The sequence below is a fragment of the Neofelis nebulosa genome, chromosome 16, assembly GCF_028018385.1.
Source record: "Neofelis nebulosa isolate mNeoNeb1 chromosome 16, mNeoNeb1.pri, whole genome shotgun sequence".
NCBI lineage: Eukaryota > Metazoa > Chordata > Mammalia > Carnivora > Felidae > Neofelis > Neofelis nebulosa.
The window spans coordinates 28,781,885-28,908,364 of record NC_080797.1 but is presented as its reverse complement, the minus strand read 5'-3'; the positions used below and the strand labels follow the sequence as shown (position 1 = coordinate 28,908,364).

The 126,480-nt window shown below is 49.4% G+C and overlaps 6 protein-coding genes and 2 long non-coding RNA genes across 13 annotated transcripts in view; 6 read left to right on the top strand and 2 right to left on the bottom strand.

Moving 5' to 3' along the window:
* Positions 1-6,194: 6,194 nt before the first annotated feature.
* LOC131498307 (uncharacterized) lies at positions 6,195-6,730 on the bottom strand. The gene is made up of 2 exons (XR_009255373.1): positions 6,600-6,730; positions 6,195-6,309 (listed from the first exon to the last, which is right to left on the bottom strand). It is a non-coding gene; the product is annotated as an uncharacterized LOC131498307 (long non-coding RNA).
* A 1,449-nt stretch (positions 6,731-8,179) lies between these two features.
* LOC131498305 (angiotensin-converting enzyme) lies at positions 8,180-28,996 on the top strand. 2 transcript variants are annotated; one of them, XM_058705420.1, is made up of 25 exons: positions 8,180-8,632; positions 9,236-9,403; positions 10,000-10,096; positions 10,852-10,995; positions 11,454-11,645; positions 12,228-12,325; positions 12,746-12,918; positions 13,306-13,529; positions 13,884-14,028; positions 14,328-14,426; positions 14,644-14,766; positions 15,110-15,321; positions 16,000-16,136; positions 17,528-17,686; positions 17,911-17,998; positions 20,196-20,339; positions 20,494-20,685; positions 22,046-22,143; positions 22,346-22,518; positions 24,411-24,634; positions 24,948-25,092; positions 25,339-25,437; positions 27,637-27,759; positions 28,106-28,293; positions 28,476-28,996. In XM_058705420.1, the coding sequence occupies exons 1-25, from the start codon at positions 8,342-8,344 to the stop codon at positions 28,703-28,705; spliced, it is 3,966 nt and encodes a 1,321-aa protein (XP_058561403.1). In that variant the 5' UTR covers positions 8,180-8,341; the 3' UTR covers positions 28,706-28,996. The 2 variants fall into 2 exon arrangements, with proteins under 2 accessions (XP_058561403.1, XP_058561404.1); XM_058705421.1 differs by lacking the exons at positions 8,180-8,632; positions 9,236-9,403; positions 10,000-10,096; ... (7 more) ...; positions 14,644-14,766; positions 15,110-15,321 and adding an exon at positions 15,359-15,862.
* A 7,613-nt stretch (positions 28,997-36,609) lies between these two features.
* Positions 36,610-48,205, top strand: LOC131497537 (angiotensin-converting enzyme-like protein Ace3). The gene is given in 15 exon segments (XM_058703909.1): positions 36,610-36,782; positions 36,880-37,016; positions 37,394-37,552; positions 37,808-37,895; positions 38,103-38,246; positions 38,984-39,013; positions 39,016-39,171; positions 39,284-39,381; positions 39,460-39,632; positions 39,936-40,159; positions 40,283-40,427; positions 42,296-42,394; positions 42,865-42,981; positions 46,610-46,794; positions 47,324-48,205. Coding segments are annotated over 15 exon segments (2,307 nt in total). The 5' UTR covers positions 36,610-36,625; the 3' UTR covers positions 47,719-48,205.
* Positions 48,206-50,540: 2,335 nt separating this feature from the next.
* On the top strand, positions 50,541-72,297 carry KCNH6 (potassium voltage-gated channel subfamily H member 6). 2 transcript variants are annotated; one of them, XM_058703919.1, is made up of 13 exons: positions 50,541-50,867; positions 51,674-51,904; positions 57,008-57,169; positions 57,272-57,477; positions 60,882-61,307; positions 62,529-62,928; positions 63,980-64,179; positions 64,363-64,615; positions 67,737-67,930; positions 69,456-69,540; positions 70,105-70,273; positions 70,999-71,185; positions 71,464-72,297. In XM_058703919.1, the coding sequence occupies exons 1-13, from the start codon at positions 50,792-50,794 to the stop codon at positions 71,746-71,748; spliced, it is 2,874 nt and encodes a 957-aa protein (XP_058559902.1). In that variant the 5' UTR covers positions 50,541-50,791; the 3' UTR covers positions 71,749-72,297. The 2 variants fall into 2 exon arrangements, with proteins under 2 accessions (XP_058559902.1, XP_058559903.1); XM_058703920.1 differs by lacking the exons at positions 70,999-71,185; positions 71,464-72,297 and having other exon boundaries at positions 69,460-69,540; positions 70,105-70,224.
* Positions 72,298-76,535: 4,238 nt separating this feature from the next.
* Positions 76,536-107,543, top strand: DCAF7 (DDB1 and CUL4 associated factor 7). Of its 2 annotated transcripts, XR_009255314.1 has the most exons (8): positions 76,536-76,910; positions 94,691-94,849; positions 95,588-95,699; positions 96,061-96,179; positions 99,013-99,222; positions 100,358-100,475; positions 102,671-102,908; positions 107,471-107,543. XR_009255314.1 is itself a non-coding variant. In XM_058705100.1 (7 exons), exons 1-7 carry the CDS (start codon positions 76,773-76,775, stop codon positions 102,841-102,843), a joined length of 1,029 nt encoding a protein of 342 aa, XP_058561083.1. In that variant the 5' UTR covers positions 76,536-76,772; the 3' UTR covers positions 102,844-107,543. The 2 variants fall into 2 exon arrangements, 1 of the variants encoding a protein (XP_058561083.1); XM_058705100.1 differs by having other exon boundaries at positions 102,671-107,543.
* On the bottom strand, positions 78,313-80,390 carry LOC131498162 (uncharacterized). Its single transcript, XR_009255315.1, has 2 exons — positions 80,280-80,390; positions 78,313-78,414 (listed from the first exon to the last, which is right to left on the bottom strand). It is a non-coding gene; the product is annotated as an uncharacterized LOC131498162 (long non-coding RNA).
* A 3,991-nt stretch (positions 107,544-111,534) lies between the features above and the next one.
* On the top strand, positions 111,535-120,703 carry LOC131498160 (translational activator of cytochrome c oxidase 1). 2 transcript variants are annotated; one of them, XM_058705099.1, is made up of 5 exons: positions 111,535-112,111; positions 114,069-114,118; positions 115,477-115,604; positions 116,114-116,291; positions 116,620-120,703. In XM_058705099.1, exons 1-5 carry the CDS (start codon positions 111,586-111,588, stop codon positions 116,818-116,820), a joined length of 1,083 nt encoding a protein of 360 aa, XP_058561082.1. In that variant the 5' UTR covers positions 111,535-111,585; the 3' UTR covers positions 116,821-120,703. The 2 variants fall into 2 exon arrangements, with proteins under 2 accessions (XP_058561082.1, XP_058561081.1); XM_058705098.1 differs by having other exon boundaries at positions 111,556-112,111; positions 114,069-114,175.
* A 5,028-nt stretch (positions 120,704-125,731) lies between these two features.
* MAP3K3 (mitogen-activated protein kinase kinase kinase 3) overlaps positions 125,732-126,480 on the top strand; it is a 61,295-nt gene continuing 60,546 nt past the window's right edge. The window contains exon 1 of one of the 2 annotated variants that reach the window (XM_058705235.1): positions 125,732-126,186. In XM_058705235.1, the coding sequence (XP_058561218.1) occupies positions 126,183-126,186 (4 nt within the window). In that variant the 5' untranslated portion in view covers positions 125,732-126,182. The remainder of the gene's footprint in view (positions 126,187-126,480) is intronic. The other variant, XM_058705237.1, reaches the window with a different exon arrangement.

Below are 126,480 nucleotides of genomic sequence, written 5' to 3'. Positions count from 1 at the left end.
ATGATGGGTTATGGACTACTCTACAGATGTAAATATAAATGAACTATAGCTCTATGCAACAACACCAACAAAGTCTCATAAACATAATTGTGAGAGAAAAAAGCCTCAGAAGACTCTAATATGATACCTGTTTGGAAAAAGCTTTATCAAAGTACAATTTAATTTACATTTCCATGTTGCAGCGCGATTCACCCAGCTTAAGTGTACAATTATTAGATTATTTAGAGAATTGTGCAACCATCACACTATCTAATTTCAGTGGGGGGGTGGGCCACTTCAGTGGGGGGTGGGTACTTCCACCACTTCAAAAACACCCCTCATGCTTATTTTTAGTCACTCCAGCCATACTCAACGCCCTGCCCCAGACAACCCCTGACCTATGTTCTGTCTCTCTAGACCTGACTTTTCTGAACATTGTATATAAATGAAATCATACAACATGTAGTCTTTCATGTCTTGTTTCTTTCATTTAGCATCATGTTTTTGGAGTCCGTCCGTGTTATAGCTTGCATCAGAACTCATTTCTTTGTCCGTTCCTTTATGCAGATACACCACACTTCGTTTACTCATTCACAAGTTGGTGGACATCACAAGTGGTGATTTCCACTTGTCAGCTATTTTGAATAACACTGCTTGGCATGCAAGTCTTTGAACAAATACGTGTTTTCATGTCTCTTAGGTACATTCCTAGGTGACACTGTTTTTATAAAACTCTAAAACAAACAAAACTAAACAGTGTGAAATACACAGTACTGAAACTATTCTTTAAAAGTGAGGAGAGCTGGGACGCCTGGGTTGAGCGTCCTACTTTGGCTCAGGTCAGGATCTCATGGTTTGTGAGTTGCAGCCCCGCATCAGGCTTGCTGCTGTCAGTATGGAGCCCCCTTTGGATCGTCCGTCCTCTCTCTCTGCCCCTCCCCTGCTTGTGCTCTCTCTCTCTCTCTCTCTCTCTCTCTCTCTCTCTCTCAAAAATAAATAAACATTTTTTAATGTTTAAAAATAATAAAAAATTAAAAATGAAGAGAGTAATAAACACAGCATTCAGGGGAGCAGTTGGGGGTGCATGTGGAGAAAAGGGAAGGACTAGTCTCAGCTAGACAAGAATAATATTGGAAAGTGAGTTTATGGTATTCATTTTATTATGCTTCAAAAAGTACATCACATTCTATATCAAGTATACATACATGTTTATACTATTTATAATGTACATATATTACATAAAAAGACATTTTTAAAAATGAAAGGCTACCTCCAATACCCAAATTCCATTCATCCCAGGATAACCAGGTCCCTACTCCAGCCGACAAGATTAAACACGCTCTGGCCACCTGTCTGCCCTTAGCCTGGTCATGGCTCCCTCTGCTTCAGCCACCGAGGCCCACCCCCCTGGCTGTTCCTCAAAGGTGGGGACTAGCTCCTGCAGGGTCCCTGAAGAGCCCCTCCCCAGATGTCCACAAGGCTGCTGGCTGGCTTCCTCCAGGGCCCCTCTTCCCTGATGCCCCAGGTGGAACAGCACATCTGCACGTCCTCCTCTGTGTGCTCCAACCGCAGCCTCATTTATTTTGCAACATGACATTGTCATCTCCCCAGCACAGACACACACCCAGCTGGGCTGTTTAGCTCTCTGCCGAGACCCCAGCATGCAGAAGTGCCTGGCTATAACATGGTCTCAGTAAATACTTTTAGACTGAATTAAAGCAGCCAAGCTTGTGATCAGATGGAGGTTACTGGTGTTATCCAACAGAGCTCTTCCCGTGTCAACAAAAGCACGAATGGCATGCTTTAGGTAACCCATGCCGTAGACGCATCTGGGGGAGATGTATGATTTCAGTTAGAAAGCTGGAGGTGTTGAAAATGGTTGTCTGACCCTCATGAGCACCTTCAAGAACGCTAGGCATCCAGGATCCCATCTGGAGGCAACTGGGCCCGGCGAGACTGAAAGTACTCTGCAAACCTAGGATTCCATGTTTCCATGGCGGGGTGGCCTCTGGAGGAAAGCAGTCCTACGGTCCTCACCATCCTAACCCAGACCTCAGACAGATAACTCCAGAAGGCAGCTGAGCATGCGCCTAGGGCCCAGGGAGGTCTGGGCTGGAGGTGTGGATTTGGAAGCTATCTCCAGCTTCAATCCCATGATCTACCCTCATAATCTTTTTTTTTAAGTTTGCATTATTTATTTATTTACCTATTTCTTTGTTTATTTATTCTTAAATAAATGTAATCTCTACACCTAACATGGTGTTAAACTCTCAGCCCCAAGATCAAGAATCATATGCTCTACTGACTGCGCCAGCCAGGTGCCCCCTAGTTAATTTTAATTTAAAAACAGAAACAGTAAAAAATATCTTCCCATTAAACACAACTTTATTGCTTTAGTAGGACTACATTCCACTCTGGTGAAAATTTAGCATCCGAATTGTGATGTGTAAAATGCACACCAGATTTTTTTTTAAGTTTTTATTTATTGATTTTGAAAGAGAGAGAGCATGTGTGCAAGAGCAGGGGAGGGGCAGAGAGAGAGAATCCCAAGCAGGCTCTGCACTCTCAGCTGGGAGCCCCACGTGGGGCTCGAACTCAAGAACCATGAGATCATGACCTGAGCCAAAATCAAGAGTCAGACACTTAACCGACTGAACCACCCAGGCACTCCAATGCACACCAGGGTTTTAAGACTTAGGCTGCAAAAAAAGGTAAAATATCTCATTACTAATTTTTGTATTAATCTCATGTTGAAGCGATAACATTTTGGATATATCGGTTTAAATAAAATATTAATTATTAACTCAATGTTATTAAAATGTTAATAAAATGAATGTTACCTCTTTTTTTTTATTTTTTTAAATGTGGTTACCAGAAAATTTTAAATTATATATATGTGGCTCTCATTATATTTCTGTTGGACAGACATTTCCATTATCACAAAAAAGTTCCACTGGACAGTGCTGGTTGAGTCTAAACAAACCAGATTCACCTTGGCCTCCAAGCATCCTTGTTAGTCCCCTCCCACGCTGGGCTCCTGCTTTCTGCCAGGGGGGTGGTGGGGTGGAGGGGTGCCTACCTCTCTCAGAGTCTGCCTTTCTCCAAAGGAAGCTCTCTTGCCTGTCCCCTCCAGCCTACTTGAACCTCCTTCCTCTGGACTCCTTAGCACCTACAACTTACACCAGCCTTAGGCACGTGGCCTCAGAGACCTAATTTTCTCTTCATCTCAATCTTTATATTAAAGGTCATCTTGTATTTCTCAGTGTCTTGCATATAAAGAATGCTGATGGTTTTTATGATATTAATAACATATTGTTTGTGTATGATGACTGACAAGGGATGGGTCTTCATTTTCTCACAATGCTTAGATGGGGGGATGGGTAAAAGTGTTTACAGCCATTTCACACATGAGGACACTGAGGCTCAAAGAGATTATTTTGCTCAGGTCATAAGACATATAAGTGTGGCCCAGCTTTTTCTGGCTCCTAATCCAGTGCTATTTCCCCTATACTTTGCTTTTGGTGCCTATGTGACTTAATGCTGAATAAATATAGAAAAGAGAGATTAGCATGGATTTAGGAAACTAGACCTTTTCATGGGCTGGGCTTTGAGAGATGGGTAGGTTTTGGCCAAGCAAACAGGAGTAGGTGGGTATTCAGTAAGAGAACCACAGCTTCTCTGAAAACCAATCAATAATCAGGAGATTGCTTGATGATCATAGAAACATAGAAGTAAATATTCGGGCATATTTTTTAATAACAGCTTTATTGAGATGTAATGCATATACTATAAAATTCCCCCTTTCCAAGTATACAATTCAGTGGTTTTCCGTATATTCACGGAGTTACCCAACCCTCACTGCTAATTCCAGAACATTTTCATCATCCCAAAAGAAACTCCATACCATTGGCAGTCACCTCCATTTCCCCTCCCCCCAGTCCCTAACACCCACTAATCTACTTTCGGTCTCTGCAGATTTGCCTAGTCTAGAAGTTTCATATAAATGGATTTATAAAATATGTGGCCTTTTGTGACCGACTTCTTTTGCTTAGCATAATGTTTTCAAGGTTCATCCATGTTGCAGCATATGATAGCATCAATACTTGTAGCATATAATCAATACCTCATTTCTTTTTATGGTTGAATAATACTCCATTGTATGAATATACCACTTTTTGTTTATCCATCCATCAGTTGATGGACATTTGGGTTGTTTCCAGTTTGGGGCTATTATGAATAATAATAGGCTTCTTGGGCATTTGTGTGAAAGTTGTTGTGTGGCTGCGTTTTCAATTCTCTTGGGTATATACCCCAGAATGGAGTTGCAGGGTCACAACGGTAACTCTATGTTCAACGTTTTGAGGAACTGCCAACCTGTTTTCCAAAGTGGCTACCACCATTTTATAATCCCACCAGCAATATGTAAGGGTTCCAATTTCCCCACATCCTCAACAACATTTGTTATTGTCTATCTTTTTAATTTTAGGTGTCTTGGTGGGTGTTAACTGGTAACTCAGTTTGAGGTTTGATTTACATTTTCCTGATGACTAATGAAGTTGACCGTCATCTTTTCATGTGCTTATTGGTTATTTGGTTGTCTCTGGTGAATGTCTATTCAAATCCTCTGCCCATTTTTTTTCAGTTATTTATTTATTTACCTATTTATTTGTTTTGAGAGAGAGTGAGAGAGAGAGGGGTAGGGGCAGAGAGAAAGGGGAGAGAGAGAACCCCAAGCAGGCTGTGCTCTGGCAGCTCAATGTGGGGCTCAAACTCATGAAACTGTGAGATCATGACCTAAGCCAAAACCAAGAGTCGGACGTTTAGCTGACTGAGCCCCTCAGGCGCCCCTTTATGCCCGTTTTTTTTGAAGGTGATTTATTTTGAGGGAGAGAGAGCACACAAGTGGGGAAGAGGCAGAGAGAGAGAGGAGAAAGAGAGAATCCCAAGCAGGCTCCTCACCATCAGCACAGAGCCCAACGTGGGGCTTGAATTCACAAACCAAGAAATCAGAACCTGAGCCAAAGTCAGACACTTAAGCGACTGAGCCCCCAGGTGCCCCTCTTCTGTCCATTTTTAAACTGAGTTATTTGTCTTTTTGTTGAGTTGTAAGAGTTCTTACAACTCAAGAGGGACACAAGTCCCTTATTATATGCATGCTTTACAAATATTTTCTCCCATTTCGTGGGTTGTCTTTTTCATTTTTTTTTTTTGATGGTATCCTTTGAAGCACAGAAGTCTTTAATTTTGATGAAGTCTAATTTACCTAATTTTTCTTTTATCACTTGTGCTTTCAGTGTCATATCTAAGAAACTACTACCTAATCCAAGGTCACAAAGATTTATATCTATGTTGTTTCTTTTTTAACATTTATTCATTTTTGAGAGGGAGAGACAGGGATTGAGCGGGAGAGGGGCAGAGGGAGAGAGAGACATAGAATCAGAAGCAGGCTCCAGGCTCTGAGCTGTCAGCACACAGCCCAACGTGGGGCTCGAACCCATGAACGATGAGATCATGACCTGACCCAAAGTTGAACGCTTAACCAACTGAGCCACCCAGGCACCCCTATATCTATATTTCTTCTAATACGTTTATGATTTTAGCTCTTACATTGTCTGTGATCCATTTTGGGTTAATTTTTGTAAATGATATGAGATAGGAATCCAACTTCGTCTTTTGGCATGTGGAAATCCAGTTTGTCCCAGAACCATTTGTTAAAAAGACTTTCTTCCCTTTCCCTCCACCCCATTTGTCTGGGCACCCTTATCAAAAAGTCAAGTGAATGTAAATGTAAGGGTTTATTTCTAGACTCTCAATCTTAATTCCATTTGGGAGCATATTTTTCTAAGCGATTTTTTTTTTCCTCGATCTGTGGTAGCTGGTGATTTCTCCTCCCCTGGAAGAGAGGTGGAGATATTGAGTGATCTCCCAAGCACACTGCATTTCCTTTGTTGGGTCAGGCATCCACAGCGCTGTGCACTGGCCTAATCACAGTGACCTCCTCCTATAGGAATCAGAAACCCCTCCATTGTTTTGATGGCAGCCAGGAAGCAGCTGACTGACCAAAGGACCTTATCTCTTTCCTACCTCTCAAGGTTATTGCAAATATCAAATTAGATAATTTCCACAAAAGAATTTAGGAGGTCTAAAGTGCTATCCAGATGTAAGGTGTATTCTTACTATAGCTCTCCCTCATGAATAAGAACCTAAAAAGAGAGTGAGAAGTTTTTAACTTTTACTCATTGGGATCAAGGCAGTGTCAATGTTATTGCAAATTCCCGATTAGTGAGGTCTGGCTCTTCCTGTTGTTCTTGTAGGCTGTGAGCCTCCCACCTGGAAAGTGAATATGATTGGTGTTTATTCCTTTTATCCACGTCCCCCCTTCCTTGCATGAGGGCCTACTTTGTGCCAGGCCCTGTGCTAAGCTCTAGGAAAACCCGAGAATAAGGCAGACAGAGTCTCTGTCTCCTGGAGTTGATGGCGTAGTAGGGAAGCAGCACCCCTCAACAAGCTATTATAGTAAATGTGACCGTTAGAGAGGTGCAGTGACGCCTCCGACCAGCCCTGGCATCAGTTTGCTCCACGCAAACCACAGGGATTAGACTATCTTCCCACCTGTTTACCTTTCTTCTGTGATTTTTCGGCGAAGCAGAGACTGCTCCATGCCGAACCCAGATGTTCTGTAGACATCATCACAATGCCACACAGACCTGACAGGGGACCAGCCTGCTCTACCATCGTCCTGGATGTGGTTCAGAGGGCAGCCCTGGCTGAAACCTGCCTCCATCCTGCTTTCCTGGGGTTTCTTTCCTGAAGACAGAAAAAGGCTCCCTGGTTACAAGCTAAGCCTCACGCTCTTTTTGCACTGCACCCATCCTCCTCTCCTCCCCCCTCCTCCAGGGGCTGAAAGGGTGTCGCTCGCACCCCCCCACCCCCCCCACCCCCCCCAAGCCTCCGGTGGAGACTCTTCCTTCCCAGAAAACAGCAGCTCACCTGTGTGCCCCATGGCTCATTGCCCTCATAGCATGGAAAACCAAGCTATGAGGACCCCCTGAGAGCACCTTCCTCTTCAACCCACCTCTACCCCCATCCTCCTCCACACCTGTCTTCCTGGCACTGTGTCGTCTGACAAGACGGCACCATCTCGGGGTTCCTCAGGTCACGGCCTCCTGCACATGCTCCAGGACGAGGTGAGCCCATGTGTCCCTCAGAGCCTCAGGCTCCATCCACACATATAGGGTCCTCCCACCTCTGGGGACAGATGCCCCCAGGAGGAGTTAGGGGAGGACCCTCAGCTTCCACAACCTGGGGAGATGCCATTCTCTCCCTTCCCTGTGCTTGTCACTTGGAGGGACACGTGGATGAGACAGGGAAAGAATGAGGGGTGTGGAGGCCTGAGGGGACTTGGAGCCAGCCACTCAACCTGTCTTGATCTCTTCATCTGTCAGTGAAGGGGTACTTCCCATCAGGAGGCTCATCTCTAGCTCTCAGAGCCTGCAAGCCTGTGTGGTTGTTTCTGTGTAAGCGACTGACAGCTTGTGTCCCCAGTGGGAAGAGGGCATGTGTGCCAGCCCTCCCGTCCCTCTATGCGAACCCTGTCACAACAGCCCCCTCCATTCTTCCCCCCTTTCCCGGTAGTCCCCCACCCAGTGTGCAGGTGCGCCGGGGGCTCTGAGCATCTCTGCGGCACCTCCCCCGGGGCGCCTCCAGCCTCCAAAGCCGAAACTTTCCCAGCGCGGGTGCAGGCCACACCCCCTCCCCCCAAGGCCTGGCGGAGAAGCCGGACCCGGTGACTGATCATTAACCCCATCTCTGCTGCACCAGCGGCGCTGCGGACAGCTCCCCCACTTTGTCACTCGGGAACCCAGAGAGGCCTGGGGCGGTGAGGCCGGAAGATTGAGCATCGCAGACCGCCGGGCTCCCGGGGGCCTGCGCCGAGGCTGGGTGATGGCAGGGAGAGGGCACCGTGTGCAGACGGGTGTTCCAGCAAACTGCTGGCTCCCTCAGCTTCAGAGGTGTGTGTGTGTGGAGGGGTCCCCCTTTCAAGCTTCCTCTGTGAGAGCCTGACCTGAGCCCCCTCCGCCACCGCCACCACCCCCCCCCGCCCCCGCCCCCGGCTGCAGTTCGCAGGGGGCCGCCTTGGCCCCTCCCCGGCCAGTCGCCCCTGCCCGGGCGGGCCAGGAAGCGTCGGTCCCCGCCCCGCTCGGTTAGGCCCGCGGCTGGGGGACTTTGGAGCCGAGGAGGAAGCGCTGCGGGGCGGGGAGGTGGGGGTGTGTCGGAAGGCGGCGGCGGGGTTTTATAATCCGCAGGGCGGGCGCGGCGCGGGAGAAGGGGCTGCTCCGCGTCGTACACCGCGCACCGCGCCATGGGGGCCGCGTCGGGCCGTCACCGGCGGGGGCCGCTGCCGCCGCTGCCGCTGCCGCTGCTGCTGCTGCTGCTGCTGCTGCCGGGGCCGCTGCCGCTGCTGCTGCCGCCGCCGCCCGCCGCCCTGGCGCTCGACCCCGAGCTGCATCCCGGAAACTTTTCCGCCGACGAGGCCGGGGCGCAGCTCTTCGTGAAGAGCTTCAACTCGAGCGCCGAGCTGGTGATGTACCAGAGCACGGTCGCCAGCTGGGAGTACGACACCAACATCACAGAGGAGAACGCGCGGCTCCAGGTGGGCGCGCGGGCCCGGGGCGGGGGCGGGGGCGGGGCCCGGACGCCCAATCACAGGCCTGCGACCGGGCGCTGGGGGGCGGGAAGTCACAGCTGGGCGCGCGCCCCCGACCCCTGAGCCGCGGGGACCAGGTGAGAACCCGCCCGCGCCCCCAGCCCCGCTCCGCCCCATCAGACGCGCGGTGGGTGCCCAGTACAAGAACCAAATGGATAAAGCTGGCTCCTCCGACCTCGACCCACCCCCCTACCCCCCTACCCCCCCAGGTGGCAGCTCCCTGGGATGACCTCGGGCTGGGTCAGCGGCAGTCTGCGCTGAGGGTGCCCACTCTGCTCTGGGTCCTCATCCTCTGTAGCCGAAACCTACCCCTGTCTCCTGTTCCTGTCACTGCTCATCACTGTCTATTTACCCTCTCCTCCACCTGCCTCTCTTCTAGCCCCAATTTCTGCTCCACTGCCCACCTTAGGCAGATTCCCCCAGTTCCTGACCCCGAAGGCCCCAGAGGAGGGAGCAGTGCTCCCGCAAGCCCCAGTCTCCAGGCGCCCTTGGTCTTCCAACCCTTCTCCAGTGCCATGGCCTCCCCTGTATCCCCTCTGGTGCCCATAGGAGGAAGCAGCCCTGCTCAACCAGGAGTTTGCTGAGATCTGGGGCCAGAAGGCTAAGGACCTGTATGACCCAATCTGGCAGAACTTCAGTGACCCGATCCTGCGAAGGGTCATCAGTGGTGTGCGCACCCTGGGCCCTGCCAACCTGCCTGTGGCAAAGCGGCAGCAGGTGGGCCTGGTGGACCTGAGGGGTGGGGGCAGAAATGGCCAGTGTGCCTTCCAGTGCTGCACTGTGGTGGTGGTGGTGGGGAAGAGCCTGGCAGGGAGGGACCCTGGGATCTGTATGCACCCTGATTGTAGGGGAAGCCTCTGTAAGCACAGAATGGCTTCCTGAAACATTGATTTTCCTTGGAGATGGGGTATAGAAAGCAAAATTCAAGTAAACAGATGAAAAGGGGTTTTTCAAAATTTCTCCATAGTCTGGTTGGATTAATGGGCTTCCTTAGAAAGACTGAGGAGGACTGAGAAGGCATCAGGCCAGAGAGTGAGAGGGATTTGCCCTCACTGCAAGGCAGTGGCTGAACTTGGACTTGAACCCCATCCCAAATTCTAAGGACACTTGTTTCCACCTCCACAGGCTGCCTCCACTGGAAGGGGAATCAGTGTATTAGTGATCAGAAGTGCCCTGAGTGCCACTGAGTGGCCTTGTCCAAGCCACATCCCCTCTCTGGGCCTCCTTTTCCTCCTAGCAGAAAGAGGAGGGGGCAGCCACATTACCTCTGAGGGCTGTTCACTACTAACATTTTCTCAACTCTAACTCGCCAGTACAACTCTCTGCTAAGCAACATGAACAGGATCTATTCCACGGCCAAGGTCTGCTACTATCCCAACAAGACTGCCATCTGCTGGTCCCTGGACCCAGGTATGGCTCTGTCCCTACTATCTCTCTCTGCTGGGGCTTCCCGGCCCTTCTCCACCCCACCCCACCCCACCCCACCCCACCCCACCGCACCCCACCCCTGCAGCCCTGCTGTACCCATAAAGAGGGTATGTTTAATGGGAGGGGCCGTGGAGGGAGTGGGTAAATCCAAACCCAAAGGCGCTGACCTCCAGTTGAGGCTGGACTGTCAGATGCCCCCGCACCCTTGCTTCTCTGGGCAATCTGATTTCTGAAACCTCCAGCCTCCAGCTCCCATCCCCACCCCAACCCCCACCCCCATGCGTTCTTTGGCCTCTCCCATCCCTACTAGCCTTCCTCTTGGCTGCCTGGTTTTCCCTTTTATGGATCCTCTCAGTCTCCCAAGAGCCCTCCACAGGCCTTAGACCCTTGTGACTTCTGCTTATACCTTCCTATTCTCCGCCCACACCCTACTCCATCCACTAGGCAGCCTGAGGTTAGCCACTGTAACCAATGAGCCATGAAGAGTCTGTCTCGAACTGGCCTCTGGATGTCCTCCTTTTGTCCACCTCCCTTTCCTAGGGACAAGGGCCCCTCTTGGGTGCTCTCTTTGTATAGCTCCCAGTCCCATCCCACCCAGCCTATAGGCAACCCTTGGCTTTGGGGGCATCATGATGTTGAGGAAGCAGGTAGAGATGGTGAAGACCAGCATGGGTGCTTTATTGAAGACCGTCGCTGCCTTCAAAGGAAGCACCTGACCCCACTCACCTGTGTCTCAGAGCTCACCCACATCATGGCTATATCAAGAAGCTACTCCGTGCTGCTCTATGCCTGGGAGGGCTGGCACAATGCTGTGGGCATCCCGCTGAAACCCCTGTACCAGAACTTCACTGCCCTCAGCAATGAGGCCTACAAGCAGGATGGTGAGTTTACCCACCCCATCTGTTGTGTGAGCACTGCCCTTCCCAGACGGCAACGTGCTCTCCCATCATCTACTGTCCCCACTGAGCCCAACCCCAGAAAGAGTAAGTGTTGCAGTGACTCTGTACACTGACCCAAGGTCGCACAGAACCAGCTCGAGCCCCGTCTGCCTTCCTCTGGGCTGCTGCCTGGCTCTCACACTGGCCCTCTTGCCTGCCTCTCCTGTCACACCTCAGAGCCCCAGCACTCGTCTTTGCCTCTCCGGGATCTATTTAGCTAGAGTTGGAATGACCCCTAGTTGGAAAATCACAGAGCAGTGGTCCCCAGGCCATCTTTTCTAAGTAGCTGGCGGATACACGGGCCGCAGGCCGGGAGAATGGCGAAGAAGTAGCTGGGCATGGAAGTGCCAGAGCCTGGGACCTGAGCTGCACCCCAATACCACCCCTGCCCCCTCCACCAGGCTTCTCAGACACGGGGGCCTACTGGCGCTCCTGGTATGACTCACCCACCTTCGTGGAGGATCTGGAACACCTCTACCATCAAGTAGAGCCCCTCTACCTGAACCTCCATGCCTATGTCCGCCGTGCGCTGCACCGCCGATATGGGGACAGATACATCAACCTCAGGGGACCCATCCCTGCTCACCTGCTGGGTAAGGGCATTGCCTTGCCTCTATGCATGTCCCATGGATTGTCCTCCTCATGCCTCACATTTTAGAGCATCATCCTGTCCACTCTCACACACAAGCCCACGTAGCTCACCCCATGACCCCATATAGCAGGCGGCCCTTCTCATCACCATTACTGTTCCTACTTTTCAGACAGTGACTCTGAAGTTTGAGGTGCATAAATGACTTGGCAGAGGGCAGAGAACTAGCAAAAGGCAGAGCTAGGAATCACACTGAAGGCTTTGACTGCATCCAGTGGGGAAGGGATAAGATTATGCCCCAGGGTGCAAGCCCAGTGGCCTTGCCTCAGGGTTGGGAGGCAGGGACCCCGGCACCACCAGGAAGGACCCCAGCAGCATCATGTGGGCTCACACCGCCAACCCCAGAGATCCTGGAGCATTCAGGAGTCTGAGTGGGACTGATCTAGAAAATGCTTGGTTCAGCCGGCCGAGCAGGCTACCCTTGAGTTCCCAGGGCCCAGGTGCCAGGGACCCAGATAGCTGCCCAGCAGCACATATGGGGAAGCAGGCAGGGAACTAAGCTATCTGGCTCCCCTCCTCTGTCTAGGGGACATGTGGGCCCAGAGCTGGGACAACCTCTATGATATGGTGGTGCCTTTTCCTAACAAGCCCAGTCTCGACGTGACCAGCACTATGGTGAAGAAGGTAAGTTTCGAGTCAGGCCAGGGTGGGGGCAGCAAGAAGTAGTCAGACACGGGGAGAAGGGCAGGAAGAAGTCATGTGAGAGAGATGGGTAGGGCAGGGACCTCAGTCCTGCCCTTTCTACATAGCAGCAGCCTTGAGTGTGTGTACAAGCAGTGATCTGGGGTCTGTGTCCTGGGTGAGGTGCCAGCCCCTCCTTCCAGGATCCCACAGGTGGGGTGAGAGCAGCCGTCTACTTTTGTTTATCCACTATGGTTAGTAGGGGCCCTGCCTCTGGGAAGGGAGGCCACAGAGCAGAGATGCCCTTCCCGAGCAAGGAGCGAATCTAGGTGGGAGACCCTTAGACCCGCCCCTGGGGCAGCCACAGTGAGCTCCCTCTGCTGGTCCCTGACCTGGACCTGCACCACCACCCCCCCAAACCAGGGCTGGAACATTACGCACATGTTCCGAGTGGCAGAGGAATTCTTCACCTCCCTGGGGCTCTTGCCCATGCCTCCTGAGTTTTGGACAAGGTCCATGCTGGAGAAACCAACCGATGGGCGTCAGGTGGTGTGCCACGCCTCTGCCTGGGACTTCTACAACAGGAAAGACTTCAGGTCTAGACATGGGAGGGAAAAGGGGGGTTTCTGGAGCTTCAGGAAGGGTGGGCAGCCTGGGCACAGGAAAGCCATTTCCCAGGCCAACCTCTACCCCAGCCCCAACACTGTTTGGTGGACTGGGTCTGTTCCAAGGCCACTGGGCATATGAGACCGTCTAGGCCACCTTCCCTTAGCAGCTTTGCCGGGGAGCAACTCTGTACATTGGAATGGAGGACAAAGGCCTGAGTGTGGGCTGGGGCAGGGCAAAGGATGCGTATGTTTCCACCAGCTCCTTCAAGGCCCAGGGCAGCGCCCGCCTGGTCCCTTTCCCTCAGGGGCCAGCCTCCCCATGCTCTAGTCCCTGCCCTGTCCTTCACCCTCACCCTCGCCATCTCCCTGCCCCAGGATCAAGCAGTGCACGCGGGTCACTATGGACCAGCTGTCCACGGTGCACCACGAGATGGGCCACGTGCAGTACTATCTGCAGTACAAGGACCAGCCTGTCTCCCTGCGCCAAGGGGCCAACCCTGGCTTCCACGAGGCCATCGGGGATGTGCTGGCGCTCTCCGTCTCCACTCCTGAACATCTGTACAAAATTGGCCTGCTGGACAATGTCAGCAATGACATGGGTATGGGGGGTGGAGAGGACCCGGCCCGGCCCTACCCAGACCCCACTCCATCCCACGGCAGGACTCAACTTGCCCGTGTTCCCACCTGCCCTTCCTGTTTCTGCTGCTCTGCCCCAGGTCAGGCAGGTTTGGGGATCCACCCGGAGCCTCACAGCCCACCCCGAGTCCCACCTGGACACTGCCCAAGGGCCCTCTTCCAAGCAGGGCTCCGTGGTCCTGAAGGCCAGCCTTCCTTTCTCTGCATCTGCCAGCCCCTCCACCTGCTGGCTCCCGCCGGCTCCTGCCCAGGCCCACCCTGCCCTAGCTGGACCCCCATCTCCCTCTGACCTCTCTTCTCATCTCCTCTTCCGACAGAAAGTGACATCAATTACTTGTTAAAGATGGCACTGGAAAAAATTGCCTTCCTGCCCTTTGGCTACTTGGTGGACCAGTGGCGCTGGGGGGTCTTTAGTGGGCGAACCCCTCCTTCCCGCTACAACTTTGACTGGTGGTATCTTCGGTGAGCAAAGGGGAATCAGGAAAGGCCTAATCCCAAGAGGCCCTCCCCACTCTCCTGGACAACCAGGAGCCTCCTGCCTCCATCACACCGCCCCCCCCCCCCGCCTCACCCTTTTCCCCATACATTCTGTCCTGCCTGAAACTCCCTCCTCCAAGAAGTCTTCCCCAATTCACCAGGAGGGGAAGGGATGGCCCCCGTGGGAAAGGTGGGAATGCCTGCTTAACAGCATTTTTTGCAAAGGCTAAAATAGCCTTCATGCAATCCTTACATCCTAAAACAATTTATCAATCCTCTTCTAGAACCAAGTATCAGGGAATCTGTGCTCCAATTGCCCGAAATGAAACGCACTTTGATGCCGGAGCTAAGTTTCATGTCCCAAATGTAACACCGTACATCAGGTACTACTGCCCCCCCCCAACCCCTACCAGTTTTCAGGGCTTGTCCCCATGCTCTTCTGGGCCCCCGTGAGCCTGGAATTTTAAGTGGGCCTCTCCCTGGAGCCAGGCTTGGTTTTCCCTTCTCCCCCGTCTGGCCTCTGCCCTGTGGGGAGCTGAATGGTGCCCGCGCAAGGGCCCCCCCCCACCATCCCCCCTAACACCCAGCCCGTACCTGCAGGTACTTTGTGAGTTTTGTGCTGCAATTCCAGTTCCATCAAGCCCTGTGCAAGGAGGCGGGTCACCAAGGCCCACTGCACAAGTGCGACATCTACCAGTCCACCCAGGCGGGGGCCAAGCTCAGGTGTGTGGGGGGATCAAGAGGGCAAGGGGGAGGTGAGGGGAGAGGGGGAAGGAAGATGTGTCTAAAAGGCAACTGGCTGCTCATGGGAAAGTCACAGGGCCCTGCCGGCAGAGGGAGACTCTCTTCCCTCCCACCCCCTCCTTCCTCGCAAGTATTTACAGAGTGGGCCGTCTGGCTAGCACGGGACGAGACAACATCCCTGTCCCCTTCCCAGAGCTCCTGGTTCCCCAGAATCTTAATGTTGCTGTTCTTGCAGGCCAGTGGGGGACAGAGGTGGGCCAGGGACCAGTACTGGATGCTGGTCTGTGCCCCCTGTGCCCACCGTGCCCATTCTGCCTGACAGGGAGGCGCTGCGGTCAGGCTCCTCACGGCCCTGGCAGGAGGTGCTAAAGGAGGCGATTGGCTCAGATACACTGGATGCTCAACCTCTGCTCAACTACTTCCAGCCGGTCAGCCGGTGGCTGCAGGAGCAGAATCAGCGCAACGGCGAAGTGCTGGGGTGGCCGGAATACCAGTGGCGGCCACCAGTACCCCACAATTACCCACAGGACATTGGTAAAGCCCTGATGGAGGGTGGGGTGGGGTGCTAAAGCAACTCTCCGATTCTGGGCTCTGGACACAGGCCCCTGGTTCCTGGTTCCTGGTGAGCTGCTCCCAGCTGAGCCCCGGTGCCCTGCCCTAAAGAGCCTTTGCTCATCACAGCTTGGTTTGGGCGGGGGAGAGGGGGGTGGCGGACAGGTATGTTTCTTCCCCATCATTCTAGAGAGGGTGTGCCCAGATCTGAGGCCCCTCCCTGGGGGCAGGCTGGCAGGCACACTGCTCTATGAGGTCACATTGCAGGCTCCATTCTTATTGGCCAGGGGGGCTGTGGCTACAGGGCTCTGCTCTCCTGTGGCCATGGGCCAAGGTTGGGCTGCTCCAGGACTGCCTAGCCTCTTCCTTCTCCTGCTCTGCTGTGGGCACCCCATGCTGGTCCCCAGCCAGGAGGCCACCCACCAGGTGACAACCAACCAGGGAACAACCAGCCAGGCAACAACCAGCAGCCAGACAACAACTCGCCAGACAACAACCAGCAGCCAGACAACCCAGAACCCAAGTGGGACCGGCTGGGGGGCGGGGCGGGGCCTGGGGGGGCCGGTGAGGAGGGAGAGGCAGGGACAGTGGCAGGCTTGGGCCCACCCGCAGCAGAGGGCAAGGGGAGGCCTGTCTGTTTGCCTCTACTCTGTCCTACAGGCCTGGTGACCGATGAGGTGGAGGCTAGAAAGTTTGTGGAGGAATATGACCGAAGATCCCAGGTGATATGGAATGAGTATGCTGAGGCTAACTGGAACTATAACACCAACATCACCACAGAGGCCAGCAAGATCCTGGTAGGGACCCTGTCCATGTGCCCCCTCCCCACCATACACACACACACACACACACACACACACACACACACACCGCATGTGCCTGCTCCTCCTCCCAGGGACCAATCCTTAAAACCGAAGACAGAGCCAGCTGCCCCCTCCCCCCCACACACTCAGTGTGTGTGTGTGTGTGTGTGTGTGTGTGTGTGTGTGTGTGTATGGAGGGAGGCTGTCAGGATTTGTGAAAAATCCAGAGGAAATATTTAAAATAATACTCAACTTCAGATTTGGGTGGGTAAATGCTCAATGCCTAAAGAAGTTGTCTCTGATTAATAAGCAGTCTGTTGTTAGCAATAGAATGATTTGTACATAAGGGCGCCTGGGTGGCTCAGTTGGTTAAGTGGCCAAGTTCAGCTCAGGTCATGATCTCACAGTTCGTGAGTTCGAGCCCCGCATCGGGCTCTGTGCTGACAGCTCAGAGCCTGAAGCCTGCTTTGGATTCTGTCTCCCTCTCTCTTTCTCCCCCTCGCCCCCCTCTTTCTCTCTCTCTCAAAAATAAATAAATGTTAAAAAAATTAAAAATGATTTGTACATAAATAAGTAACAGTAAAGGTGGATTTGTAGATTGAAAGTCCCTGTTTGCCATCACAGCAAGGACTAGCTTCCCTTCACTCCACTCTTCACCTGTGTGGTGAGTGCAGATTATACCGAGGTGAGCCACCGAGAACTAGCATTTCTTTTTTTCTTTTTTTGAAACGTTTGTTTATCTTTGAGAGAGAGAGAGAAACAGAGTGCAAGCAGGGGAGGGGCCGAGAGATGGGGAGACACAGAATGTGAAGCAGGCTCCAGGCTCCGAGCTGTCAGCACAGAGCCTGACACGGGGCTCGAACTCACAGACCGCAAGATCATTACCGGGCCGAGGTCAGATGCTCAATGACTGAGCCACCCAGGGGCCCCAAGAACTAGCATTTCTTGAAGACCATTGTGTGTGCTGTCCACAGTTCCTTGGCGCTTTACATCTGCTGCCTCATTTCTTCCTCGGTAGCCTTGCAAAACCAGTGATCTTATTCCCATTTTACACATGGGACCCTAAAGCTCAGAGAGGCCACAGAACTAATGCCAACCTGTCCGTCTGCTAACAAGACACAGGGTGGGCTTCCCCTGCTTTTCCCCTGCCAGGATAGGTCTTGCGTGACCATGGCTATCTGTTGAGGGGCACGGACTGCATCCAGGACATTATAGACAGTCCAGGTTGAAGAGGGTCTTTGCGGCAAAGGCAACGGACTTGATAAAACTGCCCCCTCACTGCACCCCTCAGTCCCTTCTGCTCCCCCTATGGCACCTCCTTCTCAGAGGCCACTCCAAAGCTCCTGAGCCTCATGCCACGGTCCACTCTCCCCCTGTGCCTTCAGCTACAGAAGAACATACAGATGGCAAACCACACCTTGAAGTTCGGCACCTGGGCCAGGCAGTTTGATATGACCAGCTTCCAGAATGACAGCATTAAGCGGATGATGAAGAAGATTCAGGACCTAGAGCGGGCAGCACTGCCTGCCAAGGAGCTGGAGGAGGTATGTGGCTTGTGGCGGAGCAGGGAGGGGAAGATCCAAGGTCAGGACCAGGTCCTAGCTCGGAGTCTGGCCTTCAAGCTGCTTCCTCTTCCTCTGTGTCATGACATCTGCCACATTGACGTGCACCTACATGCTCCTCCAGCTCCATAGTGCCCCCTGCCCATGATGGCGCCTGGGGCAGAACGGGTAGCAAAGGGGTACAGCCTCTCTTCTTCCTCCTGCAGTACAACCAGATCCTGCTGGACATGGAAACCACTTACAGCGTGGCCTCTGTGTGCCACGCCAATGGCACTTGTCTGCAGCTGGAGCCTGGTGAGGGCATGTGGGGAGTGAGAGGGAGGGTGGGGATGCTGGGCTTGACCGTGTTAGGGGTGCTGGCCCATGGAAGGGGGGTCAGGGTCTCCTAACTCATGGGGTCGGTGCGCCCAGGAGGTTCACTCCTCTGTTTTCCCCCAGGGGGTTCTCTGCCACCACTTAGATGGGGCACAACCCTCCTTTGGACCGTCTGCCCATCTGCTCCCTCTAGGGACCCCCTAGATTCCTCTGTGTGCTCTCCCCTTCAGAGTAGGAGGTACCTCAGATTTGTGTGCCAAGTGCTTAGATGCCCGACTAGGGATAGTAACTCTAAGCACCTTCCTTCCTCCACCCTGTCCACATCTTCCCCACCTTCCCTGGCCCCCACCCTCCACCTCCCCCCTAAAACCAAAGCCACAGCTCAGAGAAGCCACTTCCTGCTGGAAGGAGTGGACCAGCTCTCGCTTGTCCCCTTTCTCTCTCCACACTGGCTGGTGCTTCTTACCTTCTCCCTTTTGGAAGCCTCACCCTGGACACCCAAGTACCTGCACACAGATATGTCCTTTCCTCCCTCCTGACTCACCCTCCCAAGGGCTGGGGAGCCAGAGGCTCAAACATTCTTCTCCTGAGGAATCGCTACCCAGAAACCATCTCTTCCTGGCCCTCCTGCCAACTCCCACATTAGAACAATGACAAATAGAAGGGGAAATGGAAAATAAACAGGAGAAAGAGAAGGCTTTCCTGAGACAGGGTTTGGCCTACGGTTTGTATACATGGGTATGCACGCAAAGCACAGCGGAGACATATGTGTGCCTGCATGTGTATGTGCATGTTTACGGAGAAGACCATTAAAGGGAGCGCAGCCTTCAGCCTCCCTCCCCCCGTCAATTAGCCTCCTAACCCAGGCCTGGGCCGTCAGAGCACTGCCATTAGTGAAACTAAGAAGCAACGAAACAGAATACTCGCAGCGGCAGAGGGCAGAGGTGAAATTCTCAAAATACATTTTTTTCCCTAAACAGAACTAATTTGAATGTACTTTATTCTCTGTGAGAAGTAGATATCATGAAGCACGTTCTGAAACGCAGAGAACGCGAGTCAGTGAGGTGTGGGGGGACCCCAAATGCTGTCCTCAGGCAGAAAGAGAAGCCACCATCGGTCTGTGTGAGGCTTCCAAAATGACACATGAGCTCAGGCCGTCCTCACCCCAGCTCCGAGAGGTGTGTGTCAGCTCCACTTAATCTATGTTGAGGAGGCAACACGCACAGTCCCGTGGCTTTGACAGGACACAGACCCAGGACTTCCGGGCTCCCTGATGATGTTGGGATGGCTCTCTGTACTGTCTTCACAGCAATCCTTTTATTCAGTCCGGTTCACTAACCGTTAGCGTAAGGTGCCCGGGGCCCTGTGAGGACTCAGTGACCAACAAGGCTCACTCCCTGCTCAGGGGCCTCGTGCTTCCTTTTGATTTTTTCCACCCCATGAGTGCTGGATTATCCCCATTTTAAAGATAGGGAGGGACACCTGGGGGGCTCAGTCGGTTAAGCGCCCGACTTTGACTCAGGTCATGATCTCACAGTTTGTGAGTTAGGTCCCCACGTCGGGCTCTGTGCCGACAGCTCAGAGCCTGGAGCCTGCTTCGGATTCTGTGTCTCCCTCTCCTTCTGCCCCTCCCCCACTCACACTCCGTCTCTCTCTGTCTCTCAAAAATAAATAAAAAATGTTTAAAGGTAGGGAAAGGAGGGGGGGTCCTGTGACTTGCAAGGTAATTTTCGGGTCAGTGGATGACTAGATAGGAACTCAGGTCTTGTGACGGCCAAGCCGTTTGTCCCTCCCACAGAGGGGTTTGCAGGGAATCAGTGGGGAGCAGCAGCCCTGGAGTCTGGGTTTGTGCCTGGCTGGGCCACTTCCTGGCTGGGGGGACCCGCCATGTCACCAAAACGCTGATGTGCAAACCTGCGCACCCTTCACAAGGCTGCTGCAACCCTGAGGTGGTGTGCGGGCAGCGTGACCCTGGAGCCACCCGCCCTGTAAGTCTTTGTAGGACTGGCACCGCCCTTTCTCCCATTTCACTAGACTCACTGCCTGTACAGGCCTTTTGACGTAGGTTCACCAATTTTATCCGAGTTCCAAACTCCTATGACTAAGATCACCTTATAGGAGGTGGGAGGTGAGCCCAGGGCTGGAGGCTCAAGTCACTACCCCCCACGCCCCCCAGATCTGACGAATCTGATGGCCACGTCCCGGAAACATGAAGATCTGTTGTGGGCCTGGGAGAGCTGGCGAGACAAGGTGGGGAGAGCAATCCTCCCCTTTTTCCCCAAATATGTGGAACTTGCCAACAAGGCTGCCAAGCTCAATGGTGAGTCCCTCTGGCCAAGATCTCGGGCTCTCTGGGGCCCTCAGAGGGGTCCTCTGAGCCCCTAACCTTGGTGAGAGGGTGGTCCTAGTGGGGGCGGGGCAGAGGGTGCTCAGGGAATGGTCAGGTGTTGAGAGAGCCTGTGCCCCCTCTGCAGGCTACGAAGATGCAGGTGACTCCTGGAGAGCCATGTACGAGATGCCAACCCTGGAACGCGACCTGGAGCAGCTCTACAGGGAGCTGCAGCCGCTCTACCTGAACCTGCACGCCTACGTGCGCCGGGCCCTGCACCGCCACTACGGGCCCCAACACATCAACCTGGAGGGCCCCATTCCAGCTCACCTGCTGGGTGAGCACAAGGACTGGGCCTGGGGTGGGGGCGCGGGGTGGGGGACAGACACAGATGAGGAAAGGTGGGGCCGGTGCTCTCCACATGGCAGAGGGCAGGCTGGGCAGGATCTTACGATGGTGTATCGGGTGGAGGGAGTGAGGGTGTGAGGCTGGAGGGAATGTTGCCGGGGCCGGGGTCGGGTGGCAGCTGGGTTCGGGGAGACGAGCCCCTTGCTAGCATTTAGCACACTTGCTACAGAGCCACTCGGTGCAGGTCGCCACGGGTGGAGCAGTGACAGAATTCATAATATCATCGCAGGAGACCATATGACCCATGATGCTTGGGCAGGGGTGGTGAGGAAGGGGCCGGGAATGAGAAGTGAGCACCCCCCACCCTCCCAGGAAGTGGCACACGAGCAGAGCCTTGAAAGATGAGAGGTTCTGGGAAGGCTTGGTGGCTCAGTCGGTTAAGCATCCAACTTCAGCTCAGGTCACGATCTCACGGTTTGAGCCCTGCATCGGGCTCGCTGCTATCAGCACAGATCCTGCTTCAGATCCTGTGTCCCCCTCTCTGCCCTTCCCTGCTCAAACGTGTGCTCTCACCCTGTCCCTCAAAAATTAAAAAAAAATTTTTAAAAGGTGAGAGATTCTGACAGATGGAAAAAGTAGCAGTAGGGAGTTAGAAGGACAACACTCAGGCGAAGAGGAATTAGGAGAACAGAGAATATTGAGAGTGTAGATCCATCCCAACTTTTGAACCCTCATTTTTTCAGGGGTTGTAAACTCCAATGCCCTGAATGAATGAAGTAGGCAGTGGAAGACAGTGAGGGCTGGCAGGGACTAGAGCAGAGCGGAGGCCACCAGGTTCTTGTCCCTGTCGAGCCACAGAGAACACATCCCTGGGGGGTTCGTTACTATGAGCAGAGAGGCCAGACGGGGCCACAGACCATTTGCCAACCGTGAGGGAGACTCCAGAAACTCATCCAGCTTTGGGTCTAGTTCCTGCTCAGTCTCTCGGGTCCTTGTAGCCCAAGACACCAGCCATCCTTGATCAAGGATGTGGGAGCAGATATCAGCTCGATGACTGAGAAACACAGACCCCAGGAAAAGGAGGCATTACGCCCAAGTGGCCCCCAGAGTGGGGGCAGAGCTGGGGCTTAGAACTCAGCCCTTGGCACTCAAAGCAGGGCTGTATGTGCAGGCTAAAAACAATGTATGTCAAATCCCAGCACGGTTTGCAAATAGCAGGTGCTCGGGATACATTTGTGATCATAAGGCTTGGGATCTGGTTCCTTCTCCATGGGTGATGGTGTTGAGTGTAAGAAATAACATCTCTCTCTCCTCTGTCTGCCTTCTCCTCTTCCCCTCCCTGCCTCCAGGGAACATGTGGGCTCAGACCTGGTCCAACATCTATGACTTGGTGGTGCCTTTCCCTTCAGCCCCCAAGATAGATGCCACAGAGGCCATGATAAAGCAGGTGCGCACTGGGCCCCTCATCACATTTCTGCCCCTCCAGGGCAACCCCAAGGCACAAGGGAGGGGAGACCTCTGCCTTGGTGGGAGAAGGCCTCTGCTTCAGGAATTCCCTCTGGCTGAGCCCTCTCCTAACCCCCACCCTGACGCAGTACACAGTCTGTCCCCAGAGGCCCCAAGTTTGGCAGGGCTCCCTCTGCTTGTAGGGCTGGACACCCAGAAGGATGTTTGAGGAAGCGGACAATTTCTTCACCTCCCTGGGGCTGTTGCCTGTGCCCTTTGAGTTCTGGAACAAGTCAATGCTAGAAAAGCCGACTGACGGGCGGGAAGTAGTGTGCCACGCCTCTGCCTGGGACTTCTACAATGGCAAGGACTTCAGGTGTGTCCAGGTTGCAGCCAGGGGACCTTATCAGTGGGCAAGGAGATGAACCAAGTACAGCTTCCACTATTGTCCCCTCAGCCAGAGTGAGCAGAAACAAGTACAGGGGCCAGAGCTTCGCATGAAAGGTCAAGAGCATTGGGCCTGGCCTCGGGTTGGCCATTGGCTTCTGGCAGGGGAGCCTTGTCTACGAGGTGAGGGTCTTCTCAAGCACTGACTAGCTTCACTAGCTTGGTTAGTGCCCAAGGTCCCAGTGCTAGGTGAGCACTGTGAGAGCTTCCCAGCCTTCCCTCATTCTGGAGTGACCTCTGCCTACAGCAGGCCATCTTCCTGGGTGCATGTGTCTTGACACAGACAGGTACATGAGACCATGGGGGGCTTTGCACAGATCCATATTCACCATTGGCAGAGGCTCAGAAGCTGTCTTCATTGGAGGACAGTTGTCTATTGCTGCATAGACAGATGCACAAACCACCCCAAAACTTAGTGCCATAGAACAACCGTTTGTTTATATTTGTGGTTTTATCAGTCAGGAACGCAGGCAACATGCAGTGGAAATGGCTTGTCCCTGCTGTGCAATGATGGAGACCTCAGCTGGGGTAGCTCTGATGGCTGGAGATGCTGGTGTAGCTCAGTGGGGCCATGTGTCTGGAGCCTTGGTTCTGGCTCTTGGTTGGGTACCTCAGTTTTTCTCCATGTGGCACGTGCTGGGACAGGAAGCTTCATTTGGCTTCTGTACTCACATGTTGGGTCCTCGGACTGGGATGACTGGAGAAGCTGGGGATTGGTGGGAACATCTTTCTACAGGCCAGCTTGGGCTTCCTCCCAGTATGACAGTCAGGCAGTCAGATTTCTTACTGGCAGTCGGCATCCCCCAGAAAGAAAGCAAGAACAGCCTGGTTTCTTAAAGGCTAAATCCAAAACTGGCACACAGTCACTTCTGCCACATTTTCTTGGCTGAAGCAAGTCACAGATGCAAAGAAGGAAAAGAAGACCCCACCTCTTGGGAGAAGTGGCAAAGATGATCTGCCACTATTGATGAAGTTTCTTCTAGTAAGAGTGGACACAGAGAGACTAGAACAAAACAGCCAGAGTTCACGGGATTGCCTATCCTTGGGCCCTTCCTTCAAAGGCATGAGGACTGCAGCTGTAGGGATGGATGTACAGAATCAGAGGGTTGAGAACTCTCTTGGGAGTTTTCCTTGTATGGGGAATCATAGGAGAAGGTGGGCAGACCCCAACCTCGGTGTTACCAGGATGCCAGGAAGTTCTTCCCATCCCAATACAATGGCAGAAAAATGTGGTCAACTGAACTGAAGGGTTTTGGTTATATCCAAGGGAGAATTTGATCGGCTCACAAAAGAGAATGAGGAAAGATGAAGGGCGAGGTTGGGCCTCTGATGTGGACAGCTCTGTAGATGTCATTTCAGCCCTAACCACGAAAGTCCTGGGTGAATGTGTTTGCTGGTGTTGGGCACATGGGATGTAGAAAAGCTCAGAATAACTGTTGTTCCCTTCAGGAAACCTAAGTCTTGGAAGAGACAAAATGTGTGCATGAAAAACACAGAATCCACATTCTAGAAAGTTCTGCGCTAATCACAATTGAGTGCGAAGCCTCAGTTATGCCTTTTGAGCAAGTACTTTGCACAGTCAGAAAACAGCATGGCAGTGAGGGCTGGAGTGATTCAGAGAAGTTGGAAGCAGAAGAATGGCCTGGATGACCATGCTGTAGGGGCTTCTGACCCTCAGATTCCCTCCTTCTCGGGCTCATTCCATACCTCCTTTGGTTTTCCTTCCCATAAAGCTGTGTTCCCTGCATATAGCATTGATGGGGGTCTGCTTTGTATGCAGTAAGGACAGCGGGTCCCTTTGCCCCACCCCCCGTGTTCCAGGATCAAGCAGTGCACCACTGTGAACATGGAGGACCTGGTGGTGGCCCATCATGAAATGGGCCACATACAGTATTTCATGCAGTACAAGGACTTGCCTGTGACCTTCCGGGAGGGTGCCAACCCTGGCTTTCACGAGGCCATTGGAGATGTGCTGGCCCTCTCAGTGTCTACCCCCAAGCACCTCCACAGTATCAACCTGCTGAGTAGCGAGGGTGGCGGCTATGGTGAGAGAGGAATGGGAAGTCCTGGTGGGCAGAGGGACTAAGAAGGGGCAGTGAGCTTGGGAGGCTGGGAGAGGGGACTTGATGGCTCATAGGCAGAGGTTGGGACAGAACAGTGGGGAATAAGGAGGCCACCAGCAGGGTGAGCCGGGAGGATGGAACTCCCATACCAGCCCAAGAGGCAGGTCGCTAGACCCAGTGGGCACAGAGCCCACTCCTCCCCTCTCCACCCACCGCACACCCATCATGGCTGAGCCACTGGGACGTGGCAGGAGGCAGGCAGAGATCTGGTGACCAGGCTCCCTTCCCTTGGCAGAGCAAGACATCAATTTTCTGATGAAGATGGCACTCGACAAGATCGCCTTTGTCCCCTTCAGCTACCTCGTCGACCAGTGGCGCTGGAGGGTATTTGATGGAAGCATCACCAAGGAGAACTACAACCAAGAGTGGTGGAACCTCAGGTTCTAGAATGATCTTGTGGGGGTGTGGGTTCGGGGGGGGGTGTCTCCATGGGTATCTGTATATGTGAGTGTGTGTGTAAGTGATGAGGTGCACAGGGGGTGATTGTGCACAGAGGCACAGCACACCAGAATCTGGACTGTCCAGTGGAACCCCCGGGGCAAGGTTCACCCTTCACCTCAAAAATACCAACTCTTCCTGACTTTATTCTCCCCAAACCCTCCCTCCAACATCTTTCCCCTTGACAGGCTAAAGTACCAGGGCCTCTGCCCCCCAGTGGCCCGGGCTCAAGGGGACTTTGACCCAGGGGCCAAATTCCACGTTCCTTCAAGTGTGCCTTATATCAGGTAAAGGGGAAGGGAGGAGGCTATTCAATGTTCAAAGTGCCGTTACTGCCCTGTGGGGAGCCACCTGTCTCGGTGACCTGGGAGGCCTGGCTGCATGGCACATTGTGCCTAGGCCACTTACCTGCCACCAAGGCTCATTGTTGTTTCACACTTTTGATGTGATGAGAGCCTCTACCCTCCAGGCATTTGAAAACAGAAACTCTACTATAATTGGCTAATGGTTACAAGACCTTGGTTGGATAGTTAACATTATTAACCATGACCCATGACCCATGGCTAGAGCTAAGCACTGTTTTGTTTTGTTTTGTTTTGTTTTGTTTTGTTTTTAAACAAGATTGTGATTTCTTTAATATATATTCAACATATTGCCTGTGATATAATTGGAATTATACCTGGAAGACCTTCTACACACTAAAACTAGGGTTAGAGACCCAGTTGGACTAGGAGGCTATGCTCTCAGGGGCATGGAGTCAGGCAGAACTGGGTTCTGGGGTCAGGCAGAACTGGGTTCAAATCTTGTTTCCACTTCTTTGTTTCCTTAAGCAAATTTTTCAGTGTCTGTGAGCATCAGTTTCTGCACCTGTGAAATCGTAGCAGATTTCACAAAATTGTAGCAGAACTTAACTTCTCAACATACTGTCCAATACAGAGCATGATCAGGAAATGGTGGCCATAACGCACTAGTATGAATTTATATTCTTTTTAAAAAGTTTTTATTTATTTATTTTGAGAGAGACAGAGACAGCATTAGCAGGGGGCAGGGGAGAGAGAGAGGGAGAGAGAGAGAATCCCAAGCAGGCTCTGTGCTGCCAGCACAGAGCCCAATGTGGGGCTTGAACTCACAAAACCGTGTGATCATGACCTGAGCCAAAACCAAGAGTTGGACGCTTAACCGACTGAACCACCCAGGCACCCCTGAAGTTACACTCTTAACTGGGACATGTAAACACACCAGCGCTATGAGTCACGTAGCCAGAGTGTAGACATGTCCAGCCCTTCCCTTCTGCCTGCTGCAGGAGAGCACTTACTGAGGGCTAGGAAGGGTAATTGTAGGGTCTGGGACCCTCCTGGTAGAGAAGGGTCTGGGGACATCTGAGGGGAGGGTCTGTGTGTCCCTGACCTGCAGATAGCCCAGGCCACGTGTGAAGCAAGGCAGAGGGCAAGGAGGGCTGTCCCAGGAGGGCTCTGGTCACTTCCAGCCCTTGCCACCTGTGGTTCCTGGAAGCCCAGTGGGGGAAGGCTCGTGCTCATGGTGCCCACCTTCCCAACCTAGCACCTGGCATGATGTCAGCATATAGTCAGGACCTAATAAAGAAGTGTAGGGTGGGTGAATTGTGTTCCCACTGTGTAGGAAAGGAGAGAAAGCCTTCTCAGATGTTCCAGAGAGCAGCTGTGGGCAGGGGACCAAGGGGTATCCAAGGGCCCTTAGAACAGGCCCAACCTGGATGAACAATGTACCAGGATGACCTGTGAGGAGGGCTACCACCTGCCTTCTCCACTGGTTTCCCAGCTTCCAAGCTGGCACTCACTTTCATGTGAAAGCCAGGCCCAAGTGAATGGTTAGCTTCTAAGCTTAGAGTAGATAATTCTCCAGGGCAGGGGTGGGCAAAGGAGACACATTCCAAATTCTGACCAGCAAACTTGGCAAAGCACTTTTAAGAAATGCCAGGAAAGTTAGTGGCACATGGCTTATGCCCAGCATTCAAAGTGGGAGGCCAGCGCTGCTGGTTTGGGACATTCTGAACCAAGTGCAGAGGTGGCTCTGGCTTTGACCTGCAGATTTATACCAGGGAATCCCTGCTGTTTGGAATAAAGGGGATCATTTGGGCTGGCTTCCCTGCCCAAACCACCCTGCCAGAAGCGTGGGACTCTTGAGGCAACACCTGGCCTCTACTTGCATACACCCCAGGGATGGAGACCTTACTGCCTCAGAAGCAACTGTCCAAATCTTTGAAGGGCTCTGCCCTGACCCTCCTCACCCATGAGTGATCCCCAGAGCTCCTCAAAGAAGATCCTCCCGAGACGTGGAAGGAGCCTCTCGGGTGGGAGGCATGGGAACAGGGAGCCTTGAAGACCCTAAAGACCAGAGGGTGAGCTCCCTGCAACACCCAGGCTGCAGTGGAAGGTGATGGGCAACTGGGGCTCGGTGGCACAGGTCCTCAGCCACCCCACCCCACACCATGCTTCCCTCCACTCCAGGTACTTTGTCGGCTTTGTCATTCAGTTCCAGTTCCACGAGGCTCTGTGTCAGGCAGCTGGCCACAAGGGCCCCTTGCACACATGTGACATCTACCAGTCTAAGGAGGCAGGAAAGCGCCTGGCGTGAGTCTTTTCTGGCTTTATTTTGACCATTTCCCATGCTCTGACCCCAGTGGGGCTTTTCTGGGAAAACCTGCCATTTTGGCGTCTGGGTTGGGGATCCCAGGTGGAGCCTGTGCCAGACCTTAATGTGCCACCCCAATGGGGAACTAGAGCCCTCTGGGCCCCAACCATCCCTCCCCCATTCCCATCCCCTACCCCCAGACCTGCTCAAGCCCTCCCAATCCCAAAGGAGGTTTAGGCCAGAAGAGGGGACATGGAAGGCGGGAATTAGGCTGGGGCAGGAGCAGCAAGCCTCCCTACCTGTCCTTCTGACTGACTCTGTGTCCCTTCTCTGGTACTCCCCTAGGGATGCCATGAAACTGGGCTTCAGTAAGCCATGGCCAGAAGCCATGAAGCTGATCACAGGCCAGACCAACATGTCTGCGTCCGCCATGATGAACTACTTCAAGCCGCTGCTGGACTGGCTTCTCACTGAAAATGGGCGGCACGGGGAGAAGCTGGGCTGGCCTCAGTACAACTGGACACCAAACTCTGGTACCACACCCCATCCCCCTCAGCCCCAGGCCAGCCCCCTCCCCAGTTCAGGCAGACTGCAGTCTGACCTCAGAGTAAGAACAGGGAAGCGAGCCTAACCAAGCCCCAGCCCTGCCCATCCGTCTGCCCACTGCCTGCCCACAGCCTGCCCATCGCCTGCTCTCCTTGCTTTCCCTGCCCAGCTCACTCAGAAGGCCCCGTCCCAGGCAACGGCCGTGTCAACTTCCTGGGCCTGGACCTAGAGGAGCAGCAGGCCCGTGTGGGCCAGTGGGTGCTGCTCTTCCTGGGCGTAACCCTGCTGGTGGCCACCTTGGTCCTCACCCAGCGGCTCTTCAGCATCCGCCGTCACAGCCTCCACCAGCCCCACCATGGGCCCCAGTTTGGCTCCGAGGTGGAGCTGAGGCACTCCTGAGATGACCGGGCTGGGCTGGGCCTGCCGGGGAGCTTCTGCCACCAAGAGACCAGATTGGGGGCGTGGGGGCGTGGGCAGAGGACCCACTGCTCCTCTCAAGGCTCACCTCAGCCAGCCCCCCTCCTCCCACCCTGTTCCCCCACTACCATGTCTAGAGTCCCGTACTGACCATCTGCCCTCCAGACCGCAAACCCCCACAGACCCTGCCCCCGAGTCCCTGGGCAGCAGGCCACCTAACATGGAGCCCCCTCCCAGTCTCTCTGTGAATACAATTAAAGGACCTGCCTCCCCTATCTGAGTCTGTGTCCCTCATAGGGAAGCCAGGGACAGGGACTGGGACACTCTCCCACCTCCTGGCAGTCAAGTGGGTCACTTCATTGGACATCTTCATCCTCCTCCAAGAAGAGCCTGGGAAAATGCCCTGGAGCTCTGGCCCCAGCACCCGCCCCTAGCCCAGGCAGTCAGCCAATGTCCCGCCGTGGCCAGCAGCCCCTGCCCAGCCTCGGCACCAACCCAAGAAGACGGGGGAGGGAGCAGACATTCTGGGCTTCCGGCCTTCCATTTCCACGTGCTTCGGGAGCCCTGCCCCAGCTTTCCCATAAATGGCAGGTCCTTTAGATGGAAGACTTCTGGCTCTCCTCCGGGTCCCAGGGGGAGAGCACCTTGCCTGTGTCTGACTCAGTGAGGGTGCAGAACTGACCGCATTGGTCACCTCAGGCTGCCTGCACCAGCTCCGTGTCTACTTGTATGACTGGACAGAGCTATTTGAATATTGCCCATGGGGTCCAAGGCTAGACCCTTTTCACCCCAGATGGAGAAGGGCCCTAAATGCTGGAGCTTGGCAAGAGCTAGCAGTCACACAGGGATTAACTTCCGGAGGCCACCCCTTCCCATTCCCCCAAGCTCATTCTCTCACCCTGAGCCTTCCCTCAAAAAGTCAATGTGGGCTTGAGGAAGTAGCATTTTGAGGGACATTTTTATAACTTTTATCTATACGTTTAGTATAGAAAATTTGGAAAATACAGAAAACTATAAAGACAATAAAAGCCCTTTATATCAACACCAAGAGAAAAGCACCACTGACATTTTGGTATACATTAAAACCTTGGTTTGCGAGCATAATTCTTTCCAGAAACATGCTGGTAATCCAAAGCACTCATATATCAAAGTGAAGTTCAAGAACCATTGGCTCTGTTGTGATTGTGTGACATTCAGCATCATGTACTACTCATATTGCAAGACATCTCTCATTTATCAAGTTAAAATTTATTACAAATGTTTGCTTGTCTTGCAGAACACTCGCAGAATGAGTGACCTACCATCCCAGGTTTTACTGTATATCTTTCCACTTTTTTTTCTCAGTACATATTTTTAATTTAAAAATTTTTTAATGTTAATTTTTGAGAGAGAGAGAGAGAGAGAGAGAGAGAGAGAGAACGAGTGGGGGAGGGGCAGAGAGAAAGGGAGACAGAGGATCTGAAGCAGGCTCTGTGCTGACAGAAGAGAGCCCGATGTGGGGCTCGAACTCACGAACTGTGAGATCATGACCTGAGACACTTAACTGACCGAGCCAATCAGGCGCCCCTTCGGTACATATTTTAAATGAGATCACAGTGTATCTATGCTTGTGTATCCTTTTTCCAATTAACACAACAATCTATTTTTCAGATAGTCAAATGCCAAATCTAGAACCTGGCAAAATGGAAGTTGATCAGTTGCCCAAGGCCAGAGGTTTCCACTGCCAGCCTGGCCCCTCTGTGAGGACCCCTCATCAGAGCCTATTCCCGGCTTTGCTGATGCCTTCAGCCAGGCCCAGCCCCCAACATCTGTGTCCAATATCCATTGGTCCAGCTTTTTTGCCCTCCCAATCTCCAGCTGCCATGTGTGTCTGTGTCTGGGTGTGTATCTGTGTGTGCATGTGTCAGTGTGCATGTTGCACATAGACTAGGTTGTACAGGCCTGTTCCATGGAACAGGATGTGGGGTTGAAGTATTTTGGATATGCAAGAGGGTAGGAGTTTATGATTAGTTAGGACAATGGAATTTATAAACATATCCTCTAAATAGTTCTAAGATTCTACCACCAAAGAGTTTTTAATTACCACCGCCCCCCCCCCCCCCCCGTCCCCAGCCTGACGTTTCAAAAGCTCTTTGTCTGCCAGACAAAGGTCATTGTCAGAATGCCATTTCCTATCTTTGTGAACACAGGGGTTCATGCTGCCTGTCACAGCTTATGGAAGAGCATGAGGGCACCAAGCAGTCAACATCCAAAGGTCTGACTGAGGGCAATGAGACTTAACATGGGGGTCAGCCTAACCAGCCTTATCCCCTAGGCTTTTTGAAATCTTAAAATTGTTTGGACTCCTGTTACTGTCTCCTAGGGTGAGAGGGGTACAGCTAGGTCTAACTAGAAGAAGGCAGAGGAAGAGGAGGGGTGACAGCAGAAAGAGAGGCCATTCTGGCATTTTCTACCAGTGACCCTGAAATCTGAGCCCTTCCCTGTGCTGCACCTGCTGATGTCTGATGGCCGATCACTCCTCAGCAGCTCTTAACTATGAGGGCCCAAGGTAGGCATGGTTGCTGGGCAGTTTCTCTGATATATCAAACACCCTCTTCTTCCAATTGCCCACCCCCATTCCAGCCTACCCTGGCTCTAACATGAGTGAATCCAGTGGCTTTGGACTAGGCCTGAGTCAAATCCTGCCTCTGCACATAGTACCTTAGTGGCCTGGAGAATTCAATTTTCTGAGCCTCCATTTTGACACCTACGAAAGGGTTCTTACAAACCGTCTTAAATTTCTGCAAAGATTAAGTGAGATAATATAGAACTTATAGTATATAGTTTCCTCTCTTTATAAAAAAACGCATCACCTCCCCAAGTCACAGACCGTGACAACAGGAAAGCCAAGCAGAGATCAGCCCCTCACTAGATAGATAGAGGAAAATGTCCAGAGCAGCTCACTGGTGACAGTTGAACACTCACATCTCCCGTGTCTTCCAGGAACTTTCTCATGGTTTCTGCACCATCGACTTCCCTGGAGCGCAATGAGTTTGCTCACCTGAGGGACTCAGCTTTCCTCAGTTCTGGAAACACAGGCATCATCTCTTTGAACGTCACCCTCCTCCTTTCCAGTCATCTCTTTGGGGACTCTTCCCCGATGCTGCCTGGGGCCATTTTGTCCTCTGTCTCCTAATCCTTGCTCATATTTCTCATCTCTCCCTCTGTCCTGTGTTCCAGGAGATTCCCCAGTTCTGCATCCCAGCCTGCTGCTTAACCAGGCCAGAGCGATTTTCATTGTTCCAACTTGATAACTGTTTTTCATTTTCACATCTCTCTCTCAAATCCCCTGTGTTTTCACAAAAGCCTATTCTTCATGGATTCTATTTTTTCTCTTTTTTACCACTCTAAGATCAGTATTTTTTTAAGTTTTGGCATAATGTACCTCCCATACAATGTGCCATTTTAACCATTTTTAAGCATGCAGCCCAGTGGCATTGAGTGCATTCATATTGTCCTGGCAACCAGCACCACTGTATCTCTCCAAGTCCCTACTTTCAATTCTTTTGAATATGTACCCTAAATTGGAATTGCTGGATTATATGGGAATCCTTTGATTTTTTTGAGGAACCATCATACTCTTTTTCACAGTGGCTGCACCATTTTATATTCCCAGTAGCACTCTACACAGGTCCAGTTTCTCCATGTCTTGGCCAACGGTTGATGTTTGGTAATAGCCATTCTAGCGGTATCTCATGGTTTTGATTTGCATTTCCCTAATAATTAATGATATGGAGCATCTTTTCAAGTGCTTATTACCCATTTGTATATAATCTTTTGAGAGATATCTACTCAGATCCTTTGCCTATCACTGATTTGGGTTGTTTTCTCATTGTTGAGTTTGAGAGTTTTCATGTATTCTAAATATAACCCTTACCAGATATACAATTTACAAATCTTTTCTCCCATTCTGTGGGTTGTCTTTTTACTCTGTTTCTCATGTTCTTTGATGCACAAAAGTTTTTAACTTTGATGAAATGCAATTTTTCTGGGATTTTTGTTATTGCCTGTGCTTTTGGTGTCATATCCAAAATATCATTGTCAAATCTAATGTTGTGAAGCTTTTCCCATATGATTTCTTCAAAGAGTTTTCTGATCTTAGCTCTTATATTTAGGTCTTTAATCTGGTTTGATTTCATCTTTCCATATGGTGTAAAGATCTATATTTTAAGTCCCTTTCAGACTGCAGTTGGACCTGTCCTTCCTCAGGTGTGTCTGTCATTTAGCACAGGCTCTGGAGCCAGAGCATGGGGATGTGAGTCCCACCTCCACTATTTGCTAGCTATGTGACTGTAAGTTCCTCAACCTCTCTGTGCCTCTGTTTCCTAATCTATAAAGTGGGTGTATTGATCACAGTACTTACCTCATGAGTTTTTTGGTGAGGATTCATATACTAAAAGCTCTCAGTGGGTCCCTCGCACCTGGAAAGTGCTCAGAGGGGACTGGTGATCATTATTGATCTTCATGGCACTGCACTCTCTTTGGCACTTGGTAATCCTGACCTATGAGCCATTTTCAGTGGGAACATTCTTCTGCAGGGTCCAATGCACACACCATGTGCATGTGTTCTGAAGATGTCCCTAAAGTCAGTTTCATGGATGCTTCTTGCAGAGCCCCCTTAAAAAGGAAGCCATCTGCTAGCTCCCATCTTGATGGAGGCACAACTTCCACTGTGATCAGCTATGTCCATGCAGACAGCAATGCTGCAGCCCTCTGGGCATGGGTGCCCTCTGATTTCCCACACGGGCCCCCACTCACTGCTGCATGAGCCCTCTTTGTGTCCTCAGCATCTGAAGAGTTCCGTTTCTTGCACTCCATCTCAGCTCTGTATTTTACATTTTAAAAAGCATGATTTTTTTAACCCCAAATAGCCAAAGCAATTTTGAGAAAGAAGAATAAAGCTGGAAGCATCACACTTCCTGTTTTGAAACTATCTTACAAAGCCATAGCAATCAAAACAGAATGGTATCAGCATAAAAATGGACACACAGATCAATGGAACAGTATAGAGAGTACAGAAATAAGCCTGCCCATATATGGTCAGTATATTTAAGACAAACCAAGAATATAAGATGGGAAAAGGATAGTTTTCTTCAATAAATAGTGTTGGGGAAGCTGGGCAGGTGCATGCAAAAGAATGAAACTGGACCCCTACCTTACACCATACAAAAAATTAACTGAAAATGGATTAAAGACTTAAACATAAGCCCAGAAAGCATAGAACTCCTAGAAGATAACTTAGATAGTGAGCTCCTAGACATTGGTGTTGGCAATGATATTTTGGATTTGACACCAAAAACAAAGGCAACAAAAGTAAAAATCAACCGGTGGCAACTACATCAAACTAAAAAGCCCTTACACAGCAAAGGCAATCATCAACAAAATGAAAAGGCAACCTAAATAATGGGAGAAAATATTTGTAAATTACATATTTGATAAGAAATTAATATACAAAATATATAAAGAGCTCATACAACTCCAAACAAACCAACTAAAAAATGAGCAGAGGAACTGGATAGACATTTTTCCAAAGAAGACATACAGATGGCCAGCAGTCACATGAAATGGTTCTCAACATCTCTAATCATCAGGGAAATGCAAATAAAAACCACAATTAAATATCACCTCATTCCTAGTAGAATGGCCATTATCAACAAGATAAGAAATATCAAGTGTTGGCAAGGATATGGAGAAAGAGAACCCTCGTGCACTGTCGGTGGGAATGTAAATTGTCGGCCGCTACAGAAAACAGTATGGAGGTTCCTCAAAAGGTTAAAAATAGGGGCACCTGGGTGGCTCAGTCGGTTGGGCATCTGACTTCACTCAGGTTGTGATCTCACAGATCGTGAGTTCAAGCCCCACATCAGGCTCTGTGCTGACAGCTCAGAACCTGGAGCCTGCTTTAGATTCTGTGTCTCTCTCTCTACCCCTCCCTTGCTCGTGCTCTGTCTCTCTCTCAAAAGTAAATAAACACTAAAAAAAATTTTAAGTTAAAAGTAGAACTACCATATGATCCAGCAATTTCACTCCTGGGTATTTACAAAGAAAATGAAATCAGTCTTGAAAAGCTATCTGCACCTTCGTGTCCATTGCAACGTGATTTACACTAGCCAAGACATGGAAACAACCTATGTGTCCAATGACAGGTGAATGGATAATGAAAAGGTGGTATACATATACACACCAAAAAACTGAGCTTATAGATACAGGGAACAGATTGGTGGTTGCCAGAAGCAGGAGGTGGGATGGTGGGCAAAAAGATGAAGGTGGGAAAAGGCATAAACTTCTGGTTTATGCCTGGGTGGCTCAGTCGTTTAAGCGTTCGACTCTTGATTTCAGCTCAGGTCATGATCTCACAGTCCATTGGTCAGTCATGAGATCAGGCTCAGAGTTGGTTCCACCCTGGTCATGGGAGCTGCTTAAGATTCCCTCTGTCCCTCTCCCTCTACCCTTTTCCCACTTGCACACATGTGCTTGCTCTCTCTCTCTCTCTCTCTCAGAAAAAAAGTCCTAGTCTGCCCTTCCCTGATTGTGTATACTCTCTCTCTCTCTCTTTCTCTCTCTCTAAAAAAAAAAAAAGTAAGTCCTGGGGATGTGATGTACAGCATGATCACTGTAGTTAACGACAAAATACTATATTTTATCAAGTATGTCCATATGCTTGAAGCAGGAGAACTCACTTGGCCAGCTTACCCAGAAGTGTCATTGATCTTTTTCTTTCTTTGTGTTTTAAATAATTTTGATCATAACATAATCTTTGGAGGGTTATTTGGCCAGTTTCTCTGGTAATGGTGTCAGCTCCTGTGAAGGGGTGAAGCATCAGTGAGGCTTTGGGTGCACCTGGGCTGAGCAGAGTAAGTGAAAGGAACATAGGGTGGAGGCAGTGTGAATGTGGACGGAAGTGAGTCTGAGGAAGAAGTCCCAAAGTGAGGCAAGTGGTCTGGTTTCCCCCAGACTAAATGTGTCAGGTTACTGGGGAGTCATCAAAAGCTAGCAGAGAGCTGGAGTCCTGGTAGCTGGTACTCTAACCAGGCTCAGGTACTCAGGGACATGAACCCTGAGTGGAAGGTACCAGCCACACATTCCCACAGCCCTCACAGCCCTCTACCTTCCATACTTCCTCCTGATTACAAATTCATAGCATCAGGCTATCCCTGGAAAAACAGATATAAGGACAAGGGGAATGGAGGAAGGGTCCTACATACCCCTAGGTATGATTACACATCCTATAAGAGAGAAAAAGGCTAGGGGGGCCTGGGTGGCTCAGTCAGTTAAGCATCTGACTCTTGGTTTCGGCTCAGGTCATGATCTCACAGTTCGTGAGTTTGAGCCCCACATCAGGCTCTGCAACGACAGTGCAGAGCCTCCTTGGGATTCTCTCTCTCCCTCTCTCTACCCCTCCCCTGCTCATTCTGTCTCTGTCTCTCTCAAACTATATAAAATAAAATAAAATAAAATAAAATAAAATAAAATAAAACTTAAAAAGAGAGAGAGAAAGGCCCAAAATGAGAACATAGGAAGTCAAGTCAGAAGAACAGGGAGAGACAACTGTGCTTCCAGAGTCCAGAGGCCCAGAGATGTCACTTTCATACATCGGTCCATCCACCATCCCTCCCACCTTCTCAGAAGTGATGCCAGTCTTTGGAGGGAAAGGGTCTCATCAATCCCTGGCCAAAGTTGGAAGGTTGTTCTAATGCCAAGGAAAAGTTACCAACTAGACTAGAACAGCTCTAGCCCTGCTCTCTTCTTGACTTGACCTCAGTCTCCTCACCTGTAAAACGGGAACAGTTGGATCAGAAGGTGGGTGGGGGCTTTCCAGTTCTAATATTCCATGGCTGACCCTTCAGCCCCTGATGTCACAATATGGAGCTGGACCATGATTGGCCCATAGTCTCAACCAGCTCTGCTGTTCTCTTGGTCATGGGCACAAGATGGACTTGTCATGGACCTTCCCTATTTGTGTTCTTCTGTTATGGGCAGCTCTTGCCATGGCTCAGGACCGAGGGTGATCAGAACTTAGGTGGGGCTGGGACCCGAAGGAGCATGGGAGCAGACAAGGGGACCAGTCGGGGCAGACCCCTCCTAGGACAGCATGATGCCCACCTCCTTCTCCACAGACAAGTTCTGCAATGAGACCGTGGCAAAGATGTTCCTGCAGTTTTATGAGCATACCACCCAGGTTGTATGGAACCAGTTCATGGAGGCCACCTGGAACTATGTCACCAACATCACCAAGAAAAACCGGGAGGAGATGGTGTGGTACCACCTCAACTGCAGCCCCTCCTTCCCTTGCTCTTCTCAGGGATCTCGGGTGGATGGGAAAACCACACCTTCTGCCCCCTGTCCAGAGCTAGAGAAAAGAGGGAATCCCTAAAGTACACGTCAAAGCAGGCTGCAAGCTCTGGGCCTCTTGGTAGCCCCAAAAAGCTCTCTGGGCAAGAATCTCTTGTTTCTTTCCCCTTGTACATATCACCTCCTTGCTTTTAGGGACTCAGGCTCCTTCCGTTCTCCCTTTTTAGCAACTCTTTAGTGATTCTGAACCGTTAAAGCGGGTTTCGGGAGGAGGTTGGGGGGCTGGGGTCCTTGCTCTCTCCAACTTTCCCAAGACAAATATGGTGACCCTCATTCCAGCTGCACAAAGACTCAGAGAGGTCCCAGAACATGCCGTACTTTGGCACTTGGGCCCACCTGTTTAAGATCTCCAGGTTCCAGGACCCGGCCATGAAGCGCATGCTGAGTAAGCTGCAGAACATAGACAAGGCGGCCCTGCCCCAGGACGAGCTCCGGGAGGTGATGGATGGAGCCCCCGTGTCTCCAGGCATATGCTCCCCACCCCAGGGGTGGGTGGGCTGGCCAGGTGGGAAGCCAGAGAGTCTGGGCAGGGGGGAGGTTGTCAGGAAGGACCATGAGCTTCCTCTGGGGGAGGAAAGCAGAGGCTGAAGGGAAGATGCCTCAGATAGGCCTGCCCCTCCCAGCTGGAGGGGTTAGCGCTGGGGGTGGGCCCAGGGGCACAGGCCTGCCCTAGGTGACACCTGCCCCCCCCAGTACAACATGCTTCTGGCCTACATGGAGACGACATACAGCATGGCCCAGGTGTGCCTGAATGAGGGACCCTGCCTACCCCTGGAGCCTGGTGAGCACCCAAACACTGCCCTGTCCATCCCCAGAGTCTCTAGTATCAGCCCCTTCCACAAGCCTACCCTGACCCCCCGTTGTCTTCCATGCCCCAGGTGTACTCACTTTTGAGGAGTGGAGGGTCTGCCTAAGGCAGGTAAGGGCAGAGGGCAGGCAGGAGTGGAGTGGGGGGGCTGTCCCACCTTGACTCCTTTTCTGGGTATAGACCTTAAAGAAGTCATGGCCACCTCCCGGGACGAGAAGGAGCTGCTGTGGGCCTGGCAGCGCTGGCGGGATGCTGTGGGTCATCAGCTCTGCATCACCTTCGAGCGCTATGTGCAGCTCAGCAACAGGACTGCAAAGCTCAACGGTGAGGCCCCCAGCCCCCCACCTGGCCAGCCCAGCCCATGCAGATGGCACACTGCACAGGTCCCAGGGCAGTTCCTGGGAAGGGCGAAGCCGAGTCTGCTGGGGGTAAAGGCAGTAGTAGGACCTTGAGATGGGGAACCTGAACCCCGCCCCACAGCTGGGGGAAGCAAAGGTGGTTCATTCACCATTGGTCCACAAACATCACTTGAGCACCTACTGTGTGCCAGGTCCTGGAGAGGTTCTAAGGATGCATAGGTGAAAAGACAGAAAGGAGCTTGCCCTCCTAGGTAGGGCTTACAGTCTGAGAGACAGACAAGATTTGTGCAAACGCACATCTCAGGACTAGTGCTAAGAGAGAGAAGAGAAGGCCTGGAGACACTTCCCCACGATGGGACAAACCAGTGTTTGGGAGGATCCGGAAGGAGCCAGGGTGGCCTGAGGGCTTGGACATGTGGGGCTCAAGATGGGTGCCAAGACCAGGGCCTTATCCAGGTCCTCTCCAACCAGGCATGGTGAGAAGCATGGAGTGTGTATTTTGTTAAATGTTTTTCCACCCCTGATCTTATCCAATCAGAACAGTGACCTTGGGGGGCACATTTCCCATTTGGCAGATGAAGACCCTGAGGACCAGGGAGGCCAAGTGGCTTCCCCAGAAAGTTCCTGGGTATCCTGCCTGCCAGGCCAGGGCTGAAGGAAGGGCGGGCAGTGAGTGCTTCTGAGCCCCCTCTCCTGTCCTAGGTTACAAAGACATGGGGGTCTTGTGGCGGTCCAAGAGTCTGACACCCTGGAACACGACCTGAAGCAGCTTTACCGGGAGCTGCAGCCACTCTACCTAAACCTGCACACATACATGTGCCGGGCCCTGCACCGCCACTACGGGTCAGAGCTTATCAACCCGCGGGGACCCATCCCTGCCCACCTCCTGAGTAACGCCCTAGCTGGTAGCAGAGTGGGGTGGGCAGAGTAGGCCTCCAAGCTGGCACTCAGTAAAGGGAGAGACAGTGTCCTGCCTCCTCTGAGCCCCTCCTCTCCTTCCAGGGAACATGTGGGCTCAGTTCTGGGTCAACATCTTAGACCTGGTCCTGCCCTTCCCAAAGAAGCCTCTTGAGGACATCACAAAAATCATGAAAAGCCAGGTCAGTGCTCAGTGTCCATCTGACCCTGCCAGCTCCACACCCTCGGGCTGGGCCCTATGTATCCCCTCTTCCACACAGCACTGGAAGCCCTCAAAAATGTTCGAAGGGGCTGAAAAATTCTTCACCTCCCTGGGGCTGCTTTCCACCCCTCCCAACTTCTGGAAAACTTCAATGATGGAAAGGCCAACTGATGGGCGAGAGGTGGAGTGCCACGCCTCTGCCTGGGACTTCTACAACGGCAAGGACGTCAGGTCTCACGGGGCACCAGCACTGCCCTCCTGTCCCTCCCTCACTCTTCCTCCACTGGTTCCACTCTCCACCTACCCGCCTGTCTTAGGAGGCGGGCAAGGGTGGGCAGGGCCGGAGCCAGGCAACAGAGGGGGATGTGAGCTGGCAACATGAGCGAGGGGGACCTGGAGTGAGAAAGGACAGTACCCAAGACCCTGCTGGTCTCTAGCCCATCTGCCCCAGTCCCTTAAGGGAGTCTGAATGGAGAAATCTCCCCTTCTCCCAGGGCCTCCCTATGCTCCTTGACCCCTGCCCTTTAACCCTAGGGTAAAGAAGTGCACTGAGGTGACCATAGAAGACCTGCTCTCCATCTTCCACCAGATGGGCCATATCCAGTACTTCTTGCAGTACAAGAACCTCTCTGTGATCTTCCGTGCAGGAGCCAACCCAGCCTTTGAAGAGGCCGTGGGGTCGATGGTCACCCTCTCGGCCTCCTCCCACAAATACCTGCTCAACAGAGGCCTGCTCAGCCACCAGTACCAGGACTCAGGTGATGGGGGCCAAGAGGACCATAGCAGGGCATCTGAGCCTGAGGCTGCAGCCAAGGTTCTCTGGGCAAGGCTGAAGGGAGGGAGAACCAGGAGCCACCAGCTGACTGCCTCACCTTCCCCAGAGGAGGAGGTCAATTTCCTGATGGGCATCGCCCTGGAGAAGATCGCCTTTATCCCCTTCGCCTACCTGATGGACCTGTTTCGCTAGAAGGTCTTTGATGGCACCATCCGGAAGGACGTCTACAACCAGGAGTGGTGGAACTTGAGGTGGGGAGGACAGCTGCCCTGGGCTCTCTGCCCCCTCCCACCCCTGCTACGGGCGGGGCTTTCCAGTCAGCCTTAAGGGCACTGCCCATTGCCAGAGGATGCTGCTGCCTCTCTTCAGAGGGCAGAGCTAGGGTGTGCCACGCTGGTGACCGGGGGGCCCCTGGGGAGGCCCTGGGGTGGTATTGGCTGTTTGCTATCACCTGATAAAAATACCCCTACTGAAGTGGATAGGGCCAGCACCTGCAATTATGGGACCTCACATTGAATCTGGCACTGGCACTGAGCACACCTCTTAACCTCTCTAGGGACCCTGGCAGTGGCCCTGCCTGCTCCTGGGTAGCTGGGAAGCTCACACAGGGGTGCGCCCGGGCTCCTCCAAGAACAAAACACTGACCACCAGGCAGACCCACCTGCTTCTCCTCTCCCTTCCTATTCTCACCAGTAGCACTGGCAGAAGAGTGGTGACCTGAGCTCTTTCTCCCCCATGGAAAAAGTCCCCATGGGAGAGAGGCAAGCCCACTGCCCCCTTTCCTGCTGCTCTAACACACTCTCACAACTACCTCTGGTTTAGCATCCTCAGGCATGTCCAAGGTCAGAACTGGCTACCAAAAGAGCTCACCAGCAGTCAGGCAGCACCACTCTTGAGGGAGGGGCATCCATGTCGCATCCTATCACCAACCACTGGCTGACTGGATAATGAATGCCCATGGCCCAGCTTCTCCATACCCACCAGGCCTCAGACTGACCTGCTTGAGTCTGCTGGCCACAGCATGGTTTGGGGCTACCAGGAAGCAGCTGCCAGCTCTGAACCAGGCCCCTTATGTTTCTTTGAACTTGTACAGCATCCCATGATCCTTCACTGGAGAAGAATCTGTGACCAGCCCGTGGTCACACAGCAACTCAGGGGTGGAAAAGTTGGGTGCTCCTCTCTTTGTCCACTCACCCTCCCACTGCCATCCCAAATTCAGGCCCAGGTCTCACTGGTGGGGTTGGCAGAGTCTTGACCTTGTACTTCTCCAAGGGCAACCCCCACAAGCCATCTGAGGTGCCTGCAGGGGTCCTTTTCCTCTCTTGGCCAACTATAACCACCACCACCTATGATGGAAACCAAGGGTAAAGGGAGAGAGGTGACAACTTCCTGGCCCTGAATAAGGAAGCCTCTGTCAACTGGGAGGGGAGCCTCCTGGCTCTATGTTGGCCCCAGAGGATGGCTCAGGGCAACCAGTGAGCCAACAATGAAACAACCAGAACTTTTCATAGGCTTTGTCTCATCCCACAGATGGATCATTTTATCCCCATCTTACAGACAACAAGACTCAGTGACAATCACAGTTGCACAGCTCAGAGGGGCAAGGTCAGATCTGAATTTGAAAGTTAATGGGATCTGCCAGGGACTAGTTCTGTGATCTCCCACCAGTTCCCTGACCTCTAAACTTTGGTCTTCTCATCTGTAAAATGGGAATAACAGCAGCACCACATTGCAGAGATGCTATTCTGTTTTCTTCTTGGCACTTCTTACCAGATGAAGTGACCTTGTTGGTCTATAACCATCCCCATCATTAGGATGCAAGAAAGACCTTGAGTAGCCCATTCCCTCCCATGTCCCTAGAATTGGGACAGTGTTGAGTGAATCTGTGTGAAGAGCTTAGCATGGTTCCTAGCACAGAGGAAGTCAATGTTAACTACTGTTATTATTTGATTCTGATTCCCAATTCCCAATCCCATGTGTTTTCAACTCATTTATTTAATCTATAAAGATGCAGTAAGTGTCCTGTGCCCACCAGTTTTGATAGAGGTTCACGTGCTTCCAAAGGAAAAGTCTCTGAGAACCCAACTGCGTGGTACCAGCCCCCTGTCCTCCCCGACAGGTTGAAGTACCAGGGCCTGTGCCCCCCCATTCCTCAGACAGAGGATTACTTTGATCCTGGTGCCAAGTTCCACATTTCTGCCAGCATGCTCTACATACGGTAATGGTCTGGGCCCTGCCAGCAGAACCAGCTCTAGGACTTGGGGACTGGGGGCATGGGAACTAAGCTGAGGATTTCCAGGAAGGCCCTAGATCCAAATGTTCCCCTGTTCCCCTTCCCACCTCTTCCAATGAGATGTGCAGCATCTTGGGGGCCACACCCTGGACTCTTGGGCTTTCAGAGCAGATCCCGTGTGGAGGCAGCGCTGATGGGAATATTCTAAAGCATCTCTACTGTCCCCAAGAGGAGGGCAGGAAAGAAGGAGGTAAGGGTTTGTTCAGGAGGCTAAGAAGGGTATATTCCAAGGCCAATCTGAGGTGGTACCTTGGCAAAGGAGCCTCCACCCAGCAAGGTTGGGCGCTGGCCGGGCCCTCAGACCACTGCACGTCAGAGCTGCTGGTTCCAAATGGCTCTGGGTTTCCCATCCCTGACACCAGCTCCCAAGCCTGCCCTTTCGTCCCTCTCCCCAGGTACTTCATCAGCCTAGTACTCCAGTTCCAGTTCCACGACGCTCTGGCCTCAGGCCATGTGGGCCCATTGCACCGATGTGACAGCTGTAACTCCAAGATAGCTGAGAAGCTCCTGGAGTGAGTGCTCTCCTCCCTCACAAAGCTCCCTGATTTGTTCTCAGCTGCCTGCCCCTTGCTGGAATCCTGCCCATGGCTCCCTCTCCTCAATAGACCACTGTGGGCACCCTGAGCAGAGCCTCATTGACCTTTTAGTTTAGTGGAAGTTCTTCCTCGTGTCAGACTCCAGTCTCTCCTCTAGAAATCGAAGCCCATTTCCTTGTGTGTAGCCTCTCCTGGTCAGAGAGACTATTTGTCCCCTCCTGCTCGCGCTCTCTCTCTCTCTCTCTCTCTCTCTCACACACACACACACACACTTACACACACTCACTACCATACATTCCTTCACCCATGTGTGCACCTGCGCACACACGCACACATGCACACACTCACATATGCCAATAAATCAAACTGTCTCAGATGGGAAGCCGGTACTGGAGTCCTGCCTCAACCTTCAGTCCTCCATCCAAATGTGCTTATCTTTTCTGCACAAGGTGCTCACCGATCTTCAGCAGCATTTGATGCACTCTTGGGCGTACTCTGCTTTTCCCATCTCTTCTTGGAGGTGCTTGGATCCGGCTCGCAGGCTCATCCAGGTTGCTTTCACGCCAACCTTTGTGATGCTCTGGTCAGCTTGTGGTCCATTTTGACTCCCTAGCCCCAATCTTTTTTCCTGCACTTAGTATCGAGCCCATGGTTTCCATTCCTGCCTCTGTGGAGTTGGTTTTGGTCCTGAAACAAACCTGGAAGAATGGGACGCTGACCTGATGGTGGGAAGCCTTGACTAGTACCAGCTGGGCTCTATGAGGAGTGCTCTTACAAGGTTTCACGTTAGCAGTTCATAACTTGCGAAGTGGGCATGATTAGCCACATTTCACAAATAATGAAACTCAAACTAAGAGAGATATTGTGATTGCACATCATTCATCTAGCAAGTGGCAAAATCCTGCTTTGAGTGCTGAACTGATTCTAAAACACGTCATCATTCACACTGTTGCCTCTAAGAATCAAGGGATACAGGTCTGGTGAGGTTAGACCTAGGTCTGCTGGTTCCACGATCAGGGCTTCAACCACTTAGATGCAGAGCCCACCCACTGATATGGTCTTTTCCCCACCAATTTTTCTACCCAGTTTAGTGGGTCCATTTCCCCGATTGGTCAAGGTCACCTTGAATTTTATTCCTGTCTCCCAGAGGATTAACATAGCCACATAATTTAGTCTCCTTTGCAAATTTAATGAGCATATTTGTGATCCCACTGTGCAGTTTGTCAGTAACCACTAGGCCAGATGGAGTTGCAGGACTGATCTCCTGGCTTGGCTCCCAGGGAGTGCTGCACCTTCCATGCCGATTATCAACCTAGTCTGTTTGCTTTTCTATCTTTTCACACTACAGGGGTTTATGGTAGCCAACAGCCCATGTTTGAGCTTTTCTGAATGTGTGGAACATAAGGGCCCTCTCTGCTCTCTGCATTCATGTCTCTGGCTGCCCAACACTTATTCACTCAGCAAGTATTTACTTGTGCACATGCCAACCAGCTTGGGCAATGGGCCACAGGATAAACCAATAACAATAACACAAGAAAGGAGATGGTGCAGTAGGAAAGGGCTTTAGTGAATATGCAAAGAAGGTGAGGAGGTCATGCCCAGGGACCAAGGATGGATCTCTGTCCCCAAAAGCAGGAGTGCAAGAAATAACAGACATTGTTTTCTACACATCAACTCACTTTTAACTCTGAGCCTTCATTCCACTTAATTGGTGGGAAATTTGACCTCATTCTCACCACCACCTCCTCCCCACCCAGGGCACACAAAGCTCCCAGGATCTGACTTGGCACCAAAACATGTAGAGGCCCTGCCAGCCATCACTGGTCATTGCTCACCCGTCCTCACACATTGCCATCCAGACCCCTCCCTGGCCAGCGAAGACCCTAAGTTCCAGGTTTAGGACTTTGAATGCTATCTTCTGGGGAGAGGGTGGAGGAGAGGACTCTGAGAAAGTGGGATGTCATGAGCTCTGGGGACTTGAGAGAGCAGCAGAGTGAATATAGGTTGTGGGGGGGGCGGGTGGTGAGTGCTTGCAGAGGAGAAGGGGGAGGGCAAGATTCTTGGCTGCTCTTTTACCTAATATATCTTAGAACTTGACTCATCTTCCTATATGTGATTGCTCTGGGTTGGATCTGCTGGGAATGGAAAGTTGAAATGGACTTGGTCCAAGTTCCCAAAGCCCTTGCCTCATCCGGCCAACCATGATAGGCCTGACCTTGTCCAATGGACTCATTGCTGCGACCTTGGAGTTGAGCGTCAGGAAGTGCTCAGCTGCCATCTTTGCAGGTCTCATGTGCTGGCCACATTGGCCGTGAGCCGGGCTTTGGTCAAACCTCTTGCCCCACTGAGCCTGAAGGACTATTTCTAAATAGGTAGATTTTCAATGGTCCAAACTTTCTCCCCATCAGGTCTCTTCTTTTTTCCCAGGACCCAGCATCTGATATAATCTTACCTAAAGTTAGTTGTGGGATTTTGTTTTGTTTTATTTTGTTTTTCTTTTCATCTTGATGACTTTCCTCCTGCATTTCTCTAGGATCTTAACTACATTTTCCCCCACGGGTTTCTGTCAAGGATCCACTAAACTTTAGTTTCCCCTCATTCTTTCTCAGTTGTTTATTAAGTGATGTGTATAAGTCTTTGCATGCTACAAAGCCCTTTTTCACTGCCATTATGTGACTTAATCCTCACCACAGTGAAGGGTGGATATTAAAAGGGCACATTTTGCTGATGAAGAAACTGAGGCTAAGAGCAGTTGAGTCAATTACCTAAGGTCATGTGGCCCATAAGTAACACTGATGAGTCTTGAACCTGGGTCCTGTTAGTCTAGACTCCACAGTCTGACTTATGGGCTTCTAGACCCCATCTCTCTCGTGGCCAGCTGGGGACACAGGTTAAGAAGGATCAATGTATGCCTATCACTGCCTTCACAGGGGCTCTGGGGTGGAGAAGCCCAGAGCTTTGGCTTCAGCACACTCTGTACCTCCACCATGAGTGTGGGGCCAAGCCTAAGGCTGGTCCCCCTGCCACCAAACACTGCATGTGCTTTGAGACACAGCTGACATTAGTGCAGCGCTGCAGGAAGGACACAGAGCACACTCCATGCTCTAGATCTCCCTAATCCTCCCAAACACTCCCTGTGAGACTAGAAAGGGCTGAAGAGCTGCCCCTCCCTACTGACACTGAGCACCTCATGGGAAACAGTGTTTCAAGACTTTATGCCTGTTTGAGTCCAGAATAATAATCACCACAGTAGTGGTAATAATAATAATAATAATCAGCTAACATGTATTGCCTGCCTACTATGCTCCCAGAATTGTGTTTATTTAATCAGCATACCAACCCTAGGAGGTACATACTGTTATTATCTCCATTTTATGAGTATGGAAACTGAGACTCAGAAAGGTTATGTTACTTGTCCAAAGTCCCACAGGATTCAAACTCAGGTTGTTCTTATTTCAGAACTTGTTATTTTATCCACTGCTCTGAGCTCTATGGGAAGAGTCTGGCTAGCAAAGCCATACGGCCAGGGTTGGGCACACTGAGGGGTCCCAGCAGCACCAGCTGATGCCCCCACACAGCCTCACAGCTGTATCTACTCTCCCAGGGATGTCCTAAAGCTGGGCTCAAGCAAGCCCTGGCCAGAAGTCTTGCAGAAGATAACCGGGCAGGCCAAAGTGTCTGCAAAGGCCCTCATGACTTACTTCAAGCCCCTCTTGAACTGGCTGGTCACTGAGAATGTGCGGCAGGGGGAGATCCTGGGCTGGCCAGACTTCAGCTGTACCTTTGAAGGTTTGATAATCTGGCCCTGGTGCCAGCTCTGGTCCAGCCCCAAGCCCTACCCTAGCCTGCCCTGGGCCAGTCCCTACCCCAATCCAGCCTTAACCCCTAGCCTATCTATGACCTGGCTTGAACAAGCACAGCATTGTTGCTGCATGACCCTGTCTGCATCTGATGCAGCTTTGGCCAAGACCACAGCCCCATGGCCCAGCCACTGGCTCAGTTGCTTCCTTGCATACTGTTCAGCTAGACTGCCAGGTAGGCATCTGAGCACAAGGTGGACTTCTTTCCTCCCGACCCTTGCACAGAGCCATCACTGGGCACCATGGGGGCATAGCCCTATCTGTGCCCATCTCCTCCTTTCCCTTCTACTCCTCCTCACCCTCCTTCCAGGGCAATGCCTTCACCTATGGCTTGGAAGGTAGGTGCCTGAGGCTGAGGGAGGAGGCCAGTGGCAGTCAGGTGCTCTGATTTCCACAGGGCACCCCAGGGCTCCCTCCCTCATTCTACCTGCTCCGCAAGACTCCCGTATCTTCCACAGAGAAAGACACAGACAAGGTGACATTTCTGAGTCTGGAGCTGGATGCTGACCAGGCCAAATTTGGGCAGTGGGTGCTGCTGGCCCTCAGCTTTGTCATGTTCCTGGTGGCCCTACTGCTGGCCTGCAGGCTGTACTCCCTGGAAAAAAGGTCATTGTCCCAGAACACCAAGGCACAGAACACCGGTTCACAGGACTCCAGTGCACTCAAGACACAGCCCAAGGCCTACTTCCTGGGGATAGCCATAGAGCCCTGCCTGGTTGCCAAAAGACAGTGGATCCTGCTGGGCCTCTGCCTCATCCTGACGCTGTGCTCAATCAGCCTGATCATTCAAATTCTCACACAGCACAACAGGAAGCCTCTGTGGATGAGAGCTGAATGGTGGAGCTGGGACTAGACACCAGTACAACTGGTAAGGCTGGAGGGCAGGAGGAGGGTGGCCAAGGCAGAGAGCACTGGGGGGGTTAGGGAGGAGACAGCTTGCATGCATAGTGTCCAACTGCAATTGGGTGCAGCTGTGGCAGATCTGGGTACGTGGAGGTTTGTAATTGTGTGTATGGAATTCATGTATGTGAAGCCATGTGTACAGGCTACTGACTCTTTGTGATTCCATGTATGTCCTGGATTCCAGACCAACTTCCTTCCCCTAGGGGCTCAGGAACCATGGTTTCAGTGAGCCCAGTGACTGTGTCCCTCCAATTCAGCCACCACCCCAATTCATGTCCCAAACTGTTCTTCGCACAGCCTTGTTTTCTTCAGGAGCCCAACTGTGGGGCTGGGCCAGGACTGCAGTGTCCAAGGAATGTCCTCTCTGGCTAGAAACAGGACACTGCTTCAGTCCCCTTATAAAATGTATTCAAGTAAAACTGGACATTCTGTACAAATCACTGGTGCCCGGTTCTTGAGCACTGTGCTCTGTATGCTATATCCAGCATATCTTTCTGCTGATCCTCTGGCCTACCCTGTGTTGGGCTGCATAATCCAGCCCCAAAAGCTGCTTGTCAGCTGCCTGAGATGCAAACTGCCCCACAGCCCTCCCTGGCCCAGTCCAGACCTTCCCAAATGGAGACAGTGGGTAGCTGGGCACCAAGCCAGGCTTGATTAATGATTGACTTCTTTAATATTTAAACAAAGCTCATCTCCAGCCACTCCGCTCCAGAGATGGCCTTGTTCAACACACACACCTGCTGCCTGGCCTTGTTGCCCTGGGGACCGATCATAGGGCAAACAACACCTTTCCAGGCTCAGTGGGGGAGGGGGAAATGTGATGGAGAGGGCTGTAGGAAGACATTTGGGAAATGGGTACTCTAGGGACAAGTTTAGGACAAACTTGAGAAAAGAGAGAGAAGGCCTCTGCTCCTTCCCTTTCTAGACCTTCTTTCCATTCTGGGTCTACCCACCATGGGGATGCCACATCCAATATATGCCACATCCAATATAACACAGTCCAACTGCATTGGATGGAGGCCCCAAGGAGCTCTTGGAGTGGCTAAAAATTAGTGCCTGTCAGTCATTAGGGGAGCCTTGAAGCAGGTAGTAGCATAGCCAGTAACCAAAGAGAAGTGACACTAGTAGTTGAGGCAACTCAACTACAGTTGAGTTGGTGAGAGGGTGGCCAAAAGATGAGACTGGCTCTCTCTAGATTAAGGATCTGAGCCCCGAAGTCAAGGTTCAGGGGAAAAGAGGGGCTGGGCTGAGATCTCCATGGGCCCAATCTCTGCCCAGGTTTCAAGAAGTCTTCTTGAGTTCTGGCTGAGCCCAACAAAGTACTGCTCCAAATCCAGGCTCCATAGCACTTTTGTTTGATGCCTCTGTCACTGCTCTTACTTTGCTGTGCTATGATGTCCTTATTTGTTCCCATTATTAGCTGTTAGCACCGTAAGGGCAGGACACCCATCAGGAGTGTGCCCCTGCATAACATCTTTAGGTGGCACAGGCCATAGAACATAGAAGACTTGGAAACTGTAAGACTTGAGAAAGCTCTAAGTTTCTCCTCAGAGCTCAGCATCCTGCTCTGAGTTCATGAGAAACAGCCCCACCTTTCCTACACAGTCAGCCTGCACCCCCACACAAGGGGCAGCCAGGACAACTCTGCCCCACTAGGAGGCCACACTTGCAGCCCTCCCATTCTCCAGCCACAGTGGCCAACAAGGCCCCCATCAGGCATTGTGGCTCTACGTGGCAAAGGCACACCCAGCCTAGGACTCCAAGCCTCTCATCTGGACTCCAGCGAAAACCTCACTGAGCCTCCTTGTCCATCCTCTCTCCCCCACCCGCCATTGTAAAGTTTCTTTCACTGAAATACTTCCTTCGTGTCTAACTGCTCAAGAACTTGGTTGTCCATCAGTTAAATCTAGATGTTCAAAATGGCATCTGAGGGTCTTTATCAATTCACCTTTTGTCCAAACTTCACCCCTTCTATGCCCCAGCTCAGTCCCTTTGCACTGATTCCACCATGGGCCTTTGCCTAAGGTGTATGCCCATTTGAATGTTTGCCTTCGAAGGCCTGACTCAAAACTGGTCATTGGATACTCTGCAAAGTTCCAAGACCACTGAGATGCTCAGTGAACAGTGATCCCTTTCTCTCTCTCTCCTCTCCAAGAAACCTCTTTCAATAAACCTCACCCCATCCCCATCTGCTCTTCTAGTGTATTCATTTTCAATCAGTACTCAGACACTTTTATCAGTGGTCACTTGCTAATAGGTGGTTTTAAATCTATTCTCCTCCCAAGCAGTGCCTGTATGCTAAGAGCTCTCAGGTCCCTGAAGAAGGTACCTTATTGTATTATTATTATTATTTTTTTTTTTTGTACACCTTCATATGCACTCCTACCTCATTATCCCAGGGCCAGGGCCACGTTAAGCTTGCCACTTAGGAGCTCTGCATGGACACTGGGATTGGGCACTTAGCAAGGTCGTGTTAAGAGGGCTATAATAGCTCCTTCTGCTCCCCCACTCCCCACCTTCTACCTGAAAGACTTGGCCCAGCAACGTCCTGACTGCCCTTCGGTACCGGTATTGGGAGAGGGTCGGAGCGGGGTTGAGGCCATTGGCCAGTGGGACAGGAGCAGAAAGAAGCTCCTGAGAGGAGCCCTGACCGCATTCCTGGCTCGGCACTTCTGCCCAGCTCCACCCCCTAGGAGTCAAGGCCCCGCCCCTGCCCCGTCGGGTCCGGGAGAGGTTGCCCCCGCCCCGCGAACTCCGCCCCGCCGCCGCGCTACTTCTTTCAGCACCGCGGCGCGGACAGCTCCGGGGCGGGAGCAGAGGGAGTGAGGTACGGCCGCGGTCGGTCAGGGAGGGCTGTGCAGGGCAGGGGAGGGTAGACGCAGGCGGGCAGGCAGGGCACGGAGCCCCGCGACCCTCCCCGGAGGAGGCACCCACCCGGAACCGGACGCCGCTGAGCCCGAAGACAGACGGAGACGCAGGGAGCCGGGGCACTGGTGGCTCCGGGGAGAGGCCGCGGCCAAAAGATGCCTGTCCGCAGGGGCCACGTCGCGCCCCAAAACACGTACCTGGACACCATCATCCGCAAGTTCGAGGGCCAGAGTGAGTCTGTGCGTTGAGGTGGGGGGAAAGATCTGAAGTCCTGGTTCTGTGGCAGGAGTGGCGGGACCCCTTTACTTACTTCAAATGGAGGGGGGGGGAGCGGGGTACTGATGCTGAATGCTCTAATGTCCCCGGACACCTTCTGTTCCAGAGATTTCCACTTGCCTCAATACCACTCTCTCTTTTGAAGCAGGAGGGGCAGACTGCAGCCCCACCCTCCTCCCCTGAGTTGGTTTCTTGGTACCCCAAGCGCTGACTTCCCCTTCTATCACTGTCCTTCTTCTTCCTCCTGACACCCCTCCTCCCCGCCCCCCCCGCACACTTCCTCCAGAAGTTTCCTTGACTCCCTCCTTTTTGCCTCTTGGGTGTAACCACTCTAATCTTTCTAAGAGCTCTCTTCAGGCCTGGGGCCTATCTGGTCACATCCCTACTCCTTCTTCCTGACTCCCTGCGCTGACTCCAGGAAGCCTTGGGCCTCTTTCCTCCTTCACTGACCCCATTCCTGCCCTGGTCTCCCCACCATCCCCAGGCCTGACTCCCCCTCCCCAACTTCTCTGGTCACTGTTCTGATCCCCTATCTGAACCACCCCCCTCATTACTTTCAAAGTCCCATGACCTTCCCCCCATGACTCTAGCCACCTAAGTCTTCCCACCCCCACCAGACCTCACTTCTCCTCTACCTCATTCTGGTCACTCCTCTGCTCCCCCCATCTAGACACCCCCTCACCGCTGTCAAGAATCCCTATGATCTTTTCCTCCCTGCTGCCCAATCTTGGTTGCCATGGGCTTCCCACATCCCACCCCAGGTCGGAAGTTCCTGATCGCCAATGCTCAGATGGAGAACTGTGCCATCATTTACTGCAACGACGGCTTCTGTGAACTCTTTGGCTACTCCCGAGTGGAGGTGATGCAGCGACCGTGCACCTGCGACTTCCTCACAGGCCCCAATACCCCACGCAGTGCCATGTCCCGTCTAGCGCAGGCCCTACTGGGGACAGAGGAGTGCAAGGTGGACATCCTCTACTACCGCAAAGATGGTGAGGCTCCCTTGGGCCATGGGTTCTGCAAGGCAGACTCTGTCCTTCTCTTGTTCAGCCAGAGTGGCCAACTGGGAGGCCACTGACCCAGGGACCAAAGGGCTGGGACAAATCCTGTCTCCTCTCTGTTCCTCAGTTTCCTCATCTGCAGGAGGAAGCAATGGGCATTGATTTCAGTGCCTTCTGAGGTCCTTTTCAGAAGCTGGAGACCAGGCTGACTCACTGACTGGTCCTCACCCCAGGCAGGGCCTCCCGCTCCACCATCCCTCCCCCATGTCCCCAGTCTCCTGGTCGCCCACTCTGTCACTGTCAGCCCCAGCTGTCAGGCAGCTGGAACGAAAATTAACCTTTCCTCATCTCCGTCTGCTCTGGGGATTAGGGGAGGAGTCACCCCCTCAAGGCCTCTGTTGGCAGTCAAGGCTTGGGTGCTGCTGACTGGGAAACAGTAGACCCGGCTCACTCAGCCCCAGATCCTTAGAGAGATAGGTCCTGCAGTTTGTCCTGACCCAGAGGTTCATCCAGTTTGGGATGTCACTGCCAGCCCATGTTTATTGCAAGCAGAACAGAACCACGGGGAGGGGCTGAGAACAGAGCTCTGCAGCCCTTTAAGACCTTCCCCCTAGGACCTCAGAGACAGTGGGCAGGAAGGAAGGGAGAGATGAGTGGGAACTAGGATCCTGAAATTCCCTTGGAAATCACTTGGATTAATGCCCCCCTCAACCTGGTTCTGCGTTAGAATTACCTGGGGCATGTTTTCCAAAACACACCTTCCCTAGAGAGAGGCTGACTCAGAGGCGTGAGTTGAGGCCAAAGCAGGTGCATTTGGAAAAATCTCCTGGGCGGTTCTGATGTTCTGCCAAATTTAGGAACCACTGGCTTAGATAAATCCCTTCATTTCATGGATGAAGAAACCAAAGCCCAAGAAAAAAGGGGGGAGTTGCCCAAGATCCTACTGCTGGGATCCAACCTGGGGCCAGAACCCAAGTCTGGATTTTTTTTTACTCGAGATATTTGTTGTCTGTAATACCTAGAGGGGAAAAAGGACCCCAACTGCCTCTACTCCAACTGCAGGACATCTGGAAAAGGCAGGCATGAGGGCCATCTGAGTATAGACAAGGGACATGTTCCTTTGGATTGGGACTGAAGGGTACTGAGAGCCTGGGTTCCAAGGGCCTGGGGTGTATATGGAGCATGAATGTAAGTGTGAACATGAGTGCACATGCGAGTGTGTGTGTGTGTGTGTGTGTGTGTGTGTATGTTTGCGTTTAAGGGCTTCCAGGGTGCTTTGTGGGCAGATCCTGGCTGTCCCCCTAGCTGTCTACTGCTGCTACCAACCAAACAGATGCAGGGGTAGTGATTAGGGGACTAGGAAGAATCTGGCTAACTTTGGTAGCACTCACAGGGTTAATGAAGTCAGAATATTTTTAAAAGCTGTGACCTCACCTCCTCACATCATTTCAGGGAGGAGGTGACAGTCAGGGGAGTGAGAAGGGTCCCCAGGGAACAGGATAGGACCGCAGGAAATGGGGGGAGGGGGAGAGACAACAGGTCCTTGTCTTTGACCCCAGAGCTCTACCTGGGCCCTAGAGTGGTATATAGGCTGTTCTCAGATTCCCAAGGACATCAGATCAGGTCTCCTAGGGTCTCTTCAGCACACTGCATGTTCCTGGGCAGGGGGCAAAGATCAAGACCAAGTATCAGCCCTCTGAGATCAGGACTCGGGTTTTCAGAACACTGCTGGGGTCCTCCAGCTATCAGAAGAGACCCCAGGACCCAGTCTTGGAGGCTGGCCCTCAGTGAAAATGGAACATTACCACATACCTTATGCCCCCAGTCTACCCCACCCAACCCTAAGCCCTTCTCTGTCCTGTTACCCAAGCCTTTGACTACGTGGACTTGCCCGAGATTGGCCTGAAACCCAGAAAAAAAGAGCTTCTTGGCCTGCATTACCCTAAGGAAACGATGTAGTACCCAGATAACTTATGTTCACCTTATGGTCCAATCTGACCACATGATTCTTTTTTATCATATTCACATATATCCTTTAGTCCTGCTGACTGGCATCTTAATGGTGATTTCTTCCCTACCCAAGTCAGTATCTCTTCCTACTCCCTCCCCCTGACTCCAGCGAGGTGAAAAAGGGTCCTGAACAGAACTCTAGCTGGTTTATTTATAATCCTCTTTTCCTCTAAAAGGGTAATCCACTGACAGTTCTCCAAGTCAAAATGAAAGGTCTGTGTCCATTTATCTCCACATGATACAGCTGCACAAAATTGGACTCAAAGAAGCCAGGGCACTTGGCAAAATTATCGCATGAGATAGGGCTCAGAGACCCCTGAGAACCTGGATCTTCCTCCATCTGCCTTTACTAGGAAAAGTAAGAGCCTAACAGATAAGGAGGAATGGGGATGGTCACAAGACTGGAACTAATGAGAGTCTGGAGGGAGAGATGGAGAGCACTACATCTCTCCCACCTCCACCCCTGCCCCCACTGGGCACTTAAGAGAGGAGCCCAGCCCTGCCTGCCTTGTCAGGTCCTCTTCCCCACACCAGAGAGTTTCCTAATCTCCAAGCCACACTAGAGGATGCCTGGGGCTCCTCCAGTCCTCAGCTCTCAATGAGGAGGAGAGGGCAAGGGCTGAGGTTAGAGGCCTCAATGTTTTCCACATACTTACCCATGAAGACCAGAAGCACCAAGCAGGAGTCCGCCCTCACCAGCCACCCTCTTAGTGGCAGCATTCTGTAGCACCAGCTCCTCCCTGAAGGCTCACTGCCACCCTGGGTGGTGTGGGCATAAAGAGATGGGGGTGATAGACAGCAAGGAGACTGTGCAGAACAGGGGCAAGGGCTGGGAGGGGGAGGGGGTTGGAACAATGAGAAACTGAAGGAAGGAGCAATCCAAAAGGCAGAGAAGAGCAGAGAGAAGGACTATGAACCAGGGGGCAGACAAATCTGCTGCACTTGGTCAGAGAAGAGGTGGGCACTGGGAGGAGCCCTCGGAAGGGAGAACGAGGCAGAGACTGTGGCTCCTCCTCCAGCAATGGGACAAGAGCACAGGGACACTGCCATTCCTGGGCACAACGGGGGTGTCACACTCACCCACTTCTGGTCGCCCAGACACAGTTATTTGTGAGCAAGGACAGCCTAGGGATGGGGGGAAAGGATGCTCTGAACTTGCCAAATCCTCACAGCCTCCTGTCTCTGCCCACCCTACAGGCAGCAAGATTGAAGGCTGGGCATGGGGTGCCATGCACAGCTCCCATGTAGCCCTCACTGCTATGATGGGTCTTTGGTCTGTTCCCAGCCTCAGTTTTCCAAAGATAGCATCAGTGGATCAGTCCAGCCACTTGAAGATGGGGCCTTGACAGCCCCCAGCAGCATAGAGAGCCTGGAGGCCCTGATCCTCTGCCCAGTGCTGCCTTCTCTCTGCCCTCTGCCAGGCAAAATCTCTGTAGTGCCAGAGAGCGAAGAGACAATCTAGCCTTGGGGGGAGTGTCTCAGACCACCGGCCAAGGAGACTTCCTGGCTAGGTCCCTGTGTCCAAGCCCCTCCATGTCCCCGGCTGACAAGAGTACCCAGTTCTGGTCTGGGCCACAGAGCCTAGAGCACTGTGAGCCCAGGAGTGGTCACAGAGGCAGGTGGGTGGCCTCTCCTCGGTGTGGATGTCTCCCCCGGGGCCCAGTGCAGCAGCTGGCAGATGGCTGCTTGGTGCCTGGGAGTCCGGGAATCTGATCCAGGAGATTCCTGCTCCCGGAGAGGAAGGTGGGAGGGAGGATGAGGGCGGCTCAGCTGCACTGATAGTAGAGGAGGCGCTTTGGGGGATGAGCGATTCTAATGGACCCCAAAGTAGCAACGTTCCTGCCAACCAGCCTCCCACCCACTCACATTTACACATTCTTTTATTCACTCACTCAACAAACAGCACCTGGGACTGGTGCTGACCCCTCAAAAATGAGACAAATGCAAACCTGCCCTCAAGGGATGGCAGCTCTGCCTTCTGATTTGCATAGTTACTTGAGGCCCCTGCCCCTTAGTATCTTGCCCTTTGGGCCTGATACCTACCAACAGTTTGAGCTGAGGGACATGGGACCACTGGGTACCATGGAGAGGGGGCTTATGGGACATCCACCTACCCACTCAGCCCATAAGCTGGGCTCTGGGGGTGTGTGGCTGACTTAGCTTTGATTTGTCCCACCCACCTATGTGGATGGGAGACCCTGAAGCTAAGAAAGAGGAACAGTGGTCAATGGCTAGGTCTAAGCTGCCCAAGAGGGCGGGAGAGTGGGTCCTGGCCTGCCCCCACCCTGCAATCTCTCTCCCTCTCCAGACCCCAGGTCACTGCCCTGCCTGCTCCCCAGTCCCAGCATCTCTGCCTAGGGACCCCAAGTGCCTTTGAGTCCTGGGGCAGCAGCCTGGCCTTCACTCCAGTGTCCTCATCCTGGACCAGTCCCTTCCCTTGCCCCAGCTGTTGTGTGCTGAGAGCTGTTGTGTGCTTGGAACCCCACTCCATGTCCCCTTCCAGCACTAGCCAGTCAGTTTCTCAGAACCCCAGGCTCTGCAGAATGGGGGTCTATATCTGCCCCCTGAGGCTCCACTAGCCACCACTATGGATCTTGAGGCCTAAAGTGCCAACTGACTCAGGACACAGCACTTAGTGTGTTCTCAACAGCGAGTTCCTTCCAGCATGGGGTGTGGGCGGCATCTTTGTGGGACAGGAATGTGGGAGCTGAACCCAGGGTCGGCCAGAGCTACGTGGGGGTAGAATGCCCGACCTCACCTCCCCACTTAATCCACCCCATCTGCTCAGCTTTAATTACAACAGAAGCAAACCTCAAGGTTAAGCCCTGAGCTGAGGGCTGAGTGTGGACTTGGGCCCGATGCTACATTATCTCCTAATGAGCAGCTAAGCTGCTCTCCCCACCTCTGGCCTGTGGGTACAACACCTGCTAGACAGCATCACCAACCCTCTGCCCAATAGTCCAGGCCTCCTCACCCCGTGGCTGCCCTTAACTTGACCTCAACCCAGCCCCCTCCCTGGCTTCCCCTGGCCAGGTTACTGCCGGAGAAGATCCTTTCTGTGACCCCTCCCGATGGTGTTTGCAGCCTCCAGCTTCCGATGCCTGGTGGACGTGGTACCTGTGAAGAACGAGGAGGGAGCCGTAATCATGTTCATTCTCAACTTCGAGGATCTGGCCCAGCTCCTGGCCAAAAGCCAGCGCCGCAGCCTGTCCCAGTGCCTGCTGTCCCAGAGCTTCCTGGGCTCCGGTAAGGTGGGGTGCAGGTAGTGGTGGGAGGGGTGAATGGGGGCCCCCAGTGGGGCAGCTGGTCCCCTGGCCTGGACGGCTCTGACCCTGGGCCTGGTTTCAGAGGGCTCTCATGGCAGGCCAGGTGCACAGGGTCCTGGCACGGGCAGGGTCAAGTACAGGACCATCAGCCAGATCCCGCAGTTCACGCTCAACTTTGTGGAGTTCAACCTGGAGAAGCACCGCTCGGGCTCCACGACAGAGATTGAGATCATCGCACCACACAAGGTGGTGGAGCGGACCCAGAACGTCACCGAGAAGGTCACCCAGGTGCGGGCCACAGGGCAGGGTGGGCGGGGCCGTGCTGGGTCTTGAAGGTCCCTTCTCAGGCTTGGGGTCTGGGCTCCTCTGGGGCTGGGAGTGGCAGAGGCAGTCAGCTTGGCCAGTCCCCAGGGGTCTGGTCTGAGCCCCAGGCCTCCTGTCCTGCTGGGGTCTGATTTCTTAGACCTAAAGGCCTACCCTGAGGCCACCATCCAGGTGGTGGAGCATGAGGAGGTCAGAGTCAGCAGGGCCTGTGAATAGTGCCACATCTTAGGTCTGGAGGAGCCTGGGATGGGGGAATACACAGGCTACCAGGGGGGCCTGTCCAAGGCTCTGCCAGTCACAGAGAAGGAGAAGCGGAGAGAAGTGTCAGCGCCACTCTGAGAGGGAAAGAGGAGGAAGGATGGAGGGAGGCCCCAGCCCTACTCCTGCCCCTATTCCCCCACCTCCCAACACACAGCAGGAGCCTCCTACAATCCAAGCAGAGGGGAGATGGCCCTGGCATCTTTAGCTCTCTTTGAACAGCTTCCTGGAGATCAGGCCCTGAATGCCTCCCTCCCCTTCAGCCCCTCCTTGGCCAGCCCAAGGCAAACCTCCCTGAGTTCTCTGTTTCAGCTGACCCCCATGTCCCTTTGCATAGGGCCTGAGGCTCCAATCCCCACCTAACCATCCTAGAAGGAAATGCAAAAGCCCTGCCTGAGGTTCAGATGACCAGAGTCCTGACACTGACTTGCTGTGTGACCTTGGACAAGGGACCTTGTGCCCTTTCTGGGTCCCAGAGCTCTCATGTGCAGAGAATTGGACCTTTTGACATTGAGTAGTACAGTCCCCAGGAGGCATCAAGTGGGGCTAGGCCAGGGCTGAGCAAGGAAGTGTAGGTCATGGGGGGCAGGGAGGGCCTGCACCCAAATTTCTGGGAGGCTTTGGCTTCACGAGGGATGGGAGCAGTTCTTTTTCCTCCCTGCCCCCTTTTGCCTGAATCACAGCCTGTGAGGGAGCAGGTGGGATGGAAACTCCCTGTGACCCAGCCCCTCCCCACACTCAGAACCCTGGAGAAGGAAGTACCACAAGCTGCAGGGTCAGGCCCGCAGAGGTCAGGCAGGGTGGCCCAGTGGCCCAACTATGAGGGACTCCACCTGGCCACTCACCTCAGGGCTCTCAAGTTGGCACAGGGGTTGTGGGGGCTGGTAGACTGGAGAGCTGCCCATGAAGACTGACAGGCCTGGCTGGGGACTGTGGTCCCTGCCCCACCCAACCCACTGCTCCTATCCTGCCCCCCCACCCCGCCCCAACTAGTCTTGGCTTTACTCACTCCCCTATATGGGCCCTAAGGTGGGAGGCGTCCGACAGTGCTCAGGGGAGGGAGCTGGCAGGGACCCAGAGCAGAAGAGTCACTCTGGCCTCAACCAGGGCTCAGAGAGCTGGGACCTCATACCTGAGTTCCTACATCCTGAGGACCCTGCAGCTCTGGGCAACACTGGGAACTGTCCTCATGCTGGCTTCAGGGGCAATGGGAAAGCACGGAGTCTGTGTGATGGGGGGATGACACCTCTGTCTGGGGGCCTAAGGAAGTGGACATACTCTTGTCACCCACCCCCGACCTTCTGAATCTGTGCTGCCCTGGGACAAGCCCTATGCTTTGCTGTTCCATCTTGGTGTGGTCTTGAGCAGCCAGGGAAGGAGAGGAGTGGCTTAACGACCCAAGCTCTCAATGCTCATTCAGCTCAGTTGACTGAGGTCATTCCCTTCAGCTGAGCCTCCATGTGGACTAAGTGGAGCATATAAGATGGCCTATTGTTCAGTGGAGAATAGCTGTGTGTTCAGGGGTGTTTACAGGGGACAAAGGGAAAAATCAAGAAAGAGGGTGAGAGGAGGCTTCCTGAGAGGCAGAATAGGAGCTCAGGACTGAAGGCGGAGCAGGGGGTCACTGTAGGGTGGGGACACTGTGACCCCTTCTAGGGATTTAGATGGCTAATCAGGGACCCACAAGGTGAAAACAGCCCTTTGATGGATCTTCCTTATGGTGACATCATCTGTTAATTGGTCTCGTTTGCAAGGTCAGAACCTTACATTGCAGATTTTCTCAAACCAGAGACATCTGCCAGTGCCTATCCAGCGGTGGTGGAGGGGTCAGTGGGACACCCCTCAGGTTCCATCCTTGTTGGGGCAGTGCCTGACACAGGATGAGCAGGGAGGAGGAATCCTCATAGATCAGCACGTGCCTTGGAGATGTGCCATCTCATTTAATCACGATGCTAAGGAGTTGGTTGTCCTTTGCTATCCTTTTTGCTGATGAGGGAACTAAGGCACATAGAGGCCATAAAATTTGCCCTGAGACTTAGAGCAATGTCAGACCTGAGATCAACCTGGGAGGCCTGGCTTCAAAACGCATGCCCTTCTTGATGCCCCAGCTGTTTCTTGTGATGGGTAGCTGGGTAGAGCTTGGGTCTGTTGGGCTGGGCCTGGTGACCCTACGTTGACCGTAAGCTCTGAGGCAGGGTTGGGAGGGGCAGAGCAGAGGGGGCTCATCTGAAAGTAATGATCAAAACCCTCTTGGGGGAGGCTGGGTGGCTCTGTTGCTTGAGTGTCCAACTCTTGATTTCTGCTCGGGTCATGGTCCCAGGGTTGTGGGGTCAAGCCCTGCGTTGAGCATGGAGTTTGCTTGGGATTCTCTCTCTCTTTGCCCTTCTCCTCTGCTCATGCTTTCTCTCTCTCTCTCTCTCTCTCTCTCTAGCTCTCACTCTCTCTCTCATACAAACCCCCCTTGGACATGTGCAAAATAGTCGGACCTCCCTGGTGCCCAGGACCTGTCAAAGGCTCAGATTAGCTACACGCCCCCAAGTTTGACTCTTTCCATGAAGGCTTTGCAAGTGGGCCCCAAGGAGGGCCCTCGCTGGTCTAGGCTCCACAAGGTCTTCAGGAATGAAGAGGCTATTCTGGGAGTGACTTGTTCCCATCAGGAATCTTGGCCACTGGGAACCTCCCAAACCCACCAAAGAGGATCAGACCCCCCAGCTACCCCCTCAATTTAGGCTCTTCTCTGGAACATGACCACAAATGATCCTGAGCCTAAATCCCCCTCCCTCCCCTCACCCCTCCCCTAGCCCTGTCTCCACTTGAGGACGGCTGTTTGTGAGGGAATTGGTGAGCTTTGAACCTGGGGTCACTATGCAACAGAGCTGCAACCCCCCTCTTGTAGCCCACTTCCTCCCAATACACCTGTCCCCTTATGCGTTTGCCTCATACACACTCTATCCCATCTTTGCTTCATCCCCTCTGTCCTCCACAGCCCTCTTCACCTACCCTCTCCCACAGCCTCCTTCCCAGGCCTCACCCCTAAGTCTTCATCCCTCCCAGGCCTGTCTCACGAGCAGTGGACACCCTGCTGACTGCCCTATGGCCCCCACCCCCAGGTTCTGTCCCTGGGCGCGGACGTGCTGCCGGAGTACAAGCTGCAGGCGCCACGCATCCACCGCGGGACCCTCCTGCACTATAGCCCCTTCAAGGCCGTGTGGGACTGGCTCATCCTGCTGCTGGTCATCTACACAGCAATCTTCACGCCCTACTCGGCCGCTTTCCTGCTCAGCGACCAGGATGAATCTCAACGCATGGACTGCGGCTACACCTGCAGTCCACTCACTGTGGTGGACCTCATCGTAGACATCATGTTCGTTGTGGACATCGTCATCAACTTCCGCACCACCTATGTCAACACCAATGACGAGGTGGTCAGCCACCCTCGCCGCATTGCCATCCACTACTTCAAGGGCTGGTTCCTCATTGACATGGTGGCTGCCATCCCATTTGACCTTCTCATCTTCCGCACCGGCTCTGATGAGGTGAGCAAACCCCATTCAGGCCATCTGCTGTGGCCGTCCCCTGTGCCCCAGCCCTCGGGCCTCCCAGCCCCACAGCCCTGGCATGAGAGTATCTGGTATGGGGTGCCTTTGCCAAAGCAGGTGGAGGTGGGAAGGCGGCCTAGGACATGTGTCATCTCCCAGCCCTGGAGAACGACCAGACAAGGCTGTGCCCTAGGCCTGGATGCCCTCCCTATGCTCCAGAATTCTGCCCCTTCTGGGATGGGCAGCCACCTCACATGCCCTCATGCTGGCTTCTACTTACCCTGGAGTTGGAAAGGGAAGCTATGGGCTGCTCCCACAAGGCAGCCTGACCCCCCTCTGACCCCCTGACCCTCCACTATGCCCACTGGCTCCCCATAGCTGACATGAAGGTATTTGCAGGCTCTTATTTGCAGGCTCTTCTCATAGCTTCTAGTCCCCCCTTTTGCCCCACCTCCTTGGAATGAACTTTCCATTCTGTTCCAGTCACCCCCCCACCAACAGCCTGTCCAGCTGGAGTAGAGGTATCCATCATGACTCCCTGCTCCCACACCCACCCTTTGCCAGCCTCACCTGCCAGCCTCACCCTTCCACACAGAAGCCAGGACCAGTTCAAGATCACTCATCTGACACTGTCTGCAGAACATTCCACGGCTCCCCGATGGCTTGGAATAAAACCAAGCTCATTTGGGACCTTGAGGCCCGTGGGAGCAGCCCGTGCACACCTTCCAGGCTCATTCCTCATCACTGCACCATCTTCTGCTATGCACTCCAGGCAGCAGCACTGCACTTGGCTTTCCACGTGGGCTGTGCCATTTGACACCCCCATGCCTTGCTTGGCTCATTCTGTTCCCTGTGCCTAGAATGCCTTTCACTCTCCCTCCTGTCCGCCTGCAGACTCAGCCTCATCACTCAAGATTTAGCTCATGTGTCACCTCCTCTATGAAGCCTCCCCTGCCCTGCACCTGCAGAATTGATCTCCCTTTTCTCTGCGCTCCCCTGGACTTCTGTCCGAGCAACTATAACACTGTTTTGAGCTTTAGGCTGAATGCTCCTTAAGGTCCTGCACTGTGCTTCACCGGCCAAGAGCCCAGAGCAGGTTCTCCATAAGTGTTTGTTGAATGACTGTGTGACCATATGCCCAAGTAAACAAGTGTGGTCCTAGGTGCAGCCTTTCAAGGGCTGACCCTTGGCCCCATGACCCCCTTCCTGCCCCGCCAGACCACAACCCTGATCGGGCTGCTGAAAACGGCGAGGTTGCTGCGGCTGGTGCGTGTGGCACGGAAGCTGGACCGCTACTCTGAGTATGGAGCGGCCGTGCTTTTCCTGCTCATGTGCACCTTCGCACTCATTGCACACTGGCTGGCCTGCATCTGGTATGCCATCGGCAACGTGGAGCGGCCCTACCTGGAGCCCAAGATCGGCTGGCTGGACAGCCTGGGCGCCCAGCTTGGCAAGCGCTACAATGGCAGCGACCCAGCCTCTGGCCCCTCAGTGCAGGACAAGTATGTCACGGCCCTGTACTTCACCTTCAGCAGCCTTACCAGCGTGGGCTTCGGCAATGTCTCCCCCAACACCAACTCTGAGAAGGTCTTCTCTATCTGCGTCATGCTCATCGGCTGTGAGTGGCCCCTCATGCCTGGGCCTGACCCATGGCATTCAAGTTTCAGTCTTGTAATGAGCCATAATACAGTAACATTGGGTGCGATGGGCAAATACTAAGCACAGAGCACAGTGCAATTTTGCATAGGTGCCTCTACCATGCATGAAACTTAACACCCTTACAAGCCCTTGCTATGTGCCAGGGACCAGGACCAGCTTACATGATTTGCAGGGCCCAGAACAAAATGAAAATGTAGGGCCGTTTATTTAAAAAGTCTTTAAGATTTCAAGAATGGTGACAGCAGAGCATGGAACCGAGCAGGGCCCTTCTTAGCACAGGTCACACACCGGGAAGCCAGCTGCCCTGTCAGGCACTTTTCTAAGTGCCTATCAAAGGTGCACATTTTGTTTTCATCACTAGCCTATGGGGGGCTATATTACGAGCCCAGTTTACAGACCAAGAACCTGAAGGTCCTAACTTTCCAGGGGTTACACAGAGACCCAATTTCATCCCAGGGGGCCAGCTCCTCTGGCTGTGTATGTTCCCAGGCTCTGCACTGTGTTGCCTGCTTCCTAAGACACTGGGTCTAGGAACACAAGAGGCAGTGTGGAAGTTTACACGTAGATTAAGTTGTCATGTTCAGAGTATTTAAAGATGTGAAAGCCCAGAGAAACAAAAACAACGAGAAAAAAAAAAATGGGTGAAAACAGAGACGAAGAGTTTTCCCTTTATTATGCTTTTCTACAACCTGAAGGAGAAAACAAATCTGTACTAAAAAAAAAAAAAAAAAAAAAAAAAAACCATTGCCCTAGTTCTCAGGAGTTTGGCCTCTGGGCCCAGCAAGATGCCAAGAGACACAGGACAGAGGGAGGACGGCAGGAAGCCCGGGGGCCTTTGTCCCTCGTGTGCCCTGGCGCTGTTTTGGGCACTTCTGACTTGGCCCTAGACAGAGGGGCCCCTGATCAGAGGGCTCCTAGGGAGAAGGAGGTGTGGAGCATGCCCTGGGGTGCGATGGCCCGATGGGGGTGTGGAGGAGCTCATTCCCTGCACCCCCGCTGCCTCACTCCAGCCCTCATGTACGCCAGCATCTTTGGCAACGTGTCTGCCATCATCCAGCGTCTGTACTCCGGCACTGCCCGCTACCACACGCAGATGCTGCGAGTCAAGGAGTTCATCCGCTTCCACCAGATCCCCAACCCGCTGCGGCAGCGCCTGGAAGAGTACTTCCAGCACGCCTGGTCCTACACCAACGGCATTGACATGAACGCGGTGAGAGCCCGCCGCCCTGCCTCGGGTGGGGCAGGCGATCCAGCTCCAGTCCCAGCTCCTGCTAAGTGTCCCAGGGGAGGCCAAGGACCCGCGGGCACGGGGCGTCCCCAGACCCCTCCCCACCCCGTTCCCCCAGCCCCAAGCCCAGCGGCACTACCCTGGACGCGGCCGCCCCCCTCGCAGGTGCTGAAGGGCTTCCCTGAGTGCCTGCAGGCCGACATCTGCCTGCACCTGCACCGCGCGCTGCTGCAGCACTGCCCAGCCTTCCGCGGCGCCAGCAAGGGCTGCCTGCGCGCGCTGGCGGTCAAGTTCAAGACCACGCACGCACCGCCTGGGGACACGCTGGTGCACCTCGGCGATGTGCTCTCCACGCTCTACTTCATCTCCCGAGGTTCCATCGAGATCTTGCGTGACGACGTGGTCGTGGCCATCCTAGGTGGGTCAGGCAGGAAGGGCCAGACCGGTAGGGTGGGTGTAGGGGAACTAGCCATGTCCTGCCTGGACTACTCCATTCCTAATGATGATGGTGGCACCTTTTACCGGCCTGCCATGTAAGCATGAGCAACAGAGAGCTTTACGCCCAGCTCACCGGATCCTTAAAACAAACCCCTACCATAGGTTCCATTTTCCTGATAGGGGAGTAGAGGCTCAGAGAGGTCATATTGGCAAGTGGCCAAACAGGGATTCAAGGGCTATGCATCTAACTCCGAAGTCCAGGAAGGCTCTTACCTTCTTCCACTTTTGGGGAGCTCAGTGTGAGAGGGCAAAGGTTTGGCTTGGGTGGAGGGAGGACCCCAAGCTCATTCACTGCAGCTACAGGGACAGCTGGACACTTTGCAGGAATGAGATGAGCATTGGACAGGGGACAGATTTGGGGCCCACACGGCCTCTGCCACTTACCAACCATGTGACCTTGGGCAGGTTACTTCACCTCTCTGAGATGATTCTCATCTTCCTTGCCTTCTCCCTGATGTTAGCCCACCCCAAGACCCTGATCAGGATGTCAGCCTCTCCCTCCTTTGGTCTCTGTGGCTGGGCTCTCCTCCCACCCCACTGGACAGCACCCCCCCCCGCCCCGCCCAATTCCTCTGTTTAGTCCTCTCCCTTTGGCCTGCCCTCGACTAGTGTTCACCAAGTGCGGGCTCTGCTTTCTTTTCTTCACCCTCCACCCTCTCCTGAACTACCTCCTTGCTCCCATGCTCTCAGCCTCATATATGCCACAGGCCCCCCCAGAGCTCTGTTCTGACCCCAATCTCTCCTTAGAACAGAATATTCCATTCCTTCCTGGGTATAGCCACCCTATATTCCATAGACACACCAAACAACATGTCTCAGTCTGAAATCATTATCTTTCCCCAGAAGCTGCTCCTTCAGAATCTCCATCACTGTTGAACCATCCATTGCTGGGGCTAGAGACCTGGGAGTCAACCAAGGGAGCACTCTTCTCCTTTCCTGCCCCACCCCCACCATGCAGGCAGCCACAGACTCCTGTTTGTTCCCCTCATTAATACCTCTGTGTCCTACACCTGTCTCCCACACTACACCTGTCTCCTTGTCCCTGCCTGGCTCCAGCCCTCACCATGTCCTTCCTTTTCCTGTGTCCCTGAATCTGGACTACCCCCATAGCTCATCTTTGATCTTCTGCCAGTGACCTGAAATTCACATCTGCGCATACTCCTCCTCTGCTCAAAATCTTCCCATGGCTCCCCATGACCCCTAAGACCCATGTAAACCCCTGATGACAGCATGCATAGTCCTCCCCAGTCTGGCCACCCTAAATCCTGCCACCCTCCCCCGGTACTTCACGCTCCAGCCATACAAACTACTTCTAGTTCTCTACTGCCGTCCCTGTCACACTTCCCTGCCTTTGCACGTGCTGCCACTCTTCCTGGAACACCTGCCTGGAAGACCCCAGTCATCCTTCAAGGCTGGGCTCCAGACATGGGTTCCTCTGTGAGACCTTCCCTCACTTCCAGCCTACCTTAGAAGTTTCATCCACATGAGAAGGACAATAATTCTATTTAATAATTAAGAAGCCAGTCCATTTTAAGTTTCAGTTAGAGACCTGAAATCCTCTTATTTTGTCCTGAGTGGAAATGAACATTAGATCATAATCCTTCATCTACTGGATAACCATCATTTTATAATGTTGCCCAGATTTTGTGCTTATGGGTTTCATATGTGACTCTGGTGAGTCCCTTCCCTCTCTGGGCCTCAGTCCCCCTCCTCTGTGAATGACCTTTGATCCTGTTCTCGTGGGCAACAGGTCTTGGCTTCCATCTATCATTGTCCATGCAAACCATTAGCGTTTCTGGTTGGTATCGCCAGGCTGAGGGGCTGGACTTTCCTGTGGGGGAGTGGACGTCAAAGCAATCATGGTCCCTGGTACCCCGGCCCTAGGCTCTCTGCCAGCCAGCTGTGACCACACAGCTGTTTCTTCTGCTCTGATGGCCTTCCTGCTGGGGGCCCAGCCAGCCTCATCGTCACAACCCAGCCCCCACTTCACTTCCTCTGTAAGCCCCTCCTCCTTGCCCCTACCACTCTTGGTAGCCCCTCCCCCCTCCTCAGCCCCTTACCTCTTGGTTCTCCCTGTTCTAAGGCTCTATAGATCATCTGTAAACTAATTGGTTGCTTATGTGCCTGACTTGTAGGGATTTGGGGGCTCCTTGTGGGTGGGACAGCATCTTATTCATGCCCATTCACTGTGGCCAGCACAGTGGCCCTGACACCAGGAGGGCCCAATATCTTTGCCACATGCCCCAAGTATCACCAGCCTATGTCTACCCTGGGACATCCGTCTGTCCCAATGCGTTGTATCAATCTGCCTGGTGCCTCTTGCTATTTGAGGCATTTTCTCAAGCATCACGTCTGTGCCTCTGGACAGTCCAGTGGGGCGAGACAGATACAGTTATACTTATTTTAGAGATAAGAACACTGGGGTCCAGAAAGGGGAAGTGACTTTCTCAGGCATGCTCTGCCAGGGCCATGCTGGTTATGTGGCCCCACAGTAGGGAGTGGGAACACAAAGAGACAGAGGCCTCAGGCCTTGCCCTGGGGGAGCTGGGTGCCCCTGGCCCTGGGTTCCCTGCCCTCTTGCAGTACCACCAGGCTAAGGAGAGAGGAAAAGTTTGAGTAGGGACCTTTAGTGTCTCTTCCTGCCCACTGTCTCCTGGAGTTGGGGAGCAGGGGGGTGGATAGGGGCAGTGCCACAAACCACGGGAAATAGGAGAGGGACTCTGACAGAGGGTGGTCCTAGGAGGCCAGAAGATTGAGGCAAGGGACCCACATGTTGGGAGGGTATGTGGCCTCTGCAGAGGTCAGAGAACAAAGGAAAGGCAGCTTTTGCATACAACTCCCACCCCCCGAACCCCGGCCAGCACATCCAACCTTGTCCCTAGAGCTTGATCCCTGAGCACCAAGCCAAAGCCTGGCAGGATCCCTAAGGTTGGGGGGAGGGGGTGGGGAGGAGTTCACGGCCAAGGGGCCCTCAGGGAGGCTCTTCAGAAGAGAGCTTGGAGCCAGACCCTGGAGAGACCCCCTGCCCCTCTGGCTGGCAGGAAAGAACGACATCTTTGGGGAGCCCATTAGCCTTCATGCCCGGCCTGGCAAGTCCAGTGCAGATGTGCGGGCCCTGACCTACTGTGACCTGCACAAGATCCAGCGGGCAGACCTGCTGGAGGTGCTGGACATGTACCCTGCGTTTGCAGACAGCTTCTGGAGTAAGCTGGAAGTCACCTTCAACCTGCGGGACGTGAGTCTGGGCTGGGCGGGCCAGGGTGGGTAGCGGTCCTCGGCCAGCTGGTAATGGGGAGTGGAGGCTGCTGAGCACTTGGCCTGCCTGGCCGGAGGGGACCCATCTGACCACCTCCCTTCCTTTCAACCCCATCCTGCGTCCTTCACCACAATTTCTTCTGTGCCTGCCATGGCCAACATAATGCTAAGTATGATGATAGCTACCAATTATCAAGCACCAACCCCATGCTAAGCACTGGGCTTCTTGTACATGATCTCTTTCAGTCTTCTCCTTGCACTTAGTGTTATTTTCCCCACTTCCCAGATGAGAAAGCTAAGGGTCAGAGAGGATGATAAATTGACCAAAGCCATACCACCACATAGTCAATGACAGAGCCAAAATGTAGACTCAAGTTTGTGCGACTCCACAACCCAGGCACCCCATGGCACCAAGCTGGAAGAAGGGGTGTCTGCCACCCCTAGGTCCCAGGGGTGTAAACAAGTGGAAGAGCCTCTCCTCTTAAGCTTATCACTCAGTGGAGAAGATTATAACAACTCAGAGAAAATAAAGAGTTACATAGTTAAATAACCAAGGAAGTCACGAGGGTGTGTGGGGAGACCAAATGTCTGTGGAGCTCAGGGTTACCAAGGAGTGGGACAGCCGGACTGGAAGTGTCCGGAAGTGACTGTATGGAGGAGGGGGCTTGGAGTCAGCTAGTGGGAAGGAGGGGGCCGTTGTGCCTGACGGGGGCAACAGTGGCGGAGGCCTCCTGGAGCTTAGCCTCCCACCCCCAGCCTCAGGAGCAGGGGCTCTGCTGGCTCAGGCCCCATGCACAGCATCTGGAGGATGATGCTGAGGCAGGTTTTCTTGCCATGGACAGCCTTCCTCACCCTGTCCCTTCTGCTAGTCTCCCCTCCCCCAGCCTCTCTTCTTCCCACCTGATCTGGTCTAGGGGACATCTTGTAAGGATGCTGCCTTGGGGGCCCTAGCCACTCGGAGCCATCAGGTGGCCCGAGTGCTCAGTGGCTGGAGACCGGGCAAGAGGGATGTGGTCTCCATGGCCTGGGGCATCTGTTGCCCCTGGGCATCCCACCCCTAAGTCTCATGGTGCCAAGAGGGTGGTCTGCCAAGGGTGCTGCTGAGGGTACCTCCTGGATAGATTGGGGATTCCAGACCCAGTCTCCTTGGAGGGAACTCCCCAGTAGCCCAAGCTGTGGACAGCAGCACCAGGGCATTCAGGAAAGGGAGGACTGCAAGAACACCTCCTCTGTATGCCCCCACCACCAAATTTTGCTGCTCAAGGTGGCCTCTTCCAAGACTCTGTAGGGGCGTTTGCTCATCTCCAAGCCTCTGTTTGTCTCCTGCCCACCCATGCAGGAGAGAACCTGTAGGAAGCTGCCTGGAGCCTCAGGGGGAACCCAGCCACCTGTCACCACTTTCTCACCTAGTTGTCGCAAGGGCCTCAGGAGGGGGTGCAGGGGAGAACAAAGAGGCCCTGTCCCAGCTTTGGTACCTGTTACTTGATGCTCTTGTTCCCCACAAGGCAGGCGGGGGTCTCCAGTCATCACCCCAACCAGCTCCAGGCAGCCAGGACCACCAAGGCTTCTTCCTCAGTGACAACCAGTCAGGTGAGCAAAGCCATCTGCCACCAGTGTCTGCCTCGCCCCAGCCTGAAGCCCCTGCCCAGCCTCCTTCCCCTTTTCATGTCCTTCCCAATTTGCCTCATCTTGGGAGAGGTCTCCCCAGCCCCTTGATGAGAGGAGAGGGGCTCCCTCTCTAGGCTCAGTGATAGAGACCCTTGTCTCCTTCCTCCCCCTGGGTCCTCAGAGCCTGAATGGGGGCTGTCCCCCGGGGTGGATACAGGCCAGCCCAATGGGGTTTCACATAGAAGCTCCAGGGGACTCGCTGGACTGCAGCTCCTTGGACAGTGAGGCCAGGGCTGGAATGTCCCCACCCAGCCAGCCCCGCCTCCCCCAAGCTGGGGTTCCAGCCCCCTTCCCAGGGCTACAGCCTTCTGGAACCTGGAAGTCCCACCTCTGTGGGGACAGGACCTTGTACTCCAGGGCACTCAGGTAAAGAGATCCACTTCTCCTAACCTGTGTTCCCAGGACAGGTAGGGGAAGAAGATGGGCTCTGGTCAGGTCTGCGGAATCAGCTAGACGGAAGCTCAGTCTTCCCTTTCCCTCCTGCAGCTGCAGCCCCTTCTCTGAGCATCTCAGATGCATCTGGCCTCTGGCCTGAGTTGCTGCATCAAATGCCCCCAAGGCCAAGGGACAGCCCCCCAAACCCTCAGGGAGACCCAGACTGCTGGCCTCGGGAGCTAGGCTCCAGGCTGGAGCAGCTTCAGGCCCAGATGAACAGGTGAGTGCCCTTTGGGACCAGAATGGGGGTGGCTGCAGAGAGCACAGCCAGCAGTGGGCTAGGCACGAGTGCCCCCTCTTGGTGGCTCAGGGACATCACACTGAGTGCCCTGCGAGTTTTAGAATGGCTAGCCCTCTTTAGTTGCAGGCCTCCCCATCCCTAAGTCACTAAGCCTGGTTCCTTGGATGGCTTGTCCTAGCAAACCGCAGAACAGGCAAGGAAGCCTTCTTAGAATAGGGGAATAACCTGGTACAGAAACAAATTCCATAGTCCCTTGGAGAGGGCATGTGGGCTGTGGATGGCAGGACCGTGGTGGTAGAGTGAGGGCTTGGGCAGTATGGTCCTGAACTCCAAGCCTGGCTCTGCAACTTACCAGCAAGAGTGTGGACAAGTTACTTAAGCACTCTGAGCCTCCATTTGGCTTTTCATGAAATGGGGATAATCAGAATACCCATATCAAAGCTTCCTTATGAGGACAAAATGATGTGTGCACAGTGCCTGGTCACTGTCGTTATTGAAGTCAGGGACGTGCTAAGGGAAATTTCAGCAGGGCCTGCGGAGTGTACCAGGGAAATAGTTTCAGGTAGGTCCCAGGGTGCCGTTCCATCCAGCAGGAATGGCACGCAGGCTACAAAATCCAGAGCTGCTCTCGGGACCTGAACAGCTCTCCCTTGTCTTGACCCTGACCCTGACCCTGACCCTGACTGTGGGGTTCTGTCTGGCAGGTTGGAGTCCCGCATGTCCTCAGACCTCAGCCGCATCCTACAGCTCCTTCAGCAGCCCCTGCCCCAGGGCCACACGGGCTACATTCTAGGAGCCCCTGCCTCCAATGACTTGGCCTTGTTTCCCGTGGCCTCAGCCACTCAGAGTCCGGGAACTAGGCTGCCCCAGGGTGGTCTGCCCCCTGCACAGGTGAGCAAGTGTTGGGATCCCCAGGGCCTTTTCTGGAGGCAACTACACGTCTTCTTCTCACTGTGACATCAGGCCCACGGCCTCTGTGCTCTGAGAGCAGCCATGGGTTCTGCTGTCCTCTTTTATGTTTTGAGTCACAGACAAGGAGCCTGGACAGGTAGTGGAAAAGCCCAGTTTGTGACTATAGACCCCGCAGCCGGGGCAAGGGCAATGGGACACAGCTTCTGCCAGTTCCCATCCCTGAAGCTGGTGTCCTCCCCCTCTCTTGCCCTTCCCAGGTCCCAGGCTGTGGTGACTTGAACAAGTGTAGGCCGAAGCGAAAGAACTCCTCCTCCAGGGTGCCTCCCCTGGTCATGGCAACAGACAAAATTCTCACACTGTCCCTGGAACAGGAGCAGCCTGAGGGGCTTCTGTCACCCCTAGCCTCACCTCTGCATCCCCTGGAGGTACAGGGACTCATCTGTGGTCCCCGTTTTCCCTCCCTTCCTGAACGCCTTGGCCCCGTCCCTAAGCAGCTGGAGTTTCAGAGACATGGCTCAGATCCTGGGTTGGCCAGGAGTTAGAGCCACTGAACCCCAAGATAGAGATAATATGAGGGGATTGAAGGTGGGTGAAAGTTAAAGATTTAGGGGAGGCAGACAGCTGCCAAATTGGCCTCTGAAAACCATTCATTCTTCTAGTATAGCTACAAACTGCCAACCCAGGTGACCCACGATGGCATGGGTGAAGATGGTCAGGACCTTCCCAGACTCCTCCAGGGCCCTATTTAGACGGTAGGCCTCGTGGAGGGTGGGTGAGGCTCAGGGGTGGAGGCAGCTTACAGGACAGAGAGGTCGGTGAAAAAAGGAGAAGTTTCTGATCTGTGTGAGAAGCTTACTCCTTACGGCTCAGAACTATACACCGCTTCACGGACCAGGACCGGAGGTTAGTGAGACCTCCCGCCAAGAGCCTGTAAACCGACTGGAGATGAAAGTGTCCTCTGTAGTGGACACATCAGAGCACAGAGTTCCAGCCCCCAGCCGCTCTGCCCCTCATGGTTCTATGATGACCTTTGGGACTCTAGCGGGCAGTGGAATGTCTCACAGCTAATAAAGTCTGCGCATTTCATGTTAGGCTGGGTGTGTTACTTACCTGAGGGTCATCAGGTCCTTGACTGTGCTGCGACTCCAACAGCTGTGGTCTTCTCCAAGTCCCTTTCACAAGGATTTGTGTGGGGGGGACCGGAAAGCGCTCTGCTGGGTTCAGTAGCCCCAGGAGCACGGGGCTTTTTGCCAGGCTGGGGTAAAGGGAAACAGAGAGTCTCTGACTTGGTCACCATCAAGAACCATGACATGTCCATAGTGCTCCCCCTGTGCCAAGTCCCTGCCGACTGCTCTGCAGACATTACTTCATTGAAGCCTCACAACAACCCTGTGGGGTTGGTACTATTAGCCCCATTTTAGAGATGAGAAATCAGAAGCAGAGAGAGGCTAAGAAATTCACCCAAGCGTGCGGGGGACTTCTGGGGTGCTAGTACTGTTTTGCTTCCTGATCTAGGAGCTGTTTACATACGTGTATATCAGATTGTGAAAATAGGTGCATTTCTATGTGTAACTTATACTCTGATTAAAAAGAAAAAAGAATCTTACCTAACAAAGGAAGCAATTTCTACCCAGATGGTCTGGCTTGAGAACTCTGCAGTTAACTACTCCAATGAGATGGGCTGTTGTCCAAAAAGTACCTGGCCACTGGCCTTCCGTCCTTTTTTGGTACTCCTTGAAAGAATTTTGAAAATTAATCCCCCGCCCACCACATTTTAAGTTAACATTTTAAGTATCTCATTGATAAGTTTAAATAGTTGCAAACATGTTATTTCCAGTGCATTGTGAATATTGATACTGTATAAACTGCTTTATTTATACCAATTTATTTATTTATTTATTTATTTATTTATTTATTTATTTATTTATTTTTAATATATGAAACTTATTGTCAAATTGGTTTCCATACAACACCCAGTGCTCATCCCAGAAGGTGCCCTCCTCAATACCCATCACCCACCCTCCCCTCCCTCCCACCCCCCATCAACCCTCAGTTTGTTCTCAGTTTTTAACAGTCTCTTATGCTTTGGCTCTCTCCCACTCTAACCTCTCTTTTTTTTTCCTTCCCCTCCCCCATGGGTTTCTGTTAAGTTTCTCAGGATCCACATAAGAGTGAAACCATATGGTATCTGTCTTTCTCTGTATGGCTTATTTCACTTAGCATCACACTCTCCAGTTCCATCCACGTTGCTACAAAAGGCCATATTTCGTTCTTTCTCATTGCCACGTAGTACTCCATTGTGTATATAAACCACAATTTCTTTATCCATTCATCAGTTGATGGACATTTAGGCTCTTTCCATAATTTGGCTATTGTTGAGAGTGCGGCTATAAACATTGGGGTACAAGTGCCCCTATGCATCAGTACTCCTGTATCCCTTGGGTAAATTCCTAGCAGTGCTAGTGCTGGGTCATAGGGTAGGTCTATTTTTAATTTTCTGAGGAACCTCCACACTGCTTTCCAGAGTGGCTGCACCAATTTGCATTCCCACCAACAGTGCAAGAGGGTTCCCGTTTCTCCACATCCTCTCCAGCATCTATAGTCTCCTGATTTGTTCATTTTGGCCACTGTGACTGGCGTGAGGTGATATCTGAGTGTGGTTTTGATTTGTATTTCCCTGATAAGGAGCGACGTTGAGCATCTTTTCATGTGCCTGTTGGCCATCCGGATGTCTTCTTTAGAGAAGTGTCTATTCATGTTTTCTGCCCACTTCTTCACTGGGTTATTTGTTTTTTGGGTGTGGACTTTGGTGAGCTCTTTGTAGATTTTGGATACTAGCCCTTTGTCTGATATGTCATTTGCAAATATCTTTTCCCATTCCGTTGGTTGCCTTTTAGTTTTGTTGGTTGTTTCCTTTGCTGTGCAGAAGCTTTTTATCTTCATAAGTTCCCAGTAATTCATTTTTGCTATACCAATATATTTAGACACAAATAGCATAGTGATTTGAGAGCCAACATCATTCATTTTATTTATTTTTTTAGAAATTTTTTAGTGTTTATTTTTGAAAGAGAGAGAAAGCAGGGCAGGGGCAGAGAGAGGGAGACACAGAATCTGAAGCAGACTTCAGACTCTGAGCTGTCAGCACAGAGCCCTCCCTATGCGGGGCTAGAACTCAAGAACCACAAGATCATGACCTGAGCTGAAGTCAGACGCTTAATGGACTGAGCCACCTAGGTGCCCTGAGCCAACATCATTCATTTTAAAAACACAAGAATGAATGGGCGCCTGGGTGGCTCAATCTGTTGAGCGACTGACTTCAACTCAGATCCTATGATCTCACGGTTCACAAGTTCGAGCCCTGCCTGGGGCTCTGTGCTGAGGGCTCAGAGCCTGAAGCCTGCTTCAGATTGTGTCTCCCTCTCTCTGCCCCTCCCCTGTTCACACTCTGTCTGTCTCTCTCTCAAAATTAAACATTAAAAATAAATATTAAATAAACATTACAAAATAAATAAAAACACAAGAACCAGTTGCCTGGGTGGCTCAGTTGGTTGAGTGTCTGACCTCAGTTCAGGTGGTGATCTCATGGTTTGTGAGTTCAAGCGCCACATGGGGCTCACAGTTAGAGTTGGAGCCCCACATTGGACTCGTGGCTGTCAGTACAGAACCCCTTTTGGATCCTCTGTCCCCCCCTCTCTCTGCCCCTCCCTCAGCCACACTCTCTCTCAAAAATAAACATTAAAAAAACCACACACAAGAATAAGCTCTTTATTCTTTTTTCTCTTCTTATAATTCCATTCTATTCCCACAGTTTATGCTACATGTAATTTATTTCCAGATTTAAGACCTATTATTGATAACCTGATCATAACTGTTTGCAACAAATGCATACACACACACACACACACCTCATAATTTTAAAACTTCATTTTTGTAAACTTATCAAGACTTTAAGGGTTACACTTAGTATAGAGTTATTCAAAAGAACATAATTATATTTCAAATTTTTATAGAAACTAAAATTTTATTGGGAATGCATCTATAAAAGGGTATTTTCTTCTCATTAGCTCATGAGTGTGGATGAATATCACTTTTTATTAGAATAAAACAAAGTTTAGCAACACTTTTTTTTAAATGTTTATTTATCTTGTGAGGGGAAGGGGCAGAGAAAGAGAGAGAGAGAGTGAGAATCCCAAGTAGTCTCCTCGCTGCCAGCCGGGAGCCAGTGGTAGGGCTGGATCCAACCAAAGGCGAGATCATAACCTGAGCCGAAATCGAGAGTCAGTTGCTTAACTGACTGAGCCACGCAGGCGCCCTGGGTCAGCAACACTTCTATACCTATTTTTCTTGACTTTTTCATAAACTTAAGCAGAGAAAACTTGTTCCAAGAAATAAGTAGATTGAACACTAAGGGGTTATACACAGCAGTCACTCAACTCTTTCGATTCTGAGTTGTCCAACAATCCACGATATTTAAAATGATATTTAATGATATCATCTAACAATTCCATACAATTTTCCTTTCATTGTGTTGAAAGCAAAGCAATGGAAATCATTTAAATTACAAAGAGAGGTTACCTAGATTCAGGCCCTTCTCCATTTCAAACTAAGGACACATAGGTCTAGGGCTTGATTAGCTTTTCCCTTAGGCCTTGCTGCAGAGAAAGGATGGAATGAATGGGAACCGACAAAAACTTAGGGCCAAGCAAGTAGGGTGGCTGATTACTGAAAATCAACCCTAAAATCCCGAACATTTATAGAATGGCCAGGAAAGCGCGAGAAGGCCCTTGGGGGACAGGGAGAACAACCCCCCCGGTGTTCAAGGCTATGGGCACCAGGAGGAAATTAAGGTGATTCCCATTTGGCACGGGCTGAGCTGCCAGGCCGCAGGCACTCAGGTAAAGCAGAATTTACATTGTCTACTGGACGTGAGGCCTCTGGGAATGGCAGCTACAGAGAAGAAGTCAGAGGAGGTCACACAAGAGGTTTCACTCTCAAAGATTTGGCCTAGAACTTGGGGGCCTGCTGCTAAGCTGCTAGCCTGTACGCCACCCACGCCCCCATTCACCCGCACTGCGCCGTTATCTCTCTGACTGACATTTTTGTCAACCAGTCACCTTTAGAGCTGAGAAAGCGCCTGCACCCCACCCCGATATTGGGCGGGGCAAGTCATTGGAATGACAGACATTTGCGCCAATAGTGAAGAGTTTCAGAAGCTACTGGTGCCCTAGCCAATGAAGAGTAGGAACCACTGGAAAGGACGTATCAGGCAGCCAACGGCCGGCGCCACTACGGGGGTCGCGTGGCTTCCGTTCCGAGAGGGCGGGGCGGGGCTTCAAACGGAAGGTGGCTGTGGTCCGAGCCGAAGCAGGTTTGAAACTGGGGGTCGGGCCCGGCAGTCGTTGTCCGTCGCCGCGGCCCCGCTTCCGGGCTAGGCTGTCTCTGCCCGCCCCCGCCCCGCCTCCTTTCGGACCCCTCAGTCTCCGGCCCGGCTCCCGGTCTGACTCGCGCCCGGCCCGCAGCAGCTCGCTGTCGTCCCGGCCCGCACTGCGGCCCCGCCGCCGCCACCATGTCCCTGCACGGCAAACGGAAGGAGATCTACAAGTATGAAGCGCCTTGGACCGTCTACGCCATGAACTGGAGCGTGCGGCCCGACAAGCGCTTTCGCCTGGCGCTGGGCAGCTTCGTGGAGGAGTACAACAACAAGGTGGGCCGGGCAGGGGCTCGGAACCCAGCTGGCGGGGAGCGGGCCCCTGGAGCACTCTTTCCGGGCCGGAGCCCCGACCTCAGGACCCTCCTGCGGACTTGCCTTAGCGCCCCGGAGCGGTTCCTCTGTGTCTGGCCCTGTGCAGAAGCTTTCACGCTCGTTGTCTCATTTAATCCTGGCAGCATTCCTGTGTAGTCAGGAGCGTAATTACCCCCATTTTACTCATGGGGAAACTGAGGCACCGTGTTGTGAGTTGCTCGAGTCAGAAGCTAGCTGATTCGTGGGGGAAACGGCACTCAAACTCGACTTTACACCCAAAAGCTACGCCATTTATCACTCCAGTCTTCCCCCTTCCCGCCGCATTGCTTCAGTTGGGGGCGGACGGGGGAAGAGAGAGAGATGGCTGTGAAGAAAACTACTGGCGCATCAGTTGGTGGTCTCACACTCTTGGCTACGCTATGTTTCTGTTAGGGCTGTTTACTGTGCAGGCTTCCCCGCCTCCTACTCCCACCCCCAGGTACTATTCAGGGACCACCCCCACCACGCCACCCCGCCCGCCTCTTCTGCCAGGAGCGGGTCACTGCTATTGCTGCCTTATATCTGCCCTCTTCAAAATGATCTCTTTTTGGAAATTTTGGCCCGTGACCGTGATCCTGTCACTGTTTTCTGAAAGGAGAAGGGTGACGTTTTCCTTATCTTCTCTTGGCTTTCATGCCCATTCAGAAGTGTAACCTTGACTAGTAGTAGTAAGTCTTCCGGGACATCAACAATTTGAAATTTGAGGCTCTTTCATGGAAGCAGAGGCAGCAGGTGGAAGCTTTTTAAGCTGACATTGCAGCATAAATTTATTTTTGAAAGTTGTTGAATACATCAGTGGGCAGAGTTTTCTTTCCTTTATCCCTTAATCTCTTCCTTATTGTATTAAACACTGTGATGGGGATCAGAGCAACAGAAAGCCTTGGCTAGTGGTGTTTAAAGTCTTATATTTATACTCTTGCTGGACACCATGAACACCATGACTTAAGAAGAATGAAACTGTGTGGACGGTGATAGGCATGGTTCAGGGAAAAGAGCCCAGTCGAGTTTGGTTCTGTCTGGTCCACTGACTAGCTGTGGGGTGTTGCACAGGTTAATCTTATTCTTTCTGACCCACAGTTTGTTGGAGGCAAAGAGTTCTTTTTTACACATAAACAAAAAGCATTTGTACATTGTAAGTTTGCTTACAGTTTCCCAGGAGCATTTCTCTAGAGTCCAGGGCTCAGCTTTCCTAGAATCCCCTTTGAGAAATGGACGAAAGCGCTGGACTCTCATTGCTCAGACATAACATGCACAGTTTACACACAAATCCCAGGCACTACACACTCATAGTGAAGTCTACCCATTGTCCACAGAAAGCAGGGAGTCCTGAGCAAAACGTAGCTTTATTTTCTGTAATGACTGGCCCTTCCTTATGGCCCATAGTGGATAGCAGAATGGAACGGAATTCGAGATCCTGATGTGGAAACTGTGGTAGTAAAATTGAGACCCTTATTATTTAAGAATATATGTTTAAGGGGCGCCTGGGTGGCGCAGTCGGTTAAGCGTCCGACTTCAGCCAGGTCACGATCTCGCGGTCCGTGAGTTCGAGCCCCGCGTCCGGCTCTGGGCTGATGGCTCGGAGCCTGGAGCCTGTTTCCGGTTCTGTGTCTCCCTCTCTCTCTGCCCCTCCCCCGTTCATGCTATGTCTCTCTCTGTCCCAAAAATAAATAAAAAACGTTGAAAAAAAAAAATTAAAAAAAAAAAAAAAAAAAAAAAAAAGAATATATGTTTAAAAGAAAAAAAAGTAGAATCTGTCAAAAGGCTTGAGTTTTTTAACGCAAATTGATGTCCCCTTTTTTCTTGCAATATCTTCCAGAGTCAATTTGGGTAAACAGTAGTAGCCCCATTTCTGAGAGGAGGAGCTGAGCCACAGTTAGGCTGCTGGTGGAATCAGTGAAGTAACAGGTCAGACGTTAGTTGCGGAAACTCTGCCCCAAAGTGTGTCCTTTCATTTAGCAACTTACTGGAACTCGTTTGTGCCAGGCTACGCAGGCAGTGTGGGTCTTAGTAGTAAAATGCAAACTAATAATCCTAATAATCACAGGATAAGCAGTTACTTCTGTCTTAACTCCCTTGCATGTTACTGGCAATGCAGTATCTTAAAACTGTTTTTGTGCCCCAGCCTATCTAGGTCAGGCTTCTTAACTTTGTGTGTGTGTGTGCCATGGACACCTATGACAATCTGAAGCTGATAGACCTCCTTTCATAATTATGTTTTCAAAGACACAAAATACATAGGATTAGGAAGGAAATCAATTATATCAAACTACAGTTATCAAAAACTTTTTTTTTTTTTTTTTTTTTTAGTGTTTATTTTTGGGAGAGAGAAAGCACCCATGTGTGGGGAGGGGCAAAGAGAGGGAGGAGAGAGAATAGAATCCCAAGCGATTCCATACTGCCAGTGCAGAGCCCCACACACAGCTTGAACTCATGAACCGTGAGATCATGACCCGAGATGAAACCAGGAGTTGGACACCTAACCAAGTAAGCCACCCAGGCGCCCCTCAAAAACATTTTTTAAAAAGTGGAGCTATAGTAATATGTAGTTGTAAATTAATCCGTTAAATTACACCATCCAGCGTAATTATTATAATTTTAAAGTAGTAATGAGGGTAAATAACATTTCAGAATGTTTAATTAAAGTGATGTGATATGATAAAAATCTGATTTCTGTCAGTAACAAAGTCAGATATTGATGCGGCTGTGCATAGCCACCTCCCTTCGTAATGGAAGGAAATGCTAAATTTCAGCCAGAGGTTAGTGAAAATATGAATGTGAGTGATTCAAGCTCAGGGACTTCAAGTTAAGAAACCCTGCTGTAGAGGATCTGTGCCTAGGGACTGATGAGCAGTAGATACCCCTCGAACACAGTGACTCTTAGGCTCAGTTTTAGAGAAAACTTTTATCACAGAGGTGCCACACTTTACAATTTAGAGGAATTTATAAGTTACTGGTTGGAATTTTCAGATCTTTGTTTCCTGCTTGCTGTCAATACTGATTGCCAGCAGAGGGCAAAACAAATGGACACAGCAAATTAGCATTGGTGAAAAAGCCCAGAAACAGCCCTCATTTTTTACTGTGGAGACATAGACATAAGAATACACATTATTATAATTTCTAAAATTTTTGAATTAATGCAATCATGTTTTCCTATAGTAAAATTATTTGTATTTCAACAGAATTAAATTTATTAGCATTTCAAGAACAACTTGGCTTTCAGGTGTTCCATCATCTGAATAAATTTGGGAATTGTTTTAGAGTAAACAATTGAGTTGATCCTATCAACTGTACCTGGAATAAGAAGTCCCATCATCAGTAGTTGTGTTTCACGTTCCCTCCTTGTGGTCTCTGCTGGAGGATACAGCAGCATTGGTGTTGGAGTGGTGGTTCTCTAAATTTTAGTGTGTGTGTGTGTGTGTGTGTGTGTGAGAGAGAGAGAGAGAGAGAATCCCCTGAGGGACTTGGCACATTCCAGAGTTCCATCCCTGAAGTTAACAGACACTTAAGTGATTAAGAAACAGATGGTCCAGATGGCGCTCTAAGAACATTACCCTGGGATTACCTAGGCATCTGCTGACCAGAAGTAGGAATCCTATCTTTTTGCATCTACATTCGCCTAAACATTGATTCTGCCCTTCCATCCCATGCAAAAAGCTCTGTTACTGAATAGCCCCTGGGACGCCTGGGTGGCTCAGTCTGTATGCACCAGATAACCCCTTTGAGGTACTCTGTGGCTAGGTTATCAGTCCTGCCTCTTCCTAGTTTTGTGTGGTTTGAGCAAATTAACCTCTGTGCCTCGGTTTCCTCATCTATAAAATAAAGGTAATAAAATTAAATGAGTTAATATATGTAATGGGTTTAGGAACTCTGCCTGAGACAGATATGGTTAAGCAATGTAGAAATGTTTGCTGTTGGGGGTGACTCAAGTGGTTGAGCATCTGACTCTTGATTTTGGCTCAGGTTATGATCTTCCAGTTCGTGGGTTTGAGCCCCAGGTCAGGCTCTACGCTGGCAGAGCAGAGCCTGCTTGGGATTCTCCCTCTCTCCCCATCTTTCTCTCCTTCTCTGTCTGCCCCTCCCCTGCTCATGCACAGAAGTGCACACATGCTCTCTCTCAAAAAGTAAATAAACATTAAAAAAGAGAAATGTTGGCTATTATTAGATATTACTGTATCTGTAATTGAAATATAATCAAGAAGGGGTGCCTGAGTGCTCAGTTGGTTAAGCATCTGACTTTTGTTCAGGTCATGATCTCGTGGTTCGTGAGTTCAAGCCCCGCATTGAGCTCTGTGCTGACAACTCAGAGCCTGGAACCTGCTTCAGATTCTGGTCTTCCTCTCTCTCTGCCCCTCTCCTGTGCGTTCGCTCTCTCTCTCTCTCTCTCTCTCAAAGAGAAATAACATTAAAACAATTTTTTTTAATAAAAAAAGAGAATCAAGGAGAATTATATGGGTGCTAAGTAAATGTGATGTATTTTCCAGAGGGAAGGTACCTTAAAATGTCATTATGTTTATTCCTCTGCCTTTTAAAGACCCAGAGGAAAAAATTTTCTTGATTCCTTTCAACTAAATCCATTTTTGTGGTCTAGAAGCTTCTTGTAGTCAGACTCCAAGTATTGTAATGGTCTAGTTTAAGCCCATTTTCTCTTGTTCTACCTGGGTTAGACATGGTAGTTGATTAAAGAACTCGTGTATTTCTCCTGAGTTTTGAACATATCTGTGGTCTGTAGACAGGTGGTATTTCCCCTGTATTATGGGGAAAGATGGGTAGCAGTTCCTGGGTTTCTGTTTCACTTAGTTGCGTGTTTCAGGGTTGGTTTTGAATAGAGTTGGCAGAGTGATACGGATTTATTTTGCCCTAATATTTAATTAGCTGACCATCGTGCTTTAAGATTTAGCATCTAGAAAGCATTTTTGAGGTTCTGAGGAGAGAAACTGTAGGTATACATGATGCTTTTTGAAGAATACTGATAGTGAATCTGGGTAAGACTACCTTGTACTTGAAATACACATGGGATGAATGCTTGCCTTTTCATCCTGTGTTGATGCCTCTGAGACTTTAAGTAGTTGCTTTATCTGTTTGGCACATGATGATTTTAACTCTGGCATATAAATGTTCATTTCTTAGTATTCATTGCGGCCCTTCAGGAATATCTTCATTTAATTCAACAAATATGTGGGGCGCCTGGGTGGCTCAGTCGGTTGAGCGTCCGACTTCAGCTCAGGTCACGATCTCCCAGTTTGTGAGTTCGAGCCCTGCGTCGGGCTCTGTGCTGACAACTCGGTGCCTGGAGCCAGCTTCAGGTTCTGCGTCTCCTCCTGTCTCTGCCCCTCCCATGTTCATTCTCTGTCTCTCAATAATAAATAAACATTAAAAATTTAAAAAAATAATTCAACAAATATGTATTGAACACACAAGCAGTGTGTTTTGGGCACAATGATGATACTTAGTAACCTTCTGTAGACTTTGTTAGCAGATGTGAGATTGGCAACAAAAAAGAGAAAGTGTTTTAGTACACAGAAGTATTTTGGATACTTAGAATTTTGCAGTGCTCCATCAGTCCCTGGCAAGACTGTCAACAGGGAAATTTACACCATAAAACTCTTCTGGTTTTAACTTCCTCCTTTCTTTTTTCTAGACAGTGAGAGGACTAATTCCTCCATGGGACGACGGGATAAAAGTGCTGCTGCTATATTGCTTTTTGCCCTAACCTGGTTCACACAGGCCTACTGGAGATGCTGTGATTTGAACAAGGAATGAATCTGTGTTCTATAGGTAGTATGGCTTGCCTGAGGCCAGGATGCCAGAGCTGACTGGTTAGCCTCTGAGACAGGAGCCAAAGGGGCACTATGCCAGAATTCATCTTAAAGTTTAACAAGGCAGGACTTCTCTGCAAACATTGATCAATAATAATCAGTCAGGAACAGGCTTGAAGGGAGGACAGATGGAAAAGAACAAGAAAAACTGGCATATTCTCTCAGAATTTTGCTTAGCTGATTTTGGTTATATTAATCACAGAAAATGTTCAATTCACTGGAGTGGTATATTGATTTGCATAACTTGGGGTCTTTAAAAAAAATTACATACATACACACACCTTCACCCTCATGTTCTGGTACTAGCATTGTGTATAATAAAGTGGAATGCACAATTTCCTCCCTCAAGGAGCATATAATAACAAGACAAACATTACATCTTTAAAAAATTTTTTAAATGTAAGATACATGTAATGTGAATAGTAATTTATGTTGCTATTCATGAAAGCATTTGAAAGTGAAGATGTGGTCATGTCTTCAAGGGGTAAATATTTTATGTTGCATATATGCTTCTTAGGAGACATCTGACAGTAATGTCCACAGTTTTAAAATAAGTAAAAATGATCTTTATAGCCCTTCCTTTATAGAGGCGTTTTTTTTTGTTTGTTTTTGTTTTTTTCATGCTTGGGGTAAAGTATTGTGAAGCAATAGTTGCAGAAGGACGGGGTGGGAGATAAAAGCTTAATAGGACAGGAAGACTCTGGAGAAAAAGGCACGAGGGTAACCTAAATGTGAACAACAAGATGTTTATGTGTTTTTTTTATTAAAGTTTTTTATTTATTTAAGTAATCACTACAACCTATGTGGGACCCGAACTCATGATCCTGAGATCAAGAGTCTCATGGTCTTCCTACTGAGTCAGCCAGGTGCCCTGACAATAAGATGCTTAAAGGCGGATAATTTTTCCTTATGCCCCAACAGTAAATGCAGAAGGACAGCAGTATAATGAAGATCCCATGGGTATAGGAAGATGCTGAGAAAGGATATCTTTGGTTGCAGATTTCAAACTCATACAGTTCTCCAGAATAGGATTTTGACAGGCAAGATCAACATTCCTTTATTTGGAACAGTGAGAAGAAGGTGCACAGGCTGGCAGCAGGCACTTCTCCAGACCCCATTTGACCCCTTGGGTAAGAGGGGAGCTAAGCTACACAAGGAGACACATAGACATGCCGTCATCTTTAGAAGCATTACATAAGGCAGGTTGGAAGAGATACTGAATTGTGAGCAGCTGGACTGTTTCTCATCCCTGTTGGCTGGGGAGATGCTACAGGTTCACGTGTTTCTGCTAACTTGGAACATGGCCCTGGCTTCTCTCAGGTTCCCGTAGGAACCTCCTTCAGATCTTATAGGAAGAACTTGTCTCAGTCAAAAGACATCAGCACAAGATCTGGAAAGATAGATACTATAACACAAAAGGAAAATATGGGAAACAGGTGGCAGGTAAAATAGCCTCACTACAAAGATGTTTTTTTACCTCAGATGAAAATTAACGGCCATTCCTGCCACCATGAATTCAGAGAACTTAGGAAAGGAAGGAACTCCAAGCAGAGATACAGGAGATCAGGTAAAATAAGGCATGGTGACAGGAGGAAATGGAACATCAGCAGGTAGAGCCCAGGAAAATAGTGGAAGAGAAAATAAAAGTTATCACAGAATTAAAAGCCACATTGGAAAGAGAATAAAAATGAATATAAACTGCTGAAAAATTAGTGAAGGATAGGGAAGACAGATTACAAAAATGAAATGGAAATAAACAATTAGAAAGAATGTAGTAGATACAGAAAATAAAGAAGATCTGACTTAGGTATAATTGGTGTCCCCGAAGAAAAAGATCACAAGGAAATGAAACACAAAAACTCAGGGTACCTGGGTGGCTCAGTCGGTTAAGCGTCCGACTTCGGCCCAGGTCATGATCTCATAGTTTGTGGGTTTGAGCGCCATGTCGGTCTCTGTGCTGACAGTTCAGAGCCTAGAGCCTGCCTTGGATTCTGTGTCTCCCTCTCTCTGCTCCTCCCTCATTCATGCTCTGCCTCTGTCTATCTCTCAAAAATAAATAAAAGTTTAAAAAAAAAAACACCTCAAGTATGTAATTAAAGACTTTATGGAAAAAAAATGTTTGAAGTAATGAGCTTAAACCTTATCTCAAGGGGCACCTGGGTGGCTTAGTTGGTTAAACGTCTGACTTGATTTTGGCTCAGGTCAGGATCTTGGGAGCCCCATGTCAGGCTCCGTACTGAGTGTGGAGCCTGTTTAAGATGCTTTCTGTTTCTCTGCCCGTCTCCCATATGTGCATGTGTGTGCATGCACACTCTCAAAATAAAAACCTTAAAAAAAAATTCAAGAAAAATGGACACAAAACAATTGGCACTGAAAACTTTCCTAGGAAAGTTTCTTAATTTTAAGGGTGAAGAAAGAATCTTTTGGGCATCCAGGCAAAACAGTTGAGTCCTCTTGAAGAAAAAGAGAAATTAAATAAGGCTTACCATATTTGAGAATAGAAGGTAATGGAGTAATATCTACAAATCTGCAATTATTATAGATTGTGCCACTATAAATAAATACCTGAGAATATGCTTAATAATATATAAGATTTATATTGTAAAAACAACGCACTTTTTAAAAAGATAACTCAATTTACAAAAATTGACCACATATTAAAAAACTTTTTTTAAGTTAAGTGAAGTCAACTGATTAAAGATACTACATATAAGGGGCACCTGGGTGGCTCAGTCAGTTCAGCAGCCAACATTGGCTCAGGTCATGATCTTGCATTTTGTAAGTTCGCGCCCCGCATCGGGCTCTGTGCTGACAGCTGAGAACCTGAAGCCTGCTTTGGATTTTGTGTCTCCTGCTCTCTCTGCCTCTCCCCTGCTTGCACTCTGTCTCTCTCAAAAATAAACATTAAAAAAAAAAATTAAAAAATACTGCATCTCAAAACTTAAGGGAAAATGAAGAAACTTAAGCCCAGATATTATGACTTGCCCAAAGTGACATAGATGGTAAAAACAAGGCCAGAATTGGAATACTGTTTGTCACCAGAGTCTTAAATATATACAAATGTCAAAAAAAAATTAAGAGGAAAAAGAATGTGTTGAAAAATGGAAACAGTTGCTCTGCCAGATTGGAATAAAATATACTGGAATTGGTATAGTTATAGCCAGAGAGATTGGTGGAACCCCGTGTTCCAAAGCAGATCTAATATAGAAATGTAGTATGTGGTAAGGTAGAACCTTAATTCACTAGGAAAAACATTAATAAGTTGTATGGCATAATTGGCTGTTCGTCTGGCAGAAATATTTAGAGCCCTCTAATTCATGTTGTATATGACAATCAATTCTAGATCAAATGCTTAAATGTTAGGAAAAGTCGCACAAGCAATAATAGAAGAAAACTGACTAGGAAATATGTACTGAGGCAGTGGGGGTAAGCAGAGAGGAAGGCAGTCTTAAGTCATTAAACTCAGAGTCAAGTAAGGAAAAGACTGACAGATTGTGGCACATACAAATAAAGCATTTCTATGTGAAAAGATATGTGGTGGACAAAGTCAGAAGATACATGATAGCCCAGGAGAAATATTTTCAGAACACGACAGGTTAATTTACTTGGTGTGATAGAAACACAGACAAAGTATAAATAGCCAGTTGATAGGGGAGGGAATGCAAGTGCTCAATAAATAGGAAAAAATGCTCAAGCTCACAGTTAAGGCAAATGAGAATTGACTTTGTAATTTTTTTCCTTTCAAATTTATAAAAATTAACTGCTTCTAGTGTTGTTGATGGTATGAGGAAATGAACACGTTTACATATGAAGATAGGAGTGTGAATTGCTACAGCCTATCTGCAAAGTAAATCAGCATCCTTTAAAATTAAAAATGTGCGTACCTTGGGGCGCCCACCTGGTTTAGTTGGTAGAGCTAGAGCAGGCGACTCTTGATCTTAGGGTCACGAGTTCAGGCCCCATGTTGGGCATAGAGACTACTTTAAAATAAATTAAATAAATAAGTAAAATAAAGCAAGTATTGCATTAAAAAAATAAAAAGTAATAAAATGTGCATACCCTCTAATATAGCAGTCTCATTCTTGGGATTCGCCTCCAGAAATAAAGATAGCAAGCAGTACATAAGCACGTATTACAAGTCATGTAAGAAGTAGTAGTGGCAAAAAAAAGGGAGACTATGTACATCATTAGGGGAGTTGTTAACCTACATAGTATGTACATTTATTCTGTGAAGTACTGTGCATTGATTAAAGAATGAGTTGAATCTACATATTGACCTTAGGGGTGTCCATTATTTTGTTAAATTAATGAAAAAATTTATAGCACTGGATATAGTATTTCATTTTTCTAAAAGTTGAAGGAAAACCCTGCACTTAGTGTGTATATATGTTTGAGCATAGAGAAGCAACATACACTAAATAATTGTGATATAATGGGGATGGGATGGGGGAAGTTATTCGCTTCTTTTGTATACCTATACTTTGGTTTTATGTAATGGTCATACATTTTGTAATTCTTACAATCTATAAAAATTATTAAAGAGTGAAATAAACACAATTGCAAGATCATTCAGTTAGAACTTGTAAGTCTGAGCAAGAAAATGGTAGAAGATATAATGGTAAGGGGTTTAGGGTAGAATTTTGGTGTCTAAATTCTCAGTCACTCCCTTTCCCCTCTGGAGCTTCTTATCAAGGAAGTTATATACCAATAATAAGAGCCAAAGGAGAAATCTCGCCTCACCCTAGTAATGGCTGAACAAGCACCTCCAATGTGGTGCTATTGCCTGGTAAACTAAGTTGGAGAAATGCAGATTGGCCTTAAAACCCAAGTGAGACTTTCTGCTTTTCCATGTCTAATTTATGGGCAGACCCAACCTGACCTCACCTACTCAGCTGAAGGTGGAGAGAAGCTGGAGAAAGGATGGCCAGACCCATAGTGGGTAGGCTTATTTGCCTCTCCATGTGGGAGCAGGAGGGGCAAGAGAGAGCTGTCGTGCCTGCCTTAGCAGTCAGGCCCCTGGTTCAGGCTCAGGCTTTGGCCTGGCTCAGGCTTTGGCCAGCTTAGCAATTGGAACTAGTTAAGGGTGGGGATGGAGAAAAAGAACTCACCCTCAATATTTCTTCCTGTGGGGGACAGGGACAGGAACTCCTTTTCCTATGGGCATAGGTGGACATATGGAGTGGGGCGGGGGGTGTAAAGATGGAGAGTGCTATTAACAGTTTTTTAAGACTATGCCAAAAACCTAGATGAAGCACAGTGTTTTTTTCAAATGTTTTAATTTCTTTTTGAGAGAGAGAGCATGCATGCCAAGGAGGGGCAGAGAGAGAGGGAGACAGAGGACCCTGAGTGTGCTCTGCACTGACAGCAGTAAGCTGATGTGGGGCTTGAACTCACAGACCTGTGAGATCATGACCTGAGCCACCCAGGCGCCTCTGAAGCATAGTTTTAAGGGCAAACAAAGTGCAAAACTTCAGTGGAAAAATCTGAATAATTCCTAAGGACTTTTTGAAGAATTGAAAATGTAGTCAAAGATCTATCCCCCAAAAGACACCACCCTCAGAGTTTTATGGGCAAATTTACCAAAGGAAATATATAACAAAGGCACAGTAACCATCCATAAGAGTTCCTATAAATCAAAAAAGAAAAAAGACACAGTTCCATAAAATAAACTGGGCAGATGTTTTAAGTTGGTGTTTTTCTAGCATAATGGTAAAGAGCTTGGGTTGTAGGATAGTACTACCTATATTTACAAGGCAGCTTCATGATTGTGGACAAGATACTTACCATCTCCTACTCAAGCAACTAGGAAAGTGGGAAGAAGAATAGTACCTACCTCATGAAGATGTTGAAAGGATTAAATGAGGTAGTGCATGTAAAGCATTAAGCATGGTTCTTATACTTGATCCATTGTAAGCACATAGATAATTAACAGTGGTTACTGTTAATCAGAAGTATAAATAGTAAACATGCTCAGCCTCAGGAGTAAAATGGCAAAATACCATTTTTATCCTTCAGATTACCAAAAATGTAAAAGATTATTTTCAGTGTTTTAAAAGTTGTGGAGAAATTGACACTCTCATATACTGTTCATGAAAGTGTAAATGGAAGCAGACTTTTCGAAAGCTGTTGGATCAAATCTCTTAACTGTGTTTTTAAGCTTAACACACATTATCTCATAGTTTCTGTGGTGTTAACATTTAAAATGTGATGCAGCAATTACACTGCTAGTAATCTATCCAATAAAGCATTTGCACATGTGTACAAAGTATTGTTTATAATAGCCAAACAATGGGATATAACCACAATGACTGTGTATGGTTAATTATGGTGTGCCTAACACAGCCTGCTGTAGAAGAATGAGCTAGAGCTGTTATGCTGACATGAGAAGACCTTCCAAGATAAGTTAAGAGCAGGTTGCAGAATACATCTTCTGGTCCAAGCCTGTTTATGTTTCTTCAAACACCCCACAGATACTTATGAATACAAATGCGCAGAGACCCATTTGGAAAGATACCTACCAAACTGGTTTGAGAATAAGTCGAATTGGGGATGGAGCTAACAGGGGACTTTACCACTTCCCTCTGTATTATGTGAATATTCACAGAGAACCTCCATTCTCTTTCATCGGCACATTGTAAACATATGAGCATCTGAACAAAAATGACTCATGAGTAACAGTGAGAGCCAGGTGTTACTCCTGTCAATACTCGGTTGGGGACTGAGCAGAAGAGCTAAAGTCAGGTTAAGGATAAAACACAGGTCTGTGCCACACATGAAGTCTTTGGGGAGATCAGGAAAGCTTAAATCCCAGCCATTACCTACTTCTTCCCTGGGTTAGGAGGTACTGTTGTGCAGAAGTTGTCAAAGCTTGCCGAATTAGTCCCCCAGGGAGTTTGTTAAGAATATAGATTCCCAGGCCCTACTTGACACTTGTTGAATCAGAATCTTGGGCTAGAGTTGGGGGCTCCAGGGATGTGTAAAGCACTCCAGGTAAATCTGGATTTGGCCAGATTTGGAGACCATTGCTGTCTGCAGTACAAGCAGAAGTAGGACAGGCCCTGTTTTTAAGGCCTTTACTAAGTGAAATAGCAGAAGACAGTAATGTAAGTGCTTTCATGAGGCAGTATGGGGTTAGTCACCAAATGGATGGTCTAGATCAACACTGAAAGATCACCATACCAGGGAGACCACAGATGGCTTATGAAGGAGCTGGGACACAGTAGTATTATTAAAAGCTCACACACCAAGTATGGCACTAGCCTAAGTAATTTACTTACAAAGGTTGTTTATATACAGTGTTACAAAGAACTCTATGAGGTAGGTGCTGTGAATGTCTTCACTTTACAGATTGGAAAACCAGTTTAACAAAGTTAAGTAACATGTTACTTAACATGGTTAAGGAACATAGTTCCTACAGCTAGCAAGCGGTAGGTAAGGGGCCCTGGATGCCTGATGCCACTGTGCTATATTAAAATTGGGTGGGATTTGAGTTGATGGAAAGGAGGTAGGAGGGTTTTACAAGCATAGAGGACAGTGTAAGGAAAGGAACCTGGAAAAGATGAGAAGCAGTAACTAGGTAAATAGGAGAGCAAGTGTGATAGGCTAGGGCCAGGTGGTAGAAAGTCTTAAATGTCTGGTTAAGAGGATCCTATGTGGCAAATGCTCACAGGATCTGATATTTCGAAGCTGGCGAGAAATCTCTGATGACTTGAAAGGCAGCTTCTAGAAGGGAGTGTAATGTTTTCTCCATTTTGCCGCACGGTAAATATCTGTATGGTTAGAGAAATTGTGTCTCTTGTGCTTGCTGCCATATCCCCAGCACTTAGATAGCTCCTGGCACCAAGTAGCCATTCATTACAATTTGTTGAATAAATACATGAATGAAACATTTGGCTCAGAATCTGTATGAGAGACTTATTATTTATTCTGCCCAGTGAACCCCCAAATTTAACTTTTCATCTGTTTTCGCCTCCCTCCCCCACCAAGGCTGATGCCAGTTTTCCCCATTCCATCTAGGATCTTCCTTCTTTATTATTCTCTGCAAAGGTCAGAATTTTAAATTCTCAAGGAACTGTTCATTTGGTCAAAATCCCTCTTGTGGCCATCTCTGGTTGCCCCTTGCCCTTCTCACTACCTGCCACCATAGGGCCCCTAACCTTTCTCAGTTTTCCTGTGGAACTCTGGGCTGAGCCCCCTGCCTGGCAGAGGGGCTCATACTCTTCCCCGGCATAACCAGGCCTCATACTCTTACCTCCAAGGCCTTATGGTCTGCTGCCTTCTTAGACACCTTCACAGGGGAAAGCCCATCTAGGTCCTCAGTTTCCTTTCAGGGCTCTGCGGCCTGCCCCAGGCACACCTTCCCAGCCCCATCTGCACTGCTCTCTCAGATGGTTCCTCAGACAGGTTTTCTTGCTGCCACCAGCTAGATCATTTAGTTTGCCACCTTAGTACGCTCATCTGCCTGAGTGCCTTTCCTTTCTTCTTGGCCTCCTCAGAACCCTCCCACGAAGACTGCTCAGATCCTATCTCTACTTTCCTCACTTGCCCCCTTTGAATTATTGCTCTTTCCTCTAAACTGTTACCAATTAACTGTCACAAACAAGCAGCTTATCATGTATTACCTGTGACATCACTTTTATTGCTATCTTAAGGCAGTGTTACTGTGTTTTAGGGCACTGGGTTTTTTCTCCTTTTACATCTTCATACATCATCTATATATGTATGAGCATTAGATGTTCCATAAAAATGAATAGGTTTACTCATCTAGGTTTTTAAAAGTCAGACATGGGTAGCAAGATCTATAAATAGATTCCTTAGGAATCTACAAAAAAAGCTACTAAAACTAATAACTAATTTAGCAAAGTTACAGAATTCAAAATTAATGTGCAAAAGTCAGTTGTATTTCTGTATAGTAGCAAAAAAAATGGAAATGGAATTTTTAAAACAATTTTGTTTATAATAGGATAAAAACACTCAGGAATAATGTTAATGAAAAAAAAATGCAAGACCAGTACACTGAAAACTTCAAAACACTTCTGGGAGAAATGAAAGAAAGCCTGAATACGTGGAGAAATATGCTGTTTCATGGGCCAGATAACTCATTATTGTTAAGAGAGCAGGTTTTCCAAATTGATTTATAGATACAGCATAATCCCCAGCTGAATCTCAGCAGGCTTTTTGTGGAGTTTGACAAGCTGGTTCCAAAATTTACACAGAAGAGCAAATACATGGAATAGCAAAACGATTCTGAAAAAGAATAACAGAGTTGGAAAACTCATACCATCTAATTTCAAGACTTCACTGGAAAGCTACTACAGTCAAGACGATGTGGTTCTGGTAAATGGATAGGCATATAGATCAATAGGACAGAATAGAGACTCCACAAATAGACGCACAAGTACACAGTCAGTGGATGTTCAAAGAGACCAAAGTAACTCAAAAGGAGAAAAGGTAGTTTTCATCACATGATGTTGGGACAATCAGGCATTTATATGTAAAAGAAAGTGAACCTTGATTCATACTTGGCACCGTAAAAAGCAATTAACTTGAAATGGGTTACAGGCCTAAATGTAGAGCCTAAAACTATAAAACTGTTAGAAGAAAGCAGAAAAAACCTGTGACCTGAGGTAGGGCAAGGATTTCCTGGCAAGGACACAAAACCATGAGTAAGAAAAGAAATGATAAACTGACATCATCAAAATTTAAAATTTCTGTTCTCAATCGCTTCTCGGCCTTTTGGCTAAGATCAAGTGTAAAATTTCTGTTCTCTAAAGAACACTGAAAGAAAATGACAGGACAGCCACAGACTATGAGAAGATGCTTGTGGAAACATGAGCGAGGGCTTGCATCCAGAATATGCAAAGAACTCTCAAAACTCAGTACAGAAGAAAACAACCGGTGAATAATGAAGTGGACCTACTCTGTATGATCCAGTAATGGTGGACACATGTCATTATACCTTTGTCAAAATCTATGGATTGTACAACACAAAGGGTGAACTGTGGACTTCGGGTGGTGGTGATGTGTTGATGTAAGTTTATCCGTTGAAGAAATGGACCGCTTTGGTGCAGGTACTTTGATAGTGGAGGTTGTGTACATGTGTGGGGGCAGGTGGTATATGGGAACGCTGTTCTTTCTGCCCAATTTTTCTGAGTCTAAAAAATCAAGTCTTTTTTATTTTATTTTATTTTTTTAAGTCTTTTTTAAAAAAAGATATCTGAGCAGGCTTCAACAAAATAAACAGGGATAGCAAATAAGCAAATGAAAAGATACTGTCATTAGTTACTAGGGTTCAATGCAAATTGAAATACTGCTGCACACCTATCAATGATTTTTTTTTTAAAGCTGGTAATACCAAGTGGTGACAGGGATGTGGAGTGTTTAGAACTCTCCTATATTGCTAGTGGGAATGCAGAACGACACAGCCACTCTAGAAAACAGGTTAGTTTTGTTTTTAATAGCAATGATTGATTTTTTTAATGTTTTTATTTCTTTTTTGAGAGACAGAACGGGTGAGCAAGTGGGGGAGGGGCAGAGAGAGATGGGGACAGAGGATCTGAAGCAGGCTCTGTTGACAGCAGAGAGCTGGATGCAGGGCTTGAACTCATGAGCTGTGAGATCATGACCTGAGCCGAAGTTGGATGCTTAACTGACTGAGCCACCCAGGCAGTTTGTTTTTTAATAAAGTTAAAACTACATTTACAACACAACCCAGCAAATCTACTCTTAGTTGTCTACTCAGGAAAAAAGAAAGCTTGTCTAAGAAAAACTTATACATAAATATTCATAGCAGTATTTATAATGGTCCCAAACTAGAAATAACCTGAAAGTTCATCATCTGGTAAATGGATAAATAGAGTGCTTCCACATGATGCAATGTTTTCAGCAATAAAAGAGAAGACACTACTGATAACACACAGCAACATGGATGAATCTCAGGGGCATCATGCCAAAAGTAGCTAGTCACGAGACTCAGTACTGTATGATTCCATTTGTGCGGTATTACAGAAAGGGCAAAACTAGAGATTAGTGGTTGCCTGGGGCTTAAGAGTAAGGGATTAACTGCAGAGGAGCCCGAGAAAACTTTTTGGGGAGATAGAAATGTTCTAGATCTTAATTGCTGTGAGGGGTTATCCAGCTGTATACCTTTGCAAATGTATACATTCAAAATCATTGAACTGTACACTTAAAGTGAATTTTATTGTATGCATCTGAACCTAAATAAAATTCTTTTTTAAACAAGAAATGGGCAGAAAGACACTGGTATCTAAGACTGAAGTCAGGCAACATTAGAAGGAATTCTGTTTTTCTGCTGTGTGGTTGGTGTTTATCCACTTATTATGGATCTTTACCAAAAATTCCCCATTCCATCTTCCAGTTGGTGGGAGTTCATAAACAAATGTATAATGAGTGGCATTTCTCATGGAGCAAGATTGAGTTTGACAGCAAAGAATGGAGATTAATACTGGTCCATATCCACTCTAAGAAAAAGTAGCCCAGAAATCAGGGAACTTGACCATCGATGACACCTTTCTTTTTTTTTTTTTTTTTTTTTTAAGATTTATTTATTTTTGAGACAGAGCGACAGATTTCCTAAGCATGCTCTGTGCTGACAGCAGCAAGCCCAATGTGGGGCTCGAACTCACAAACTATGAGATCATGACCTGAGCCAAAGTCAGATGTTCAACCATCTGAGCCACCCAGGTACCCCTGCAACCATTTTATGCCAGTTACAGCCGTTTGGGTTCTCGAATGCTTGTTTGACACATGTTTGTGCATAAGCACATTACTAGCCAGGGTGTTGGGAGATGGGGGGAAGGATTTGATGTATTTGATACTGCACCAGAAAAACAAATGTTTACATGGCTCAATTTGGTTGTTTTACAGGTTCAGCTTGTTGGCTTAGATGAAGAGAGTTCAGAGTTTATTTGTCGAAACACTTTCGACCATCCTTACCCCACCACAAAACTCATGTGGATCCCAGACACAAAAGGTGTCTATCCAGACCTACTGGCAACAAGTGGCGACTATCTCCGTGTGTGGAGGGTAAGCAGGTGCTCAGTTAGCAGCCCGACCAATGGGCTTTCTCCATGTCAGCTGTTACTAAGCCCCGTGGAGTCACAGAGAACAGACTGGGGTTGGAGGCAGCGAGTGTCATTGTAGCCCGGCAGAAACCAAAGGTAGTGGATCTGGAATGACCTTGTTTGGCTCAGCAGATTTCTTAATAAATCTAGCCAAGATTCTTTGAAGTCCTGCTGCAGTCAGGCTCCAGTCAGCCCTGGAAACTTGAGGCTCAGTTAACCTGAGGAAATGAAGGTAAACTTCTGGGGGTGGGGTGGGGTGGGCGGGGCTATCTGAGCCTTCTTATTCTGTCTATAGCCAAGATATTTTTGAGTAAATTAGAAACAAAGGTGGGCCATTGATGCTAGTAAAGTATATGGTCGGATTGTGGAGCCTCACCTCTCTCAGCCAAGCTGGTCATCAGCAGCATCTCTTCTAGCCTGGAGGTATAGTGCCAGCCAGGCAGGGTACAGAGATTCTGGGTTGGACAAGGTGAGAAGACCTGTCCTCTAGGAAAATCGGGGGGTGAAAATTTGGAGAACAAAGCTGGGCAGAGGAAAAAGCTTGGAAAGAATTAGTGTTCAGGGAGTTCCTCTGGAATTTATTACTCTGTATGTTCTTCCCCTGTGTCTTCTGTTTAGTAAGGTATTGTCTAAACAGAGCTTTTAAAGGTTTTCTGTGAAGATAAGACTAGCTGATTTTTAAAAATTATTGTTCCTTCAGGTTGGTGAAACAGAAACCCGGCTGGAATGTTTGCTAAACAATAACAAGAACTCCGATTTCTGTGCTCCTCTGACCTCCTTTGACTGGAATGAGGTGGATCCTTATCTGTTAGGTAAGGGAACAAGGGAGTGCATATTCCAGTTTGAAGAAGCAAAGATACATTTCCTCAGATATAACACTAAGCCTGAGGTACATGCATGTATCCTAGATGGGGCCAAGACAGAAAGAGGCAAAATATGGAACGGGTCATGAATTCTTCATGTGGAGCGAGCTTCCCATGTGTGTATATCTAGTCAGCAGAGTCTAAGGTCCTGGGATAAGGATTAAATACTTGATTCTTGTTGGCTCTGCTGGCACCCTTCTCATGCTAGCAAGTATCCATGGCATGTCCTCTCCTGGGCTAAACAGAGGAGTAGGTGCAAGGAGGGAGGCCTCACTCTTGTCAGCCGTTGACTTGCACTGGCTGTTTCTAGGTACCTCCAGCATTGATACGACTTGTACCATCTGGGGGCTGGAGACAGGGCAGGTGTTGGGCCGAGTGAATCTTGTGTCTGGTCACGTGAAGACCCAGCTGATCGCGCATGACAAGGAGGTAATGATCCCATTCCTCTTCTGCTTTCCTCACCCGCTCTCTTGTGAGCTGCCTTCAGTTCAAGGTCAGACCGTTCTCTTACTATTCTACATAGTATGTGGAAAATCATAATAGAATGCCAATGTCTTCCTGTTGAAATTAAAAATGGTAATGTTTCAAAAATAGCAGTGAGCGACCCTTGTAAACTAATGTTTGTGTGGGGTTTTTTGGACTGATATAAACAACTTAATCTACCATGTGTAGTTTTTTGTGCCAGAGATTGCTGTTCTGTAATAATGAACTCTCTTATAGACAAGAACTCTCTTATAGATATTCAGAAATAACACTTATTTTGAAATATATTAATTTTTGGAAGGAAGTGGGGGAAAACCAGGTAGAGGGAAAATTTCTTGGCAGACAAACCTAAATCATTTTTTCTCTCAACTTGGCTTATGAAATTCTAGTATGTTCCTTAATAATTTTAATACGGTTTGGAATGGAATATGGCTTATTTTCATGGTGATGTTTCTCCTAATGTTTATTCGGAAAGCTGGGGGGAGCTTTTGTGATTGTGTTTGGATCAAAGCATTTTTCTGAGGAGTGCTTTTGGAAATGGGTCATAAATCTTTTCCTCTATGGAGGAAGCAAGCTGCTGCATGCTCCTTGTACTCTGATTTCCTGTGGGTAGTGTTTCCTTTTCTTTTCTCCCTTACCCTGCACAGCAAGGAGTATTAGTACAGATTTAAAAAAAAAAAAAAAAGAAAAGAAAAGAAAAAAAGCCTTGACCTCAGGTCAGACACTTGAGGTTGTCCTCAGAATGGGAAGATGGTGACCAGGCTATCACTCTTAGCAAGGGGTTGGTCTTTGGCTTTCTGTACCCCTAAGGGTAAGATCTGTTACAAGACTGCCGGACTTGGTTGCTGCTAAGCCAAAGGGCAAAGGAACGATTTGTCCTACAGAGAGGACCAGTAAGGAACTTCTGGAAGCCCTCTTGGCATCAAGTGGAACAGTTTGCTATATTTTAGTTACGTGACAACATAGCCTGCTCTTCTCTGTCAGGATCCAACCCAGACAACTAGAACTACCCTACATATTTAAACTCGGGCTTTAACCTAGGGCATTGCCCACAGAGACCCTGGTGAAGCTGGAAAGCCACACTGGCAGCAGTGAGGTAATGGGGAGAATGGGAGCAGTGGGGAGCTGCTACTGTCTGTCGACTAGAGGAGCCGGGAACCAGGGTCTGTGTCTCCCTGGCAGAAGCTAAAACCATGGAGAGGATACAGCCACTGCCAGAGACACTTGAGGAACAGAGAGAGGGAATGAGAATACCTTAGCTTCTCCCTACCAGGAGCAAGGACCAGGAATGGGTCTTAACAGCAAACTGACCCTGGGTCAGCACCCTGGCTCTCAGAGAAGCAGTGACACCTCCTAGGCCTTTGCTTTTCTCACTCTGCCTCTCTCTGTCAAAGTGGAGACTTGTGAGGAGGCTCTAGTTGCTGCCTGCCGCAGAATGTGGAGGAGGGTAGCAGGAACTTTCACCTTCCCTTGTTTTATGACGAAATTCGCAGTGGAGCACGGCTGAAAGAGCAGTCACTCAGAGCTGGGAGAGCTTTACACGTTCGGCCACATTGCCTGCAGCGATGCAGCTGTGGTGTCCCTGTCCCCAGGAGTTACCTGGAGCCAGCCCGTGGGGTACGCATCCTGTAAACAGCCCTTGCCCTAATGTAGCCGGACAGTGCTAGACAGAGCCCAGACCTGCCAGGCCTCATTGTGATGACCGGCCCGGTTTGCATTTGAACCACTCCTAATTCCTACTGTAGAAAGAGAAGCTCAATTTCTTCATCGTCAGCCAGAGAAAAAGGAGTTTATGAGGTTGAAGAGAAATAGATGCTCCTTTGGCACTGTCCCTTGCTGGAGTGACAGTAGTGGAGATGCCACTTATGTCTCCCAGAAGTCAACTGTTACTATCCTTGACCCCAGAAGATCCTTGGCATTTGTTTTTCAGTTTTTTCCTCTCTCTGCTCTGGCTCTGGCTTTGTCTGTCTCTTCTCATCCCTTTCTTTCTCTGAAGCTCTCTGTTGCTCTCTGCCTCTGATACTTCATAGATATTAGAGGTGTGCAATGTTTGCAGCAAGTAATAAATGCAGAAAATAATTATTCAAAACCTAAATTGATTCACTTCTCAACACAGACCAACTAGGAGAAGAAGCCGAGCATGTCCTAGGATAAGTGAGTGACACTAAACCTCTTTGTGAATATAGGAACACCTGAGTCTCCCATGATTCAAAACTGCTATTACTTGTTTCTTGAAAATGAGTCTCAGGTCCAGGTTTCACAGCAGAACCAGCCTGGCAGCTATTAAGTGGCCACTGGACGGCTGCTTCCACCTCTCAAATTGATGGCCTTAATGTGGTGGTCATGGATCTGTCTCTGATCACGCACAGACAAAAGCCACCAAAGCCCAGGAAATAAATGTTTCAATTTTATAGTGTGGCAGAAGACAGCTACTGGCTTGCAGCATACAGAATACTTGCTCAGACTTGTGCCCTGCTGCTCAGCAGGGTATGTGGTCTTTGCTTTATCACCAGGGTGGGAGGAAAAAGACTTGGAAGGGCAGGAATGCAGGAAGAAGCCGGCCAATTTGTGTAGCAGAATGATCTTCATTCTTTGGAACATCACTGATGTTAGAGCTCTCAGCTGCCAGTATTCACAGATACTGTTTGGCTTTACTTACCTCCTCCTGTGTCTTGAAGTGGGGGGGGTGGTTAGGTGAGCTAGGGATAGCGGAATTCCCTGCTACCGGAAAAGAAGGTGACGGATCTGAATCTGACTGAAACTTCTTATTCACCAACAGGTCTATGATATTGCATTTAGTCGGGCTGGGGGTGGCAGGGACATGTTTGCCTCTGTGGGCGCTGATGGCTCCGTGAGGATGTTTGACCTCCGCCATCTAGAACACAGCACCATCATTTATGAAGACCCACAGCATCACCCACTACTTCGGCTCTGCTGGAACAAGCAGGACCCGAATTACCTGGCCACCATGGCCATGGATGGAATGGAGGTGAGTGCCCTGCTTCAGGCTGACATAGGCCTGGCCACCTAACGGTGGGACTGCTTAGTATATCTAGAAGAGTGGCTCTCAGCTCGTGGCAGTTTTCTCTCCAGTGGATTTTTGGAAATGTCTGGAGACATTGTGGGTTGTCCCAACTTGGGGGCAGGGGACGGTGCTACCAGTATCTAGTAGGCAGATGCCAGGGCTACTGGAATCCAGTGATTCTGGATGTCCGAGTTCCCTGCACACCTGTTGCCAGGTTAAACAACCACCGAGCATGTGTCAATGGCATTGCTTGGGCCCCGCATTCATCCTGCCACATCTGCACTGCAGGTAATCATGGTGGCAGGGGGTGGGGAGGAGCAATGGGGAGGGAGAGGTCAGGAGAGCTTCTTCTTGTCTTGTGCATCCTGCAATGCACACAAGAGCCCCCAGTAACGAATGATCTTACCCCAAATGTCAAGAGTGGTAAGATTGAGAAAGCCTGATCTAGAACAAGGACCGCATGTTAAGAACTTTTACTGTTTGGAGCACTGGAGTTGGAGCCAAGAAAAGCAGTGTCTAAAAAGTAAACCAAATCATATGTGCTTATGGTGCTGAGCAGAGAAACAGGCGGTTATCCCCTTCTCGAGTCTGGACAGATTCTTCCAGCTTTAGCAAACACACATGGCAATGGCAACTCTCTGTGGCCTGTTGCTTGATAAAAGCAGTGAAGTGTGGGTGGAGATGATACAGTGATGAACTTTTGGTGAAGCCAGTCCCTCAGACTTCTTACATTTCACTTTCTGCTTTGGGGGTTGTGGGAAGAGGGCTCTCATTCTGTCAGCTGAACATGCACAGAATTCTTAGCACAGGTATCTAATAGGACTTGGTGGATTATCCAAATTCATGTTACCTCTCCTGCTTCTCACCTTTAGTTCAAAGGCCCTATGTTGTTTGAGATACAGACTATAAACTACCTGGGTCTTTTTCTTCCTTTCTCAATCCTATCGCTGCTTTTGGGACCAAGACCCTCTTGTCTGTAATGGTCTTTAATCCACAAATGGACAAGTTATGCTTTCAAATTTTTTTTTTTTCTTGTGTAGTGTCTTATTTTCCTGTTACACCCTGAAGTTCCGGGGCCTTTTACTTGTTATTTCTGCAGGTAGTGATTCTGGATGTCCGAGTTCCCTGCACACCTGTTGCCAGGTTAAACAACCACCGAGCATGTGTCAATGGCATTGCTTGGGCCCCGCATTCATCCTGCCACATCTGCACTGCAGGTAATCATGGTGGCAGGGGGTGGGGAGGAGCAATGGGGAGGGAGAGGTCAGGAGAGCTTCTTCTTGTCTCCGTAGAAGTGTAATCCTTAACTATTTTCTAAGGATGGTTTGAGAACTTTAACAAAGGAACTCAATTTGGAGCTTCCCTCCACTTGTGAAATGGAAGCATTCCAGATTTCCAGATGACCTTGTATCTCCGTGATAGTGGAGCTTCTTCTGTATACCGTTCACATCATGTATCAGTTGTAGGCTGTGCCTCACACTGATACTCCCTGGGGACACAGAACGAACTTGCAGTGGGCTCTGGGTGTGTTGAAGGCACTACATGGCCTGATCAGTAGTGTGTGACTTGTAGTCCCCATCTCACCATTTGCCAGACCAAAAACTGTACCCCTTAAAAATATGCTGGTTGTGAGTGTGCTTTTATTCTGGAAATAATATGAGTCTGTTATTAAAAATTAAAACAATACCGAGGTATATGAAATAGGAAGGTGAAAGTTATCTTTTCTCCTTCCTGCCCTATTTCTGCCTCAGTCCCATTCTCTGTAGAGGTGACCTCTAACAACAACGTGTCTCTTTGAGACCTTTTTATGTGGGTGCATGCATACACACATCCCCTGGTATGAATGTCTGTCCCTTTATTTTATAAAGACAGGATTCCGCTCGCCCCGTTGTGTTCTGCTCCTTATCTTTTTCATTTTCAGTGCCTCAGGTTTCCCTCTAACATACTTTTCCCTCTCCTCGCTAATCAGTAGCATCCTCATTTTCTGGTTCATTATGGAGCCAAAGGAGCAATGTCGTTTGGTGGTTTTCTGCTATTTTAGTATTAATTTGGAAGGCATGAAACTTGTCCTGTTTTTGGCCCTCTGCTCATGCCTGTATGTCATTGAGGAGCAGTTGGGGGCCTGTGGCCTGTGCACCTCGGGTTGCGGTCTGACTCCTTCATTGTTGCCTTCTTTTTCCCCCAGGGGTGTGGGTAGGGAAGGGTGAGACAAGGAGAAAAGAAAGATGTTGTCCATTGTTTGTGGAGAACAGTACCAGTGCCCCCCAGTAGAAACCCATCTTCTGCTCCTGGCAGCTGCCTTTGTCTGGCTCGCTACTATGTATGTTGCACCTGTTTTGAGTCCCTTCAGGTGAAGGAGCTGTGGCTGAAGAATGTGCTTGGTTGAGAGCGGCACCGAGGAAAAGGAACTTAGTCCTTTAGAGGTCCTGAATGTTGCAAATAAACCCCCAGGGTTCCTGACAGAGGTTGTCCCTGGGAAGGGCCCAGGTTGTCCGGCCTTGGTAGAAGGCTAGTGTTGCCCACATGAGCCTGGCCTGTTAGGGCTTAGTTTATTCAGATCTACTGTGTATCAGAGACAGGTTTTCACATCAGGATGGGCTGGTGGGATCAGGGGACACCATGGTATTGAAGGTCATTGCCTCTTTATTTTTCGTCTCTGAAATTAAGAACTTATTATTTTGATTATAAAAGTAAATAACCACATTACAGATCACTTATCAAATAGAAAAAAGTAAACCTAATTCATTACTTTGCCATCCTCATAATACCGATGTTTTCATTTGTATATATTTTCTTCCAGTCATTTTTCATGTGCTTATTTATTTTTGTTAAGGTTGTTACCTTCTTTCTGGTATTTCCCAGGGCACTTTTCTAGGGAAAATTGTTTTTAATAACATGTGTCCACTCAGCACTTTATCTCGTCTGATAACAACACCTCATCGAACTATAAAAGTCCATAAAACGGGGTAAAATCCCATTAAGTCGAATCATTAGAGAGGTACCTTTAATCGCTGAAATCCTTTGAGTGGCTGAAAATGACGTGTTTGGGGATCATTTTTTATCCCATCATCCTTTCTTGATGTTGCCCCAGGTGACAGGTGCCCTTTAAGTCCCATTCTACCATCTCAGCTCTGCTGCAGCGAATGGGGCCCTGGGACACATCAGAGGCCTTGCTCCGAGTCCTGGCTTTGCCATTCCCTGGCTGCATAGCTCCGTGGTTTGGGGCAAGTTCCTTAACATTTCTGAATCTCAGTTTCTTCATCTATAAAAAGGGGGCTTAAAATAAAACCTCCCTTGCTGGGGTCTTGGTGAGCAAATGCTTCGTGAACTGTGATACCTCCACCTACCCCAGGTGCTGGGATCATTACCCTCCTGACTTGTGACCTTGCTTGCTGGCTTTCTCTGTCACTAGCGGATGATCACCAGGCTCTCATCTGGGACATCCAGCAAATGCCCCGGGCCATCGAGGACCCTATCCTGGCCTACACAGCCGAAGGAGAGATCAACAACGTGCAGTGGGCATCGACTCAGCCTGACTGGATTGCCATCTGCTACAACAACTGCCTGGAGATACTCAGAGTGTAGCACTGGCGGCGCCTTGCCCACGTGGCAGGGGCTTGTGTGTTTCCTGCCTCTGCCCCGTCCCCAAAGTAAGAAGCGACGTGTTTCTGGTGGCCAGTATGTCTTTCATTGCTTTGCACCACTGTTACCAGAAGCTGCTCTAGGAGTTCCTGGCCAGTCATCCCAGCGCTGTCTGTGCCAGACTCAGTGCTGTCGGCGCCTCCTCAGCCCAGGGCTGAGTTTTAAGATGTTCTCTCCTTTCCTCTTCTCCTTTGGTTCCTCCATTAAACTTTTCTATGTATTTGTTTGTCAGCTGTTGTGTTAATGAGCATTACAGGCACTGGCTGTGTTTGTATTCATCTGTCCCAGATGTCTCTTCTCTGTCTGCTGCCTAAGGCAGCAATCTGTGTCCATGTCATGTTAGCACTTAAGTGGGAACAATACCAATTTGGAGTTTTTTCTTCTTATTATCAATGTCTTTAACAAATTTCAACTTTGTATATTTTTTACCTATCAGGCTAATTTTTTTATGAAAAGAATTTTACTCTTCCTGGTTTCTGCCTTTGTTTCCTAGTCCACCCTCTTAGCACTTCCTCTCTCCCCTCAGTGCCTGGATCTGGCACTGGGCCCTTGACCCCATGAGCAGTTTGCCTTCTTGAATCACTGAGCGCAGCATACCTGACCAGGAGTCCCAAACCACCCCGGTGCTCTGAAGTCGGCCAGCTCTCTCACCTTGTCTCAGCCTGCCTCTTCGCAAGGGCATTCTGGGCTCCAAAACAGACACTGGAAGCCTTCTGTTACTTCCTCAAGTACCTCTGTCCAGCCCCGGTGGGACCTACTGGGAACGTGTTAGAGCTGAGAGAGACGGCATGCCTGACTTGAAGGGAATGGTTTCAGGAAAGCTGAGCTTAGAGTGCATTTCCAGCACACAGTTTCCTAGTCTGTTCTTCTCTCCAGATGTGAGTCTCAGACCATTTTCTTTCATGGCTTGAATGATAGACAGGCACAATCTGTAAGCTGGTCTTTATGATCTCTGTTTGGTTAGTTTGCTGTGACTGGTGGTTGGCCACTCTTGGAGCGCCGTGGGGTGAGAGAGTCCTGCTTGAGAGGCACATCATCAGTGCATCTGATCCTGAACGAGGTCTCCTGTCCAGTGTGGGAGACCGTCAGCCCCTGGAAGGAGCACAGCCTAATAGGCTGTGATAATCCCTGGCCGTCAAGTGAATAGATAGCTGCAGGCCAGCCAGTTTGTGCATACCTGTTACCTTCCCACCCCATTCAGGTTCTGAGCAGTATTGGACTTGCAGGCCGCAGTGTCTGTTTCCGTTATGTGGGTGAGTTCCATGGAGGGGGCTTGTGTGTGATTCCAGTGGAAGATGAGTCTTTGGGCAGGTGGAGTTTGGGACATGCTCAGAGCCCGAGGGGACTTCGGTCTGTTGTGTTCTGCCACAGGTTTTTGAGCCCCTCTAAGTTGCGCATCTGTTCAGTAGGAGAGTCGCAGACCTCAAGGCTGGTGGTTTTGTCTGCTTGGGCTCTCACCTGCGCTTGAGAAACAAAACAGTTTTGTTCTCCTGGGCCCTTAAACTCTTTTGGTCGAGCCTTCTTTTCCAGAGCAGATGTATTTGTATCCCTAATTTGTATCACGGCTCTTCGCTTTACTACACGGGGGCTCGTTCAAAAAAGGGGGCTCTTTTCTTAGTGTATTTCCCCTCCTTTTTCACTTTATTATTCTGGATTTGGGGCTCGTTAGCTTGCCATCCATTTGAGGTTGACTTTTCTGCAGTTGCTACCAGATTTGCTCTGTGTCATTTGGCAGCGTGAAGCGAGCAGTTCTTGGTCAGAACCCTCCTCTGTTTGCAATTGTATTTGCTGGTTCCAGGGTCCTTCTTAAGGGTAGCAAGTCTGAGTTGATGGTTGCTTGCTTTAGGAGGCCATCATGTCCTTACCATGGAAAAGGGCCTGAAGTGGAGGTCAGAGGTGATAGGAGGGGCTGGGCCTGCTGGGGCACTGAGTTCTAAGTTAAGATTCCTGATCTGCACTTAAATGTGGTCTGAATGGGGAGAGGATTTGTCGACCGGAACTCAAAAACAAGGGAAAGATATTAGCCAATAGTAATTAGAATATGTTTGCATAATTTTGTTATTTACTTTGGAAACCAACAACTTTTGGTGGTGGTTTTCCCTTGCCCTGTGGACTCCCTGCCCACTCACCCCTCCCTAGGCCCTGCAATGCAGTCCTCCTCCTGACATCCCACCTGGGGCCCAGGTGAGACTCCCCAGTCTCCCTGAGCAAACACACACACACAGTCACAGTTGCTGAGATGCTGGTATTTTGATCAGCTCTCTTTGCCCTCTGTTTTTACCAGAGGCCAGATGGCCCCATGGCTGAGGGGGGGATTTCTGTAGTCTCAAGATTTAGAAAGCCTCTTAGTCAGGCATGCTCCAGGAAATGGAGATCTGTTGTGGTCTCAAAAGTGAGTGTCTATTTAATTTGTTTAGATTTTCAAATTGACACCCAGAGGGAATGGGTGGGAGGCTCTGCATCTGTTGTCCTCTGGTGTGAGAGGAGCAGCGGCCAGGACTTCCCTGGGAAGGCCAGGCAGCAGTGGCGTGTCTGGGCTCTGCTCTCCTGGTGGTGGCCCTTTGATGTGCTCCTGCACCCTGAGCCGAGGCTGCTTCTGGTTTCTTTGTCTGAGGGGTGGGAGAGGTGCTGAATAAATTCGGCCTAAGGTACCACATCAGAGAGTTGGTGAATGGGTACAAGTCCTTCAAGGACTTGAGCGTTTACACCCAGAAGGGTTGGAACTCTCTCCTTCCAGGGAGGAATGAGACAGCAAGTTGAGGACTTGAAGAGGGGAGATACTTGATAACTGGGTGAGAATTTCTTAACAGAACGAGGATCAACTCTCAAAGAACTGGTTAAGATTTGGAAAGAAACAGAAAAAATTGAGACTCCTACGAGGTTTTGATGATAGTTTTGGCTGAAATTTTCAGAGGAGATTTAGGATTGGGGAGAAAGTCAATGGTAAGTGTTTCTTTAGATCTAGGGAGAAAATATTAAAGGGCAGGAAAGGTCTGAGGTGGCCATGGAATGAGACTGTGCCCTCGGCTTGTGTCAGCCTTTCTGGGCCATTCATCGGGTATGACCTGGGTAACTGGGGACAGGAGCCTCTTCCTGCAGTAGTGCAGCCATAGGTGATGTCTGGTGGCAGAAATCTGTAGGTGTTGGGAGTCCCGTGACCATTCCAAACCATGGCTTTTCTTGGTTGTAGATTTGTACAGAGCAGAGGAAGCAGAGGTTATAACCAGTCATGCCTACTTTTCTCCCCCTCCTTTTTCTTTTCTCTTCCTCTGGCCTTGCCACCATGGAACTTTCTCCCTGCTGCAGCCTGGGCCTCGAATTCTGAGGCTGTAAGAACAGTGGGAGCTGCAGGGTTTACCACACATGGGAGGGGCAGCTCCCTGTAGTCCTGCCACCTTCCCCAGTTTGAGAATATGGCAGCTCCTTTGCCTCCTGGCTTGGAGTAAGGGAGACCATTCAAGTAGACGCCTCTCTCAAAGCAGACACTTCCCTTTACTCTCTGCACTCCAGGATGAGGAAGGAGGGTCATGCCTGGCACTTAGGTTGTGATTTCCCAGGGAGGAGAGCTAAGCTGAGTAGTCACTGTGAACCCTGGACAAGGCTCTCTGTACTGGCTGGGCCAGCTGTCCAGAGCGTCTCATGTTGCAGAGCCTTGCCCACCTCTCCCACCTGCACCCTTTTCTCCCACCATTGTCATTGCCGCTGGCACTCAAAGTCAAAGGTGTGGCTACACAGTTATGGGTCCGGTCCTCTCAGGCTACTTTGTGGATATTATTTTTTTTAAGTATGGAAACATGCAGGTGCCTTCCCAGAGAGGCTTAGACTGGTGTATCAAACCAGAAACAGCTAAGCTAGTGAAAGGATGAACTCAAGAAGAAAGATGTTGGCAGTCTGTGTAACAGCTGGAAAACTCACAAGGACCCACCTTGAGGACAACCCAGTGAATATGGACTTGTGGTGTCTGCTGTTTAAGAGAAATGTTCTCACCTGGGGTTGGCTGTGGTAATACAGTGTGTGACAAAACTTGGTGACCTAAAGCTTTGACTTGCTTGAGTTGAGAATGAATCACTTGCTTGGGTTTCTGTGTATATTATGACCCTGTCAGTGACTCCCCCCACCCCCACCCCCCCGCCCCGAGTGTGAACTTGTAGCATGATTGTACAAACCTCTATGTAGAAAATGGAGATTTCTTATTCTCTGAAATGTTAAGCTCTAGCCAATCAGTTTCTGCCCCCTTTAGCCTAGTATGTCTGAACTTAATTTCTTATTATATATTTAAGCTTTTCCTCTATACTCTAGGTTTTGTGACATCCCATGGTCAGGTGGAGAGGAAGCTGCCCCCTTGCAGAACTGTACTATCACCATTTTTCTTTTTAAAATATTATTATCACAGGATTGATTGTACACAGGGCTTGTAATAAATGTTAACACTGTGCTGTGAAACCACAATGGTAAATCTCCATTGAAGGCTACTTCAAAGGCACCTGAAAGTGGAGTGTTGCATCTATGACTTTATTTCTTGCTTCCTGAGTATATTAAACCTAATTTTCACCCTTTCATTCTGTTTCAGCCTCCTGTATAAGAAGTACCGTATTTTCTGCCCATCATACTTTGTAATAAAACTTGAACATGTATAGACTGAATTTCTTCTTGTAATGAATTCAGTTCTTCCCATTCTGCCACTGTGGGCACATTCCAGAGACTCTGGCTGAGGGATTAGAGTCTGCCCCAGCCCATCACACTATCTGACAGCCTGACTCATCACCTTTAACCAAACACAGAGCATCTACCCTATGCCAGGGGCCATGGCCCTCAAATTACTTGCAGTCTCCCAGAGGAGACATCCACATAAACAGTTACTGGCAGTGTTACGCAATAATGGGTATGTTTAGGCTTACAGGCTGCCTCCTGAGGAGGACGTGATCACCTGGGTGATCTGAGTAGGAGCCAGAGGAGGTCAGGGAAAACTTCACAAGATGAAGGATGTTTGAACTGGGTTTTGAAGGCTGAGTAGGAGTTCTCCGGGAATAGGGAAAGATATTTAAGGCAGAGAGAATATCCACATACAACTCTAGAGGCAAGAAATAATATGGCCATATTCAGAGAAATAGAAGTTGATACGGAGTTTTGTATGGGGAATGGCAGGAAATGAGGCTAGAGAGGTAAGCAGGAGCCAGATGAAGCAGAATCTTTTGTGCTTTGCAGAAAGTTCAGGCCTTAACTCCTATATGAGACTTTGGAAAATTTACATAGAGGGAAGTCATGCTCAGAATTGCACTTTAGGAGGCCATGAAAAAAATGCCTGAGTAGGAGGTGAAATGGAGTCAGTTCACCTATTATAATAATCAAGATGAGAAAAAGTAAAAGCCTGAACTAAAGCAGGAACAGCAGGAAGGAGAAGACAGGGCATAACTGAAGAGACTTAAGAGATGGGGTAATAAGATTCAGTGAACTATTGGCTGTGAAAGATGACAAATGATAACTCCCAGACCCTCGGGGTTTGGACACCAGGTTCTGATGGCTAACTAGGGTTTCCGCGACCAGGCCAGTTTGCTCAGCCTACGCCCCAATTTGGTAGGAGGGAGGAGTGCCTATCCCCACTGCTATTCAAATGCTCCGGGTCCTAGACAAACGCTCCCTCCGTTTATTTTCATTTTCATTCTGTGCTCATGTTTAACCATTTCAAGGGAAGAGAAGAAGGGCAAATTGTGATTGATGCCATGAGGCAGTATTTGGCAAGTAGTTGCCATTGTGTTGGAAGCGTTGATCCGGGGATGGCAGTGAGTCTGGGAAAGAAGTGTGCAACTCTAAGAGTTTAAACTGTGTGGCAAAATAAGCACCTTCTGGCTCTGTTAGAATTGTGCTGTATGGTCTGACAACATGTATTTTATGGGAAATATGAGATTCCTGCTCTTTGTTTTTTAAGGGGAGAACTGGGAGAGGCAATACTGGCATTATTCATCTTGATAGCCTGGGCTAAGCTGCAGGAACAAACCCCCAAGCCTCGGACTGAACACGACAAAATTTTACTTTTTGCTTACATGAAGTTCTTTGGAGGTTGGTCAGCTAGATCATCCAGAACATGTGGGAGGGAGAGATACGTTTTTCAAGATAGGGTCTGGAAGTGGCTTACTCACTTCTGCCCGTATCTGCCAGATTTAGTCACATGATTCCAAGGAAGGTCAAGAAGGATCATCTTCCTGTGTGCCTTGGAAGAGGAAATAAAAGTGGCAGATAAATAGTTATATCTCTGTCATACCATGACTTCAATGATCCTGAACACCAGGCTCTAGAATGGTTCAGTCATCTGTGAATTTATCTTGAGACCAGTTAAGTATTAGCTCAGACTGAGAAAGTAAAACTCCGCCCTGCTGTTCATCACAGATAGAGACACAGATAAAAGCAGCTGCAAAGTTAACAAGAAACAATATTTCTCCCAAGCATATCTGTGTCATAACAGTGACTACTTTTTTTTTTTAATTCACTGAAAAACTTTGTTCTCTAAAATCATAGACTGTCAGAAAGTTTGCTGTTTGAAATGATATCTGTGAGAGTGAAGACCTACAGTCTTGCTTGGAGAATCCAAATCACTGGCAGAGAAGCAGCCTTGATTTCCAGCCAGGTATAGAACCTCAGAGCAGGGGTTTTTGAATATAGCATTCCCCACTTAGCTTTGTAGTTTCCACAGAAACTAAACTCTGTCTGCTTTGCAGTCCAGAACTGATGTTCACCCACTTTTCATACAGCTCTGTGTTCCTTTGAGCCTATCAAATTCTATTTCATTAAAATTTCGCCTAACCTCCACCTTTGTCCATACTATATGTATACTAGTACATATACTATATTATAATTATCTTTTCCTTTGTTTGGTGAGACACCCCACCATCCCTATGGTGCACAGTTTTCCTTGTTGCAATGAGTCTATAGTCTGACTTTGTTGAACTACAGATTTGCCTTGGTAGACTTAGGCTGATTGGACAAGGGCAACCTCAAACTTCACTTTGGCCTTTAGGCTTATTTGCAATTATAAATTCTCTTAATTTGCTTTTTGCTATTCAAAGTAACATTTATATTAAACTATATTTTTAAATTACAAAAAGTAATACTATCTATGAATAGTACTTTCATAAGCACATGAAAAGATGTTTGACATCATTCGTCATTAGGGAAATACAAATCAAAACCACAATGAGAAACCACTTCATGGGGCACCTGGGTGGCTCAGTGGGTTAAGCATGCTACTTCAGCTCAGGTCATGATCTCACAGCTCGTGAGTTCGAGCCCCACATCAGGCTCTGTGCTGACAGCTCAGAGCCTGGAGCCTGCTTCAGATACTGTTGTCTCCCTCTCTCTCAGCCCTTCCCCCCCCCTCATGCTATGTCTCTCTGTCTCAAAATGAATAAACATTAAAAAAAAGAAAAAGAAAAAGAAATCACTTCATACCCACTAGGATGTCAACAGCTATAGTCAAAAAGAGGTAAGTGTTGGCAAGGATGTACAGAAAAGTGGAAACATCATACCTTGCTGGTGGGAATGTAAAATAATGCAACTGTTTTTGGAAAACTGTGGCAGTTCCTCAAAAGGTTAAATGGAGTTACTATACAACCCACCAGTTCCACTCCTTGTTATATACCCAAGAGAAACAAAAACATGTCTGTACAAAAACTTGAACATGAATGTTCATGACAATATTATTCATAATAGTCAAAAGGTGGAAACAACCCAAATGTCCATCAACTGATGAATGGGTAAATAAAATTGGTATATCCATACAATGGAATATTTTTTGGCAATTAAAAGGAATGAGATACTGACACATGCTACATGGATGAACCCTAAAAACACTGTATGCTAAGTGAAAGAAGGCAGTCACAGAGGACCACATATTGTATGATTCTGTTCACATGAGATGTTCAGAATAGGCAAACCCATAGAGGCAGAAGTAAATTGGTGGTTTCCTAGGACTGAGGGAATTGGGGGGAAATGGGCAATGACTAATGGGTAAAAGGATTCTTTCTGGGGTGACTAAAATGTAAAATTGATTGTTATGATGGCAACACAAATCTGTGAATACATATACTAAAAGCCATTATACACTTTAAATTGGTGACTTGTATGACATGTAAATCATGTCAATAAAGCTGTTTAAAACAAAACAAAAAACCCGAAGAACTGTGCCAGACACAAGGGTACCAACCTGCCCTCAAAGAATTTCATACTGTGGCAGAGCCATAAACATGTTTATATTAAAAAGTTATGTGCTAAGGTACAGACGTGTATGAAGAGTTATGTGAGCACAAAGTAGGGCATCTGAACCCGACTGGAGAATCTGGAGATGTTTCCATTTGGTGGAAAATGATGCCTGAGCTGAATCTTGAAGGAAAACAAAAGTTAGCCAGGTGAAGTCAAGTGGGACAAAGACCAGCAAAGACAGGTTTGTGTTGAACAAAGAACTGGGAGAAGTACTAGGAGTAATCTGATGTTTCTAATACGGCAAAGTACGAGGAGAGTGCCGAGCCCATCGCAAAGAAGCTTGGATAATAACAATAATAAATTCCTAAGTGAACTATTAGTTACACCTTTAAAAAAAAAAAAAAAGGTCGCCCCGCTTCGCCCCAGCTCTGCACAGGTACGACAAACAAGCGAGTACCGCGAGGCGGAACGGATTTTGCGGGCGATGGGGGCATGTTTCCGGAACGGACCGGGGAAAGGAAGTGTGTTACTTTATGGAGGGCACCCACTCCCGGCTTCCGCGGGGATGGTGCAGGGTGCTTCGTGTCACTGCTTCCCCGGCCTGGCCTGAGCACTTGGGTGAAGGTCGGAGGTAGCCGCAGGCTCGGGACCTGCTTGTTTCTCTGGCGGACACCACGGGCTGACCGTGGTCGCTGCTCTTTGGCTGCTCTTGCTGACCTTGGCCCAGGGTCGGAGCCGATGGCGTCTTGGGCCGCTGTCAGCCTAAGCAGAGTTCCTGCCCGGTGCTTGTGGGCGCAAGGCCCCGGTGTCCGGGCGGCTCTTCCGTCCACCCTCGCGGCCTCCCAGCCTGAGCCCACGGGCTGCAACCCCGCTCCGGGCAGGACGCTGCACCTCAGCGCGGCGGTCCCCGCAGGGCACAACAAGTGGTCCAAAGTCCGGCATATCAAGGGTCCCAAGGACGCCGAAAGGAGTCGCATCTTCTCCAAACTCTGTTTGAGCATCCGCCTGGCGGTTAAAGGTAAGAACCTGACGGTCGTCCGCTGCTGTTCTCTCCGCGCCCAAAGCCTCGCTTGCCTCTCAGAGCTAAACCAGAGCCAACCCCGATCCTTGGTCCTTCATATTCTTTTCTTTTCCAAATACTCACCGTTGCCCACTTTATAAACGTTCAAAACACCTCCCTACACTGTAGGTCTCCACTCACCTTTCCAGATGCTGAGCGTATGCCTGCTTGTCACAGAGTTGCTCTTAGGATGATAATGGTGAAAGTGACTTCATTCTAGAGTGTAGCTGGGTACTTCTTAGAAACAGACCCTAAGGGTAAGGTCACTCGTGTGTCTTTTCAGTAGAGACAAATCAAACCCTCTAGTCCCCTCTGGTAGCACATAGGTTGTGTGGCAGGGGCATTGAGTAAAGCTGTTAGTTGCCCAGACTCAGTTTGCTTTGTTAGGGTTTCCTAAGACACATTTTCTTCGAAGGTAAGTTTGCAACCATGGTTTTTTCCAACTGTGTAGCCACTGTAGAAAGGCTTTTTTTGTTTGTTTGTTTTTGTATTTAGTGTCAGATACCTGTAGGAGTGGAGAACAAGTCCTGTAAAAATCATGGACTTCGGAGTCAAGAAGACTTGGTTTCTGTCACTTACTAACTGTATGACTTTGAGCAAATGGCTTAACCTTGATGAGTTTCAGTTTTCTTTCTTTCTTTTTTTAAATGTTTATTTTTTTTTTTTATTTTTTTTTTTAAATTTTTTTTTTCAACGTTTTTTATTTATTTTTGAGACAGAGAGAGACAGAGCATGAACGGGGGAGGGGCAGAGAGAGAGGGAGACACAGAATCGGAAACAGGCTCCAGGCTCCGAGCCATCAGCCCAGAGCCTGACGCGGGGCTCGAACTCACGGACCGCGAGATCGTGACCTGGCTGAAGTCGGACGCTTAACCGACTGCGCCACCCAGGCGCCCCTTAAATGTTTATTTTTGAGGGAGAGAGAGAGAGAGAGCAAGCAGAGGAGGGACAGAGAGAGGGAGACACGGAATCTGAAGCAGGCTCCAGGCTCTGAGCTGTCAGCACAGAGCCTGACGTAGGGCTCGAACTCATAAATGATGAGATCATGACCTGAGCTGGAGTCGGACACTCAACCAACTGAGCCACCCAGGTTCCCCGAGTTTCAGTTTTCTAATCTAAAACAGGGATAGTGCCTACCTTGAGGTCATTTCTGGTGCATAATAGGCACTCAGTAAATATAAGTTTACCCCTAGAACTCATGCCTGATATTTCTCTTTGCTTCCTTTTCTTCTAAAATCTTGATACTGAGTTAGATAACAGTACTGAATGTTTGTTATATGCACTGGTAATACAAGATAATGAGATATAGTCCCTACTCTTAGAGACAGCGTGATTACATGCTGTCATGTGAATGTTTCAATAATTACAAAATAGTGGTGTCAGAGCAAGAGGTATTAACAAGTCCAGGAAATGTTGGTACCATTTTCATTTCTTACCCGGTTCAAAGTGGTGTTCACTGAAACCTAGCAGGAAGATATCCGCCCTTAAAGAGTGAATTAGAACCTTCTTTTCCAAGGGGCGCCTGGGTGGCTCAGTTGGTTAAGCGGCCGACTTCGGCTCAGGTCATGATCTCTCGGTCCGTGAGTTCGAGCCCCGCGTCGGGCTCTGTGCTGACAGCTCGGAGCCTGGAGCCTGTTTCAGATTCTGTGTCTCCCTCTCTCTGACCCTCCCCTGTTCATGCTCTGTATCTCACTGTCTCAAAAATAAATAAAATGTTTAAAAAAAAAAAAAAAAAGAACCTTCTTTTCCAAAATACCTTTCTGTATTCAAACGCTGAATTAATGTTCTAAATGAACTGAGAGCTAAGTGGCGACCTGCTGCTCTTCTGGCTGGAGGTGGGTAAAGTGGCAAAAATCCCTTCTTTCCCCCTGGCTGTAATGCAGTGTTTTCACTCACTCTTTTCTCTCTATCTCAGAAGGAGGCCCCAACCCTGAACTCAACAGCAGTCTGGCCAACATCTTAGAGGTGTGTCGCAGCAAGCACATGCCCAAGTCAACGATTGAGGCATCACTGAAAATGGGGGTGTGTCCTCACTTTGACATTTTCTTATTGATCACAGCCCCTCCAGGGCCCATGTCTGGAAGGCCACTAAACACTCAAATTATCAGAGAGAAGAGTAGCATTGTGGTCGATACCCTCAATACAGAGCCTTCTGGTACATTGGTTGTGGGAGCATAATCAGGAACAGGATGAATAGACAATGTACAGAAGCATATGGCCTAGGGACCTAGGACTGCTTAGCCAAGTATGTGAGGAGATGAGAGAGAAAGAAGAGACACAGTGTGGGGAATATTAGGTTGAGAAAAGGTTTGTTTTTCAGATATTTATGCCCTAAAGGAGAAGAGCCAGTAGAAAGAGAGACAGGGGCAATAGTGATGGTGGGAGGGGCAAGGATGTAGAGCCCAGTTATGTGAATTGTCTTTGAGCCCAGGTGAGAGGACACCTCTTCCTCTGGGACAAGTAGGAAGGATTTGAGGAATGATAATCATCTTAATAGCCAATAATTATTGAGTGCTTACTCTTGGCCAAACACTTTGATAGGAACTTTGTATGCGTTATCTCACTGAATCCGCAAAACAACCTTAAGTGGAAACCGGGAAACAGAAAGATTAGGTGACCAAGTCACACAGAAAATGACAGACTTGAAACCAGACAGACTCTAGAGCCTGTTCTTTAACCATTTATAAACACTGCCCTCATGTGGGCTGTGGAAGGAAGAAATTGTCATTTGGGAATTCCTGGAAAGGCAGCAGGGCAGGGTGCTTGGAGAGAGTCGTGAAAGTTGAATGTGCAGGCAAAGGATAAATGGAGGTGGCATGGAAGGTCCAGATGAGATTGATTGGTCATTAGACTTCTGATGAATTGTTTGAATTTTGTGGCCCTGCTATTTTCAGTGGTTCTTATGATAGGGCCCAGGTGTGCTATTTCCTGAAGCAGTACTCAGCACCCCAGGGGAGACTTCACTGATGGGTTTCATGCGGGGTGGGCATAGGAGGAGGAGTCTTGGTGGGAGTTGGGGGGGTGGGGTGTGTGTTAGATGTGAGATTCAGCTGGGACAGGGAGGAAATGAAACTGGGAGATGGCTGACTGATTGTTCAGGGACCAGAGAAACAGACTCCCTTCCCAGTAAGGGGTTATACTTTCAGTTACCTCAAAAGTTGGTCCCAAGGGCCACCTCTCAGAGGTGGGGGACAACAATAAAGACTTGAGAGTCTAAGCTCTACTCCAGAGAGCCCCTCCCATGGAGTTGTTATCTGTGTTCTGGGCTGGGATGCAGGAGGGAACTGGGAAACAGGAAAATGTGCTCATGTTGTTTATTGCAGAAAACCAAGGATGTTTATTTGCTGTATGAGGGCCGAGGCCCTGGTGGCTCTTCCCTGCTCATTGAGGCATTATCCAACAGTGGCTCCAAGTGCCATTCAGACATCAGACATATCCTGAACAAGAACGGGTAGGTATATGTCTAGGGAAAGTGGAAGGCTATGAAGCCTTAAAGTTCCAATTCTTTGCAAGGAAAATACTGTTGTTCTTGGCGGTGTTTCAAGTTTTAAGCACACTTCATCCTTAGCAGAATCCAGGTGGGATCATTTCTTCTCCCTTGTTTCGTTCTGTACTAGGCAGGATCCAGAAGACTTGTTCATTAAATGTAGAAGGGGCTCTTTGACCTATTTTCCTTATGTGTAGCCATATAATGTCCAGGTCTTAAAATGTACCACCAAGACTGGAATCTTAAAAGATGAGCAAAGTTTTTGCATCCACTAAACTCCAATCAGGGCAGAAAGTAGGGGATGGAGATATGTTTGGATTATTCCCTTGCCAGGTCGTAGCTACATCTTCTCCTTCAGAAGTATGTATGTCTATACTCTGAAGGCTGGGTGGGAAATAAGAGTATTAGAATGCAGTGCTATGTGGAGGCTGAGTCTAAAGGCATTCGGTCTGGCGCATTTCCTTTCCTTTTAGGGGAATGATGGCTGATGGAGCTCGCCACTCCTTTGACAAAAAGGGGGTGATCGTGGTTGGAGTGGAGGACCGAGAAAAGAAAGCTGTGAACCTAGAGCGTGCCCTGGAGATGGCAATTGAAGCAGGAGCTGAAGATGTCAAGGAAACTGAAGACGAAGAGGAAAAGAACATTTTTAAAGTGAGTATGAAGACTTAGTGTTTGGTGGACTTCTGAGAGGGTCCTAATAGATGCGTTAAGGCATGCCTCTCTCGGTTTCTTCTTTGGTGCCCTGGGGTACAGGTGACATAAAGAGTTCACACATTGCACAAACATTTATTAAGTGAATACTGGAAAGGGCTTACTGAGGACTTTGAGAAGGATTCAGAACTCTGAAAACTATATCTCTGCTCGTAAAGAACTTAAATCTGGTGATTCATAATAGTAATTGCATTCAGGTTTTGCAGAGTTCTGACTGGCCTTACCCTGTTACCTCCTGACTCCTCACCTGACTTTCCTTTGTCCCTAGTTTATTTGTGATGCCTCTTCACTGCATCAAGTGAGGAAGAAGCTGGACTCGCTGGGCTTGTGTTCTGTGTCCTGTTCGCTAGAATTCATCCCCAACACAAAGGTGCGGCTCGCTGACCCTGACCTGGAGCAGGCTGCCCTTCTCATCCAGGCTCTTGGCAACCACGAGGATGTGATCCAGGTCTATGACAACATTGAGTAACCAGGCTGTATGTGCCCATGAGGTCCTTCCTAGGCAACTGGCAGCCCTTTCTGGAGCACAGGCTTTTGCAGCGTACTCTGAGACTGAAGCAGATTGGAGACCTAGCAGCTTAGGAGACACAAAACCAAGACCTGCAGCCCTTTGAGGCCAAGGGAATCACTACATCTCTGTGGGGCCTCTTTGTCAGTTCTGCTGATGTCTCATAACCCTCCTGGATGCAGGGTGGAAACAGCCAGCTAATCAGACTCTGATCTCAGGGAAGGATAGGTGCCCTGAGGACCCATGTACTATAAACTACTTTCTTTTTTTTTTTAAGAGAGAGAGGGAGAATGCCTGAGCAAGGTAGAGGGGCAGAGAGAGAGAGAATCTCAAGCAGGCTGCACGCTCAGCATGGAGCCTGACACAGGGCTCAGTCCCACAAATGACCTGAGCCGAAATCAAGAGCCAGATAATCAACTGAGCCACCCAGGCACCTCGGAAACTACTCTTAAATAAGGTGATTGAAAAAAAATAAATAAATAAGGTGATTGATGTGGGTTGCTGCACTGCTATTGTGTGGGTCTTCTGTTTTCCTGGGTTTTTGTCCAGCTGTTGGAACCCTCTTGACTTCCTTTGACATCTATGGGTTTAGTTCCACTACTCCAGAACTTTTTTTTTTTTTAATTGACCAAAGAAACGTAGCTCTCTTTGGGTACTGCTTTGTGCTCTAATGCTGGTTTAATGGCCTAAACCTGTCACTGATCCTGCAGATAGTATTTGTCAAACACCTGTGTACCAAGACCTGTACTTACCAGGAGTACAGGCTATTTATTTGGTGCCCTGAGTTAGATCCTGCCCTAAGGCATAAGACCTCAGAGGTCAGACGCAGGACTTCCGTCTGCTGGAGCTATCCTAGGGCAGTGTGAGCTGCTGTGCCTGCATCCTTGTTCTCTTCAGGTGGCCTCTGTGCCCTGCTTCTGCCAGAGAGCTTAAGGTTCTAACCCAGTAGGAAACCCAAGTGCCAATAATAAGGGACTCCCAGGCCCTGCTTTGCCCACCCAGCCTTCCATGTGTTCTGAGATTGGTCAGAGTGGACCTGTGAGCAGATTGGACCGCTCTCAGGAAAGGCTATGCCATGCTGGTTTTGAAACTTGCTTGATCCCCAGAACACCCACCCTGGCTCCTTTTCATCCCTGCTGCTAAATGATGGGGCACTGGGAACTGGAGAGGAAATGAGAATAGAAGGAAGGGTGAAGGACTGAGTCAGAGCCTGACAGCTGGGGAATAGGACCCTTTGCACATTATGCTCTTCAGAGTCACTTTTGGGTTTAGAGAGACCATGAGTGCCAATCACCTGTGCTGGAGCCCATCAAGCATGTCAGGCCTGGAGTAGCTTTTTGATCCCTATTATTCACCTACTCAAGTTTTTTAAGCCAGTTCTGAACTCAGTAATTTTTCTGAAGGAGCCTCAGGTAAATGAGGAAAAGAAGAAAAACCAATTTGGCTATAAATAATAACTTCCTCCTTCTAGGAAAAGATTCCTAATTCCATCATGACTTCAGCAGTTGGAGAGCAAGGGCAAGGGGGAGGAAAACCAATGAATACACCATGAAAATGCCAAAGCATATGCTCTTATGCTCATTTAATAATCATGATACTACCTGGAATTTTGTTTGTATAGGAGATAACTCATCCAAATATCTGCTGAACACATCATTAAAATAGTGTAACTTAAAGTTGAAGTGCTGCTTTGTAATTTATAAGATGATTCTTTCATATGTTATTTATTTGATTTTCACAGCAAACCTATAAAATAATGAGGCCAAGTATTTTATGCACAAATGGTCTCATACCAAGCAGGTGAGAATAGGTCTAATACTACATTTTCTATTGATAGACCTTGGTTTGTAAAATAGCTCTGTTTTGTAAACTTTGAATATAATTATAATTTGGAGGAATGTGATAATTTCTGATATGAGACATCTGCACCAGGAAAGCCATCTCTGGAAGGGAACTTGGCTACTCATGTGAACATTCCTCTAATCTAATAGGTAGGATTTGTTAATAATTTTTGTGTAACCAATTTCTTCCAGCAAGGCATACTAGATGGCTCTGCACTGACCCCTGGTGGTGCCCCACAGTCTTTCCTGAGGTTAATATGGAAGAGGCAGAAATGAAACCTTATTTGGACCTGTTCTGCTTCTAAGTCTGCTAGAGCCCTTTAGCTACATAGGTTAAGTAGTTAAATAACTATTTAACTGAATAGTTAATTAGAGAGGGTAGGAGTTATTCTTCTACTAAAACTTATTTTTCAAAGAATATTTTTGGTCAGAAAATGTTTACAATATAATGTCAAGTGGAAAACAAAGATGTGAAAAACTGTATAGTATGGTCCAAATTTTAAAATCTAGTCATATCTATGTATGAACTTAAAAAAAAAAAAAACAGAAGGAAGTGTATCAAAATCTCAAAACTGGTTATCTCTGAATGGTGATGTTATCACTGAGTTTTATTTTCTATAATCATATATTTTACCAGGGGAAACATTTTTTCAAAAGAAAACTCGTCACATTATTGTCCAACTAGGGAGACCACATGTGAGAGGCCAGGAGTCAGGCATACCTTAAAGTCAGAAGAATGAGGTCTGGTCCTGGCTTGCCTTTACCTTGTCTTTGGTCATTGTCTTAGCAACACAAAATCATTCAATACCTTGCAGCTGGCTTGGGCTCACTTTCAAGTGACCTTTTAGTGGGATGGGAGTATCGGTGGCCAGTTCTGTCCATAGCCTTGACTCTTAAAGAAGTGTTCATGTGCTTTGTAGCTGCCTTCACTCTGCCAGAGGCCCCAGCTGAATCAAATAGGAACCATGAAGGCTTTGCCTCCAGCCAACAATAGAAAAACCATGAGTTACTGAGTTATTTTTTTGTCTTTTTTTTATTCTCTGAAACTTATAGTACAACAGTCAGTATAACTTCACACTGGAAGAAATCGCAACTTGTAGACTTTTACAAGTCCCCTGGACTCCTCTGGAGACGTTCTGAGGAGGAAATAAATGAGCCAGTAGGTCTGACAAAAGAGAATGTTATGATAGATGCTATATTAGTCTTGACTGAAATCACTTTCTCTCCTGATGCTACCCCCGGACACTGAACAGGATAGTAGTTTTTACTTTTTCCTCTTTTTATCTTTCTTTTGACTATGCCAAAAAGGTAACATTGGGTTTTTTTTGAATAAGTGAACCTCAAATGGGGGACTTCCCTACCCCCTTACTTGTAAGATACAACCAACATTAACAATCTACTCTTTATTATTCTACTCATTGGAACTGATCTGCTGGGGAATAAATTTTAACTCTTCCAGTTGCCAGCAACCTTGGACAAGAACTTCACCTCTTTGTACCTGTTTCTTCATGTATAAAATGTGGATAATAGTATCTATCTCTTAGGGCTATTTTGAGAATTAAGTAAGTTAATATATGTTAAGCACTTAAGACAGTACCTGGCAATAGTAAGTGCTCAATAAATGTTGGCCTCCCCCCCCCAACTAAATATGAATGAACATTTTTTTAAAACTGAAATGTGATTGCCCTCTACATTTCAGCCTTATAAACTATTTTTGTTTTTGTTTTTGTTTTTCACTTCACAATATATCCTGGATGTTGCAATCAACATTACTTACTTTTGCTCATTTGCAAAGGGTTCCTTTGGATAAATTTATAGAAATGGAATTTCAAAATGGAAAAGCAGTTTTTCTCTATAAGTTAATGTCAATAATAAAATATCATGGTTGTAAAAATCTTCTATGAGGTATACATCAATCCTTAACAATGCAGATAAAGTGTTTGAACTGGTAACCTGAATATATTCTACTTTACCTCTGAATTAAAAGAATTTTCAGAAAATCAGGTGGTAGTTTTGTTTTCTTTTTTTTTTTATACCAAATTCATTGAACTATCCCAAAGAGCATTCATTTGTGTTTATTGTTCCCTATCTTGTGTTCAAGTGTCCCTCTGCTCTTGAAAGAAAAAAAAGGAAAGTAGCAATGCAGCTTGTATATGACAGGGCTGCCTGAGGCCCTGAGCTCTAGGGGCAGGTCGTGATCCTTGAAGTCAGGTATGGTTCAGGTATTTAATCAGGGGCATCTACTCAGTGTAAAACCAGGGTAACAGACTTGAGAAGATATGACACAGATGGGAGGCTTCACATGGGGAAAATGAGTGAGGAGAGAATATAGAAAGAAAAGATACATAACATACTTGTGGAGGCTACAACTACTGACCTCCCCATTTGAGGTTCACTTACTCATTCAAAAAAATGTTGTTTTTTTTTTTAGTGAACTATGAAAGATGCCAGGCCTACCAATGTGAATGACAGCTTCTGTCTCTGTGCCTACTTCCTTTAAAGCCAATTACAACAGAGTGGGACAGGTGCTTTGATGAAGAAAGTACTAGGTGCTCTGGTACCCAGAATTGTATTTGTCTGGAAGGGCTTTCTGGAGGGAGTGATGTTCAGGCTTAGTTCTTTCCTGGAAGAATGAGGATGGGGGAAAAAGTGGAGGAGAAGAGTGTTCAAAACAAAATAGCACATGCAGAGGAAAAGAGGCAAAACAAACTGCCAGTGGTCAGTGTGGCCAGAACATATGATGAGGTTGGCAGAGGTAGGAAATGGGAAGACTTGCGGCTGGAGAGGCATAGCCTGGGTCCTGAAGGGCCTTCTTAACTACATTCATATATTCGACTTATCCTAAGGGCAATAGGAAAAAACTTAAAATTCTTAAGCAGAGCGTGACAAGATCAGGTGTCCATTTTAAAAAGATCACCCTTTGACATAAGTAGATACTGTTACATTAGGTTTCAATTGGGATGGTGGAGCTGAGGATGGGCGAGGAGTGGACAGATTGGTAACATGGTCAAGATTAGCTGAAGGGGGGAAGGAAATGGTGAGGAAGAGTTCTCCAAGGTAGAGAACTCAACTTGGAGTTGAGAACCTAACTTGGGAAACTGAAAATGGCAGAAGAAATACAGAACTATGGAGGAAAATAATGAACTCAGTTTGAACCTGTAGAATTTGAGGTGCCTTTGAGAGGCTAATGGCTGTTTGGGAGCTCAGAAGAAAGTCTGATATGGTAACTTCAGCGTGGGAATGTTTGAGATGGCTGGTTAAGGTACAGACAATGGAAAATAAGCCCTCAAAGAAAGCTCTTGCTAGAAAGAAAGACAATCAGAAGGCTCTTTTTTTCAGCCAAGTACTTATGTGGTTGTACTATAGTTCTCTACCATGTGCAAGGCAGTATTCTAAGCGCTGGTGATGGGGCAGTGAACAGGACAAAATCTGTGCTCCTACGTAGCTTATGTTCATTGTAATTAAAGGAAAGACAAGTAAATGTAATTTTTAAAAAGGTGCTTATTGGGGCGCCTGGGTGGCGCAGTCGGTTAAGCGTCCGACTTCAGCCAGGTCACGATCTCACGGTCTGTGAGTTCGAGCCCCGCGTCAGGCTCTGGGCTGATGGCTCAGAGCCTGGAGCCTGTTTCCGATTCTGTGTCTCCCTCTCTCTCTGTCCCTCCCCCGTTCATGCTCTGTCTCTCTCTGTCCCAAAAAAAAATAAAAAAATAAACGTTGAAAAAAAAAGAAAAAAAAAAAGGTGCTTATTTATTTTGAGAGAGAGTGTGCTTGCACACGCAAGTTGGGGAGGGGCAGAGAGAGGGAGAGAGAGAGAGCTCTGTTGGCCCAGAGCTTGACACGGGGCTCGATCCCATGAACTGTGAGATTGCAACCTGAGCTGAAACTGAGAGCCCAACGCTTAACTCTCTGAGCCACCCAGGCACCCTGTAAATACATACTTTTAGACATAGACACTGAAGAAAAATAAGGCAAAATATGGGGATAAAGAATGATGGAGAGGAGAGAGGCTCTTTTTGAATGGGGTGGTTAGAAACTCAGAAGAGGTGACAGTTTGAGTGAAGACCTGAATACAATGTAGGAATTAGCCATGGGAACACCTTGTGGGGGAGGGGGGATGGCGGAGAGCATTCCAGGTAGAAATGGCAAGTGCAAAGTTCCTGAACTTGACAGGTTCAAAATAGGGTAAGAAGGCCAGTGTGGCTAGGAGAGAGGTCATGGAGAGAAGTAGAGACGAGGCAAGAGAGAATGGCAGGGCCAGCTCCTACTAAGCCTGAAAGGCCATGGCAAAGAGTTTGGGTTTTATTATAAGTGTGATGGAAAGCCATTGGAGGGTTAACAGCAGGGCAATGACATGATCTGAATTACATTTTACAAGGATTGCTCTGGCTGCTGTGTGGAGAATCATTTTTTGGGTGGCCACAGAGGAAACAGGTGATGGGTTAGGAGGCTAAGGCAGTCATCCAAGGGTTAGGAGGCTAAGGCAGTCATCCAACAGAGGGTGGCGGCTTGGACCAAGGCTGTAGTGGTGAGAAGTGGATTGGATTCAGATACATTTTGAAACAATAGGTGAGAAACTTGCTGAAGGATTAGATGTAGGGGTAGGGAAAGAGTAAAACCAAGGAAGACTCCTCCTAGGTTTGTATTTTCACAACTGGGAAAACAGAGGAGAGGGGGTGTTTGGTGGGGAGGGGGAAAGGATAAAGAGTTTGGTGTGAAACTTGTGAAATTGGAGATGTGTTTTAGACTTTCCAAGAGAAGCTGCTGAATAAACTTTCCAACACAGGCAATAGAGTACTAACCAGATTTCCACTCGCATGGTTGTCTTTTTTTTTTTTTTTTTTTTTTTTTTTAATCTCATAGGTCAGTACAATTAAGGGTCAGATATGAGCCTCAGACCGGTATATTGGGACCTCTAGCACTGGCTTATTACACACATTCTCAACAGGGTGATACTCCAGTGAGGTAAAAAATGATTCGTAAGGGATGAGAAAAACCTTAGATAATACAATGGTATGTGGCCTTCAAAGCTCAACCCTACTTGACAAAATCTTATTCCTTAGTATTTAATTTCTCCCATTAGAATTTACATTTAATTAGGGTTGCCTGGGTGGTTCAGTCAGTTGGGTGTTCGACTTTGGCTCAGGTCATGATCTCACGGTTTGGGAGTTGGAGCCCTGTGTCAGGCTCTGTGCTGACAGCTCGGAACCTGGAGCCTGCTTTGGATTCTGTGTCTCCTTCTCTCTCTGCCCCTCCCCTGCTCACACTCCTGTCTCTGTCTCAAAAATAAATAAACGTTAAAAAAAATTTACATTTAATTAATTCAAAATTTTCTCCTTGTGAGGTGATCATGAAAAAGCAGTTGAGAAACACTGACCTGGCTCAGTAGAAGAACATGACCTTTGGGTGGCAGACAGACTGGGTATGAATTCTGGCTCTCCTACCCAGACATGGTACTTAAACTTCTCTGAGCTTCACTTTCATCATTTAAATGCCAATAGTATTGTTTACCTCAGAGTTATTGGAAAGATAAAATGAGACGATGGGCCTGGCATATAGTAGATGACATAATTATAAATTTTCTTTCCCCTTTGCTCTTTCTCCCCTCCCTAGGAAAGAGATTATTATAGTTAAGGAAGTACAATAAACTGAATAGGGATCTAATCAAGAAGAATGACAGACTTAAAAAATCGTTGGAGAAAAAGAAACAGCTTGGACAAGGGGCCTGATTAAATATTGTGGGGAGGAGGGAGTGTAAAGAGAGGAGTCTAAGGTAGTTCTTGAACGATTTGACACCCAAAGCAAAGCCACCACTAAAGGTTCTTAGCTGACGGTTGAAAATGGCATCAGGGGAAGATTATTCTGGCGTCTGATTTATATTCCACTGGAACAGGGACTAGAGGAAGGGAGCCCATATTAATTGTGATGGACTTGGCATCTAAAGATGTGGGTGTAGAAAATGTTGAACAATGGGGGTTGGGGAAATTAATTACGGTCATTCTCTATTTTGAAATATCATGCAGCCAGTACAATTGTTTTGGAACAATATTTCAGTGGCACGGGAAAACACTTTTAATAAAATGTAAGCACACTACAAAACAGTATGAAGCCATTTTTGTCAAACGTTGTATACCTTGGTAGGAAAGAGAGAAAACTATCTCTGGGGTGCAATTTTTTCTTTCAATTTTAATTCAAAGAGCTTGTATTGCTTTCAGAACCAAAGAAAAAACTCTTATCCGAAAGAACCTCTCTGACTTTGCCACTTACTGCTTTCTACCCTGGCCAGCAGCGCAACTCCCAGGCTCCCGAGGACCCACATTCCAGTACTCTCCCAGCCCCTCGGAGGGTGTGGCCCCGGAGGTAGGAGACCCGGGAAAAGGCGGGCACCGGTGAGGCCGCCCCCGCCTCCGGGCAAGTGCAACGTCTGGACCAGAGGAGTTGTCCGGGGGTCGGGCAGCAAAGGTGGCCACACGCCGGGAAGCGCTCAGAGCCAGAACTCTCCCCGGTTATTAAGCGTCCGGTGTGGGCACTGGGAGGGGCAGGACGCTGGTCTCAGGGCCCGCCTGGACTGCCGAGAGCTGAGAGGGCGGGAGGCCGGGGGGCCCTTCCTCCGTTTTCCCAAACTCCAGCCCCAAAGTAGCCGGAGGGGAACACCGCCAGCCCGCGCGCCAGCCGAGCCTTCAGTGACTGACGGGAGGTGGGAATGTGGGCGGAGCCTCACGCGCGAGCTGTGATTGGAGCAACAAACACCTCCCGGGGAGAGAGGGAGGCTGAGACGGCAAGGATGCGCAGAGGCGGGTGCTCAGAGCCCTCTACGTGATTGGCTAGAAGAGAGGGAACCGGGTGCTGTTTCGATGATTGGCAGGCGGTAGACAGCCTTCGGAAACGGCCTTGGCTTCGCCCATTGGCATACTGAGAGAGTGGGCGGGATTGGTTCATGGTGTGGTGCTGATGATTAGCTGGCGGCTGAGAGTTAGGGTGTTGGGGAGAGAGTGGGGTTGGGGGGCTACTGGGGCAGCGACTTCTTCCCTCTTATTGGCTAGTGAAGTGAGCGGGGGTGGTACGAAGGTCCAGCGACTGCCTGGGATTGGCGGGCGCTGCAGTGAGTGACAGACAAGGGGGCGAGCTGCGCGACCAGCGGTTTGTTTTTCGGAGCGTTCCTGAGGTGGAGAACGGTGGCCGGACGGAGCGACTGCGGGACTGAGAGACGGGCGGGCAGGCGGGCCGGGCGGCGCCGCCGAGGCCGGGCTGGGCCGAGCCGAGGAGCGCCGGGGATGTAGCGGGCCACCCTGCCCATGCCACAGCGCCCGGCCGCGGGCGGAGCCGGAGCCGGAGCCTGGGGAGGCGGCGGGGGCCCCGAGCGCAGCCCGCGCCCCCCGCGCGGAGCCAGGCCCGCTGCCGTCCCCGCCGCCCGGGCCCCCGGCATGCAGCTCCGGCTGCGGAGGTGACACTCGGGTCCGAGCCGCCGCCGCCGCCATCGCCACCATGGGTGAGTGTCGCCACCGCCCCGGCCTCTGCCCGCGCTGCTTCGCGTCGCCCCGCCCCGGGCTGAGGGGAGGAGGACCCTGGGCCGCCGCCTGACAGGCATGGACAGCCCGCCCGGCCCGGGCTGCGGACCGCCGGCGTCCGCCCGCCCCGCTCGCGGCTCGGCGGCCCGGGCGGGGGTTCGGTTTTTCTTGGCCCGCCGGGGCGGTCCGGGACGGCGGAGCCCACTGGGCAGCCTCCTTCCGGGCCGCGCGGCAGGCGCATCCCGAGGAGAAGGCGGCGGAATCGAGGGCCCGTG

Bases quoted from the DNA above. Each gene is read 5' to 3' on its own strand.
- LOC131498305 (XM_058705420.1), top strand. From the start codon at position 8,342: ATGGGGGCCGCGTCGGGCCGTCACCGGCGGGGGCCGCTGCCGCCGCTG. The intron at 10,097-10,851 runs GTATGGCTCTGT...CCTGTGTCTCAG, and splicing joins CTGCTGGTCCCTGGACCCAG to AGCTCACCCACATCATGGCT. The intron at 24,635-24,947 runs GTGAGAGAGGAA...TTCCCTTGGCAG, and splicing joins TAGCGAGGGTGGCGGCTATG to AGCAAGACATCAATTTTCTG.
- KCNH6 (XM_058703919.1), top strand. From the start codon at position 50,792: ATGCCTGTCCGCAGGGGCCACGTCGCGCCCCAAAACACGTACCTGGAC. The intron at 50,868-51,673 runs GTGAGTCTGTGC...ATCCCACCCCAG, and splicing joins CCGCAAGTTCGAGGGCCAGA to GTCGGAAGTTCCTGATCGCC. The intron at 64,616-67,736 runs GTGGGTCAGGCA...TCTGGCTGGCAG, and splicing joins CGTGGTCGTGGCCATCCTAG to GAAAGAACGACATCTTTGGG.
- DCAF7 (XM_058705100.1), top strand. From the start codon at position 76,773: ATGTCCCTGCACGGCAAACGGAAGGAGATCTACAAGTATGAAGCGCCT. The intron at 76,911-94,690 runs GTGGGCCGGGCA...GTTGTTTTACAG, and splicing joins TGGAGGAGTACAACAACAAG to GTTCAGCTTGTTGGCTTAGA. The intron at 95,700-96,060 runs GTAAGGGAACAA...GGCTGTTTCTAG, and splicing joins GGTGGATCCTTATCTGTTAG to GTACCTCCAGCATTGATACG.
- LOC131498160 (XM_058705098.1), top strand. From the start codon at position 111,586: ATGTTTCCGGAACGGACCGGGGAAAGGAAGTGTGTTACTTTATGGAGG. The intron at 112,112-114,068 runs GTAAGAACCTGA...TCTCTATCTCAG, and splicing joins CATCCGCCTGGCGGTTAAAG to AAGGAGGCCCCAACCCTGAA. The intron at 114,176-115,476 runs GTGTGTCCTCAC...TGTTTATTGCAG, and splicing joins AGGCATCACTGAAAATGGGG to AAAACCAAGGATGTTTATTT.